The sequence below is a fragment of the Struthio camelus genome, chromosome 1, assembly GCF_040807025.1.
Source record: "Struthio camelus isolate bStrCam1 chromosome 1, bStrCam1.hap1, whole genome shotgun sequence".
In the NCBI taxonomy this organism is placed as follows: domain Eukaryota; kingdom Metazoa; phylum Chordata; class Aves; order Struthioniformes; family Struthionidae; genus Struthio; species Struthio camelus.
In genome coordinates this window covers 59,978,968-60,123,146 of record NC_090942.1, presented here as the reverse complement: position 1 = coordinate 60,123,146, position 144,179 = coordinate 59,978,968, and the positions used below count along the sequence as shown (strand labels likewise).

The window sequence follows — 144,179 nt, the reverse complement described above, 5'->3', positions numbered from 1 at the left end:
TTCTTGGCTTGGCTCCTTAGACAGGAAAGTTTCCAAAATCATTCTACTATGCTTATGTTCTTGGCTTCTTGTCCAAGAGTATTGTAGCAGAGTCAAGTCATCAGTAAAACGTAGATATGACGATTTTATTCTCTCCAAATTGGCACTCCTCACCCTCAAATTCAAGGTTGGAATTTATGAATGTAACAGCAGATTGAAGGCTTGGGAAAGGATCTCTCCCCTCTTCATGTCAAAGATGGACTTGAGCAAGGTGATAACGTATTTTTATATCTTTTCAGTTTTGACTATACACTGACTAAGGCCATTTTCTTGAAGAAGCTGGGAGATGAGCACATGGGACTCTGACTTGTTCTCTGTCTGTGTTCATGAATTATCTTTCTTGGCTTCTTCAGTCAAGTGCAGATCCTTCAGCTTTCCTGAACAATTTGCTACCATGATTAAATCGAGAAAACTTGTCTGTGGGTATCCATGAGAACAACTACATCACAACAGACCCAAACACAATTGTCCTTGATCTGCTGATATCCTGCAATTTGCCTGGGTCTTTTTTTTTTCTTTTTCTTTTTTTTAACATAGAGATTGATCACCAGTTTTTGGTGCTATCTGGAAACATGCCTGTGACTGGCCAGAGGATGGACAGCTTCTCCAGGCATTCTCCCTTGGGGTTAGTTGGATGCCCTTCAGGCTGACTTTCATCTCGTACATTTTTTTAATCACCTCCTTAGCTGACGTTAAGACTTCAAATGTAAAATCATCTGAACTCACAATAACACTGAAACTATGTGGACCATAAAATAGTGTGTTTGTTTCCCGCAGTGGTGCCTTCTTCTGTGAGCCTTTGCACTGGAATCTCTATATTGTTAAGGAAGAAAAAGATGTAGAATTATAATGCTCGACTGTCTAAATCGTTTATTCACTTAAGATATCTTAAGGGTTTTTTTCTGCCACATTGTTGCTGCTTGTGTCTCTGTTCTGCTTTACTTTAAAAGGCCTGATTTCCTACAGGAATGGGAATTGTTGCCAGTGGAAGTAGATTCAGCCACTGGCTGTATATCTGACTGTTTTCAAACCTTGGCTGTGTAGCCATCAGAGGCCAAGAGAAGGTCTTGTCATTCTAGATGCATTTCAAACTCTTAAGCACAAAGAGGTGCACGAGGCCGTGCAAGGCTATAAGATTCAAAACACAATTCGCAATTCAGAAAGACTGTGAACAATTCCAGAGCTGTCATCTTGATGCTGATAGTCCTAGAAGCTTTCTTTGCTTTCTTTTTTTCCATTGTCTACTTTATATTTGTTTGGAAATAGGAGTAAAAGAGCTCATTTTTCTTTTATTCACCTCAGAACAACTTGTCGGTATTGAGAGTAGCTCCTCTTCTGATATCTAGCACAGCAACCATGAATACCTCCATGAGTCTGCTTCTGGCTGCTCTGTTTGATGTGTTTAGTGTTGCAAATTGCTGGGTGGGAAAAACTAGCTGTTGTTTCAAACTGCCTGGCACCAAGTTCTTAGGGCCAGGCTCCAGCTGGCTCCTGCATTTACCTCCTCTCCGTGTTTTGGAACATAAGAGGATCTCCCCCACACAAGCTGCATCTGAGACGAGCAGCCAGAGGCAGTGCTTTTCTTATACGGTCCCTGCAGACCAGACATATTTGATTGTCAACTGACAATCTCTCTAGGAATGGTCCTAGATGACTTTATTTACTCCTCCTCTGGTACTCACCCAAGGGTGCATCTTGAACATGGGACTCTTCATCTGCTTCAAATCTCCTTGGAATGTGTTCCGTGCTATATGATGATGGGTGGCTGAATCTAGGAAAGGCTAGAAGAGAAGTCTTTCCCCTGCAACTCTCTTCCTGAACTCGGTCAATCTAAATAAGTACCACAGAAACATCAGTCCTTTGGGTCTTGCTCCGGTACTGCAGGTTCTCTGAATAAGTTTGCCTTTAGCAATTCATGGCTATATCATTCCTGATTTTGTTTGTTTTCCAAGCCACAGATAGGAACTTTTGCCAATATAATCCATTCAGTATTATGAGATGTCTTGTAGGAGAATCAGGGAGCCATTTGGGAAGTTTCTGTAACACTCCTAATCAGCCAGGTGTGCTTGTGCCCAGATCTTCCCTTTTTAGGAAGTCATCCCAATGAGGACCAAAAGGCTTGTAAACTCAGAGAAGCTGAGTTTTATTAGGCTATTGACTAAAACAGTTAACTTGTCAAGTCAGTGCACAGGAAAAAGAGCCTAGGAATAAGGCTTATACACAGCTGGGCCCTGCTCACTGTGTTTTTACAGGCAGGCACTTGCTTCCATGCTTGGTTTCAGTCTGCACAGTAACTTTCTGATTTGTAGCAGATTCTACAGTCTTTTCTGGTCCCTTAAAAGTCTCTCTTTCCATCACATCCAAGGCCCAGCTGTGTGTCTGTCCCTGCTCCTCTCATCTGTCTCACAGTCTCTCCATGAGCTCTTTCCTGTTATTCTCTCATTTTCTTTTTCTGCTACACACTCCAGTCTAGAGAAACTCTTCCCTGAGAGGTGTTATCGCTTCTCCTCCCAGAAGGTGCCACATGATTTTTCTTTCCATCTTTGAATGGATGCAAACATCATATAAACCGTATAGAATACTGTCACCATTTTTGGCTTTTTTTTCCTTAATTACTCCCTAGCCTATCCATGTTAATTTGTCAATTAGCTAACAGTAATTAGGGAAATCACAAATGTTGATAAAGATCATATTCCAAAGTCATATTCTAGCACCCATTCACCACTTGAAGTTGAAGGTATTTACCAGCACAAGCCCATGTGGAAAGAAGTGTTTCCTAACTGCAGTAACTGTACACAAATCTGAGTGGCAGAGTTTCTACTGCCAAGAAACGGAAAACTGGTTTCCCTGGATCTTTTCTAGAGAAAGAGGGAGGTTGCTCTTGAGGTAGATTCATAACACCTAAGCTACTCTTTGTGAATTTTTGTCCATCTCTCATTTTTTTGCTATTCAAGAATGTTTCCAGTTTCTTTCTGGAGAGAAATCCAAAAAGTTTGGATCATTACATAAAATATCTTCTTAGGACAAGAGAAAAAGAGTGTGGTAAGGCTCTTTTATACACACTCATTTCAGTCTTTAAACTTGTCCTTCAGCAAAGGCATTTTTTTAGATTGCTATAATTTTAATTCCAACTTTTGCTGTAGGATCCTTGCCAAAATAAATCACTGTAGTCCAAGGCTTGTGTTCCCACTCTGCTCTCTAGAGACTGTGTTTCCTAGTAACCAGCATCCCTGTACTGGGAGCTCCTGTGCATTTTTCACTGTATCTTGAGAAGGAAAAAAAATCAGTTTTATTCAATAAATAGATTCTGACAGCAAAAGTGACCTAGGCATCAAACAAGCAAGCTAGGAAAAAGTGTGCATACTGTTTCTATACAGCAACAAGGAGGATGCAAGAGGGCTGGTTTGTTGCAAAAGAGCTAAAATAAATTTCAATTATTTAGAGGTAAATATTTAATGCAGTAGTTTTCAAAAAGGACAGGATAACAAGACCCTGGATTACAACTGGAACCCTGTTAGGGTATTAGTAGAAACACATTGTAAAAAGCAGTCTTAAAGAACACAATGAAGTATGCACTTCAGAGTTAGGAGAAAACTTTTTCCCAAGATTTGAGAGTTCCTCTCTACCTGCTACATACTTCTGGAAGATCAAAAACGCAAATTTCAAAAGCAATCTTCTAACTGAGGTAAAGTATTGGTGAATGGCTTTTCTATTTGATTTCTCAGGTATTGTTGCTGTTTTGATAAGAAGATAGATCTTCTGCCAACAAGTATAGATCACATCCTCGTTCCTCCTAGTGGAAACAGAAGGAGTCAGGGTCTAGGACTTCATTTTGTGAAAAGAACTAGGGCAGCTACGCGAGAACATTAAACCACTAAATTTACTCTAGCTTAAGAGAGCAACCAGGTCGTTCTGAGGTGTCTCAAACCATTAGCTAGACATTTCATCAGAGAAAGCCACTAAAGTGTAGGTTTTGGAAAGAGAGAATCTCTGTTTTGTATTTCTACCATATCTAATGGAACAAGATTGTAGACACAATTTGAGCTCTCACATACTATCTGTGCAGATACAGCAATGCTATAGCTGTTTATAGTGCTTTTGATAGTGTACTTTTAAATGTGGCCCAATAAGCTTTGTTATAAAAGTTATTTTAAAGACTTGCTTTTCCCTTTAAAATGGAAGCATCTTTTTCTGCAATAAATGTACGTTCCAGTTCTCCCATTGAATCATTATCTGTTACTGCTTGCAGAGAAATTAGAGCTATGGTCTAAATGTGAGCAGTAAATCTTATCTTCAATTTCCTTAACATTGGGATTGTTTTCTAGTTATAACAAATGGCCACCTGGGAAGAAAGGAAGTTTAACTTAATCTACCTTTGGATAACACACTACTGCTACATATAATGCAGATGGATCACAAAGAAAACCTGAGTGCTTTATGCAGGCAAAATAATAGTTTGCATCCAATTCAGTTAATTCTACAGCAGGAAGTCTCAGACTGTTTTGTATTATATGTACATTTTGCAGAGGGATGATTACTTCTACTGCAGAGGGTCCTAATAATTTCCTCCATAGATGCCGTCTCCATTGTACGAGGTGCTATATGAGACATACGTATTTTTAAAGAAGCTCATTGAAGACAGAGACTGAAATCTAACTAGAAGGCACGCCTCTCTTGTTTACTTACCGTCTTATAAAGTTACAGCAAGATAAGATCAGACCTGCCTCACAAGCTACCTCACAGTCATCTTCAAACAAACTGGCATACCTTGGGCCTTCCATTCCACTCAGCAATGTGCAGGATTATTGCCAAGTTTCTGCCATATCTCCACAGTTCCTCGTGCTCCCTCCAGGGTTCCCAAGTGCTAAGCTGTACACACCTAACCTAACTGGCACCTGCCAGTTTCTTTGTCATAATGAATTTAGGCCCTAGAAGAAATGAACCATGCCAAGTACTCTTCCTTGCTTTTCACAAAGTTTGTTACACTGCTTTTGGAAAGCTCACACACAAAACTGATCCCAATAGACTTGGAAAAGAGCAATACTGGAACTGAAAACAAAAGTTAATAGTAAATGACAACATATTAATTTAAATAGTGTGAGTATGTAGTGCACTTGTGACAGGAACTCATATCTCATTTACTAATGTCAGAAAAGACCAGTGCAAGCACTGGGTAGCACACATGCAGATGATGTGTCACAGCACAGAATAAGCAGACTCCTGCAAGGTGCTGCTGAGCGTATACTAGGAATACTGGCTACTGTTCTGAACATCTTCATATGTGGTGGATACAGACAATTAGACTCAGATCCATGGGATGCTCTGGGTCTTCCTTCATATGAAAGTTAATAACGATTATCCAAGGGTATGAATTATAAAATGGATTAATTTCATCTGCCTTCAAATTCTCCTGTCCCTAACGAATAAGTTGCCTGAGGGATATGATAACTATCTACAAGCTTATTGTGAATGCTGCTTTTACAACTCCATGCATACTGGAGTTCTAGCCCATAACTGGAGCTACCATCCAATATATTTAAAAAAAAAAAGTTTTCTATATATTTGCAGCTATTTAGCACTAACAGAAGAGGAATCTATCATGTTCAAGAAGAGTATGATTAGAAGAAATGGAGATGAATTAATCTCAAAATGTCCTAATGTAATGATAGAGAACAGTTCCCTTAACTATGAGCTAGATTATCCCTCTTCAGAGGAACTTGGAGGCAAATGCTGAAACTGGCTTTTGGGAATTTCCAGGAGTTTTTGGAAATCGGATATTTAGACAAATAGGAGGAATATATAAACAGCCTTTGGCAACTGTTAAGTCTCTAGGATGCTTCAAAGGACAGTGCTTCTTCTAGAATCACAGATACGGCTACTTCTCCTGCCATGGTATCTCTGGGCTGAGCAGGGGACAGAGCTACAAAGACCAGGCTTCTTGCTTTTCCCACTCACATATACTGGACACTATAGATTCTCCCAGCTGAAGCACCATCCATGAAGTACCAGAAGGTAGAGGACAGAAGAGCGCTTGTACTTCTCAGGCACCTTTTGAGCATACAGCAAGGAGTGCTCCAAACCTTCAGCAGGCTAGTCAGACATCTTAGCAGACAGCAAAATTCTTTCTACATGAAGCTCAGAACAGAGGAACAATTGTACCTAGATGGACTGAACAGTCTGTTTCCCTCTGCAGCCAGTTCTGTTTGCAAAAAGCTTTTATGCTTGATTACAGTCACTGCCATCTGCTGCTGGGTGCATTTGTCCCATTTGCTAGTCTGGTGATCATTGATCACTGATTAGAAAAATTGGCCAGAGTAGCCACTCAGGGGAGAGGGCCAAGATGTTATGCAGGCAGCCCATGTCTATCCATGTTTGGAGACAACACTATGAGACAGGTTAAGAGGCCAAAGCGGAGGACTGGAGAGAGCTGCACATTACTGTGTTATTAATATTTCTTTTTCTGTATTTCTAGAGGTTGATGATTAATGGCTGTTAAACCGCGAAGTGTTGTGGATATGTGGATTGCTGTTGGGGAAAAAGGTGGGGTGGGGAGAAGGGAGAGAACGTTTCAGCTTTTGACAGCAGTAGCAACGTTTTTTGGTGCTTCACAATTCACTATTATTTTTTATGACTCTCTCAAGCTCCTTCCTCAATCTACTGGGTAGACTTTTGTTCCACCATTGAACACAGTCTCTTCAATGGGGCAGTGAAGTATGCTGGCAGGTCCACTCAGTCACCTGGATTCATGACTGTCAACACATGGAGCACCATGTAAAGCTGTGTGTAGTACTGCAGGAGAAGAATCAAAGGGAAAAGGATAACGTGGGGAGCTCAGGCTCTCCTATTGTCATGTATTATTCCACCACGCAGGTGGACACAGGGGTACCGAGAGCTTACCATGACTAGTCTAAGTTTTCTTTGTGCACCAAAGGCTGAACACCCCAGAGCGATGACACCCAGAATCCCAACCCAATTTTAGAATTGCCAGCCCTGTAACTTCCCTATACCTCAGTTTCCCCAGCTAAGAAATGGATAAGGGTCCCCACCTGACAAGTAGGGACACTTGTCATGTGTCCATGATGAGTTTAATACATTCATTTTTAAAGTGCTTGAAGAGCTGCAGAAGTCTTTGATTCTGTGAAAGCTCTAAATGATAGAATTACAGAGAACTTTATTTGATCTCCTAATCTCCCACTTAGCTATGAAATTTCCCCTTGCAATTCTTACACCAAGTCCGTAACTACTTGGCTATCTAGAGAGTAATTTTTAGAAAGGCTTTTGAGTGTGATCTGAAGATTGCAGATCATCAGAGGCTCTGCCATATTTGTTTTATAAATACTTTGGGGGTAAGTGGTTAATTGGTAAAGCAGAAAGTGGTAAAAGGTTAATTACTCTGGTTTAAAAATGCCTTAAAAATGTCTTATTTCCTGACTGATTTTTATTTCATCTCAGAATTACAACCATCGTATATTCATTCTTAAATTTTCCTCTAAAAGGTATGTGGACCTCAAAAGAGGCTATTGCTAGGTGATTAGAAATACATCCCTTAAACAGGAATTAGGGAATATAATATGCTGAAGTTCAAACATACATTACACTTCATGCTAAAAATATCTCTCTTGCTTATGCTAGCTATTATATAATATAGTGATATACAACCTAGAATGCTGCCCATACACCTACATAAGCCTAAAACACCCTATAATCAACCCATTTAAAGCTACCGAACAGATCAATCATTCTAGTCCTCACTGTAAGCAAATTCTTCTGCTTCACCAGCTTAGCATACTATGAGAAAACCTATCACAGTCTGACATAGCTTGATGTGCCCTGGGACATGTTTCTTTCAAAATATGTTCTGCACATTTAATAAACAACATATAAAGTCAACAGTAGAAACCCAACAGTGCATTTCCATTACAGCACAAAGCAAGAGCCAAAGGAAAGGCTGTGTGGGAGGTGTAAATACAGTGATAGTGAGTGATGAAGAATTATATAGCACTGGAGAACTGATCTGAACCTATTAACCCTTTGTTTCAGACTTCTTCATATTTTGTTATTCTATGTCCTTTTTTTTCTTTTTAGAGAAGCAGAATTTTTGCAAAGAATATGTAACAATAGTCTTGATTCTTTTTTATGTGATTGCTACTTTTTACTTCTGTACTTTTTTTTTGGCTTTTACATTCCAGCATCTTTTCAGTTTTTTCAGTGTTTAGCTTACGTATCTTACTGAACAGCTGGAAGCTATTTGCAATTGGAATATCATTTTCCACAGTGTCAGACCCGGTATCACTGGCTCCCGCAGAAGTAGTTACTGGCCTGAGTTGCATCAATGGTGTAAATCTGGCTGTTTGACAGCTTATAAATGACAGCAAGGGATTCCAGGAGAACCTACTACAAAGACCAATGAAGGAAGGGCCCACTCATTGGGGAATTTAGCTTGAGTCCTGTTAGACCAAGAAGAAATCATTTAAAAAGGAATAACAAAAAGCAGAGAGCTTTTTTGTTCTTATTGTTTGAATCAAACAATAAGAGCCTAGAGGCTTGAAACAGAGGAGCACTGCATTTGGTTTTGAGAGAAAAAAAAAAAAAACCTATATAGAGATTTCTCCCCAGGTTTCATGCAGGAATTGCAAATTCCAGTGACTGGAAAGCAGGGAGTGGATACACTCAGATTCAAAATAAGGTGGTCGTTTGTAAGACTGATGATCGTTATCAACGGAAAACTGTGACCAAGGGTGATTTCTCACTTCTGAAAATTTTTATCAAGCTCAAATACTTTTCCTCAATTCAAGCAGAAAGTGCTCATAAAAGCAATGTCTTTTATAGGATGTCAGACTAGATGACCCCAATGGTCTCCTATGGATTTGTGATCTATGAATCTGTTCCCTATTGCGATTGGCTTGATATTGCTTCTTCATTATGCAAAAGAACACATTCATATAATCTTTCAGGCTAAAAACAACTTATGGGCACCAAGATTAAAATAGTAATCAGAGTAGACAGTGAAATGTGTATCATTATTATGTATTACTTTAATAACATTTTAAAACCCCTTCAGACAAATCGCCTTTAGTTTCACAATGCAACGTGCTCTTTGCAAAGAAGAATTCCTATTTAAGGTGTCCTTGGGTGAGATTTCTGAAATAAGAAGATGAAAAGAGCCTATAGCTGGGATCCCCACTGCAAGCCATGGCCAGCAGGACTGGATGAAGGACTAATAGCAGAAGAGCAAGTAACCAAACTTACCTAGATTGAGGTTCAGTGATAGTCTTCCATCTGATCCATATGGTGCACACTGTCGTATTAGAACCGTGTGGGAAAGGCTCCTCTGCTTTGTGCCTGGAGGTAGTCCTTGCTATTTGTTTTTCATTTTTATAAGCATCACATTGTCCATACCTCCAGTATATGTGCTGGGGAAAAAAAAATGGATGAAACCATTTGGAGATCCCACTCAGGAGAAAATGGGTGTGCTGTATAGAGCTAGAGTGATAAGGAAGCAGAAAAAATGGAGCAACATTAGAAGAAAAAGATTTAATGACTAGGAGTCTAAGTTAATAAAAGCACCAAGTTATCTCAGTGCTGGTGTCATTTGATGTCTATATTAAAATTTGCAATTAAATGCTAATATTTCCTTTCCAACTTGCCTATGCCCCCCCCACACATCAGATTTTTTTAAATAGCAGATATCATTTGAACAGAAACTCTCAAAGATAGAATTTATATAGAGTAAAGATGACTCTCGTTTCTGAGTAATGGAGATGAAATAACACTCCAATTTCTTAAAAATATGCTAATGATGTTTCCTTTTCTTTCCTGCTGCATCTGAGCATTTAAAGCTATAAATCCTGAGGGTGCTTAAGGGAAACAGTGAAACAAACAAAGTTCCTGGAGAGGTCACCCCATGGCACACAGAAAACTCTATAGGAATTCCTCTCCTTTGGAGGCCTAGGCTCAAATCCACATATCATACTCAAAAGAAGTGTTATCACCTCTTTAACCTTTCCATATCCACTTCACAGAAACCAGTACCCTAAATGGTAGAAGTTTCTGCTTTCTTTGTGAAATCTAGTTCTGCTGTACTGAGGGAGCTGTGGGCATCTTGGAGGGCAACAAATCAGAAGTGTGCCCTTGTGAGGAAAAAGGCCAACCTCACATGGGACTGTTTTAGCAAAAGTCTAGCCAGCAGGTGAAGAGAAGTGATTCTTCCTCTCTATCCAGCACCTGTGAGGCAATGTCAGGAATACTTGTGACCCAGTACAAGAGAAACACGGACAAACTGGAACCAAACTAGGAGGCTGAGGGAAATGGGTTTGCTCAGCCTTAAGAGATGGCTGAGATGGGATTTTATTGCAGTCCTCAACTACCTTATGGAATGTTATAGACAAGATGGAACCTGACTCTTCTCAGAAGTACACACCACAGGGACAATAAGCAACGAAAAAGTTGCAACAGAGGGAATCCTGCTTAGATATTAAGAAAAAAAAATCCAAGAGAGTGGTCGAATGTTGGAACTGTGGCCTAGAAAGGACGGCAGGGTGGCTGAGGAGATGTGGAATAGCAGAGATTGCATACTTAAAGGTGCTGTGTTGAATGTTCCCTACCTGCTGCCTTGCACCATGGACCCTTTCCTAGTCTGTGGCTGGAGGTGCTGTCATCTCTCAGACTGAAGGAAAAGCTTAAAAGGCCTGATAAAATAGTGATGTTTTCACAGGGAATTGTCTACTCAATTTAAAACTGTGGGCAAAGCGGAAGCTTGCCTGACACTTGCCTTCTAGAGAGCTTTCCTTTCCTTTTGGAATGACTGTCTGCTTTGATCTATTGCTTTTCCTTCTTATTTTCCTTCTAAAAATCAATATTATGTTTGATGATTTTTTTGAAAAAAACAGTATAAGTGCCACAGATTGATGGCACAAAAGAAGCATGCTGGAATAGTCATAAGAAGTCTTTATGTAACTTAAATCATCTTTATCCGTTCACCCTCACCTCCTAGGAGGTTCTATTTTTTTCCCTGTGTTCCCCCTGTCCCTTCATCTCAAACTTGCACTTCTCAGTGTAAATGTGGTGGTGAGGTCTGACAGAGGCTGTAGCACACACATCTACAGAAGTTGTGGCTGTGGAAGGGGTCTGCTCTGAAACAGTAATGCTCCTTCAGCTGGTACAGAAGGGTTTAGGGCAGAGATGGGGTGGGGTAGAGTCTGGTAACCCAGTTTAACTGCACAGTGCCATAGGCACACCTCCACAAGACATCTTGGAGGATACACACCACTCAAGAGTGAGCTACAGACTCGCAGTTCCCTGCTGTCTTCCCCAGAAACTTGTCATCCTCTAAAAGATGCAGACTTTACCGTGCTCCAGCCATGGGGAGGAAGGGAGGTCATAGGCAAAATCACAACTGTGTCTGCTCCCTTACAGGATGTTCAGCAGGACTGTACTTCCGATTCCCATCCTGGTCCGCTCCAAAATTTACTTCCCAGCACTAGAAACAAAATTCGACCTTTCCTCATGATGAGGCAGAACCTGGAGAGATCAGCTTCTGCGTCCTCTTTTTCTCTCCACATCTCTCTGGGGGAAAAATCGGAATTGGCTCTTACACGCCATTTACTTAGGAATCAGCTTCCTTGCTCAGTTTGCTAATTTGCATACCACTTCTTCATTCTGGCACCAAGGTGATAGGGGTCTTGGCTTCCTGAGTGCATGAATTGCTCTATATTCTGAGGATCTGCTTAAAATTGACCCAGAGATAAAGTAACCATTAGGATGCCATCAACCCCATTTTATGAATTCACTAAACGCTATGAATAAAGATGTAGATTTTATTGTCAGGCCGCACAAACAGGGGCCTTCCTGAGATAATGGAACTGGTGCCGGCTGAATCTGAAGTGGCTGGTGAAATAAGCAAGAGTTGAAAGCATCTGGCATTTGTTTCGGAGATGTGAAGGGAAACCCTGGTGATAAATCATGTGTTGAAACAAATGAGAGTTAGCAAAAGTCAACAAATTGCTTCTGATTTGTCTTCCACGGGAGGATATAGATCTTCAGTGATCCTTAGGGGGCCCAGAGAGTCTCTCTGTTGCTTTTCTTATCTCTACCCTAAAAGCCCTCCACTGCTGTTTCTGGTGAAGGACACCTTTTGTATAGGTCAGACAGATATAAAAGGAAAGGTACAGAAGCACTGCATGTAATAAATTTAAAGAATAAAAAGGAGAATATGAATAAAGGAGAATCTGTTAGAGCTGAAATCACTGAGAAGAATAATGCAAGATATAAAGTCACATGCTAACATCAACAGCTAGAAATGAGGGAAGACTCAGGGGTGCTTGACAAATGCAGGCTGTCTATGACTCACCAGTGTGAGAAGGATAAAGAAGTCTGATCTCAAGAATTACTGAGGCAAATTTAATACTAAAGACTGAAGCTTGGCAGAGTGTCCAGTTCTGGTTAGCCATACTGAGGATGGATTAATTTAAATCAGAATAGGTGCAGAAAGGGATTGCTAAAACACTGAGAGGAACACAGGAGAAGAGATGGATCAAGTTTGGTTTATTTAGCTTTTATTTAGGACTGAAGGAGAATGTGATGGCTGTCCAGCAATACACCATGCGGTTAGATATCATGGGAAGGGAAACTGCTGTCTGCCTAATCTAAAGGACATCGATATAAGATGAGATAGATTTAGAAGCAGGTTCTTAGCCATCAGAGTGGTGGGGGAAAACAGTAAAACCAACCCTTAACTAAATTGGTACTTGATCAGCCCATCTAATAAAAGGGATTTAAGGCCTGGTTGCCAATGATATATGGAGCCTAGACTAAATAATCCAAGTGGCTCTTCTGTGTCAAATTTTCTCTCCGCTAGGAAAATCCAAGAGAAACAGATGAGACTCCCTCGGCTTCCTGAAAACACTGCTCCTCTTCCAATAGTAGCTAGTTCCTTCAGCTCCCTCTACGACAGTGCAAACCATGTCTGCCTACAGGCTTGCTGCAGAGCTCCCAAACTTTGGCTTCTTACAAAGCAGAAAAAAGGTGCTGGCTTACAGATATAAAGAGCCTCAGGTGTGCTGAAGAGCAGCAGAAAAGTCAAAGATCAAATGAGGTCTACTTGGTCTAATAAAATGCACTGAGATAAGCATTCTCTCTTCCAACCAGCATATACCAGAGCTGGTCAGGCACTGAACGCAGAAAACAAACAAGGAGAATAATTTTATGAACAAGAGTGCTGTGTAAATTTAGTGCACCATAGTGCATCTCACACATTTGTTTCTGAGTATTCAGTTATTTTCCAAAGCTGAAAAATTTGGTGGAGCTCAGGAATTTCAGTAAGTTCAGGATGGATATTTCTCAGATAATAAGAAAAGCCCTTCGAGAAATGTGATTATCCTCATGTAATATGCTGCTTTCTAAAACCATGTAATCATCTGCTCATGCACAAAAAAATACACCATGAGACTCGAACCATATAAATAGCCTGTGGGCTTGCAATTTTTTGCCTAGTAGCTCTAAGTCAAATCACTTAGGAGGACATTTCTTATACTTTGTCTTTCCAAATACAATGAGGAATAGATACTGGAGCAATTCTGTTGCCAAAAGGGGGCTATCTTTGTGTGTGCTGTTGTTTGTAAAATAACTCCTGACTTGGACAAGAGAACCAGATATAATATTTCTAGCAGAGTAGTCCATCTAGCTGCAATATTTATAACTTTTCCTGCCTCTACACAGGAAGACCTGACATTTTGATGAATGGATTAAAAGGTAGCCTAGTTTCACTAGTTTGTCTATAATTGCCTCCGGTGAAATTCTACTAATACTGTATCACAGCACGTGGAAAACCACAGTCAAATCTCTGTCTTCAGTGAGAACAAACCTAGAGAAACTACTTTCTCTAGCTAGGATAGATATTGTTTTCCGATGGGTTGACTTCCATTACAGTTTGACTTCCATTGCTGTCCTTGCTATTTGCATAACCAGTGGCACTTGGCATGGAACAGCAATGGGATCATCACGTTGTATAAACATACAGCAAAAGCGTAGTCTTCTGCCTCAAAGAATGTGTATTCAAAGTATGATAAGAAGCAATAGGGTTTGCACTTGCCAAACAAGTCAAACCTCTCTTCTTCCTATTCATTTGTAATAAAGTAAGTACAGACCACCTGAAGTCCAGAAGGAGAGCTTTGCAGCCATATTAGTTATGAAAAGGTAAAGGTCAGTTTTCTAAACTGCCTTGTGGGATTTAGGAGCACTATTCAACCAGCATCCCCAAAACAGCTGCACAATCTTGAGAGTCCCTGTAAAGGGTCCTGTAAAGGGTCTTATCCTCATTTAATTGATATGGGTACTCTGATGAAGTACAGAAGTGTAACTGTAAATCATTATCCTCAAAAGAACTGAGTGAATCTCTTTTTCTTTAGCGAATACCTCTGCCTCTGGATATTTTTTCCCACTACCACCTCTGGATAAACATGATAATCTTTTGACTTTAACGTGAGAAATAACAGGACTCAAGAAGACTGAAAGGAGGCATTGTAACTGGATACTGCAGGCAGCTAAAATAAAGATTGTTTTAAATGCACATGGCATTGTAAGAACACTGAGAAGGAAATCACCTTTTCCAGGGATTATCTGATAGCAAGAGGGTAAAGTTCTGTGATGTGAAAAGCAAGTTTCTGCCATCTCAGATTTGGACAGAAGCTCACAATCCGTCCGCTGTAGTAAAGGAGAAGCAGCAATGTGCTTTGCACACAGGACAGTTAAAGCAACCTAAAGCAACCTAAAGCAACCTGTTTTCAGCAGAGTAGGTAAAACTAAATTGTACAATGGCTGGCAGTTTGTGGTCTACGTCCCTGAGCATGGAGAAGGAAAGCACAAGGAGCAGAACTCAGGCAGGGAAAGCCCTGGATAGGTGAGATTCCTGCTTCCACCAGCACCAGAGACTGCTCAATTTGCTGGAGCAGAAGACCTAGATCTGCCCATCATTGCTAACTCTCCCCAAAAGGGCAGTCACTGTCCTCAAGGGAACTCTGGGAAAGATTAGTAGATTACCAGAAAGCTATTGTTCAATTTCAGTAAAGAGTGAAAGTAAGAGCAGTCTCCAGACATGTTACCTTCCTTTGAGTTTTGTTAGAATAGGGAACTCGGCAGAGGAAAGGGAAATGGCTACCAGAAACAAAATAATAACAATATCAGCCATTGCTGGAATGCAAGCTACCTGCACAAGGAAGAAACATGAGGAATTTCCCAACCCTACTGACATCTACCACTGAGATTGACGTATGAGACAGCAGAGAATCCAAGTACAGTCCCACAGACTTGTAAGAAACCAGGCATCGTTCATTCTGATGCTGATAGAACTGCTCAGTGTTGTCTTTGCCAAAGCAGAGGTTTTCTCAGCTCCAGGAACTGAGCTTGCCAGAAGCATCGCTAGCTATTATGATACTTGCATTAGATAGAAAGTATAATTTTCAGTGATTCCCTGTGATCTTTACCTATACAGTGCTACGCAGGCGAAACTGATGAGGCGCACAGTCCTTTCCTTGGCACAATATAGTAGATGGAAAAAGGAAAAGAATCACAGCTGTGACTGCCCTGCATATCCATGCACTTGTGTGAGTCCATCTTTTTCTCCTCTTCTCACTAGGACTTTCCTTTTCAACAAGTACAGCCCCAGCATTACTCAGAGAGCTCCAGTTTATTCTTTTGTCTGTATTTTTACTTTAAAAAAACCCCAACTCTCTCTCTGACCAAGCATGAAACAAAAGCAAAGACAAAACCCAAGAAGCAAATTTGTAAAAGGTAGCAATTAAATAGCTTGTAAAGCTCCAGAAATGCCCGAGCCTTATGTCATCCTCCAGTGAATGATATGATTGCTAACTTTCTTTTGTGTCATGTTTAAGCTGCATGCCTTCATGCCAGCTCAGGCTTTTCTCGCTTCCACTATAGTATGCAAAGGCAGATGTACACATGAGCAAGCTGTGCAGACCTTATCAGCTTACGCTTCAGGGCTCATAACCCTCACAGGCACAAGGTCTCCTTTGTATCTTATGTAACCTGCTTTCCAAAACCTCATCAGTTATCCTGTAAATCTGTCAATGGTGCTTGCTCCAGAACATGCCCCCATCTGTGTCTCCTTCTCTGTTAAATACATTCAGTTTTGAATGTGTTCTCCTTATTCTAGAATGACAATTGTCTTGTAAAGAAAATTAAAAATTGACTTGCCAATATTTTTCAGAATTTAAAATAATACACAGGCACCAACCCATGTTGAACTGTGAGGTTTCATGGCCTGACATTATTGACCTGGAGTCACTGGTGTAGCACTGAATACTCACAAAATTTTTGGCAGCAATGAAATGCTTACCAACTTTATCCTGGGGGATTTTTAAAGAAAAGTTCATACCTAAGTGTGTTTCTTGTTATTTTCTGTCTTTATTTTCTTTTAAAAGGCACATATTGTGCATACTGTGTTTGCTACTGGAATCCAGCACAATGGCTGTCCGTCAGATAGTCATTACTCTTGCCTGTTCACTATATTTTCCCATTGGATTCATTTTCTTGTGCTGTATTTGACTGGATTTTTCACTATATTTATGTGTTAATATAATTGTCATTTTTTCAGGCCATTGGGTTTCAGCATTTGAATGATATTATCAATTTATTAAGTCTTAATTTAAAATGATTGTTTTGTGTTCTGTCCTAGATGCTTACTTACAATCCTAGATTTTTGTTAATATGAAATACATAACATTGATGGAAAGTCTATGGGCTGAGGGTCTTTAAATTTCAAAGTGTACAGACTGGCAGGCTAGGCATGTTGATGTTGGGTTAGGGACCATAGATCAGTCCAGACTGATCTCCTTTTAATAAGAAAATGGGAAGATTTTAATGGGAGTTAGATCCAACCTTAAAATTTTTAGGGCCTTTGAAGAATGGCGTGTTGACTAGGGGTGTCATGGGAAGACTAGGAATCTAGATGTCAATGCAGCACAGTGGGGGCTAGAAAACTGCTGTGTAATGGATATTTCCGTCAGAAATGCCTGTAAGGAGAGGGAAATGGGAGCTACCCCAAGAATGACAGACACTTCTTCTGTTATCCTTTGGGTAGCAGGAGTTGGGACTGGCAATTGACACTGCTAAACACAGCTGTTCTGTGAGAAACACTTAGGGAGGAATAGAACTATTTATAATGTTAAATTAAAATGTTCTCCAAAACCTTGCTTTGTCAGAAGTCTGTGTGGTGCTCAAAGATTTCCTCTTCTGCTGTAAGACATGGCCTTTTTTAAATCATCTGAGAGCTTTCTGAAACAGATGGTAAATCCCAGCGTGCCATGTAGAATTAGAGAGGAAAACTGTCTCTAGGAAGGAGTGTGCAGAGAAAGGAGAAATCCCTTTGTTAATGCTGTTTTCCTTCTGCTTTTCACTGTAAATTTGTACAGGGTTCTGGGGGAGAAGGAGATGGAGTTACACTGCTCTGTGTTCCTAAGGGGGAGCTGGTGGTTTGGCTTTGGGATCCAATAATGCTAAAAAAGATGTACCTTTCCTGACAGGTACGTGGCTAAGAATTAAGAGTAGCTCTACTCACAGATAAAGCGCAGGGTTTGCTGAAGGCTGCTACTAGCTTTGGATATCTCTGAGGTTTTACTAACAGACAGCGTGGCTTGCATGCAGAGTTACTGGGTGTGAATGGACTGGCAATGTTGCCTGGGGAGCATGGCCAGCGCTCTAGGACAGGACTGCATAGGCACAGCCTATGCAGCACATCTTCAGCTAGGGACAAAATCAGTGATCTTCTGCTACTTTCCTTTTAACTTCTGCATGTAACTGGGCTTTGCTCCCTCAAAATCAAGACCTTTATACTCCATATCACTGTGTTTGGCTCTGTGCTGTCCTCCACAGCCTGCTTACGAGTCTTAGACTGCATAAAGTCATCTTTACTAACCATACAGCTAATTTTCTGCCTGGGTTGGTGTTCTGCGTAGGCTTTTTGAAACGTTCTGCCCAGGCTGTAATGACTCTCTGTAGGGGCATGTTTTTTTCTCCTATAAGGGCTGTCTTTTCAGAGCAGGCAGGAGAGAAAGGCACATACGGCATAGTATCTGCAGAGTTTTAAAGAAGTTGCAAGAGAGGGAAATGAGCATCAGGCCTGAATTCAGGATTATAAACAACATATGACATATAAACAACAGAATAAATCTCCCTTAAGCAAGGCTGAGGAGGCAGGGGAAGCTCAGGGGGAAGAAATTCCGTCTTTAAACCCAAAGTGGCAGCTAAGCCCAATAGCAGGAAAGGTATAGCTCTAAATGCTCTCCAGGACAGGCTTGTATAGGCTAATTAGCTACCTCATGAGCTGGCTAAAAGGTAAGAGGTGGAAAGCAGGCACTTTCCAGTTCAGCATAATCATACAGATATGTTCCCCTGCCTCATCTCATGACTTAACCCTGCAAGTCTAGTTTTACCTCAGAATAATCTCCATGCACCAGGCACTGCTCTCCACTGGACAAGGGATGGTAAATTCAGTGACTGCTAGCCAACAGTATGAGATCCCCAGAATATGGGTGGGAAAGGCAGTATTGTTATATCCTGAGCCTTTTTGACAAGAGTGTGAGAGCAGGAATTTAGGTCTCGACAGTCATCATAAACTTCTCATTATAGAGGGTGAAATAGAGCTGCTAGCACCAAAGGCTGCTGTCTCTCCAGCACAGCACAGGGAATTTGTCTTAATGCAGTTACGCATTTGTGCCTAATTTTGCCCAGGGAGGAGCTGCCTGGGGATTTCCAACGCATCTGTTCTAGCAGAGAGGGCAGAGGGAAATGACTTTAATTAAAGTAACAGGAGTATGCTTTGAACCTTTACAATCTGATCAAACTGGAACAGAAGGAGGGAAGCAGGAGGAGCCGCAATGGAAAGGATTTATAAAATATAAATCATAAAGCAGAGAGGAGAGAACATAACAAATGGCAGGCCAGGTGTGTCTTTCCTAAGTGGTGCTGAATTTAGCCCAAATCCCTCATGCTTTTTTTCCCTTGGCCATCTGAACAGATGTCTGTAGCGTTCAGATAAATTATAAAATATGAAGGGAGGAGTTCTGCTTGATGTTGCTTCCATGACAAAAGTCTCAGCTGCTGATTTTTATTATGTTTGCCTTTACTGTTCAGAAACCAGGGGGAAAGAAGACCAGGATTAGCTGGGATTTGCAAGGGAAAGTGGACTCTTCTGTCAGTAAGTTTGCTCCTCTCTCGTTTTCCCCCTCACCTCCCAGTGAGCTATCAGTTTTGCTTCCCCTCATCTTGGTTCGCTATTGATAAAAAGGGAAAAAATAAGTGTTCTTTTCCTTATGAGTGTTTCCGTTCTTGTCCTCCCAAGACAGGGCACATAGGGCCTATTACTTGCAGGATGAACGCATTCACAACTAGGGCGTTGCAGAGCACAGAAGCACCTGTGACTGTTCAGGCATGCTAAACTTAAAGGCATTTTGGGCCTACAATGATAACACATGTGATAATGAAATACCCAGTCTCCTTGAGTGCTGTGATCTTGGGATAATCATGTTCTTTGTGTATGAAATCTATGGCTGATCAGTCTTTACTTCCTATTTTTGGAAGAAGGATTCATACCATCAGAAGAGGTAAACTGCTGCACCTTCATTTATTTAGGCTATCTCCCAGCCCAGTTCACAGGTCTGCCTGGAAGCAAAATGTTTCTGTAACCGATTCTTCCTCAAAAGCTCAGGGAAGCCATTGTAACTGCCTTGCAAGTTATGACAATGTTTTGTTGGTCTCTTGCAGCCTCTGAATAGGAGAGACAATATCTTCACCTTTCATTTGCTACAGACTTAGCAGGAGTTTTCTTTTTGCAATTTGACAGCCACATGCCATGGCAAAGTGTGCTGCAGCCATTCCTGTTTATGTATTTCTGGAAGCCCTTGTTTCATTTCCTGTTAACCAAAATGGCATTTCTTACATACATACTCCACAGACCCCAGATTTTCAAGTTCTAATGTACCCGAAGATATAACAATTCTTTCCCTCAACCTGGCATCAGTGTCTGGCAGGCCATCTCATAAGCAGGTTGCAAGAATAAGTAATCTTTTTTATATTACTTCTTTTGCTAATTTTTCAAATTAGGCTTTTTTTTTTTCTTTTTTTTCTCTCCTTACCAACAGTGGCAAATAGGTGTACAACTAAGCTTGACCTCTTCACAATGTTCCTTTCAAATGAGCTCTGCTCTGTCCATTTCTGAAGTGAAGGAATTATTAAATAGCAAATGTAAAGGGGAGCACATACTAATGAAACTTTAACTGCCAAACTCTTCACCCTATTGCTCTCCTGCACCACCAGTGGAAACCAACAGTGGCAGCTTCTATTAGAAATGTCAGTTACTTTTGTAGATTATTAGACTCAAGGAGTTCTAAAAACACCTGACCTCACTTAATAATGGTGGGTGGGGGCAGTAGGAGGGGGAGGGGAGAAGAAAGAAGCTTTTTTAAAATGTTCAGAGAGGTAAAAAAACAACAATAAGAAAGTAAATCCACAAATTAGTAGAAATGATAATGGTAATAGTATAGAGGACAATAAAGCTGTAGAAGAGATCGCATTCCAGAAGCATGATGCATGTATTAAATAGCAACAGTTCACTCAGTGGGATAAAACAAGAGTGCATTTTGGTCTGGTTTCCTATTAAAATAGATATACTTAGCCATGCTTTGTGTGAGTGTTCTCACCTCTCCTACTCCACAATAGATTTTGAAATCTGAACTGATGAATTCAGATTTTGAATCTGAACCCACTTTGATGGAGGTGCCAACAAGTTTCACTGAGGTAAGCAGCTCTGTACCTAAGGGAATCTCCTTAAAGTCTGTAGCAGAAAAACTTCTATGTCCTGTGAGGCTAGGCCCTAGGGAATCTACATGAAGAGAGAAGACTCTCTTATAAGATATAAGTCATAAGACATAGGAGACACCTGGCAAGAAGCTTCAGGCAGACTTTGTACATCCTTAAGCACCAAAGTCAGTGAGCCAGGAAAGACATCTTTAAAGACATGATGATTAGCACCAGCGCTCCCAGAAAAACTCGTTCTCATTGCTTGCTGTAGCTACCAAGGAGGAAAGAAGCACTAGTCCTGAGTTAAAAGTTGTAGGATGTCCCTACCCTACATCCATTCTTGTTCAAACCTAATAACAGAGTTGCATGAACAAATGAGCACTTCCTGAGACCCTTTTCTGTCCTAGGAAGGATGGCAACATGTCACATACATTTCTGGTCATGGACACAAGACCAGATCTTGGTAGGACACTATGGTGACAGCCTGATCTATCGGACACTCACAGGCCTACCGTTTTCAAAATGCTGGCCCAGCGAATTCAGTGAGGTTTTGTTGTTCCTGGTGCTTCTTCTATGAAACAACAATGAATACCTTGTCTAATCTGTAAATGACAGTCAAGTGACTGTAGTGTGAACAGGAGGTATCAGTGGGGTGTCAAAGACCTTATTCCACCTACATGGGTGCTGTATTGCTGCAGGGCTCCTGACAGGGGAAACCGGGCATGGGAAAAGGCTTACTTGGGAGAAGGTGGGAAGCACACCCTCTGCACTACTGCCCTGGCATGCCCCAGCATCGCAACTTGTAGTTTATTGCAATAACAGCCCTGACACATACCTCCCTTCCAAAATGGTATATTTCTTTGTAAGGATAGCATTATGACTTCCCTCTTGAGCTTCCTACACTTTCCCTTTAAAGGGAAATGGAGGAAAAAGATGTCAAAAGAAAGTAGATATTTTTACAATATCTGGTAACAGACCATCGCCCAGATGGATTGAATTATCAGTGCTGTCTCTTACAGTGCTATCAACAAGCCACTTGTTCAACTTTAGACGATGTTTTTATGGCCTTTTAAATCAACATGATCTTAGATCTCTCTCAGCATCACCTACGGCACAAATTCTTTTTCCACCATTTTCTGTAAACTGCCATAATTAGATGGATTAGGGGAGTAAACAATCTATCATTTACCTTCTTGAATGTAGTGGATGAAATTCTGCTATACAGCATCACATCCCATTAAATGCCTGCCTCAGTGAACACAAGCTATTTCACAGTGACGGAGGTCTTAATAACCATGCCTAAAGGGAAGTTATTATTGGAAAGAAATATCAGGCATATAAGCCATGGCAAATGCACGGATGATGTTAGGGCTGGAAACTCACATCATTGGATTGTGATCCATACCAGCAGGCAGCAGAGCAAATGTGTTACCGGACTGCTGTGCATAATCTTAGAGTTCAGCATGCATACTCTATGTGCACTCCCAACCTCAGTGTCCTGCAGACATGCAGAAAAGAACCGTGAATTTCATTTCTGCATGCAGTGCCTTTTGGCTTGTGCCATTTCTTATTTATTAATTTTAACCACCTGTATTCCATGCTGCTGGTGTCTCCCTGCAGTCCTCGGTGTTGCTTAGCAGTCCCTTTGGTTTCACATGTGCAGCTTTTTTTTTGCCAGCCCTACCTTCTACTTTCTTTTTTTTTTCTTTTTGACTTACTAACATCAGTGTGAAGCTCAGCTCAATAGCACAGTTATGTACAATTATCTGACTGCTTTTCTGATGTAGTTGACAGAGGAGGCATTCTGTAGAGAGGTGATTTGAGCAGACTGAGTTATATCAAGAGCAGTGGTAAAGAAAGCCCTAAACAACTATACAAATTCTCTCTCTGTTGTCATTCATAGGATCTTCCTGCTCAAATGTCTGGCCTTTTACTACCTTATTCACAGAAATGCCTGTAAATACCAAATGTTTTCTGAATGCTAGTGTGGAAGAGTCCCTGTTGACTTCAACAGTCATCCAGTAAAATGTTTTCTTGTTTCTTGCTTGCAAATACTGATTTGTGGAAAATAAAACTTTAAGGAAAGGTATTGATTTTGACAGAGTTTCCTCCTGGAAAGACTTCAATCCAGGATTAAAGCTATATTGATAGGGAGTGGAAAGAGTATCCAAACACAGAGCAGCCCAATAATCCCATTAGTTGGGCATTCATCTGAAATGTAACACAGCTTCAAAGTTCTGGTTAACCAAGCTAGTTTGAATTCTTCCTCCACAAGAACTGGAGGTAATCTAGGATGTGAATCCCTCTTTCTTCACTTAAACCCTGTCATTCTCTCACAAAGAAAAAGAAGATTTTTCAAACAGAGAAAAAATTATCTCCCATAGTCTAATCTACCTTAAAATCTGGAGGATCAAATACTTTCTCTTCCCTTTCACCCATTATAAAAGCCTGTTTCCCACTAGCTGAGTGGGTGTGGAGGGTATGAGAAGAGCATTCAGCTTTAAGTAATTTATTGTTCTGTTGCAAATGGTAGGTGCAGAGCTTTGGATTCCCCATCATGGATGTGTGCTATACAAGCACAGTGAGACAGTCCGTGTCCCAAAGAGTTCAATATATTTGGCAAATGCTTTGAATCAGCCATCACAGCCACCAAGCTGCAAACATCACAAAGCCTGAGACCCAGCTGTAAAGGCTAAAACAGAGTTATGTTTGACAGAGACAGTGAAGCCTACTTTCCCCTCAATATGCTTCTTGCTCAGTACTGTTAAACATGCTTAGCAAATGTTGTACATGCTCCTTTGTAATGAACCATGAGGCTGAAATATGTTGGTCCTGTTCATCTAATACTGATGAATAATAAGTACAACTCTAGAAGAAGAACTATCTTTGGATAAAAGGCTAAAATTTATCCCTTTTTTTCTAGATGAATCATTTATCCAAGTGAGCTACAATGTTTAAAAACATATATCTGTACAGTGTATCTGGATCTCCTAAAAGTGCACTATGATCCAGCAACACCTACAGATATCTCAGTATTAGCACAAAGCAACAGAGTTGCTAAAATATATATTCTCTCCTCATAGTTATACAATACTGCAATTTGTCATGAATTTCTGGAAAATAAGACTTTCCAGAAGCCACCCAAATTCTGGGCAGTGCCAGGTTATGCTGTTACAACCTTTCTAGAAATGGCAGCTCTGGCTGTTTTTCCAGAAGCTGAGGCCATCTGGTTCAGGACGATGCCTAGAGTTTTCTGGGTCAGGTTAGAAAGGGAAGTCAAACCTAGCAAAATTCACTAATGCTGTAGCTCAGGTGAAGTAATAAAAGTTAGCATTTACACATGCATGTCTGTTGTCTGAAAAGTGGAATGTGACTTCTTGTTGTGGTGTGTTAATCAGATCTTGCACAGTGTATCAGAGTAAGCTCGCAAAGTTCCTGACCTGAGAGGGAAAAAATGGAGGGAAAGGTGGAAATAAAAAGAAAAATTAGGATTACATTTCTCCATGATACTGCTTTCAGCACTGGTGCTGCTAATTTGTGTTTTAATATGAGCAGCTGCCCTCTATGTGCCTTTTGCATCTTAGTAGAAGTCAGTCATAGGACAAGTTGGCTTACTCTCCTGCTTTTTCCAGGTCTGTCTTCTGCATGAAAGCCTTATTTCAACCTAAATATTGCATTTCCTGTTGTTCATGACTTTAAGGTGAACACTCAGCAGTAATTTTATATCCTTTCTCTTAGACTGTTTTCCTTTGGCTCATTTTGTTTTGAGTGTTTTTGTTTTTTGTAGAGGGTTTTTTTTTTTTGGAAAGGAGCAGTATTTCAAAGGTAAAGTAACTCTTTTAAACCCAGGCTTCAAACCCAGGCTGTCTTAGGCTTCAAACCAGTCTGCTAAAATGAAAAAGGGACCACAGGCTGGTATCCCATGAAGAACACATCCCAGAGCACTTCCTCCAGCCTGCTGATACAAAATTAGTACAGGGTATAAATGCAATTTATTGACTCAAATGCAATTTTGTGACTCAAATGACAGAGACAATTTGATGCCATTAAAAATTAACCCTAAAAATTATAAGGGGTTTGCAACATTGTCCCATGGCTTTGGCTTTGCTTTCATTTTAAACCTAAGGTCCAAAAGGAACCCTGCAGGGAAATCTTCATCCCACGCAATATTGATACTTCTGAAGAGTTTGTATAGTCCAGGTAAAGTTCCTTCTCCATCCCTATTGCTAAATTAGCAAAAGAACAAATGGATAGGAAGGATTAAAGAGCACTTCTGATGTTTCCTTCTTAGCTGCACACTTGTTTTACGCCACTCAATGAATCTTTCTCTCAGGTTTTCAGTGTTCCTTTTTTTTTCCCCCTTTTTCTTTTTTTTTTTTTTTTTTAATATGCTGGCTATAAATGATATTGAAATCCAAACCTTAAAGATGCACTCAGCATGGAACAGAGCCATGAACCACTGTTCCCCCTGCAAGCTGGCTTTTCATCTGCAGTCCTGCTAATTTCTGTCTTTTCATACAGGGACCAAGTCAACTTCCAAGTCCACCACCCAGTAGCAGGCATCAGTGTCCCAGAGCACAGCCTTTTTGCCCTGCCTCCATCATCTGCACACAGAACACCTTGCTTGCAAAAAGCAATGGTACTTTTTTTTTTGGGGGGGGGGGGGTAAATGCAGCTTGAAAATATGTTACTTGGGTGTCCAGAGAAGCCTTTCAGGGAAGATTAGGTATCTGGAATAAAAAAGGACAGACTGACTGGCAGAAGCAGAGTTGCTGGCTCAGGGAGCACGAAAGACCACTCTTACTGGTCCCTGGCACAACTGAGAGGGTCTGGAGTTTTCCCTCAAGTGCTGAACACCTCAGGGGAAGGTTATCAGAGAGCAGGAGTCTTGGCCCTCCCTGTTTAGAGCCACCTTACACAGTAGAGCTTCTTCAGGATGTGTATCCACCTCTTTTAGGGCAAGATGACATCTTTTATGAAACATAAAGCAACTAGAATCAAGGTTAATGTGTTTATCTAAATCCTGGAGTCTCATGTGGGAGTTAGTTAAGCCCTAGGTCCGGGCTCCAGCCTGACCATCGCACACAAGAACAGAGAAGAGTGTTTATAAGTGTCCTAGTTCTAGTTCATGCTAGGAAACCTCTGCCCCCAGCATGAAGTTGAGAATAGTGGAACTGCAGCTTCAGGGAGCTGCAAAGGAAAAAGGAGAAAAGTGTATCCCTTGAGCACCCACAGAGACACTTCGGGTTGGATTGTGTGGCAGTTTTGTGCACTTTTGGTTGAAAACATCTCTGGGTTCTAGCAGCACACAAGGGTCCCCTGGAAGCCTGGCACTGTTTTGTGTGCAACCTCTGTGTAGTAGAGCTGTAGTTTTGGAACACCTCAAATGCCCTTCCACTCTTTCAAATATAACGAATAAACAAAAAACGGAAAATACCCCTCCAGGTGCCAAGAAGTCTCTAGGGCTCCATCCTCACATATCCTGTTTCCTACCTAGAGGAACAGATTGACATACAAGCTATTCTAACAATTATCCTGAAAAGTACGGGATCTCGTGCTAATGGAAATGTTCGCAAGGCCCTGTACTATCCCAGAGCTGCAAGCCAGATGGGCATTTGCTGTATTGCAAGCTTATTTGCAAACATGGGTGTGTGTGTGTGTGTGTGTGTGTGTGTGTCTGTCTGTGTGTGTGTCTGTCTGTCTGTCTGTCTGTGGGAGTATCTGCTTTTTGTGAACTTGGAGCTTACAGCTTTGCAGACAGTCCTGGAGAGGCTTTGATGTTTGCCCTCCCTCCCTCTCGGAGAGTAAAGTGATGGCAGGAAGCTATTTTCTAAAATAAGGGGCAGGATGACAGTGTACAAGGAAGGGAAACAAAGGATTGTCATTCTCGTGTGCCCCCTCCCTCCTCATCTTCCATCCTATTTCTTAAGAAAAAAAGGCAGGAATCTTAGAGAGGTGGGAGAATATGGGCTGACTTTTTACCCCTCACCTTTATTTACTGTAAATTCTTAAATATGCCCAAGAGAGTAAATTGCTTTTTCAGGTTTTATCAACAAGAAGGCAGCCCAGCAGAGTTACAGTTCAGTGCTCAAAGATTGCCTTTATGTTTAGAAAGAAGCTTTCAGGCCACAGAAAAAAAAAGGGGGAGGAGGGGTGACTCTCCCCCACCCCAGTGGTAACCAATTTGCATTTTCTGGATGTGATTTGTCTCCTTTATGCATTTCTGAGGTTCCAGTCTAGCCTCAAACAAATTGTCTTCTGTATTCCAGGTTATAATAAGACCTATACCAACCAGGAAACAGGAGAGATGTACTGGACCATGGAGCCAGCTCCATTTAGTGCAGACTACTCCACAAGGCCTTATCCAAAAATGACCACTGGGGCTTTTCAGATATGCACCATACCATTCAAAAAGATTTTTTTAAGCCTGTTTTGTGCCATAAAGTTTCTCACTTCAGTAAAATCAGAGGCTGTTTCACAAGTCCTGATTTTCAATTAATAGCAAAAGTAAAAGACAGGGAGGACTGAAAAGAGGACAATATGCCCACATGCGTGTGTGTGTGCTAGTTTTTGACAGAGAATGTTCATCAGGTAGATTACACAAGTTAAAGATCCCAATTTCAATTACTCCAGCAGAAAAAACCCAGACAAAGGCAACTTTTAAAGAAAATCGAGGAACAGTACTACTTCCTTGAAAAATAAAATTAGGCATTTGCAATGTTAATTCTCATCTGTTTCACACAGATTCACCAGGTTTTGAATTAAAGTGTCTTTCCAGAAGAACTATCCCTTGCTTCAGAAGGCTGAAGAGAGAGAGAGGATGGATCACATCTAGCACCGGTTACAAAGAAGAGCCCTGAAAAGAATTTTAACCTCCTTGTGATAGAGCCTCATTTAGAGGATTTAGTATTGCTGTTTCTGGTTATTCCTTCTCTAATAAATGATTTGTCCCTCCTGTAAGTTAAAATTTCCACTCCTTGAAGAGTAAAGAAGAACTAAATAGACAGAAGTCCACAACAAAGCCTAGCTCATTGGTTCTTCAAAAAAAGAATTTTCTTTAAAAAAAATTTTTGATTTTTTTTTTGACCCACCCTTCCTCTTCCAGAGCCTTCTTTGGAGCTGGATACTCAATGCACTGGTGAGACGACAGTGTTAGGAGAAGACACTAGAGGGGTCAGCTTAACACTTTGTGACCTCTTTGACTCTACAGTGCATAGCAAGATACTTTTATTTCCATCAGCCCATTCCTTGGAAGCTGTTCTCCCTGTCTACCCCTGAAACCATAGGTTTGGAATTCATGCCCCACTAGCAAGCTCAGAGTCCTCCATGTTGCTGTTTCTGGCTGTCAGCAGATTCAGACTAACATTACGACGCCAGTTTTTGTTTTCTAGACATTCCTCCCAGTCCTATAGATAGCAAGCTTCTGCAACTCTCTGATTCCTGGAACTAGGACCATAAGCACAAGCCTATCATCTCTAAACCAAAATTTACCAAATTAACAAGAATCTTCCCATTAACTATGGGTGAAGGCCACTTATCCTGCAGCTTAGCCCAGCCCTAGATATATCATAGATCCGTCATTTATGTCACTGACTACTTATACTAGTGCACTAATATTGCTATATAAATCTTAAAATAATAATTAAAACTAAATGAATAATGAATAAGCTCAGTAATTTATTCATATATATTGCAAAACTTGTTGAGCAACTTACTTGATAAGTGTATTTAATAACTCACTCTGAAATATATTTTTGTGAATAACATTTTAAACTAGATAAGTAATTTGTTTTTTAAAAAAAATCATAACATTTGCCAAATAAATTATCCATTGAATATTATTCAACCAACTCTAATAATAGTGAGTTAACAGCAAGTGCATTCTTAAATGGTCATTGGAGGCTCAAAAAGGCATGTCTGAACTTCTGGGAAGACTTTTTTCTTATCTCTCATAAAATACCTATTGGGATAAAATATGATCTTTCTAACTCAGGAATGCATTATTACTTCTCAGTGGAGAAAAAGGAGACTAGTGCAGAAGCAGAAAGGAGTAAGGATGCCCATCCCTTATTCCTTAAAGCGTAGGAACATGTCCATTTTCAAATGAGGTGGGAACTACCATACATGAACTAGTACAGGAAGACAAGCTCACTTAGACAGTTTAAGCGTGCACAGGTTCCTGTTCTCTCATCTCCAAACAAATCCCTCATCTGTAAAACAGATATGGAGAAAGCACTGAACTCTCAGCTAAGTTTTGTGACCCTCACTGTCGAATTGAGCCTGCAAGAGGGTTTTGTACAAGGGGTTAGCAGTATTTAAGTGCAGGGTTAGTATTCACTTGAATCAGGGAGCTTTCTTCAGTTGGGATCTGAAAAGGGAGAACTCCAAGACAGAAGTTGCATATAAACAACCCTCCCACTACATCTACAGGAAGTGTAAATTAAAGCCCACATCTGTTGCTGCTATCTAATAATCACCAAAGATCACAGGTGTGAGATTTTCTTCTCTATTGATCTAGCACACTTTACCCCTGCCCCAGATGCCTTTGTTCAGCTCTGATAGATGCTCAGACCCAGGACTGAGCTTCCCCAAGGAGCCATGCAGTGTACTTGGTAGCAATCCAGCTTTTGATACTGAAGATAATATTTATTGCTGAGGGAAAAAGAGCTCATATTTTTTCAACTCCTACCTGGACTGACCTAGTTGGGTTTAGCCTTGAAGAAGAATGTAGCAAAGTGCCCTTAAAGATTAAAATTGATTTTACTTTTTACAGCTTTGCTGTAAAGCCTTGGGCTGAGGTACAATTTGCAGTTATAATTATAGTATATTAAACACATAGTTCTTACTTGTAGTCTTCACTATTCTAGTTTAGGTATCTTTAGAGGTGTGACCTTAGTGTTTTATTCAAGTATTCTCTCCATAACAATCCCATTAAAAATTATATCATGTAAAGATGAAGCTAAGATTCCTTCTTTTCTCAATTATCTGCAAAGTACATATAAGCTTTTGTACATATAAACTCAACGGGCCAAGTACACATCCTCTCCTGGAGTTATCAGGCATTGCCATTTGATATTCACAGGCTATTTCTATTCATCTGAACCTGCTCTTCACTTCAGCATTCTCCAAGACAGGTTTACTTTGGTCACTCACTTTTGATCACCAGTGTAACGCTTTGACCTTAAGAGTCAAATCTGAAGGGAATGGCAGAGTGATATTTTTAAGTTTTGGGAGCCGGGTTGGAATGTGTGAAGCTAAGAGGCTCCAGGCACCTGGGTCTGTATCACATGTGAAGATGTGAGGCTGGCAGACTGGAGCTTTGCCTGTGTTTTCCCCTGTACAGAACAGGTTGCCATGTTCCAGGCTGCATGTAAATATTGTCAGCTGAGGAGTTCAGGCTCTGATGTGAGCCCAAGCCTTGAGTTAGATGGAGCCTTAAAGGTCAATTGCATGAACTGAAGCTCCATGTTTTATTTACCATACCTCTTGATACGCATCATTGGAGAAGGAATGGGTTCTGCATCAGGCTCTGTTGGATATTTCACACAGAACAAAGCACAAAGATGGAAGAGGCATATGATGTGTGTTAATAGCAACCGCTGTCTTGCATTTACAGGTTATTTCCAGAGGGCTGAACAAGCAATTACAGATGGGAGAATGTGGAGTAGCAGCAACTCATGTTTTGGGAAGGGCCAACAAGCTTGTAGCCAAGTTCTTCTCTCACAGACGGAAAGCACGTGCAACACCTGAACCACAGATCATGGAGCCCTGCTCTCTGGCAGCAGGATACCAAGTCACTCGCATTGGTTTTGGTAGCTGTTGTTGCAACCAGCAGTAGGAGAATGGGTTTTCCTGGCATCCATTCCTGTATTTATAAAACGATGGTTTCAAAATACATTTCCTGGTAAAAGCTGTCTTGTGAGAGCACTGCTTTAGGACAGGCAGACTCTGGCCTTCTCACGTCTAGTTTTTGTCAGCTCACCACTCCAGCACCCTTGCCTTAAGCCCCTGCAGATGCTTTTTTGGAGATTACTCATATTTCCAAGTACTTTTAAAGGTTTTGTTTAGCTGAAGCTGAGCTTCTTGTTTGGCTGCGTGCCTTGTATATCCCACCCATTATTTGAGCACAAGGGGCATATAGCAAACCCATCACCGGAATCAGAAAATCTCCCAGTCATCATGTGTGTGTATGTGTGTCTGTGCACACGTGTACAGGGACCTATTTCTCTCTGCAAACATTAATTAGGCTCTCAATTCCCTGTAAATAGGTGCAGCCAGTGGATTGAAGTTTGCTAGGTGCAGCCACTGAATTTTTTGTAACAGAAGACTCCATTTCAAGCTGTGCACTCACAAAACCTTGCGATGAACTGTACAGGCCCCTGCTATCTTGCCTTAACTTATAGTGCAATTGGCAGGTCTGTAATAGAAAATCACATCAACCTAGCTAGAGTAATGTGGGCCTTATCCTTTAACTGGTAACCTGGGTTTCAGCTTAGGCTGGCCAGACTTGCAGGGATTCAGCCTATGAACTAAATCACTGTAACACATTAGCTCCTCCTACAATGTTATTTGAATATTATTTCATCAGGTAATTCCTTGCAAGCTAACTCTGGGGTAGGCAGTCCAAATTGATGGCATATACAGACATGGTTGGAAAACTGCATTCGTTAGTCAGTTTTTATGACATAAAAATCATGGGACTCCGATATACAAAATATGTTTTGGTCTCAAGCAGCTCTGCAGTAATTGATGTTACTTCTATTATCACAGTGGTATGATTGTCGGAGGCTTTAAGCTTTTCCATAATTTCAGTGAACACCTGTAAGCAGCTAGGTTAGAAAGATCACATAATAGAGTGTAGCACGTATTCGCTTTTCTATAGTACGCAAGCACATTTTCCCTAAATGGCCAAGACCTTCTCCATACCTCTCGTGACTGAACAGATCTACATTACATTTTCTCACCATTGTCTCTTTTCTAGGTTGAAGTGTCCTAGTATATTTAGTTGTTGCTTATGGAGCAAGCTGTTCCATGCCTTTGATTATTTTGCAGTACTTGTTAACACCTTTTCTGATCCTACTATGTTCTTTCTGAGACCAAGATACCAGATCTGCATTCATGAGACCAAGATACCAGATCTGCATTCATTATTTAAAGTGCAGGTGCATGATGCATTTTCTAGAGGCAAAGATGTTTCCTGTTTTGATTGCTATCCCTTCCTCAAAATGTCTAACGTTTTTGATTGCTTTTGGCTACTGCTGCACCCTGAACTGACGTTTTTATAGTGCTATCTATTATTACCTGAAGATCTCATTTCTGATGGTAATAACCAGCTCAGAACCCATCATTACATTTGTAAAATTAGGAATTTTTCCCAGGATGCATTGCTTCACATTTGTCCAATTGCTTCGTATAGTGAGAAGCTTTTACAGTTCTTTGCAGTCATGTTTTCTGTTACTCAGAATAATTTAGCATTAGTAAACATCTCACAATTAATCCTAATTTCCAGAAAATTTATGAACTCATGAGCCACATCACTGGTCTGAACACAGGTCTGTGTGAAACTCCACTGGCAACCAGCTTGTCTACAAAAACTATTTACTGCTATCTTCTCTTTCATATTTTTTTACTACCTGTATGTCCATATGAGGACATTCATTCTTATGCTATGATAGGTTAGCTTTTTAAGAAGTGTCATTGAGGACATTTAAGGAGTATCATTGTCATTAAGTGTCATTGTAGAATGCCTTTTGGAAGCAGGCTATAATGACTGGATATCAGCTACCTACACATATCAACATAGACAGATAAATCCCTCAGAAAGACTTGGTGTGGGAAATTCCCCAAGTTCTCCATGTTTAACACAGCCAGATGGACTTAAGTTTTCCTGCTATGATATTCCTGACTTTGATCCTTACTGTTCCTTGATCTCTTCTTGGCCTCACAGACACTGTAGAAGTCTTCTGACCCCTGGGATGTACCAACATGACTTATAATTTGAGTTTATGCTTTTTGGGAGATGAAGCTAAAATTCTTCTTTTGGCCTCCCTTATTGTGTTTCAACAGTCAGCATACTCTTTTTTTTTTTTTTTTTGTTTCAGTTGAATGCAGCTTTGCATTTTTTGAAAAATGCCTTCTTCCTAGCAAAGCTCTCTTACCCTCCTGCTAAGCTAGGCCTGCAAGCTGCTGGTTTTTCTCAAATATTTATTGATATGCATTTTCTCTGAGCATCCAGCATGCTATATTTGAACAATCTCAGTGCTATCCAAAAGACTGTAGCATTTAAACCACTCATTTTAGCTTCTTTTTAACAAAAATCCTCTATTTTCATTACTAAAATGATGAAAATTCTTCACTACAGTAGTGGATTTTATAGCTCTTAAAGAAGAAATAAAGATGTTGAACTTAAATATTGTACTGTAACTGTTCCAGAACAGCTCTGTGACAGGAACTAAGTCCTATGCATGGGTCAGGACTTCTCTTCCCGTTATTTCCCTGTCTACTACTCCCACAAAACAGTAACTGGCAGTGTCTGAAAGTTCAGTATACTCATCACACCCTACAATAAAGTTTACCCCAGCATATGAGGGCAATTGTACTCTTCTATTATTGTTCTTTCCTTCCCTTCCTGATCTCCCAGTGTGTCAAACACCACCACTATCCTCATCAGGCAGTCAGTGATGCAATCTTACTGCTATATTTTTTCTGCATGGGACTGGAGTTTGATTCATAGGTATTCTATTACTTGTTGACAAGGTTTGCTCGGTTGTTAATCTGATTTGAGTCTAAGCTTACTTTAAGCCATATTACCATCCCTCCACCTATACAGCCTACTTTGTCTTTCCAGTATACTTTGTAAACTGGTATTACATTGCCTGTCTGCTTCTCCTTCCACCAATTTTCTAGTATGTCTTTTATGCCTATATGTTAATTTAAATCTTAAATATTCCTATCTCCCATCATGCTTCTTAGGCTTCTAGCATAAAGATAGATGTATGTGTAACATTGCTTTCAGTTTTCATCTCTGCACCATGTTTAAAGGGCATTCATTGTTTCAACTGTTTGTTATGTAGCGATTTCTATTTTCTGCCCTGTGTTTACCTGAGGATGCAGAGTTCTTATAGTGTCATGATGTGTCCTGCCAGCACCTGAGGTCTTTCACACCTCTCATGTGAGTACTATCCTGAGCACTGCCAGCAGCTGGAGCAGTGCCCTGTGCAGAAGTCTCTGTACTTCTTGATGGATTTGAACTTCCTTCCTTATACCATTTTCTCAGCAATGTTTTGAAACTTCACCTCTTCATGTCTGTCTGGCCTAGCATGCATTACCAGGAATGTTCTGGAAAAAGCTGCCATGGAGATCCTGCTGTTTGTCTCCAGAACCTCTTCTCCTGCATCACTGCCACTCACAGGGGCAATGGCCACCAGCTCCTCCCCAGTGTTTCCTAAGAGGCTAACAAAAACCTTGTTAGATCTGCTGCTTTTGCAGCTGGCAGGCAAAACAGCAAACATGCATATTGATAACCAAACCACCCTGAACTGTAACTTGCCTCTTCCTTTCAATGCCCCTCCTTCCCCCAACCCATGAAGGGCTGTCCTCACTGCAAGAAGGTACAGCAGGAAAACCTGCCTTGCAGAAAGTCGGCATCAAAGCGGCTAGCAGGACACTGGAGGCAGACGTTGCTGGGGAAAGTGGAAGAAGCTGCTGCCCAAAGTTCCACAGCCCAGCTGCCCACTCCAGTCTTTCATGAGCAGCCGGTTTCTTGTAATCCTACCCTCCTCACAAAGCTCCTCAAAAGTACTCCTGCTTACACTTAAGGATAGGGTTTTGAGACCCCCAACAGGCACACAGAACACACTAGCAATCAAAGACAAGTAATTAATAGCGCGTGAAAATGGAGAAGCAACAGTGAAAGTCAGCAGGGTCACAGTTAGCAACAAGTCTGTTAGGTGGTAGGTTCCCTCATGGACTGCAAAAGCTATTGTTACACCCAACAGACATAATATCAATGCAAGACGTTTAAAGAACTGGAAAGATAAGAATGCATCCTGGTTTGTATTAAATCTTTTTCCTTTTTCTATTGTCTTCTGAGAACTGACTAAAATAGGCAGGCAAAGATTCAAAACTGGTGCTCTTCCGCTGCTCCTCACACACCTGGAGGAAGGTATATAGTGGTGCTGTGAGGACACCCTGGGCCCTTGGTGGAGGACATTGTGGCCGGTGTCATGGGACCCACTGAGCTGTGCAAAGTGGCACAACCTCATGGCTTCTGTAAATCATGATAGATGCCAATTTTCCACCCCTTCCCTTCTTGCTTCATTTTCTCACCAGAGGCAATGAGCACAAGGGCCCTGGCATACCCTTTTCAAGTTATTTTCTCTGGCTGAGAAGGGGGAAAATTGTCCCGAGTGGGAATACAAAATCTGGAAAGAATGAGAAAACAGAGACAGGAAGCAGGGAATGATCCTGTTTCAACCAAAAGCTTTCTTTAGGGGGTAAAATGATTGTTGAAATAGATTTTGCTCTGAATTTAGGATTTGTTCTTTTGTTTTGCAGTTAGATCCTTGTTGGCAGAAGGACCTCTGCTGTGGCAGTAAAAATCATGCATCTGTGAGCTTTCAAAAGCTAGCTAAAGTCTCTCTTTTATCTCAACAGAAGTGTCTCTGCTTTGATTTTAATGTCTGCATTGATGTTTATAGTTTCCCTTCTTTATCATCTGCTTCTATCTGTAACACTGAGAGAGGGATATAGCACATCATTACAAACTAGTAAAACACTGTTAAAACAATTCCACCTTATTGTCACTGCATTGTTTTGGATGGAATTACTGACTCTTAAAAAAGACCAGGGTTAGAGAAACACAGTCAGAAAGTTAGCTTTGAACTTTTCTGGATAAACAACCCGCTTACATCATCAAAAGAAGCTACTTTTCATACTCTAGCTAGATGGGAAAAAGTTAAGAGCTTCCTTCAACTACAGCTCACACTCAGATACTCCTAGTTGGGTTTCCCTCTTCAGAAAACAAACCTTAACTAAAGTGCAAGGATGATTTAAGCTTTCTTTAAAGAAATGTAGGCTTGTTCTCCTAGAGTACTCTACAATTCATGATTCCCCGCTCTACTAAGATGAGTCACTCTATCTTGGAGAGAGTAGATCCTAAGGAAATGCAGTGTTTTGGAGTAAGTCACAGAAGGCTGTGCACAATGCAGGGTGGCTGCTTCTATGTAATGACAAAGTAAGTAAGTAAATAAGTCAATGGTATTATAGGATATACCTGACTGCAGAGCTGTGTACTATGCTGCTTATGTATTTGCAGTTGTTTCCTCTTCAATGACTCTTTTCAGAGCTCCCTCGATAGAGGTGAAAACCATCAAGTTGGAAAGGTACAATATACATTAAGGGTACTGTGGACTTCTGATTTTCGCTAAAATCATGAAGGTGTTGACCAGGATGGAAGGAAGAGTAATCTATTCAGAGCTGCGAAATGAGGGGGGACTTTACTGAGACAAAGTTGTGCAGATTTAAATTCAGGCACACAAGCCCAAATCTAGGTATAGAATTTAGAAAAAGGCCTAACTTCATTTGGCCAGTAGCTTGCACATAATTGTCAGCAGAGGGGGGCAGCTGCTGGTCATAATGAAGATTGTCTGAAAGAGAGATGCTAAATATTTCCCTTCATATTGAAGAAGTAATGAGAGGCAGCTATAGGCAGTTTCAAGAGTCACAGCAGACGACCGATAGAGATCTGGTTCCAAACCCAGCAGGGACATAGGAAAAATATTGACATAGGAAAGATACTGTTGAGCAGCCAAATTTCCTTAAGCACCGTGAAGGAGAATGCCATCATGGCACTAAGTACATTGTGCTTCATAGCATCTGTAGGAAAACAGTGGGATTGGAAGCCTTTTTTGTCCTGTGGCAGATAAAGGTTCTCAAAGAAATTCAGAGTGCAGCTAATGTGTGACTTTTTCAGGTCATGAAATGGCTTCAATACAAACGAACAGTGAAATGGGACACCCTCAGCAGTGCTGGGAAGACTGTTGCTGCCTGAGTGGGAGGGAAGATCTAGGTTAGTCTGAGAGATCCTGAGGTTTTAGGGGCTAGGGAAAAATATTTCCTTGGCTCTGCTTTTTGGCCAAGTGTAAGATTCTGCCATGTGTTTCCTTGAAATATTCTCTGCTCTGGGGGAGGGCTTTTTCCTGGATGAGAGGAAGAAGGATTTCCTACCTGTCATTGCTACCTTGTAGTCCCAGGAAGGGGAACACAGGGAACACGGTAGATAAGGTATTCTTTATTTAAAAGGAAGGAGAACAAAACAAAGCCAAACAACCCAAAACTAAAAACAAGGGATTTGTAGATCTGCAGATGAAGTGTCCTCTTGTGAGCCTTCCAAAAGATCAAAGCTGGCAGATGAGGACTGTTCACACAGCTCATCTGTTCCTGTGCTCAGGATGGAACAGGACTTGTTCAAATATCCATCCTTCTTCCTCTCTTTTTGAATCAGTGTATTTTCAGTTTGGCATGTAGAAGCTTGCTTTCTTGGGTTAAGAAGCACCACTGCACTTTCTTAAAATACATCTCTGGCATTCTCCTGCACAGACATGATGGGGTCTGTTTCTTGAAAGATGATGTGCTCCTGCTGCTTATTTCCTAGTTAATCCTCTGAGTGTGACATCAGTCATCTCTGTGCAACTGAGACTTCACAGGCACAGGATTATCAGCGATATGGACTCCAGTGGGAAATGCACAGCAGGAGAGATGCATGCCGGAGAAGGAGAGAGAGGAGCCTATTTTCATGCAGACATGTCTCATAACAAAGTGTTTTTAGAAGGAGACAAAGTGGAAGCAGCAGCTATGCAAAATGTAGAAAATGTACCTGATTTCCAAAAAAAGGAGTTGTGAGTGATCCTTGCAATTACAGTTCCATTAATTGAAATTCTATCCTTGGAGTGAAAGTGAAGCAAATATGAGAGACAGGAGGAGTAAAAAGAATCACTAAACCACTGGAGATAAAATTTTAGTAATAAACATAACAATGGGTCCTCAGCCCAGTTAGGTCCTTCAGGCACTACTTAAGTACAAAAAATAAAAGAATAAATCTTCACAAACAGATATAACAGATTTCAACAGAACTGAAGTAGCACTGCCTAGTGGAAACGCAGTTGGTATACTGCATTTTGTTTTCCCATAAAGCATTTGATATTGCATCTCCCATGAATGTACTTGAATAATTAATTCAGACTGGCTTCAGTAGGAGTACTGCCACAGGGTCTACAAATTGGCGGAAAGAACATTAGCAAATGGTAATGATAAATGGCAGTGTTTTAATTCGGGGGAGGTAGCTACTGGGGTGCCACAGGGATTGATATTATGTCCTATCTCATTTATCACCTTCATTAATTGGTCTAGAAGAAAAATAAACAGTACATTAATGAAATTCACATTCAATGCTGAATCAGGGGGACTTTCAAGTGCTAGTAGGGCTGAAGAAAAGAGAAAAAGATTCAGAGAAAAGTGAGGAACAAGGGTAGAAAATTATTCTTTTTTTTTAAAAAAAAGAAGTAATGCAACTACTAAATCTTAGTTGGAGTATTTGGGGGAAAAATAATGAGAAAGAAGAACAATTCTGGATCTTAAGGCCAGAGGAGACCTTACTATTCGTTTAGCTTCATTCCCTTCACAATACTAGTGAAAATTGATTCCTCCAAGAAGCCAGGTATTCTAAATTGTGCTAGAATATATCTCTTAGAAATGCATCCAGTCTTAATTACAGATCTGAAGTGATGAATGCTAAGTTTGAAAGAAAGCCTGAAAAAACAGACTGACTCAGGGGAATTGGTTTATTGATTATAACTGTAACACCATGTAATCCATCATTAGACAAAGTATTATATTACCCATGTTGCAGCTATCTGCTTATGGTGATTTCAGCACTGTGAAGATGGAGAACTCTTAACCCAACTTTAAATATTGACCATGCTGCTCCTAAGATAGCAAAATACTATTTTACCTCAGCTTTTATACTTTTTTTTATCATCTGTTGTATACATGCTCAAGTAGTAACAAACCTGAAGACTTTTTTCATATTTTTTTCTTTATCATTCTCTCATTTTTCTCTTCTGTTTGCCTTTCGTCTGTAACTTTTGTTTGCAATTTTTCTTTTCTGATATGACCTACAATTAGTGACAGAGATTTCAATTCTTGGACAGACCAATTACTTGATAGCTTCTTATCAAAACATTCCAATGCTTGCTTGCAGAAGCCAAAGACATCTTTTGTTATCTCAATCCTAATAAAGAATTGTTTGCCAAATCATGATAGAAGTACACATAACATGTTTTTTTTTCTTATGTTCTCTTTGACAGCCCTTCCTCTAATACCAAAAGCATTTTGATGCAAACTGGACAGATGCTCAGATTTTCTGGAACTGCAACCTTATTTCTTATTAGAAAGAGGAATATAATAAGTAGATCGGAAAATATTTTTCTAAAATAGTATCCAGCTTTTGAAAAAATTAAAATATTTTTTGTTTTCTATGCAAAGGCTTTGCATCATTGACTGTTTGGGCATCTGATGGTGCTTCCGCAGAAAGTCTGGCCAAAGGACAGAAGCAACCCCTAATCCATATTCAGAATGGATTTGTTGTAGGTTACACATGCCTTCCCAGAAAAAGGCAGCAGAGGCTGACTGAAGGATATAGTGCCAGTTCATAGGGGGAATCATAGCTTTAAGCATCCAGCGGGACTTTCCACTGGTTCTATGGCTCTCCAGCAGTGAAACATGCTTTCCCTTGGCTCTTCACCGCAAGGCAGTGAAAGACAGTAGGGCGGGTGGGCAATCTAGTTTTAGATGCTCTGTGAGAAAGCAGATGAACGAAGAGCCTTCTCTACACAGCTGCAAATGCAGCTGGCATCTCGTGCTGTTCTGAGCACCACGTCGCTAGGAAGATATTGACAAGCTGGAGGGAGTTCAAAGATGAGGCACAATTATTATTAGGTAGCAGGAAGGCTTGATTGATATGGAAAGATTAAAAGAGCAAGCTATGTACATCTTGGCAAAGCAACAACTAAAAGGAGATATGATAATCACCTCCAAATAAATTCAAGGAAAATCCCAAGAGGGAAAGACTTTGTGCAGGCTTAGTACAATGGGGCGTTGCATAATAGGATGAACTTTAGAGAAGGCAAATTTCTGAAGTTTGAACGTTAAGAAAAACTTCTTCCTTTCTACTAAGCTGTGGAAGAATATCCCTGGGGAAGCATTGCTTCAGGACTGCTTAAGCTAATACCAGTCCCATTACAAGGAAAGACTTCTGGAATAAGTCTGCATTGATCAGAAGGTGGAATAGACCCTCAGGTCAAAAGGCATCTCTCTAAAGCTGGGTTGCTCTGTATTTGCTGAATGCTTGCTAAACAGCTTGCTGATGTTGTTTTGCAAGAGGGGCATCTTCTGGTCTTCAAAGCCATTGTGATGTGTCATTCAGTGAGAGTGTCTCTGGTGCCTTGTGCACCAGCCTGGTAACTCTCTCATGGAAAAGCAGTATTCTAAGAGAAAAACAGTCTGCAGGATGTATTCAGCAGGTTTTCTTTATTAAAGAGTGGAGGGACATGGCCATGTAAAAAGGAACAAAGGAAACAGGTGGCACTGCACAGTGTATTACAGTGAAACTGTTGAATTACTTGCCAGAAGAGTGCTCTGAGTGAAATACTGCAGTAAGGTGTTTTGAAAAGAATCTGCTGGTGCCAAAGCCACTAGCAATGTAGAATTAGTAGCCAGGCAGAGTGTACTGCTGTTTACCAAAGGTGCTGATTTGCCAGCAAAGGCCAAAAAGGATTTTTTTTTTCCATTTATGCAGAACACTGCAGACCTGTCTGCATACAGTATTTTAAGGTTTCACCCATCATGTCAGGTATTGACCTCTGTAGAAGAAGAATAACTTGCAGAGCAGGATATGACTTTTCAATAAAATAAGATACATGAAATAAGACAACACTCACCTGATCATTTGTCTGTTTCCTTAGATGCAATAGGAATAACAGGAAAGTATCTAATCTGCTCTGCAGCAACTTTGCTAATTTTAATATATATATATATTTTTTTAATTTAATTTTTTTAATGACTTTTATGCCATGATATATGTGAGGTAATTTACTTAGAGATGGCCTTACAGGGGAACAGAGGAGTCTGTAGCCAGCTCAGCTAGGTCCTGGCACAGCTACACTCAGCAGCCTGAGCAGCCTATTTTCCCTCTGTGACTGAGCTCGCTCAGACTATTTCAGGTTTATTCAGGGATGAGTGTGGAGGTAACTTTACCTTATTTTCACTTTTCCAAGTGTCCCTAACTTGAGAGCAGCTAAACGCCATATGTAACTGAAGGATCAGGACATTTCCATTCTTTTTCAGTCCTTTTATTCATCTGAATATTGACTCCTTGTTTGTATTCTTTCATCTTTCCTTGGCCTGTAGTGTAGCTGTAGTGTTAGCAATTATTTATGGGAGAGCTGCTGATGCATGTGACAAGAAATAGTACTAATGGTTATGTCTGTTAGCCTGTAAAATAGCTCCCTCAAGTAAACTGGTGGAAGTCTCATCACTTGGATGTTTTAAAACTGGCCTGGACAAAGCACTATAAATATGCTGCAGGGAACAATCTTGGAGTCACAATGAGGTAAGTAATGGATTGCTCTCTCTTTCTCATTGTTCAGCCTAGTAAAAAGCAGTGTGCAAGTATTCAGGCTACTGTAGGGTTGTGCTCGTTTTGCCTGTCCTTTGGGGGGTCTCTAGTGGCAGTGCTCCTATGAAAACACAAGGCTAAATTTGTCTTTCTCTGGGGAGATGGAGAGAGGAAGAGGGAGGGGGAGAGAGAGAGCATGAGAGCATGTGATGTTACTTATATGGCGCTACCATTGTGTCCTTAGGAAAATCACCTTCACAGGGCCTTCATGCCAGGTATCTTCATTTTACCAACAGGAACTAGAGCTGTCAGGCGGGGTCAGTACCTTGCCCAGGGTCACACAGGATGTGTGTGGCAGAGTACAGAAAGGACTCATGTTCTAACCAAACCATGGGCAGACCTTTTACCTTTCAGTTTACTCTTCAGCACAGCGGTGCTTGCTTCTTTCAGTAAATTCTGTCCAAAATCCTTGGCACGGAATGAAATTTTGTCTTTGTACAGCTTTGGAGCTGCTCACACTGGGAATCTTTTCTTCCCCCTAAAAGCTGAGGGGTTAGCAGAGGTAGAGCTGGTACTTTCCCCTTCCCCTGCTAGTTTTCACCCTTTATATTGAAAATCTTTCAATTTATTAAACATTTTCTTGGCTCTAATCTGCCTCATAACCATCAAACAGTTCTGACAATCCTGTGATTTTCTTTTTTGGGGGCTTGACTTTGTTGTTGTTGGAGATACTGGTAAATCAATGGTTGGCCGCTGAGGAAAAGGCTAATGCGCTCAACCCTAGTAAACCATCATGGCATGTTTGTATAGCTTTGGCCATAAATAAATACTATGAGGAGATTAACAGTTCATAGATTCAAGCCACGCTGCAAAGAGTTTACTTTGAACTAAGGAGCAGAGAACATTAGGAGTTGTGGTGACTAGTCTCTGTTAACCTGCCAGGAAATGATAGGCCTAATAAATTATGCTACCTTTTCACTCCCTATGACACACCTCTAAATCAGGTTAAGGTTAGCTGAACTGGAGCAGTCATGAACTACATTTGGTTACACAATGTCCTGCACTAAGAGAGTTCTGAGCCAAAAAGCAGTTAGTTTTTCAGTTCATTTCTACAGTTACTGCTGAATAGCTGGTAGTTGAGCTTGGAATATTTCTCCCCTCTAATTTTGTCTGAATGTTTTCTTTTGAAAACATTGATAGCAATGCAACTTCTGCTGCTGCCTTTGCAACTCCATTCTGTATGTAATAATGATATGCTGCATAAGGATGTATTTTGTGAATGCTCTCTTAGAATCAGACTGTCCTCCTTTTTTCTGGCATCCTGCTCACCCACCCAAGTCCCTGGTAGGGAATACGTGCTATTCCAGCCCCTATCTGTACATTCAAGAGGCCTGTCTCAACAGGTTGAGGGAAATGAGGCTGCATCTGGAGTACTATGTCTAGTTTTGGGTTCTGGTACCAGAGAGATACAGACAAACTGGACAGCCTACTGGAGGGCCACCTAGATGGACAGGGGACTGGAGAATATGCTGCTTGAGGAAGCGCTGAAGGAGCTGGGTTTCTTCAGCCTAGAGAAGAGGAGGCTGATGGGATCTAATTGCTATCTTCAACTACTGAAGGGGGGTATAGCAAAAAGACAAGAGGCAGGGGTCACAAATTGCAACAAGGGAAATTTTGATTGGATGTAAGGAAAAAAAAAAATTCACCATGATGGTGGTTAAGCATTGGAACAGCAGCCCTGAGAGGTTATATAGCCTCCACCCTGGGAGATTTCAAAACTCAGGTAGACAAGGCCCTGAGCAACCTATATTGAAGTTGGCCTTGCTTGAGCAGGGAGCTGGACCTTCTGATCTAAATTACTCTATTCTTTTATGATTTTGCTTTTAAAAATAAGGCTAACTATTTTGGGATTCAGGTAGAAAACTCAAAACATCTCAAAATTTAGATCAGGCTCAGCAGCTGTGGTCATTTTGGAAATTTTGACTTGCAGTCTGTTTTATGCCTCAGAACTTCACCTACTGTACCATGCACAAAACAATGCTGTTGTGGTCTCCAGATATTTGGAAGGGAGCAGTCAAATATAAGTACTTTCCACAGAAGTGAAATTCTAGGAAGGAATCCTCCTCTTACTTCAAAAATGTTGAAACAGAATTGATTACTTTATTTTTTGGCTTGCTGACTTTCTGCCTGTCAAAAAGGCTCTTTCCATTGCATCCCTGAAGACAGAAAACAAAGTTGACAAATGCCTGCTAGGCAGGCAGCTCAGGAGCTGTCGTTTGCATTTTCTCAGTGGAAAATTAGAATTTATTGTCAAACTTGAAATTTCTCATGGCAAAATTTCAGTTACACAAAAAATACTTTTAAGCAGGACAATTCCTCACTAGCTTTTAATAAGAACACATCATTTGTCCATTTGTCCATCTCATCTACTTAGCCCCAACATGATTATGTCTCTTGTCGTAAACTTACCAGGCAACATAATATAATAGATCTCCTGTCACAACCAGGGCATCTAGGTTTTTCCTTAATAGCATTATTTAATAATAATGGTTCAAGTGCGCAATTAAAGGCAAGTGAAAGCCAATACTTGTTTCAGATCTGGCTAGAGTTTACTCTGTGATTTAAGGAAATCCATTTAAAAATCTCATTTTCAAAATGAGGATAAAAATACCCGATTCTATGTGGAAGGAGCTGTGACATCTTAGGCTGAAAGGTCTGAGTCAGGTGCAGTGTGCAGCCTTGGCCGTTTCTGTCCTCCTCCTTCTCCTGCCTCATTTGATGGAAAGACATCATGCCAGCTAGACCAGCTAGGAAAGACACTGTTGTGAGGAAGGCACAGTCAGCTGGCGAGAATTTGTTTTACTGATTTTGCTGCTGCTGCTGCCTACCAGCTCGTTGCCTGGGAGTCTTGCCCTTGCCTCTGCGGGGCAGCTAAAATCCTACTGAAAGAAATCCTGTTCCTCTGTTAGACTTCATGAAACCCAGCTCCTCTTTCCTTGGACCCTGGACTCTGTTGCTTCATGCCTGATGTTGGTATAGCTGACATTCACTCTCGTGCCAGTCAAAAAATTATAGAGGCAATGATTTTTCTGTGGATGCTGGACCCTGGTAGAGGCAGTATTAATAACAATCTTCCCCCTGCTCTGACATATCTGGAGCCAACTGAATCTGACTCAGCTTCCAGGAACACACCTTAATGATGACCTGGTTTAAACCCAAGGAAGCTGCTGATGGTCAGTCACGGTCTTTGGAGTGTGCCCTGAAAATGCAAGCTTATTTCTTGCCTTACTAGAGTAAAGTAAGGAAATGTTCATACATAAATGCTCTCAGTGTTAGAGTGAGGTCACTGGGGAGATGTATTTGGGCCTGCTCCTTTTCCAAAGCCATTCTGCAGAAGTCCTATGGTAGCTGTACTTCCCTCCTAGAATCTGCTTCCTATGGGACCAATGCTATAGCCAAAGGAAAGGACTGGGTTCTGGCATGGTCTGCTTAGATCCACAATCAGTGCAAAAGGCTTTACCTGGAAGACATGCATAGTTGGCTGAATAACAGAGTTGTCTGGTATTTCAGGGACAAACCTGAGGCTTTAATTGAAATTCATTTGATGGCCAATGCTCAGCCCCTATTAGGCAAGAATCCACATTGTAAAGTGAACTAGCTTTGCACCTGTTTCATCCCAGCTGGCATCTTCTGCCTGAGAAAGGCACACTGCTGCAGTAAAAGGTATTAGAAGAATAATAATAAATCTATCCATAGAAGGCTTTGATCAAAGAGCTCTCTTTTTTCCCTTTCTTCGCCTTGCTCTCTTTTTCTTTTCTTTTTTCTTTTTCTTTTCTCTTTTTCTTTTTCTTTTTCTTTTTCTTTTTCCTTTTCCTTTTCCTTTTCCTTTTCCCTTTCCTTTTCCTTTTTCTTTTTCTTTCCATCTCTTTTGTCTGATTACTCTAGACAACTGTGTCTGATGGCTAGGGGAGTTAATTGTGGTCATAAAAGCACTTGTGAGGCTGGTGGGTAGTACTATGTGAATTTCACATACCCTGGTGTTGGCTTGCAGCAAAAGGAGCATCTAAGCAGATTAAGCACAGCATAGCTTTGTTCATCATGTCCTCAGTGCTCCAGCTTCACTCTCTTCCCACTGCTGACTTTGTTTTGCCTCCTGGAGTTGGTTCTAGATGTTCACCCTTCCTTTGACAATACCTTCTTCTCCCTCTCTGCTTCCAGCACAACTGCTTCAGCCCCTCCAGCAGCCTTTGCATCAGACTCAGAAGATCCAGGTTCAAGGCCCGACTCAGTCATAAATTTCATGCATGCTTTTTTTTTTGGTCACTGCTATCTGTGTGTCAGCTTGCCATCTGTACAGCAGGGGTGTAATTCTACTTTCTCCATCTTTCTGTGGGTGCCTCATAGGAGAAGGTATTGCCTCCAGCTCTGTGCAGTGCTTACCTGGCTCAGCGCAGAGCTGGCTCAGGTTGAGCACCCTGAAGGCTCCTACCTCTCTGTGCCCCTCCATGGGGACATGCTCTAAATAGTTGGCCACAAACACCCAGCTCTTGATGGGCTTTATGGTATATATGGAGTGGTTAATATACAACACTGGATGGCTCTTCTTTCTTAGCACAGAAGTTTCTCACCTGCCCTGTCTCAAAACTGTTCGTCTCACCCTTCTTTACAAGCCTGCACTGTGATCAAGGGAGCTTTGTGTCACGTTTCACTGATGACCAGTATGATGTACCCAGCCTGGGATCACTGAAGAGAAAAACCTCCATTTGTTCTAAAGGCAACCCTCCAAATCTCGTCACAAGCAAACAGACAAGCTTGGCAGAAAGAGCCCTTTCTTTTGTGTTGCAAACAGAAAGAAATAATGTATGATCTAAGCTCCCAACCATGCTTAAATATTTTTATTCTGATGTTTCCCTCAGTGCATGTAATCAACAAAAGATCCATTAGTCAGAATATTCTTTTTCTCTCTAAATAACTTCCTGTCTGTCTGGTTTTAATTATATCAGTGACTAGGCAATTGTTGCTGTAGCGTAGGTTTACCTGAAGAACATCCACTGTGCTGCCTGTATTTTCATACCTTAGTATAAGCCTTTTGGCTTAGTGTAACATTAAAGGCTTGAAATCTAGTGCTCCAAAGACAAAGGATCCTGGAAAGTAATGCTGTAAAAGCAATAGCAACTCAGCTGCACCTAGACACCTTCTACATTCGATGCTAACATATTAACAAAAGCAATAACATGATACCGTCTGTATAACAAATGAATCTGGAATAGAAAACGGTCATTGTGTTCAAATTACTCTGGTTAATATTGTGGAATAAACTCTATGTTTTGTCTAATGCTTGAGCAATTTCATCTCAGAACCTGAACACTAAAATATTGATGGCTAACAAAATAGTAATCTGGGTTTGTGGACTATTTTAAATAAAAATCCCTCCCCTCCAAAAAAGCTAACCCTGGTTTGTCTGTGACATTTACAAAATCTCTGTGTCAGCAGTAGAATGAACCCCCCAAAATACTGAGATTCTTAACAGACAAAGAGCCAAACATGAGCTGCTGGAGGCAAGCAGAGCAAATGCAGTATTTGGATATATCTGTAAAGGATAGTGAGTCACATATGGAAAAGACTTTACCTCCTATATGTTGCATGGATAGTTTAAATCTAGAGGTATGTAGAAGTATGGTTCTGAATGTGGAAGCCCCTGCCTTTCCCTTGAGAGAAACCTAGAGCCCACGTTTGCTCCAGGCAAGGCAGTCATTCCCAGGCTCCTTGCTGAGTCCTTACAGCACCAGAGAGCAGTACCCTACACTGCAGTAATCCTTGCCCTTTGGCAGAGCAGCAGCTTTTCAGCCAGCCATGCCCTACATGGACAGGAACTCAAAAGAAACAAGAGCACAACCTGGAGCAGCTATGAGGTGAAATCCTGCCCTTGCGATAGTCAGTGGCTCCCTCTGAGCATCTGCAGGTGCTCAGGAAAAAAAAAAAAAAAGCGGTGATAGCATAGTGTTTACTATAAAAACTGTAAAATAAAAAGTTCAAGCATAGCTGATGTTCCATGATAAGCGCTGCTGACAGATGAACAGTGAGTCATGTTCTGGCACTCATTTTTTACAAAGGTGTAGCAAAACTGGACAGGATGGAGAGAAGAGTCACAAAATGTAATTCAAGGAGTGGGAGTGGGAAAAGAACAAAAGAGCCTGCTGCCTTTCAGCGAAAGACTTAAGGAGTTCAATCTGTTTTAGTTAATCAAAAATAAGATTGAAAAGCGGCGTGGCTACCAGTATAATTACCCACATGGGGAGAAAATACTGGCTACAAAAGAGATCTTTAATCTTGCAGAGAGAGACATAACAAGAACTAATTACCAAAGGGTGAAGCCCAGAAAATCCATTGTAGTAATGGGGCACAATTTCTTAGGAGCACAGATGATTAATCAGTGGAACAATATACCCAGGGAAATGGTGAATTCTCCATCTCTGTAGCCAGGCTGCATGCCTCTCTGTAAGAGAGGCTTTCAACACAAGATGCCAGATGCCGTACAGGGGCTCCAAGTGAAAATCTATGGCCTGTGTTGTACAAGAGATCAGACCAGTGCTGGGCTCTTCTTTCCTCTCACACCCATTTCTCCTCCACATCTGCACAAAGACCCATGGCCCCACAGCAATAACTCCGCTTTCTTGCCTTAATTTTGCCACTGTTCCTGCTGACACTTCTGTGGCCAGGGCTAGGAAGAGGGTTTGAATGCCCAGCTTTTGGCTGCTCCTGATCTCTGTTCTTTCCTTGGGGCAGGACAATATCTGTCACTCTCTGCTTCCTGCTCATAGGCCACCCACGATGCGTCACCCAGATTACTATCTCTCCTGGAGCTGCAGCTACGCTCTGAGTGACATGCAGGTCCAGAGAGGGAGTCCCAGGTAGAGTCCCTCATGAACTACCACCTGTGATGGTTATAATAATAAAAATATTTTCTCCGTTGAGCCTTTGCAACCTTACAGGGGTTGACCTGACAGAAGTGCCGGGTCTGCCTTTCCTTTCCCACCCCAGCTCTCCTCAGGACTGCATTCAAACACCCCTGAGTGCATGGACTGAGGGCTGTCTCTTAACTGAGATCACCTGTTGGGCTTGAAGCACTGCCATTTACTGTGCTTTCTCCACGCCCAGCAACACTTAACTTATGATGAGATCTGACAGTATAGCACCCTGAGGCGTAGGAGTCAGTCTCGTCACCCCTCCCACTCTCCATTTACAAAAGTAGTTCTTTCCCTTTTTATATCTAACCCACACATACTGTCTCACAGGTGATATATCCGCTACTACAGATGGAGCATTTGTAACCTGCAGAATCCAAGCCAGTCTGGAGACAGAAGGTTTCACTAATTTGATACAGCCTTGTAATAAAATGCCCCGCCTGCTGGCATTTCAAGGCCAAATGTACTTTAGTGGGGAGGAGGTCCACTGATGAAACCCATCTATCAAGAGTGGTGCAAAGCTCTAGAGGCCTTTCAGATTCCTCACGAAGCCTGGGCAATCAGCTTGCATTAATTTCTAAAAATGCCTTTTTCACCTTCAGCTAGCAAGGAAACTTTCTCTTTTCTTCCTAGGGGTGGGACACTGCTACTACAATCTATGCATTTATCCACATCAGCCTGTATTATTGGAAGCAACCATATCTGAACCTCATTTAAAGGATGCCATTCAATTCCAGCCGATGCGAAACGTTGCTGTCTATATGGCTGAAGCCATAGCAAGCTTGAGAAGCCTCCGCTCTGTTCCCTTCCCTAGCTTGCAGATAGCCTCTGACATCAATTCAAAGTCTCATTTTTCAAAGTAGCTGAAGGATTGAATTCCTGCTCCATGAAAGACCAAATTTCAATCTCTGACCCCCGGGTGACAGCTGGGCTCCTCTGAGCCAATGCCTGTGAAAACTGAGGACAAAACAGCTCTGATCAAAGGGGAAGACTCTATGGAAATTATTCAAGTGGGGAGCAAGTGCACTTCTTGTCAAGGAGTCTCTAAGGAATGTAGTCAGGCCTGTCTTTGAGAGAACTTTACTGCCATCCGTGATGTTAACCATACAAAAAAAAAACATTATTCTCCTCACTTCATCCAGTCGTTCTCTCTCCCTCCCAACAGAACTGCCATCCATGCAGAGTGATGACCCAAGAACAGGAAACTGCCAGAGGCCCCATGAACTCTATATGGGACTTACTGATCTTTTTTGTTGTTTTTGGCATTAAAAAAATGCTACAGTAATGTATGTGATATAATTCTCTACCAAGAAGCAGGAGAACTTGACCCTGAGTTTCTAGGTGAGCTGTCAAAGAAATAACGCTAATTTCTTACGGTCTGGAAATGAGGGCTGAATAAGGGAATTGCACAGACAAGGAATGCAGCTTATAGATGCAGATGAAGTCTAACCCATTCAGGGCAAATTTAATTCCAACATTGAATGCAGTTCTAGAGCTCACTCTAAAGCCTGTCACTAACCCTGGATCAGTTCCATCAGCCCAGGTAGAACTGTGTAAGACACTGCAACCAAAGAGCTTAGGTGCCAGCCTGGGAGTCTTCCATGGTTTTCCAAACTATCAGGATGTCCCGAGCTCACAACATTTTGCCCTTCTAGTGTCAGAAGTGGGGGTGGAGGGGAGCCATGAAGGAGCTTCTCTACGGGAGATATACACACATATATACATATATATATGTTTATAAAGAGAGATTGAAAAAGAGAGAGTGAAGAAACTACAAAATCCATAAGCCAGTTACAACTGGCTCTGTTGCCCTTCCATCTTTTTCCATATATAATGTAGAATAGGCCTTTCTCACTGATTCCAAAATACTCATTGCAATAATTCCCTGTAGCAGAGAATGATTATTTACTACTTGCACTCTCACTTCAGTATTTTTCATACAGGAAATATCAAGCTGCAAACATAAAAGAACTGAGGTTAAAGAAAGTTACTTTCATTTCACTCAGAATGACATTCTGAGAAGTGTTTATTGCCATGTAAAAGCTGTGAAGTGTATTTGAAAATAGATTTTTTTCACTGAAAAATTCTATTATTTCCAGAGTTTTTGTGGGTGATGTTTATCTCTTGATGCCAGTTATATGGCATGGAACAAAGCCACAAAACCAAACAGATCACTGAGTGTTGATGAGAGGCAAGGGGAGGCTGGAGTAATGAAAAAGAGAGAGGCACCAATAAAGTAAATATCTTGGTGTGACCTAACTTGTGATGTCAGCCTCTGACTACTGGTGATAACCTACTGAAAGTTACTAGAAATCTTGATTTCATCAGAAGGTCTAAAACCGTTAGGGTCATGCCTGCAGCTGTATTCAGTATAGCATACTGATGTTTCCTCCATGCTAACAACAGTAGTCAATTAACAAACCTTCCAAGCCAGACTAGCAACTGCAAAAAAGAGATGCTAAACCAGTCTCTGAAGTGCTGCAGTGCACAAAGCGTGGGCTCGCTCCATATGTTCACTCCTTCCTTGCAGGGTAAACGTCAGTGTTGCTTTTGCATGTTTAATGACAGTTTTCTACAACCCACTGAGCCTAGGAAATATTAGAGGAGCTCCGAGTAATTAAATTCAATTGGAGTGAGGCCAGCGCATCTCACCATTCTTCAAAGTTGGTGGAAAACATACTCCAGTAAAAGCTGTGGGTAGCAAGTTACCCAGCACCAGACAAACCTGCCAACCTGTTTAAGGTTTGCCTCAAAGAGGTAGTCCTGCATGTATCCTTGACTGAGCATCTGCCAGTTCACCATCCCAGGCCTTAATGCTTATTTGCAGCCCCTGCACTTACGCTCAGCCTCACCCTGAGCTCTGGGATTAAGTAATTTATAGAGCAAATAAATAACAAGAGGCTATGAATCATGAGGCTATTATTCCTTCAAGGGTTCCTGTTCTAATTCAGAGCAGAAACCTTCTAATGATGCCATCAGCTGCAAGATAGGAAGCCTGAGTCATCACAGCCCCCTGATAAAATGATACGTATGCAATACACAATTGCCTCTTTGTTTAGATAAACTGGCTTTGTTATCCGCAAGCCCTTTGACTGCCTGTAACAAGGAGAAAATGGTTTGATACTTCCCTCCTGCAAGTTGAGAGCCAACATGCTGTAATACACCCACCCTCTTGCTTCCACTTAAGTGTTCAGAGATCATAAATGGCCACTTTCAAATTATGAAAAGTGTGCCTCTGCTCAGCAGAGTCCTATCATGTGCCTACTCCACCTGCACAGACCCCCACCCATCTCCCTCCCCCTTCCTATGAGTTTTTCTGTCAGTCATGGACATGGACTACACACATGACTCTGCCATAGGGCTGCAGTGTCCCTACAGGCTAGAAGAGGGAGATAACACAACAATTGCAGCACTGAACTTTTGGGCAGGTATCCTCAAACTGGCATCCAGACCCTGTGCTAAGGGCCCATGAACTTTATGGATTACAGGGAGATGTTCCCATTCCTTCTTTCCAAGAATAGAGAAGATGAGAAGTTTGCTCGTATTCAGTGGCGGGTTTAGAACATGCCCTTCCTAGTGGAAAACCTGGGTTTGTTTCCCTGCTCAGAAGAAATTCATACCTATCTTTCCCACCACTCCAGTGAGTCCCTTAACAACCTGCCCATATTCTAGGCTTTCCCAGTCCATCTCCAGCCTGGCCCATGATGCAGACAGGAACAGCTGATCATCAGGTCAGACAGCGAGACTATTAAGAGGGACTGTTACTCTCTACTCCAGTGATTAGAGCATTTGTGTGGGATGGGAGGATATCTGGGACTGGCATCTTACCCTAAACAGTTGTGGAAACATTAGACAGCAGTTCCCCAAGGCAGAGCTTATTAGCTTGGTTGCATTAATATGACTGTAATGCCTTCACACTGGAGCTTGCATGTCAATGCCCTGCTGCACTGTGGACATACCCAGATGGCTAATGGCTAGCTCAGATGACTCTGCTACGTTTAGGCAAGACCACCGTTGGTACAGGAAGTCTCATACAGCAGCAGAGGACAGAGCACGTACAAGAACCATACCCACTTTCCTTTGCTCAAATCACTTTGCCTGAGTGAGTGGCAGTGCTCTGCTGGCCCCTTTGACATGTGCTTCTAGAGCTGCTTGTAAGAAATATGTACTAAATTCATTTACAGGATCTCTAGCTCTGCTCTGTCAAGCAAATCCTTGCTCACTACCTGCCTCTCAGTATCTGTTGCTAGCGTATTGTCTCTTGTATCAACCTCCTTTGGCAGATACGTATGAGAGTTGCTCAGAGACTGGAAGACAACGCACAGTAGACAGAGTTTTTCCAGCCTTTTTCCTGCAGTAGGTGGCTTCCATATTGCCTTTCATAGCTGTAGGGTTGAACCCCTTTGTTAGTGTTTTAACCAGGCTTGCCAAAATCTCACTGTTTCAGCTTCAGAGTAGGAGTTGCAAATGTTTATCTTTGATTGACTGCCAGATGTTTCCTCAGGAACAAGAAGAGGGATGTGTGCTTAGTGATGCCAGCCTGCATCCTAAACTACAGCTTTCCAGCTCCCACCTTTTAGATTGCACCTCTGTTCAAAGCATAGCAGAGGCCATGAATTGCGGAAGACTATAAAGTCCAATTACAAAAAAAAAAAAAGAATAAAATTCAGGAGTATTTTTCTTCCTTACCCTGGATATTTTTTTTTGTAGGTCAGAGTAGTAGGGGACAGTGCAGTAAACACCCTAGGAAGAGGGCTTCTTTTGCCTGGAATTTGGGTATTTCAAGCTTATTTCAGCTCATTAGAGCCATTTGGAATGCAGCCAGTTCATTATGTATTGAAATTTGATACAGGGTATGTGTGATATTAAAAACTATGCCTGTAACCCTATTTTATAAAGACTTGCTGCCCACACAGACTGTACACATTGTGGTCATCCTGTTGAACTCCCTGGAACTGCTCAGAGCATGTGAAGTTAAGCATTTGTGTAAGTTTTTACAAGATCAGGGTTGTAAGAGGCTTAGTAAGGGGAAAAAAAAAACCTTTACAGTGCATGGCTTATATGAGATTTTCAAATATTCATAACTCACTCAAATAAAAATCAATTTTCTTCACAATAAGGCTAGGCATTGCGACTTAGGCAGAGCTATTTCCATGCCAAATCACAGTTTTCAAATGTCAGCCATTTTGGCAGTAAGGGTTGCTGAAAAGGGTCACAGAGATAATGGGAGAAATGTATTCTGCTTCTTATTCTCACTTGAAAATATTCTGAATACTTTACATGTAAACTTTTCAAAACTATTCACCAAGCATGGGAAATTTCAGCCTAGAAGGTGGATATTTCATGAGCCAGGACTATTGGAAAATACAGTTTTATAATGAAAAAATAATGTTGCCATCTGAAAAATAGTGTTATTTGTCACTCACTTTAATACCTGATAATATAGTTTTATAAATATACAAATAACATATCATTTTGCATCTAGGACTTTGATTCTAGGCTTCAAAGTGTTCTAGGAAGAATGAAGTAACCAAATATGAAGAAATATGATAACGATTTGGTTTGTTTTTTTCCTTTCACTTTTGAAAACTGAAGCACAAGAAGCATTAAGATGTTAGTGTTTGCCCATTTGGGGAGAACTGATTAGGCATTGGCTTACTTGGCTTTACAGCACAATCATTTTTCTGTAATCCTGCAAGAATTCTAAACACAGTGATAAAAGAGTTGTTCATGCCTTTTTCTAGTGCTAAACAAGAGACCCCATTATCACTAACCATCCTCTTGAACTTGGACCTAGGTCTCTACTGTGCTGCACAACCTTCTGCAGCAGAGCAACTCTATCAGCATCAAAGGGAAAAGCCAGTGCCTTCAGTTCCAAAAGTAAAGCTACTACTTCACTTCTCAAAAGGAACCCCCCCAAAAAAAAACCCAAATACTCATTTTCACACCAAACCTCTTGTCTTTAGCGTTCAAGCTAAACAAAAAATATTTTCTTCAGGCTGCAGTGTTCCAGCTAAGTTACCTTCTTTAGTCACAAGACTTAATTTAACACCTGTTGAAGTAAGCGGAAAAATTCCTAGCATTTGAATGGGAAGTGGTCAACCTTATGGAGAAGATTTGGGCAGATATGATATTCAGCAAAAAATGGTAGCAATGTGTGCACAAATATGTTGGTTACACATGTCTCAACCACAGTGCAAGACAGTAAGATTTGACTTGTTTTGGTATCCCAAGGAAGAATCCTAGATGAACATGTGATTTAGCCCCTCATTCCATGTTGATGTTGCCTCCGCTACTTGCTTATAAACACATATAGCATTTGGTAGGAATTCTTGTTTTTATTTTTAATGACAGGTAAACTGTGATTCCTTGTGACAGCAGAACTGCTCCATAGGAAAGCTCCATCCTCCAGAAACACGGGATGGCCGCTTTCCAGAACCTCCCACAGACTCTGGCCAATCTGTCGAATGCACTTTCTCAGTCTGAATCAAAGCAGCCATGGAAAAACAGCAGAAAAGGCAACAAGATTAACAGTCCTTTCTAATGACTGTTCAGTACACAGTATCATAGGATGCAACTCTGAATCTGGTCCTGGGAAACATAGCTTATCTTCCACATTTGCTTTGTACATCAGGAGGTGCTACACCTTTTTTTGAGCTATGTAACTCCCCCTGAAGCGCCAAAGGTTTTCTCTGTTGATTTTTAATTCCCTGATCTCTTAGCATAAGCACCTTCTGTAATGTCAAAGGAGGACATAATTCTTGGCCGTTTGCACAGCCTATGCACTGGCATGAACTGCAATTTTATGCAGATGAGTGTGAAATACAGGAGCTGACACAGTAGAGTAGCACTCTGCCTAGTCCACTGTCCTACCTCCATATAATAAATGGTACTAAGTGATATCCAAAAGAAACAGCCTCCAGTCCCACCGTCATCTCAGAACCAATTCACCTTTCTTCCAGCAGTCCTACAGCTTTCACAGCTGAGATCCTATCTGCATGAAATCTGCAGCCTTGGCTTATGTTATACAAACTGCAGCCTCCTAGGATCACGGCTACGTGAAAGGGTGGCAGGGAAAACACCTTTTTAGAACAGAAGTCCACAACCAAAAGAAAATAAGTCACACACTACCACCCTAGGCAGATACTGTGGCAGCAGTCATAACAGTACTGCTGCCTACAGCATTTCCTTGCTCCCCTCCAGTCCTTGTACCACTTTGGAGTGACTGAGGTGATACTGATGGCACCTGTGTTGCCATTTGGGTATATAGGGGCTTTAGGATGTGACAGACTTTGCAAAAGGTACAAAGTGACATTTAAGTCAGATCTAGACCTAGGGTAGAGAAGCAGAAAGTCAATTCAGGCAAATATTCCTGCTTAATTTTAATACATTTGTTATTCACATTTTTTTTCTTTCTTTTGGCATAACTGATCTTTTGGAAATTAAAAAGAAAGATTCAGCAAATTCGCTTTGGGTTATAATGAATAACAGCTTTTGGGACTATTGCAAAGTGCCTGCATTAGGACAAAAATATAAATTTGTAGATGCACACAGAGAAAAAGGATAAGGAGAAATGGAAATTCTAAAGTAACATTTATGATTTATGGAAAATTCTTCATGTTACTGCTAATCATAATGGACTCCTGCTGCTTATAACCTTATTGTAATCAAAAGGGTATATTCATTTCTTGCATAGTTATGTGCATATAACTTCTTTTGAAGCTAATAAATTTTATGCACTTGCTGTGAGGGGCAAAGAGGTGCCATACAATTAAATAATTTACTGTGGCTGCATTGTAAACGATAAAAGTGTCCTATAGTGGTAAAATTATAGATAACTGCCCATTTTTAATTTTAAAAGGTATGTACAGCATTGACTCTTCGATCTTGTGCTGGAGGGGAGAGAAATGGTAGCAGGCATTAGAAATGGTTGGAGGATGGATTTCTCTTCATGACCAAGGCCTCTATAGGCCTCCACTATTCTTGCTACATGGTCTATAGGAGGCCGCTAAACTGCTTTCCAGCAAAGCTTCACATGGGTACAGGCATGCAGGGATAAGTGAAGAGACTGGGTGAACACCACGTGCTTTGCCATGGCTGAAGCCCTGGAAGGAATGAATGTTGGCGGGACCAGACCCTGCGCTAAAAATATCCTGGAGAGCAACTTCGAACAGATAGCAGAGATGTCAAATGGGGCTATTTCACAGAATCACAGAACGGTTGAGGTTGGAAGGGACCTCTGGAGATCGTCTAGTCCACACCTTGCTGCATAGGCAGGGTCATCTAGAGCACATTGCCCAGGATATTGAATATCTCCAAGGAAGGAGACTCTACAACCTCTTTGGGCAACCTGTTCCAGTGCTCAGGCACCCTCACAGTAAAAAGGTTTTCCTCATGTTCAGATGGAACTTCCTGTGCTCCAGTTTGTGCCTGTTGCCTCTTGTCCTGTTGCTGGGCACCACTGAAGAGTCTGGCCTCATCCTCTTGACACCCTCCCTTCAGATACTTATACACGTTGATCAGATCTCCCTTGTCTTCTCTTCTCCAGGCTGAACAAGCCCAGCTCCCTCAGCCTTTCCTCATAGGAGATGCTCCAGTCCCTTCATTATCTTAGTAGCCCTTTCCTGGATTTGCTCCAGGAGCTCCCTGTCTTGCTTGTATTGGGGAGTCCTGGACTGGACACAGTACTCCAGGTGAGGCCTCCCCAGGGCTGAGGAGAGGGGCAGGATCACCTCCCTCCACCTGCTGGCAACACTCTGCCTAATGCACCCCAGGAGACCATTGGCCTTCTTGGCCACAAGGGCACACGGCTGGCTCATGCTTAACTTGTTGTCCCCCAGGACACCCTGGTCTTTCTCTGCAGAGCTGCTTTCCAGCAGGTCAACCCCCAGGCTGTCCTGCTGCATGGGGTTATTTCCCCCTAGGTGCAGGACCTTGCACTTTCCTTTGCTGAACTTCATGAGATTCCTGAATATATTTGACCGGGAGGAAAACAATTTCCCTTTTTCAAGAGTATTAGGGAATCTGCAAGGACTTGTCTTACATATCTTGGTTTGGTGCAGTGTAGATGTGATCCAATGGTCAGGGTTTGACACCAGTGTCCATACTGGTGTCAGGATGTCTAGCTGGCATAGGCATTCTGTGTCATCCCATCTGAGACAGCGTGTCCCGCTCCACCTTGGACAGTGTGACCACAGCTGCAGAGAAACTGGAGGAGGATCAGATACAAAGAATGTCATTTTGACTGTATCATTCAATTTTGTATGGCAAGCTGAGGTAAACTTTCAATATTAGAAGTCAAAATGGTACATCTTTACTAGTAGATTAGAGCAGAAAGTTGGCTAAAAATGTTTAAACCAAAACATTTCCATTGCAGTAACTGAGGTAATTTCCCCCAAGATGATGTATAAGAAATTTGATAAAGAACTGAAGATCCTAAAGAACTGTTTTGATTTTAGTGAAGCAGCATTTTCTAATAGAAAGTTGCAGTCATGTTCTCCAGTCCTAACCGATATTTTCCAATCCTCTGAATTTCTCTAAATGTAACAATAAAAAAGGACATAATGTTAAGAGCTTGACAAAACTGGAAAAGGGACTATGCACTTAGGTAGCAAAGAAACAAATCACAATAGTACTGTTCAATATGTGTACAAGTGCTGTATTAGGCTTTTGAACTTCACACAGTCCCAGGATGCCCTGACATGAGTGTTCTTGAATACAGCAGTGACATGATACCTTAGGAAAGCAAGGATTAGTGCAGAAATCAGGAAAAAAAAAAAAAAACCCAAAAGACAAAAACAAAAATACAGGTTCCAAAACTGAATTCATGAGAAACTTCCTGTCACTTTCAATTTAGAAACTTCAGTTTGGAACAAAAGGTACCTTGTAAGCTGGTAGAACTTGCAGCAGAACTACTCTTCCCACACCTTGTCTTAGAAATCACTTAGAAATTGGCATCATGGTCTTCTCATGTGATATGCAGAGTTTAATGGAGGACCTGTTACCAGTAACAAACCATCCTTGTCGTCAGTCCTTACACAGCGCACAGAAACCCATGAACGTTGTGATCTGGAAAAAAGGACAAATATCTAAGTCCCTATTTATAAGCACCACAAAATAAGTGGTGCTTATTCTCAGATGTGCCAGACCACCCAAGGCTCCGGTTTAATTGCTTTCAGAGGCTGTGGACAAACATCCTCTTCCAGGTCCAGCTGTGCAGCTGGGTGTTACCACTGCAGATGCTCATCTGCTTTATCCCCTGTCCTCTTCTTCCTGCCTCTTCCCTCCCCTAGCGTTAAGCACCCTTTCAAACCTGCACTTAGTATCAGCACTACTTCATTTGTGCCAAGTAAAATCATCTGGGTTAGTTTAAACAGTTTAAATAGGAGGTGGCAGTAGTGACTGCAACCCAGAGAGATGGGAAGCAGCAGTCTTAGGTTAGAAAGGCAAAGATGAATGGCCAGCAGGTAGCAGCTTGGGAGGTGAAGAGGAGAACTAGAAAACTCAAGTGAAAAACAAAGGCAAAGAGCTAGTTCAGTTTTAACTAGTCCTTTCACAGTGCTGGAAAAAAATGAAGCAGGACATACTTTGGCCACCCCTGTAGGTCTGACACACTGATCTCGTGTCATCCTGTATCTCTGATTATCCAGGCTTTCTCATAATCTGAGGTACCTCATCTCTCATGATTGCAAATAGGTTGTTCATGTACAGCTGCCATTCATCCACATTTTTTGGAATGCATCCTGTATTTTTCTACCTGGAAATGCTGTGCAGGTACCTTTTGAGGTCCTTGTTTGTTTGACATTTTCCTGGGATTTTCCAAAAAATGCTGCTAGTCAAGTCTTGTTGCTCAGATCAATCAGTCCAGAAAGAAGCAGATTTGCTGCCTGTGAGAGACACACTAAAGAGCTGCGATGCAACCAGTAAGTGTCCAGCTCCTTACATGTGCAGAGATGTTCCCATCCAGGAAATCTTAGTCAGAAATGTGGCAGTGTTACCTGAGTGGCACACATAGTACATCCAGTGCTTCTGGACCAGTCAGGCCTTCTTGCCTGTCTGCTGACAGCACAAGGTCATTGATTTAGGGATGCAGCATTTGCACCTGCATCACATGTTCTCTTTCAGTTAGGGAACCTGAGTGACAAATCTTGTAGTCCTTTTTATTTAGGAAGCAATTCAGGCAGAGCCTCCTCTCTCACTCCTTTTCCTGCCCTCAGCTGTTTGAAAATGCCACTATACAGTGTTTACTAATAATATATGTCAAAATGGCAGCATGCAAAATAGTAGCCTCCTTGTCCTTGTGTTTTGGGAGCTGGGCTTAGTGATGTGTGGGGAATACTGGCAACTTTCTCGAATGAAGCTCAGTTGCAGAGAGATTGGGAATCATCATCCAAATCAAGAGATCAGACTGAAAACTGGGGTATGGGATGGAGTGCAGTCAGTGAAAAACTGAATCAAGTACTTAACTAAGAAGTCACCTTGCTCTCAGTGAAGACAGGTCATAAACCTCAAGTCCCAGAAGGTACAGTTTAAGTAATGAATGTCCAAGTCTCCTTTGTGATGTACAGAAATGTGACACTTCTTTCTCCTCCTCAGCTTGTCCTCTGCCATTGTTTGATTCCCAAGGAATCTCCATGAGGTTGTGGATTCTTGACTAGTGTACGAAGAGGAGCAGGGAGCATCCATCAAGGAGTTATTCTTACATTTTTAGTCACTTACTGTCCTGCCCCAGCCAATTAAGCAGTTGTGTTAGAACCTATTAATAAGTGACTGGATTCTGCGCTGGAGGATGTCGCATTTAGAGAGGTGAATGAAATCTGGGCTTGTCTCAGTTACAGCACTACAGAGTCCTCTGGATTAAAAATTAAAGGGAGATATTTGTGCTAACTTTTCTCATAACCTGCAGAAGGATTTAAACAATTTTGAAACCTCAGACAGCTTGAGAGAGAGATTCTGCAGCTGTGTTACCAAGCAGTTATTCCTTGTAACCCTGGGAAAGACAGGGTAAAGGTAAGACCTTGATTCTTATTTCCACTACCCTGGCAATGGAAAGGGACCTTAAGGTGAAAGCAAATATTCTTTTTGTACATTTCTCCTTGCTGTTACCACCAGGGATAGATCTATAGGGAAGGGGGTCGATGGGGTTGTAGCTCTGCTTATAGCATGTTCCGATGCCATGTACACTGTTAGCCACAGGTGGGGAAGGGGTTGCTCCTCTTTCCTTACTTCTTTCAATTGTGGACACAACCAGCTCAATTCTATACTATTAAAATATATAAAAATACCTTTCCATAAATGAGAACCAAAGCCCATACACATTTTTGAGATTAGTCCCTTGTTTTGTTTAATTTTGTAACAGGTAGTGAAATGATTATTTGTATAGCTACAGTTGTGTTACAGAGGTTATCTTTCTTGAAACTTTCTGGAATGGCATTAGACAGCAGAAATTATCTTTTTGTGACTGATAGCACCTGCATGTTCGCAGGTGCCTCAAAGGCATCTGTCCCCATTATAAGAAATCATGGGTGGTTCTTTAAGAAACTCCAATAAATTATGTTCTCAAAAGAAGATGTGCTAATATCTCTATATAATATTATTGATTTTTTTTTGTACAGGTAGAGAAAATTTAAGCAGAGGTGTGAAGGACAATTACTGTATCCCTTCTGCTTTATGACTCAGGTCTGTCCATCTTCAGACCCTTTCCTTCTGGACTCACCATTTGAAGTCTCTTTTGCTTTTCCTTTCCAAAAATCATTCGACTCTGAATGGTCGGATTTGCTAGGACAAATTCTTCTAATTCAATGTAATTAGGAACACGGTAAATTTCAACTCATGCACAAGAGATGAAAGGTAACAGCTAGCAAGTGATTATTTCTATCAGTAGGTTTCTGTATAGCATTTCAGACAAAACATTCTTGCTCTTAATAGCTTGAATATCTCAAAAGAAATCCATGGTAACTTGACCAAGAGTGTTTGAATCTTTTCATAGTCTGGATCCTTTTCAAGAAATAATGACATTCAAATGATCTTAATGAAGAAGATAGTATCAATACAATGTGCCAGTTCTGTTGCTTAGCCACTCAAAGTTGGCACTGGCTTCACATCAGGTTTGTTCACTTGGTAACTGCAGGGTGCTAAGGCCCTGAACCGAGAAAACAAGGAAGCATGTGGCCTAACTGCAAGCCTGAAGGTAATGCTTCAGACTATCTCATGTTTAATGCTACATGCCTGCACTAAGTACCTTGCAGAAACAGGGCGGAAAAGCAAAGAGGGAGGGGAATTTGGAGTTATTTGCAAACAATACTTTTTGACAAACAGATTCCAGTGTAGAAAAATTGATGGTACGCAGCACTGGGTGCAGCAGGCTCCTTCTGGCAGATCCAGGATATATGAGTTGTTCACATCAGATGCCTTAATTGTCTGGAGGATGAGGATGCACAAAACTATTGTCCTACACTGCACTGCTTCAGACTGCTATTACTGGCACCTTGAAGCGTGGTAAGCCCACTGGAGCAGGGATTCTTTACTATGTCTGCTTTTCTCCCTTATGGCAATGAACCTACAGCTGCTTGGTTACAACGATCCCTACATCCACTGTGGGTGAGAACTACAGAGACATGGGTCCTGGGAATTATCCAAGTCCACATCCACCCTTTGTCAGGGTCTGGCAGGTAGGTCAGCCTACCTGCATGGCGTGCCCCAGACTTGATAGCGTACACAGTTCATCTCTGGGCAGAGAGGGGATTCTTCCCTCTCCACCTTCTCAGGGTGGAAAGCAGAATCTGATTTGCCCTGTTTACAGGTCTGCTGGTGTGAGAAGATTAGAAACTTTGGCCTGAAACAATGCAGTCTAACTGCAGAAACCACAGACCTCCAGACTCCAAGCTTGGGGAAAATTCATGATAATTATTGGGAGCTTACGGCTCTGCAGATACACAGTAAAGCAAGAATCTGCCTGCCTAACACCAGTCTGCACAAGAGGAAGGATGTACATGGTTTGGATGCTGCAAGTTGAGCTCACTTCGATTACTGAGGACAGTCTTTGCGTGCTGAAGGAAGAAATGCCATTTGTTGCATTTAATTGCAAGTTAATTGTGTACACATTTCTCATCAGCATCCCATGGTCAGAGTGGAATATCAGAAACCTCTCTCTCTCTTTTTTTTTTCTTTCTCAGCTGTGTTCCTATTCTTTGCAGAGGCAAAATCACTCATGAATCTTAAACAGCTTTTGCACAGAATGAGCTCAACTAATGAAAAAACACAGAAGATTGCCATAATCTCTTGAATCTAAAGGAGTAATATAGAACACTGATTCCATCAGGATGAAGAAAAAGGAAAGATTGAGAAAGGTGGCCAGATGCCTTATGAAGGTTTGTAATGTATTTCTTAAGAAAATGTTGGGGAGGGAGAGGTGACACTATTTGAACAATACGGTCCTTTTACAACATCCTTCTCCTCATTACTTATGGACAGGCTGATGCTGAGATCTAGCATAGGAAATAGTTTTAACAATCCATATATTTTTGGCTACAGTTCATGCCCTCAGACTGTGCCAGTACTCCCACTGAATGTTAAATATCTAATCTACCTACTCATTTTTAATGCAGGTGTTGCCATCATATTAAAATAACACTGAGTGCTAATGGCAACTTTCAGATTTCTTTTTTATTTTAAACACATAGAAGGTGGTATCCAGAAACCACGCTGAAACAGTACGCATAGCCCAAACTGAGATACACTGAAAACATGTATGATTTCTTCCCAAAGATGATGTACTTATGCACAGTGCAGTAACTGGCATAGAATTAGATATGACTACACTTGTAGTTAAGGTGTGCTGGACTAGGAGGTCTTCGTTTGGAAGACTTAGGAAGGTTTGTATTTGATTTAAGCGCTCCCACTGCGTGTGTCCTTCGCGGAGCCACTGTCTACACGTGTCTGTCATTCAAGGCAGGACGTATGGTGACTCTTCTGCCAGCGCTCCACCAATGTGCTGCGGAAGGGGAAACCACATCAGCATGTCCCATACTGGCCTCGGTCAGAGAAGGGACTCTGCTACAGGCACAGTACCCCATCTACAACCCTGTTCTGGATCTTGTGCAGTACTGCTGTTGCTTTGTAGCTGTATCTACAATTAAAGAATCAAGCCTTCAATGCATTTTCTATTATGGAGATGTCTCGTACAAGATAGAATCCTCTAAGTAGTGCCATGGTATGTCATGCTGAACATATATCATCTCTGGTTCATCCTCCTTTACCCTCTCCTTAGTGACTGAATTCTACTTCCTAGGATTATGTGGTCATTTTCCCTGGACCTGTTTGTTGCTACTGCAGTTGTCTACAGCATTGGCAAAATCCCTTATATCTCTCTTGTCATGCAATAATTTCTGAAGGCTGGAGTATTGAGCACTACCAGGCTTTGAGTTTGTTATAGGATACTGGCAGACCTTTGTACCTTGTGGTGGGTATGCAGGGTAGAAAGAACGAAAAAGGTCCCTTCTGGATGTGGAATGGGAACTTATATCATCTCATTTCAGCCATCAAAAAGTTAGGCATCCATTCTATGTTCTCCCATTCTCTAATTCTACCAGTTCAGAGACTGGCACTTCTAAAAGAACGATTCAGCCCATCCTCAAATAAATGCTGGAGAGATGTTCTGAACCTCCCTGTGGGCATCATTGTCTCTCTCCACTGACAAGAGGGAAAGCCTCAACAAGTAGCTTAGGTTAATAATCTAAAATTTAGATGCGCAGAGTACAGCAACATCCTCCCCTTCAAATTCACTGTGCAACCCACTGATTGCAGCTGTGAGGAACCGGAGTGTGCGATTGCATCTTTTTTGCCCTATGTTCTTAACCATATGTGCACCAGAGTTCTGTTTTTTTTAATGTGATTATATGAGAAAAGGCAAACTAAAAACTGAGCCTTGCAGTAGATAGAAGTTAGTGAGGTTAGGCTGGGCTTTGGTGTCTTCTTTGTATAGGAAACATTTATGCTATCACAGAAGGGTGGAGCTGCCAAATACTGTCATCATCCAGGAGAAGGCTGGTCCAGAGCCATTTACATTCTGAGTACAGTTGTATGGGAAGTAGGTTTCTTGTCCTGGGAGTATTTCAAAATCTCAAGAGAGGTTCCTGCACCAAATCAGAATAACTAGTCAAACTCTCAAGGACTCACAAAAAGTTTTATTTTCCATTCATTAATGTTAGGTTAGTAACAACCTTTCATTTTGATCATTATGAAACGTTCTGTCTTGCTGTTGATCTTTTTTTTTTTTTCACCATAATTCATTTATTTTTAAATAAATAAGTAATTTCAAACATGAAAAAACAACCTGTTAAAAACTATTGGAACAACATATTTCAACAATATGAAAGGTTTTCATGTTTTTTTAAAATGAAGAATGAATCCAAACAACACTAGCCTTGTGGCACAGTATTCTGCGTGTGCAGATCGAATGCATGTGCCTGTTGACCGAGATTCCTGGTCACCTAAATGCAACTGAAAAATCAGCTGTTTAGCAAAAAACATTTAGGAAAAGCTGCATTATGTATGCTTTTCCTAAGGCTGCCAGCTGTCCAAACTAGACTAATAGGAGGCATGGTTAACTGTATAGTCATATTACAGAGTTTAAACCATGTCCTTTGTGAAAGGTATATGGAACATGGCTTTTCCTCTATTTCTGTAGCTTTTTTTTTTTTGAAATCTAGCAGTCCAGTCTGTGAGGCATCCTGGAAAGCAGTTATTGCATATATGCAGATAATTTATGTGGGAATAAAGAAATTCTTTATTGCATGCATAATAGGATTTTTTTATCAGTTTCAGAGTGTATACCTCTGACAGCCTTACCTTTCCCACAGATTGCTTTGATTTTTACAGGAAAAAATATTTTTGTGTCATAAAGTTCCCAGTCAGCTCTGACACCCTGTAAGGATTTTATTCATCAAACATCTTTCACATGATAGGCTTTGCAAGCAGTTTCTGAAACAGTGCTTTAGTTACTCGTAATTAACTCAAGGTTACGGCAGTCAGAGCCAGTATTATGTGACCACTGCTTGAACCATTTCTTCCTCTTAGAGCCAGACAGGAGAGGGCAGTGTGTCCCATGGAGAGCACATCTGGGTTGCTATTGCCCAGATGGAGAAAATGAAAATTGTCTTACATGCCTGTCCTCCCTTTTAAGTCAGCCATCCCCATGGTAAACAGATATCAACGAGTGAGAAGTGGTACTCTTATCTATCTGATTTTCATGCAAAGATTCTCCTGCCATTACTTGACATAGTAAAATCCAAGATTTACCTGCCAAGAACAACCTTGATTTTTGCATATATGGGCCTCTGCAGCTTTGCAGGATGAGAAAGAATCACAGGAATATCTACTAAAAAGCTAGTAAATCTAAATCAGTTAAAGGCTGGTCACTAAAGACCTTTTTCAGGTAACAAGGGAAGCTGAGACTTGTTTCAGTCTCTTTAAACTTCAGATTTCCCATTGCCTAGAGATGCACTCTTAAAGAAATTCATAACGTGAAAAGTGACAATCATTCATGCTTTTTTCTGTAGAATAACCTGAACTCTATTTACATCAAAAAGTGTAGGGAGCAGAGTGGTCCTGATCCAGGGTCTGCGGGATCAGACAGCCTCTGGCCTGACAAAACCCTTAATCAGAATTTCAGGGCAAGCTGGAAGCTAGGATGGTTTGCTCTGTCAAATTTTTCTGTAGTTTCTGAACAGGAATGGCAGGAAAGTGTCAAGATCTGTCCTCAGAGCCATATAAAGGGAAACCCAAGAGCAGAATAAACTGTGTTGACAGAGGATGAGAAGTGGATGACAAAGACTTGATAGCAGGAGAAGATACTGGGCAGGAACGAGATGCATTGGCAGATCTGTCTGAGAGATATTATCCTTGCAACCTGTCCTGTCAACACATCATCTTTATCAGTGCTAAAATTCAGGTCAAACTGCATGAAGAGAGAGTAAAAGAGATTGCACTGTAGTGATTCATTAGTTCTGCTTACAGAACCTGGAGAAAATGTCACTTCCAAGTTTAGACCATGCATCAAAATTTCAACCTCTGCCAGGGACGATTGTGATAGACTGGCCAGATGGCAGAACGGCAAAGTAAGCAAACAGTCCACGGAGGCCTTGCAAAATCTTGGGAGAGCACGAGATGTCTATGTAAGGACTAGAGAAGGAAAAACGTCACCATGCCGTAGGAGATGTTCATCCATTACTGAGGAGAATACAACCCCTTCTTTGCCCAGCAGTGCTTTCCCCTCCTAAGCCAGCCCTCCATTTTGGTAGTGTTGTAGCCCTAGCCTCCCCCGGGGATCCTTAGAAGATGATGAAGTGCACTATATTCCTAGGCCTTCAGCATTTTGTTTTGTTTAATGGGCTCCAGTGGGAGCTGCTATTAATCCACTCTAGAGAGAAGAGCTTTTTTGTTGTTGTTGCTTGCCCTCTTCTGCCTGAGGCAGGTCATGAATTATGTGCCTGTTGTTCTTCCTCACTCCTGGACTTCCCTGTGATGTCCCACAGGGGCCCATTAAGAGCTTCCTTGCTGCATCCCTCCAGAGAGATCCCAAGTGCTGACGTGGCAGAGGCAGGGGAAGAGGGCGGCTCTTGTGCCTCAGAGAATTACAAAATCTTTGGAGGGGAGCAGCAAATCTCTGTCAGGATTTGGATACCAGCAGGTTGTCTCCATAGCTCAGGGGCATATTTGGGTCTGCTGGGGGGTTGAGTTGCATGCCAAAATTACTGATGGATAAGTTGCCTGATTAAAGGGCAAAAGTACCATTTGGGTGTTTTTCCTTCTCTGAGTTGCTCTCTGAAGCATGAAACTTCCATTCATTTAGCAGCACAAGAACTCAAACTTTAGGGAAACAGACACTTTCAACCTGCAGCTGACTGCAGATCCTTCTATTGGTCTGGCCCATAAAGAGCGCATGCCTCAACCAACTTTTATTACCAGTTGCCTAAACAGCCTGTGCCTTTAGGGTAGAAGAACCCCGGTCTGGTTCCCCTGGATATTGTCTAAGATGGCTGCTCTCATGCATTTCAAATAAATTTCCTGCCAGAAGTCGTCCCATATTTTTATAACTGCAGAAGTTTTAAATGTGTTTCTGTATTTTCTATATGTGACCCTGCCATAGGCTATTAAAATTTTTTGGACTACATAGTATTTGTTTTTTCAGTCTACAGTAGGAAAGCAACCTTGCTGTAGTTGTGTGCCGGCTCAGCTTTCTTCAAGTGCACTGTCTGCTTTTTATCCATAAAATCACATACCAGAAAGTGCCTCTAAAGAACATAATTGACTGAGGCTACAGAGTCAAGCACTGGAAAGTTAAGGTAATGCCAGACTTAGGACTGCTTCTGCACATGCATTAAGAGAAAGAGGCATGAGGACATACTAAAAGCTTTTGAAGATAGTTGGAGTCCCGCAAAAGGTGGAAGGATCTATCTCACAAGTAGGACTGATGAATTATCCAAAGAGTGACTTGTTTGCATGAACTCTTTCTCACCCCTGACCCCCAAACCCTCTGCAGATTTTGGCCATTTGTCTATGTGCTCCACAACTTTCAGTAGATACTAAAACCACAGTGGCTGTGGCAGACATAGGAAGAGGAAGAGAGAGGTGAGGGTTTAATTCCATGGTTCAGATAATCTCTGAGAGGAAAGAGCATTTTACAGCCCAGAAGCCAGGATGGCTTTTGAGGCTAGCAGTATTTGGGAGCTGCTGGGTAGTTCACATCTCTCTGGAGTTCACTCCCAGCTCTTTCAGCCTCCTTTGGCGATCAGCTGGCCATCACTGCTGATGAGGCACTGAAAAAAGACTCAGAAAGCTGTGATGTTTTCTATCCCATTAAAGATTTCTAGAGCCCACTGTAAGGAGAAAAGGAAAATTTAAGTCCCTATGTCAATAGAGTGAAGGACAAATGAACTGTGCATCGTCAAAGTAAGGCACTGCAAAGTCCCTGGCCAAATGTGACATCTAACTGAGAATTAGTGAGGGCTGTTAGGGGTGCCAGGTGCAGGGTCTCCCCCTTTTCCCCTGCCCCTATTTACACTAATGGTAATGTGACAGTGTGGCAAGGTTCCTCTCTGACGGAATATGGAAGTCTATTCTCAGTTTAGGTTGCCAAAAATAAAACTAATTGGCTGAAATGTTCAATTTAATGGTATTACTATGGGAGTAAGTCTTGCAAAATGAGAGTGTTTTCAGATGGTCAGGGTTCTTTTTATGAAATTCATGAAAATAACATTTTTAAAAAAGAAAAATCTTTTCTGTCCTATTTATTTATTTAAGGGAAAAAAAATCCCTGTAATTTCCCTATAATTATCTTTAGCCACAGCCCTTCCCTCTGCTGGACACTGACAGCAGAATCAAACAGATGTTGCTCTATCCGTAACACTCAGGTTGCCATTTCCAGCTTTTCCTCACTGCCAGGAGGGCTAAAAGCATTTCTCAATAATGAAAACAGAGATGTTGCTGTCATCAAAGCAGAGCTGGAGCCCCAGGCACATGCCTATGCATTAATCTGTGCTGGGCATCATGTAGCTTTGTCCCTCTTGGCTCTGTGAAAGCAGGTACAGCCTTGCATTTGCCTTATCCACAAAAACTTTCCTGCAGACACCAAATACTAATTGCCATCCCTATTTTCTGACGCAACTAGGTGAATATACAGCACAGTCATTGTCAGGTTTTTTTTTTTTTGTAAATACTACTCTAAATTTTGCATGCTAGTGGAGATGTCATCACGTAGATGTAAATGTTGTTTTATAGTTACCCATCACTTCCTATTTTAATGAATAAGCTTCTTTTACTTCCTTGATGAAACATGAAGAAGTAGAGAGCAAACTCACATTATTTTACATCCCCAGATCTAAGATCTTTACATCACTGCTCAGTAACCAATAGACGTAAGCTCTCACTTGACTGTCAATAGTGACACATGAAGTATATTTAGCTCCCTTCTCATATCCCAACATTGTTTATTTAGAAATGGTACTAAATACACAAATGTCTACTGCCATGGATGTGAAAAGAAACTTGAATGCTGCATTCAAGCATCCTCCTGCTGTAGCAGAAGATCTATAATTTCACTTAAATATTTGAATAAAGTTGAAACATTCTGTGTTCAAGGCCTGAGTCAGCTCCCATAAAACTCAAATAAAAACTTCCTTTTATTGAAATTGTAGCTGGATCACACTTCTAGCATATGTATGCTTTTTCATTAATACTCAAATGTTAGAACTACAGAATGCATCTGAAATATTCATTTTGTGAGACTGTGTTTTTAATATAGCACTTCTAAGATGCACTTTTTTGGACTTGGGGCTTATAGTTTGTAATAGAGATATCCCATTTCAGTAAAATTCCACCTCAGGCAAAACGAGCTAAATGGGGTAAATATTCAGTTGGCTCCACCTTGATACACAACGGCTACACAGCAGCTAAAAAAAAAAAAAAGCTCAAACACACACACACACTCATCTGTAACCAAGGACTGTTTTATCTTGGCCATCCAGACTAATAACGATAAAGCTGGCATAATACACCTCACAAAAAGCAGTAAGATAGATGGCACTAAATGCAGTTGAAATGGGTAGAGAGCGCTTTTTTTTTTTTAATAACAAAGAAGAATCCAGCCGGGATATCTCTTGTATTTGCAGCGGCAGCAGGGAGAAAGAGGCAAACTGGTTCAGTGTCTTGAATCTCAGGTTCAAGCTGGTCATAAGGGTTTGGAAAGCTAAGCTTACATGCTTGCATATGGATGCTGTTCAGCTTCTGAGCTGCTAGAGCCCTTGCTCTGGTAGCTGAGGCATCACAATGAAAACTTCAATGCCAAATTCAGTCTCATCTTGTAGATTTAAGTGTAGCACAGAACAGCATCGTTTGGAGGGAGGAAAGGTGATTTTTTTTTTTTTCTGCAGAATAGCTAAATGGTTCACTTTAACTCTTGTCTGATTTACTCCAACACAGCAGTGACTATGCTTAGAAGCCAGCTCAGAAGCCAGACGCTACAAACATGTCTTCAAGCCTCATCGCTGTGGTGTGCCTGCCCAGTTGGCAGTTGCTAAGTAGTGCTAAAGGCCTGCTTCTCCTCCCTCTTTTGTCTCCACAGTGAATTGCTGACATATCTTCCTGGTGACCTTTTAAAAGACCAAATATATATAAAGTTTTTTTAAAGGAGGGGAAGAAGAGAGAGAGAATCTGCATAGGCTTGGGTCTGTGAGGAGGAAGGAAATAACGCAGCCTGAGAGTATGTTCATTTGTTTCCTGAGAGGGAGAGAGAAAGAAAATGGCAACAAGCATTTGCTTAGCCACCTTGTGCCTGACAAAACCCAGTCAACAAATGACCTGCCTACTTTTTATGTCCATGCAGACTCCGATTCCTGCCTGGGGTGCTGGGTCAGTATCCCTGGAGGACCACAGCTCAAGTACTGGACATGAAATGTGCTATAGACCTTTGCACATGGTGAAAGGGCAGGTTAATGCACTTTCTGGAAGTGGTGAGGGAGCCAAGTTGCTAGTGTAGACTTCATTCACAGCTGCAAAAAGCAGTAAGGCCTGCCTGGCTCACACCTAATACAGTGCAGTGGGAACATTTAGGTGAACACAGACAAAAGGAGTTAACCCATTAGTAATTTGTGCAGTGTGCCTGATTCTCATATTGGCTGGCCTGGAGCATTGATTAGGTGAGTTCTTGCTTTTTGGCTTAAAATTACTACTGTTACAAAGCCTTCTGATTGCGGTTGTCTTATGTGGCACCTGAAGTTTCATGCAGGCCAAACTGCACATGCTACAGGTCACAGGGAAGGGGAATGGCTCTGTGTCTGCACAGGCCCTCCTTCATATCGTGGCTAAATTCAACTTTACAATGGGTCCTCTCTATGCAGAATCCAAGCATGCAGCCTTCAGAACAATAACCTGCAGTTACAAATACAGGCTGGAATTTAGGAAAGACACTCCAAAAGGATGTGATTTTCTGCTAATGTGGGCGCTATAGTCATATTCACTGTGCTTGCAGTCTATGTTTAATGCTCCTAAATGTAGCTTCCACCTGAACTTCTCAAGGCATTAGACTGAGATAACAGAACATCTCTCCTTCAGCACCCAAGAACCTGTGCTAGGAATGCTAGATACTGTACAAATATAGACCAAGTAGACACTTCTGAGTGTATGATGAGTGTTGCCCAATGAATGCAGTGATGTTACAAAAAATAAAGATGATAACTAAAATCTTGTTATGTCTTCATGCAGCCCCTAGTGGCACGGGCTGCCGTGAGGTGAGATAACTCGTGGCAACAATTTAAGCATTTGTATCCGAACTTCCTCTAAGGTGAATCAGGGCATGGTAGCACCATGCAATGCAGAGATGTATGGGCTAGCTTCAAATGTGCTGGTTCCTCCCCTGTAGGACTGTGCTGAGCTTTGCTGTGCTGAGATATGCTGCTTCCAAGACCCATGAAACTATCTGGGCACAGAGTCCCAAACAGGCTACTTAGCCCTGCTCCAAGGAGTGTGCCTGGTGAAGGCGTTAGCTTTTACAGTGCTGGCTTTTATAGTAATACACCGTGCAACCTAGTGCGAGGCCAGTGAACCCTCAGTTCTGAGCACCCTCTCTTTCAGCAGAATAAACTTGAAATCTACTTCTTCCTGGGCATCTCTCATTCTGCACCGCGCAGTGCAGACAGCCAGTTTGCCAGCACTTAGCAGTGTGCTAACAAAATTACTGAGCTCTGAGTTACGGCAGCGAAGTTCTTGAACCAAAGGCACTACCCTGCCAGAGTCCTGGGCTCCAAGAGCTCCAGCTCCATTTTCTCCTCTTATCTCCCTTTGGGAAGATATGAAGAGCAACTAGGAAATATATATATACATACGTGTGTGTGTGTGTGTGTGTGTGTGTGTGTGTATTTATTTATTTATTTATTTAGTTAGTTAGTTAGTTAGTTAGTTAGTTAGTTAGTTATTTTTCTGTGAGTTCTGCTGCTGCTGGGCCCCAGATAAGCTGGTGGTGGCCCCCGCCGGGCGGCCGCCAGAGGGAGCCGTGGTCACGGCCGGGCCGGGCCGCGCCGGGGCACCGGGGCTGAGCCCGGGGCCGGGACACCGGGGCTTCTCCGGGGGCCACACAGGCGCTGAGCAGGGAGCGGCGACCTGGCCCTGGGGATGGGGAAGGGAGAGTTTAGGCGGGAGGAGGGGTGGGAAAGGGCGCAGGTCTGCAGCTGGAGCAGGGGGGCGGCGGGGCCAGGGTGCCCCCGAGACGCCGGGCGGGCCGAGGTCTGCTAGGGCGCCCTGGTGCTGGAGCGCGTTAGGAGAGGGGGCGGCTTTGCAAGAGGGAGGTTGCTGGTGCGGCCCCCGCAGGCGCTGCTCAGAGCGCCCCTAAATGTTCTCTTTGGAGAGGTGAGTAGTGAACTGGCATCGCCAGCTGCTGACACAACATTATTTACCACAGTCGAAACTAAAACTGGTTGTGAAGGGCTGGAGAAGGAGCTTGAGATACTGAGTGATTGGGTAGTAAAATGGCAGATGAAATTCAGTGTCAATAAATGCAAAGTAATGTGCATGGAGGAAAAAACCTTAACTATACATGCAACAATGATGGACTCTAAATGAGCTATTACCAACCAGAAGACAGATCTTGGAATCACTACATATAATTCTTCAGAAACATCAGCTCAAAGCTAGCAGCAGTCAAAAAGACAAATGGAATATTAGAAATAATTAGGAAAGAAATAGAGAACAAGATAAAAGACATTCTTTCTGCTACTGTGTAAATGCATTCTGTGCCTGTATCTTTAATGCTATATGCAGCTCTGGTCTCCTGGCAAAGGAGAAGGAAAGGAAAGGAAAGGAAAGGAAAGGAAAGGAAAGGAAAAAGAAAAGAGTAGATACGGAAAATATAGAACTAGAAAATCCATAAAAAGGTTAACAAGGCTGACTGGAGGGAACAATTCTACTTGAAAATATGAATAGGAAATGTTTATTCACTGCTTCTCATAATACAGAAACTGAGATGTAGTTTATTAGACAGCAGATTTATAAGAAACACTGTAACTATTCAATGGACACTTGCACTGTGGAACTCATTGCTACAGGAAATTTTAAATGCTCCAAATGTAACAAAGTGAAAAAAAAAAGTTTAATTTATTATTAAATTGTGGGCAGTAGGCTGAACAAAGGCTTGTTTTTGGAGTGATCCAGATGCAACTAAAGCTTAGGAAATATTATAGTTTCTACCTGCTATGAAGGCAAATGGGGGCAAAGGGAATCACTCTATCCCAGCCCTGCTGCTAAAATTCTTTCCTTTTTTACCTATTAGGCTGCACAGAACTTTGCTTTGAACCAGTAAGGCCATACTTATGTCATTATGCTAAGGATACAGAAATATTTTGGTCCCGAGGAAAATCAATGGTAGAATTCATTGCTTTAAAGAAATAGGGAAATCAGTTCTGCCTCCAGCTGGGTCATGTCTTACTGTGCAAGGTGTTGCACTGATTGAAGCAAGACTACTGGCACAGCATGAGCAGCTTATAACAGGTAGCTTTGAGCTACCCAAAATGTAACAATGACTAAGAGTGGGATTCATTTCACCTGACTTTAGCTGGAGCTAAAGAACTAGGTGCTTATTCTTTAGGTAACTAAGGTACTTCTTGTCACAGTCTTCCACGGTACCAGGTCTACCAGAGGAAAGAAGGACAATATATATAGAGAGAGAGTGTTCCCACAAAGAAAAGCAACCAACCCAAAACCAGAGAGCATAAGTGACCTTGCCTGCTTTTCAGTGTCTGTGGTAGGAAAAGGAGATGATGTTGAAAGGACAGCTTGGGGTAAAAACATGAGTAGAGAATTTAGTTTCCCTGAGGAAATTAAAATGTGACACTGTTTGCCTTTGGGATGTAAAAAAGTATCCATGCTTTTCAGGTGTCTCAGAGACAGAAGTGAGCAAAAACCAGAAGTATTTCTGTTAGAGGCATAAATATTTCAATTCAGTGCAGGATTATTGAATAAGGAGCACCCTTTAGGGCATTAGTGAACTGCTGCAGAGACATAACTGCTTTACTTAACTAGGGCTTCATCCCTTTCTATGGGAGAAAGTGCTTCTACCAGTGGGGAAGCTTTACTCCTCAGAAATTGGTACTGACTGCTGGAGCAAGCACAATTTAGATAAATAGTAGGCAAAACTAAAGCTGAGTAATGCAGAAGATAATACAAAAGAAAGGAGTTTTCTAGCTGTACGTTTTTGGAAGAGAGGAAGTAGGAGAGGAGGTTTGGGGGATGTTCCAGGGATGTAGAACACATCTCTTGTTTCCTTTTTTTTTTTTTTTTTTAATACTTATCTAGCAGCTGATCTCCAGTTCTTCCCCTTGCACTGAGGTTTTTTCTGTCTTCCACGGGAAAACTTAATGGATCAGAGATTTGAGCAGTAATGAACACCTAGCATATTAGTTACAGAAATAATTTAAAAAATGGAAGGAAGCATTTTAAAAACCTGAATAACTTCAAGATTTAGGAATATTTCTTCCCTTCTCTCCAGATCGTAAGCTTTGCTTAGCTTATTTTTTAAAAGACAAATCATTTAAGGTTTTTTCTGGGGAAAAGAATTATATATATACATTTATATACATATCTGTAGGCAGAGAGAAAAATAAAGAGCTGATCATCTTGTCGGAAGTGGCTACGTAGGGCCTGTCAGTCAGCTGGTCTCTTCGGTATACACAATTAGTTCACATTAATTATCATATATTGCAGTGGTGCTTAGCAGCTGCCACTGAAATTGAAGCTCCCTTGTGCTGGATCTGTACGAATATTAAGGAATAGTCCTAGCCTTGAAGCCATCAGTGTCTAACTAGACAAGAGAAGCCATGGCAGGAAAGAGATGTGTCTTCCCCATTTAATTTCTCTGACCACCCTCCTAATTTGGAAAGGAACATCCACCCAAAGCAGAGCTTGTCTAGAAATCCCTGACCAAGCAAGCCCTCTGAAATGGCCCAAGGCAGTACCGTGAGAGATCCTAGAACACAGTGCTAGTGATTAATGGAAGGATTCAATGCCTTCTCCACATCTGGATGATGAAAAACTGTCCTGGGACACAGGAGTTCCTTTTCATGCATCACTAAGGACATTTATTCACTACCAAAATACTATCAATTTGAAATAATGAGTTAGAGGTCATGGACTTTCTGTTTTAATCTGTAATTCACTCCCGACTTTTTTTTTTCCTGGAGAATTCTTTTTATTTCTAAACATATTGCCTCTGTATTAAGAAAGAAGGTGAGGAGAGAGATGTTGTTCTTCCCAAGATTGCAAGGATGGGCTAAATTAAACAATTCCTTATTTATTTTTAACTTTCCATCACCAAACAGCAAATGAATCAAAGTTTGTTTATGGCCATGCAGGACAGTTCTCCTTGGCAATTGCCACTCAGAGGCCTGAATTCCTGTGAAAAAGACAACCTTTGATCTCTTCAGCCCTTCCCACATATAACAGCTCCTGCTCTGTTCAAAGTGAAGAGCAGGACTCTTTATCATGGATAAACTAAACTTTCTATTTTTAACAGAAAAAAATCTGTAATAGAAAGAACTCTTTTAGGGTCTTGAGGGGACTGGCAGGGGAGAAGCAGCATTATGAAGTATAAGAACAGATTAAATTGAGGGTGAAGTTGCTAAAACCCACCCCAGATTATGCAATCAGTGACCTGAGCTAAAAATATTTGTGTGCTCTCTCTTTTCCAGTCCTTCTGCTGCTTCTGTTATTATTTTTGGCCCCGGAGAAATAGCTTTCTGAATTCATTTCACCTTGATGGATTATGATGCCATTTTAAATGTCAATTGATAATAATTGTGCCATAAAAAAATAATAAATGTTATCAGTTTAAACCGACAGTGTCCCTTTTATTAATATTTCTAATTTATGGGCTTGTTGAGAAATCTACAGAGACAACAGGGCTAATAAATCTAAGGTTAAAAGGACTCCAGAAGGCAGGCTGCGTGGGCTTTCTGCTAGATTGTTGCCAGCTGTTGAACTTTGAGAAGATCAGAGCAGCTGTCACTGGGGAGACTGTCAGAGTCCAGCAAGGCGTAAAGGATGGAAGACAATCTACAAGGGCACGATGCTCCAGAGGTGACACGGGCACTTTACAGCTGTACCATACCCAGCAACTGCTGATGCACCTATACACCAGTGCCCTGGCTGACTGAGCTCCCAGACTTGCTCTGTATAGCGGACTGAGCACAAGCTCTATGAGATGAGGTTTTGTGAGCTCTGGTCTCTGTGCTGTGCATAAACACCAGGCAGCTCTGGCTGTCTGTCACATATTGAAAGGGGCGCGAAAGGAGAGGCATTGGGGTCATCAGGTGGAATCTCATCCCGTTATCCTCTTTATGCAGAGGAAGAGACTGGTGGGACAGGAAAGGAAACACTTCCCGATTGACAGCATAAATACAGTTCATTTTCTCTTTGAGACAGGCAATATAGAACAAAAAACTTCCAAGCAGGAACCCCAAGTTGATTCTGAGCCCTGATATCCTGGATTCATCACTTTTTGAAAGCACACCAGATTTTATAAGCCTGACAGACTTTTGTGGACCTGTTGACACAGGCAGAATGAGTGGGGAAAATGAACATGGTATTGTTTTCTTCTAAACAGCTGCCTACTGGTGTGAGGAGTTGCCTGCAGAGATCAGTAGCCCCAGAGGAAGATGTGTTTCCTACCTCAAGGAGTTTATAGAGTAAATTAGACAGGTTGCACAATAATTGTAACAAATGAGAGTCATTTGCATTTCCAGGTCAAGCAGAAATGTGAAAATATCCCCAAACTACCCTTCAAAAGCTAGCATATTAGAGCTTGAGGGGAAAAAAAAAACCCTACTTTATTCCTTGGTAATTTAAAAGTAAAACATTTCTGTTTTGAACTTAAATAATTTGTTACATTTCAGCAACTCAATCATTTGAAAAAAGAGGTCAACTGAACTATTTTAATTTGCAAAATGTTCATTTGTATTTCAGGCTTCCATTTTTTGTCAGTCATCTTTATTTTAATATAATACAAAAAAAGGAAATCCAAAGTACCAGTCATTCCAAATAAAGAAAGAAATTCATTTTTTTAGTTAATAGAAATGGTATTTATCACTTTTACTATTTTGGTATTAGAAAAAACCTAAAAATGTAAAAGTCTTTAAGTATTTGTTAAACATTTTGATATCAAATCTGCATTTTTTCTGAAGAAACTTTTGTATTCAAAACATGGGATTTATGCATCATTACACGCTGCTGCTTTCTAATCCCTTTTCAAGGGTTGTCACTTATTCATTCTATTTCCTACTTTAGTACTTGTTGTGTTTTTCTATATAAAAGAACAAAAATATATCTTTCAGTCAGCATTGCCTTCAGTTTTAATAAAAAGAACAATGCAATAAGACAGAACAAAAATAAAGCCTTCGCAAGGAAGCTTTCAAGTTATAAATTTGTGTGTGCGCATCTCGTTTAAACTCAAAGACACACAGAACAACTTGCTCTTGCAAACAGAAGGGAGGTTTAAAGTCACAAACTAAGACAGTGTAGGTATATATACATGCACAGTTTGATTTTGTGACAAGGGGCTACAGCACTGTCTCAGCAGGTGTCTACCCAGAGAGAGTTTAGAGTCAGCAGTAGAGACAGGCACTGCATATTCTGTGAATGAGGAGACACTTTGATTTCACTTGTTATGTGCTGTCAGTGTGACCACTGAATAAAGGCATTCCACTGAAATGAAAACTTTGAGTGTGCCTCAGTCTCAGCTCTCTTTTCTTTAGAATATATTTAATGCAGAGACACTTGTATTTCTCTGGGAGATGATGTGAGCATTCGTAGAGGCATAACTGCCAAAGACTACATTTCTTCCTTTTGAAATGGGCTGTATTTAACTGAGCAAAAACGGAGCAGGAACGTAAATAAAGAACAGGGGATGTAGTTTTTCCCTGAGAGTCCCTGCCTCTCTTCCTAGGCTAATTTACCCAGCCAGTGGCCTCCAAAGATACCAGTCCTTTCATAAGGAGTGTTGGAACCTATCAGCCTTTTTCTCTGAAATGCTTCTCCTCTTCCTCCCGCAGCAAGAAATGGTCCCCCTGAAAACAAAGAGGCTTTAATAACAAAACAAAGACAAAGCTTTCCACAGCCGAGGAAAATGTATGTGTGTGGGGGTCCTTTCCTGGGCTTCACTCTGCAAGTGAAGCAGACAAATCCATAAGCTGTGCTTCACTGCTTGTGCCTATGTTGAACCCTTGAAAAAATGAACAGAAGAGGAGGCTTAGAAAAAGGAGGCTTTCAGACCACAGAGCTGCCCTGTGTCTCAAAGGATCCAGATAAAAGGTAGCACAGTAAACAGCAGAGAGTCCAGAGACGGTCATATATGCTGAACTAATACACTAGAGGCTAGGTCAAGGACATTCAACTCATGACATCTGGGACGTAAGATCTGAAACCATTACTCTATAGGAAGCAAGTAAAAGCACATAGAGTGACCCCTTTTTTAGTATTATAGGCAAGCTGAGTGGTGGAAATAAGTGGAAATAAGTCATTTATAAGCATACATACTAGGCTTCTCCTTCTGCTTTTTCATAGAACAGACTGAAACTGGTTTTCAAATCAAGAACTGGAAGCAAAAAAGTGACTCCTTTTAAATAGGCTGTTTTCACCTGGGTCATAGATTCAGAGTATCTTTCCTTCCCCTCCCTCAGCATACAAATGACACTCTCACCTCTTCTCAGCCCGTAAATCACCCACTCCTTCATTCTGATTAAGCACAAAGTGGGAAGAGATATCCCTTCGTGTGCCCACCTAGAATTACCCGGACCACTGAGCCGGGCAGGTGTCCCAGGTCGTCCACTGGCAGCACTCAAAAGCGAGACAGGATGGCAACACTGCACTTGGCCAGAGCAGCATCCAGCTGAGAACATCTCCTGGACCAGTAGGGTATCCTTTCCTCAACGAGAGGGCCACCAGGTCTCTTATGCCCACTCGATGCCTGCTAACTCATCGCTTAACCAGAAAGGTACAAGATCCTCCTTTACACAAAGGGCTCTGTTGAGCCACTGGGCAGGGAGATGGAAAAGGAAGAAAGAAAAGCTTTCCCCATTCTCTATCCCATGCTTTTCATCAGTGTAAAAGAGTCTACCCTGTCGCCTGGGGAGCAGCTTGGTTAATAAAAATCAGATAATTAAATATTCTTCAGTAAGACTGACTGCACCATTTTTTACCTCTTTCATTGTTCTTTTTCCACCCTCCTACCCGCTCTGCTTTTCCAGTATCTGGAAACTCTGGAAAAAGCCGAAAGCCTTTCATCTTATCAGGTGTGGTTTATTGCCCCCTGGTTACACAGTAATTTTGGTCTCCGCTCCATGAAGGGATCATATGATGGGATATCAGCTCAAGAATTGTCAGTTCATTGGACAAATAAGGCAGGGCATGCCAATACAATTATAAGAGCTCGATAAACAAGGCACAGCAGAGAACCACAGGAGAAGGGAGACAGAACAATAACAGCTTAAAAGGTGAGGGGCAATCCCAGAAGAATGCAAAAATACAAGTGAGGGCAGGGAAAGGGAAGGAATGGGAATGTATCTAACAGCACATTCTTCCTAAAATAAAAATTAACGAGAAGATAGAAATGGCTCAGGAGAGGAATCCTTGGCATTCTTCAGTGCTGTCCAGCAAAACTTCTCCCCTTGCGATGGATGCCTGACTGGGAGATGCAGACAACTGGTGGGATGATTATTATGCTGGCTTGCTACATAGCTCAGGAGAGAAAGGAGATAATGTTTTATCTTAAGAAGCATGGGGGGGGTGGTACAGAGCACTAACTCCTGTTCCTAAGTGTGTTGCAAGGGGGAGGTTCTCTTTTTCTCTTGTGACTGAGAAGATGGGATGATGTTGAAAAGCACCTGTTTGGAAAGTTCAAAGGGTTTCCGGAGTGGAAGAAAAGAGAATCGAACCAAAGCTGACCACTGTGGGGGATGGCTGAAGGATAACCTAGGAGTTACTGGCGAAGGAGGTTTCTTCTTCCTTCCTGATACGTCCTAGTTTGTGAAAGAAGCTTACAAGGTGTCTCTCTTGCTAGTAAATGGCACAGGGGGCACATATTTGTCCTATGAATTATTTTCTTAAGTCCATAATAGTACAAAAGCAAATGGTCTTGTCAGAGGTTTCAGTATGAAATCAAAAAAAGGAGGCTAATTGCCCCAAAGAATGGGATTTGCCAATATGTAGCCGCTCTTTCTGGGACGTTTTTCGTCTATGCCTATGAGGAATGCACCTCCTCCTGGAAGGACAATGCGATTGCTCAGAGCTCTGTAAATCTGCACAGGTTGGGGGTTGTATGGAACTGGGTGGGGTTGGTGAGACATTTCAACCCCCACTCCTGAAGCTATTTTCCCAAACACGGGAGTGCAGCCCTTGGTCCCGAGCTGGCCAACAGAGGCGTGTGTGTCCTCACTTGTGGATTGCCTCTGTTTCTCCTTCTGGCGCCTGTTTAGGTTGGCAGGGCACAAGTGGGAAGAGAAGCACACCCTCCCAGCCGTATGTTTCCTGGAGTGCACAGAGAGCAGGGAGAGCAAGAGAGGATTCTCTGTCCCACGACCACTTTGGCATGAAGACGATGGACCCTCAGGAGTGTGCCAGCCAAGGAAAGCCGAGTCTGTCCTTTTCTATTGAGGAGATCTTAAAGAAGCCTTCTGCCAGGACCAGCCTAAACAGTGAAACCAGGAACAGAAGCAACTGTGCTAAGAGACCTCCAGCCCTAAAAGCAGGATCAGCACTGGATGTTGGTAAGCACCAGTTATAACCCTAATAAAAATGCGCCTGTTTTTTCCCCCAAAACTATCCCATTTGATTACATAGAATTTTTATTCTTTAGCTTTTGCAGGAATCTGGGATTTCCCTGGGCAGGCCCAACACATTAATTATATACACAGAAATAATCTTAAACAATTAATTTGCTTTCAACCTTGCAGCAGACTGTTGCAAGCCTTTGGTGGGATTTAATACATTATGAAGCCCCAATGGCATTGGAGAAGTGGTTATACCACCTTAACAGTCATTGCAGGTAGCTCTCTTCAGTAAGAGTGAGAAGTGCTCATTGTAAACAAATACAACATCCTGAGGGCCTTTCATGTAAAAAATAAGTATACTCTTGCTATTAAAAAAAAAAAAAGCCTGTCATAAGAAAGGACAAACATTCATATTCAGGAACCTAACTTAAAACTGCTGCAACTTAATGGAGTTGTTGAAGTTTCACTTATGCCAAGAGCAGACTGTGGTCTGGAATTACAGCCAAGACTTGTATCAGTATCATTTTCTGATAAATCTGACCACTCATCCTCAAGCAGGAGAAATGGTCTGTAAAGGTAATGGCAGCTAAGGAGTGTTAGAACTCAATTGCTGGAACAAGAAAAGCGAAAGCATCTGTGTTTAATCATTTCTCCGTTTTGTCAGGGACACTAGTTTCTTTCATGAACTAAATAAAAGAACAGCTAGCAGAGAACTGGCGTAGCTTCAGTCTTTGCAAACCAGCAAGTGCATTAGCCTTTTTGACTTCAGTTTCCTCAGTTTAGTTACTTTGGCCTTGAGCGTGCTTTTACCCCTACAGAAATTGTTTGTTTAATTTCTTAAACAAAGATCAACAGCCAACATTTTCTGGATTCAGTATTTCTTCTTTTTTTAATCTGCATCTTCTGTGAAAAGAAGGTGGCTTATATACACAGACACATCCAGCTAACTGAAAAACTACCAAGAGTTTTGGCCGAAATTTTCTTTCACCTCTTGCTCAGTTGCTTTCAACAAAGCTTAATGCTATGATTTATTATTTGCAGCACAGAGATATCCTTCATGGATCATGGCCCCATTTCACTGAATACTAGATAAACCAGTAGTAAGGGAGAGAGTCCCTTTCCCAAAGAATGACAGTTTAAGAAAACATTGTGTATGAGCATGATTTCAGCTCTTTTTATGTCCGAAAATGGATCCTGACCTAGACTGGACAGCAAACAATGACTAAACCAGGAAGGAAATTACAGGAAGGTGAACACCATGCTCAGTAGTGTAATATTAGCCAGCCAGCTGGGTTAGCGCCCAGTCCCACTACCGCTGAGTCTCTACTATGCTTTGCACAAGATTTGTGTTCTTTTGTTCACTACAAATACAGGGGAATTTCACTCACTCTGTACAGAAGTTGTGTCCTGACCATAGGGCAGAGTCAGCTTACAACACATATCACAGCCATGGGAGCCCCTAGTATTGAGCCTGAGTACGCAATGGCTGCCTCCAGTCCTTTACCTGCAGCTTCCCATAGAAATCTGTATATGGGGGAGAGGGATAGCATGCCACTCAATTTTCACAGAACCATAGAATAATTCAGGTTGTATGGGATCTCTCAAGGTCATACGGAAGTCCAACCCACTCTCGGAGAAGGGACAACCTCAAAGGTAGACTAAGTTACTCAAGGCTATGGCCAGTTTGTTGGCTGCTTCATCACTGGTATTGCTGGAGGAGCACAGCACCAAAACATTTTCTAAAGCTGCCAGTGCAGATCAGACCTTAACAACAGCAGCCGCAGGCCATATTTTAAATATGGTCCTGAAACAAGTGAGAGCTTGACAGTTTGTACAGCTGAACAGGAACGAACTAACCCCAGTGCAAGCACAACAAGGCCCACATGTTGAAGGAGTCCAAGAACCAGGCTGTCAAGTGGAGGGAAATGCTGGAGTGAGCAATGTGGGAGTAAGCTCATGGTTGCATAGACGGTCCTTTCCAGAGGAGCCATGGCAGTCGCTTTGTGCCATTAGATCCAAAGATAGATATATAACACTACTGAAAACAAAGTCAGTGTTTTTCATAGCATAGACCACGCTGCATTTTAACAACAGAAGACTCTTCTTTGTTTGGGAACAGAGGAGTATGTCAGAGACAGGACCTTTTTATATTAACCGTGTTTTGTGATGAGCACGTACAAGATACCCAATCCTGTTTCACAGAGCATCTTAGCTAAAATGTCAGTCCAAGCACAAGGTCTAACTAACCTATGTGCAGGATGTGCTGGGTTCCTGGGATTGCATTACTGTACTGCCAGTGCAGTTTCACCCCAAACTGTTCCACCTGAGAGTACATTCAGTATTTCACCTTGAAAACAATGCAGACAGAACAACCAGGCCTTGCCTTTGACTTGATAAGTTGTAATTGCTCCCCACCTTCTCTAGTAAAAGGGAAGAGCTAATCAACAAATAAATCAAGCACTGAAAGATGAAACTTCATCACCTAGAGAGAGAGACTGTAACTATAGCAAGAGAATATAGTGATTCTTCCATCCCCTGCTTGAAAGCAAGATTAGTTTAATATGCTTAAGAAAATGTAAAATGTTAACTAATAAAAATAGTATATACACACAAACATTCACTAATCAGTCACTGAAGCAGGGAAAATATAAGAAAGTTGTAGAGATATTCCAAAACATTGTCGTACATTGCTTTGGTAATTGATCAGTGATTTTACAACAGAGGACAAAAATGGAGCTTTTTCACTGTTGGACAGTGACACTATAGATTTTTTACTAACACCAAAGAGATGCCTAAGCTAATTACCCTTTTGCTTTCCCAGTAGAACTGCCAATTTTTGCAGATAAGGTTTATTTCAAAACTGCAATACACTATGCTATACATCTTGGGATAATTGCTGTATTTCATCAAAGTCATTCAACTTATGCCGTATAACACTAGCATTAAACAAGTTATGTAAATAGTCAGCCATACCTAATTTGACTTGGTGCTGGCCAAGGACAGGGAACTGAAATGAATGAGGGAACTTGTTGGAAATGCCAGGATAGGATACAAATTCAGCTGCTTTCCCAGAACTGTTTAGCAGCAGCAAAGAAGGAAGTACGATAGGTCAGGGCTGAGCCTCATCAGTTATATTTTATTATGGATTTTAAGAGTTTTTCCCAGCTCCCACATGGTGTGTATCTGAGCTGAGCCATGATCAATATGCAAGGACTGGAACAACATACTTTACTGTGACTTTCATGAGGTGGATAATCAGGACAGGAAGGATGACCTGTTCAGTCTGGTGATCTAGACAGCCAAAGGACCGAGACCACGCTTGTCCTAAAATCTAAACTTAGCCATTGAGTGCCGAGGGGATGGATGGGACCAGAAAAGCAGAAGATGCAGAATGTCAGAAATGAGGGATATAGACAAAACTTACACTGGAGTTTTTCTCCAAGGTAACCTAGGGGTATTGGACCAGATGAGATCTGGAAGTCTCTTCTAACCTTAATTATTCTATGATTCTTCAACAAAGAAGAATGTTGTGATGTACAGTAACAGACTCGTATGGAAAGTTGGGGCAAGACATGATCACATATGTGAAGATCTCTGGGCCTGATCCCTCAGTCCACAGCTTTTAACAATTATATTTCCATTGGGATTTGGAATAAGGAATCTGCACTCTTTCTGCAGTGCTAGTTGCAATGTTAGCCATCCATGAGTTTGCTGTACAAACCTGACTGCAAGATGGCCTGAAACTGCAGCCTGTGACCTGAAGTCTACTAAAATTTTCAAGTTTTGGAAGGACTACTATCAAGTTAAAAAAGAGACAGCAACCAAGAAGTCATTTTAGTGTTCAGTATGGATTTTCCCCCTCTTTTCCCCATCTTCCCCCCTTCTTTTTTTCCCAGAGCCTGGAAAGAGTAACCATAGCCTTTACAAGGGACATAAATAAACACCTAGGAAGTGCCAGGCTACTCCTAGTGACAACTCTCTCATTTTCAACAGAGAAGACTAACAGGTTTTATAAGATGGGTGATCTGTTCTTCTTAAATTCATGAGAACTTGACTGCAATAGGCTTGAAAGTATGTCTGAAATATTTGTTCTTTACTCCCTCATTTTCTCTCTGTGAGGTTCCACCATCAAGAATTCTTTTGTCAAGTCAAGGAGAGCTTGGGATGGGGACCTTATACCTGGGAAATTAACTGTAAGAGTAGTAATGAATACAACAACTTTTTTTATTGTGCTGCATTATGCCCCATTGTGTTAGGGGTATGCAAATAAATAGGAACAGAACTGCCACTGTGCACACAAATGTCAATATAGTGTTTGTTTACTTCACCCTTAGACTCACTCCACCCAGATTCATTGCAAAAGAGGAAACAGATGAAGGAATATAACTGAATAGATACCACCTGGCCAGTATCACCACTTCACTCCACCTATTACAAGGGAAACCAATCTACACAAAAAAAACCCCAACAACAACAACAACGTAGGTATAGAAGCAAGATAAAATCAGAGCACTAAAGAGCTGCTAGCACTCCTCAGTACTCCCCAAAATCTGTGGGCTGTGTTCAGGAGGCCTAAATTCTGAGGGGAACTTGATTAGTGCCAGACACTTCCTTGTTTGTGACCTTAGTAAAACCCTAAAATCATATACCTGGGGCCTGCAACAGGCGTAGCTCTCTCCAGTCATTACACAGAGAGGCTTAAATGGAATTTCGGCCACCTGAAATAACTTCCTTTTTCCGAAAAGAAATTTTACTATCTTGCCTGTATTTTCCCACCCTTTCTAATGAAATTGAAAGACCATTTTGAGCCAGGAGTCAAAGCCATTTCTGTGCATGACAGTAACAAATATCTCCTGTTGCACCAGGCTGACATGTCATCACCATTCCTGCAGCAAAAAGAAAGGAATAAAACTGCATTCCCTGGAAGAGATTTTACCCATGGAAATTCATAGATATCTTTCAGAGCTCTCCGTTGGAGTCACATGACTATACACTGAAAAATATTGGCTGCCCTAAAGAGCTGCCACTTCAGACAGTCTCCTTACTTGTTCAGGAGGACAAGCACCACAGGAGGTTGCAATAGAAACAGGAGTAGAACTTGGGGCTCCTTACTCTGAGATGTGTGCTTTAAACACAGTATCACACTATCTTTAGTCCCATCCTCCAGAAAACTACTTCCTTGATTTTTCCAGCCCCTGCCTAAGGTTCATGCCATTCTTATTTGCCTATGTGATCTCAAACAACAGATCTTCCCAGTCCTTTCCACTGCTTCACACAGACATTGGTATTTTCCCATCTGCCTAGGATGGTCTCCTGTTCTCTCCCTCTTTTCTCTTCTTCAGTCTATAATTATTCTGTTCATGCTCATGTGTAAGCCATGTTCATCACTGGGGTGCATCTCAGCATCTCAGAGAAATACTTTGGGGAAGGAAGGCTATGCACAACGGAAGAAGACACATGCAAGTCTTCTGTTTTATAGAAAATGCTAGTTTTGTTCATAGAAAGCTTTGATCACTGTCCATAAGAGCACTTTGCTCAGGTACCCTTTTGTCCTTCATTGCTATAGGATATAAGCATCATCAGTTCTGTAACACATTCATCTTTACAGCCTCCCATCTAACACAAAAGGACAACTGGTCCTCAATTTAGAGATAGGGGACTGAGAAGTACCCTGATACAAATGTCACCTCAGTTCTTGGGCAAGTCATTTAACCTCAGGTCTATTCAGTGTCCACTCCCAGGCCTATCCTTCTTTATCCCACAAACATCTTTTCAAAGTCCAGGTATTTTCTCACCACAGACCTCAAAATGAGCTGTCCTCAAATGAATTGAATGAGTCCCAGTTTGCACAATACGCCTCTTACTAGCCCGCAAACACAGAAGTGGACCTTGAACTAGGTTTTTAAAGTCAGCATGGCTGGGCGTCATGCAATTGTATGTAGAAGTTTTTCCAAAGATTTGTGATAATTTGAAAAGATAACATTTGAACAATCATATCTTACTGACATAAGGCTTTGGCTAATTTCCAAAGCTCTTATAACTGTATTTCCTTCATGTCAGCTTCAGTGCTCTATGCAATTCCTATTGTGTGGGGTTTTTCCTTGGGGCAGACCTGAGCATTTTGTCTCCAGATGTTACAGTTATCATTGTTCCAAGGCTAGTTAGAAATAGAACTTGTTATTTAGTCAAAACAAACAAACAAATAAACAAAGTAACAAACAAACTCTGAAAAGTCTAAAAAGTTAGATGTTTTTCCAGCCCTAAATCCTGCACCAGAAATAAAATGTATATTAAAAAACCAAGTTTCTTCCTGTACAAACCCAGGGGAAGAAAAGAAGCAAAGACATGGCTGAAGGGGTTGTCCTGCTTGCACCAGGTTCAAAATTGACATAGTCATACCTGCTGCTATTTAGATATGAGAGAGGAGAGGGGAACAGCCCCATGTGCTGGATGCCCCAGAGCCTAGGTATAGGTCATCTCTCAGGAGTGCAGTCCCTTATTGCATCAGGATTGTAATGTCCTTCAGTGGTAATAACAGACAAATCTATGTTGTCCCATTAGCTTCAGGTTCACACTAACCATGCAGCCTAAACTTGCCAGCAGGTCTATGCTGCACCTATGTCACCTTTTACTGTACTTTTCCAAGCAAAAATTCCAGGCTTGGGGGAAAACTAGACCAAATTCTAGATTTGTCCATTAAGGCAGCACAGACCCAGTTATCTCATCTCTAAAGAGTCAAGCTTGAGCCTTGAGTCCTCTCCCAGTGGAAGTACATAAAGTAAAGAACTGGAGCTTATGGTGAACCTTTAATATAACAAAGAGAAGTTCACAAAAAGGAGCTGGTAAGAGATTGGAAGTGTTTAGTGTGTCTCTCTTAGGATGCTAACAGCCTCAGATAGCCCACAGCTTTGACTCAGAATGTTTCTCAGGGTGCTATATTTCAGTGCATGGCTCTGCAAGGCCCTCTTACCTGCATAAAGAAAGGTTTAAAGTGAGGAATCAGACTACATTCATGAGGGTAGAAAATTATTCAGAAAGGTCTTTGCAGTGCCCCTGCTACCCATGAGATGGTGTTGTTTGTAACAAGGCACTGCCATAGCAGAAGGAAGATCATAGAATCTGCAGCCAATTTCATTACTACTCAGGTGCAGGTCTCCTATCATATGTCACCGCTGGTTATGGCTGAGGTTACCCCCAGCTCCCAGTGAGGTTGTCTATACTGCACTAGATAAGGCCCATGTGCAAATCCAGGCTACCCTTACAGCTGCATTTCATGAAAATGAGCCAATACACACCTCCCTTGGCAACAAGATCATGCAGGTGATTTAATGGAGATGAGTTGACTGTAAGCACCTACCTAGATGTCATCAGTATCACCTGTCACAAATGCAGAAGGGATATGTTGACAGCCTAAGCATAAGCTGCCCTTAGAATTACGTGATGCATAAATCTGAGCAGCAGGCAGCTCAGAGGTAGAAAAATGGACATATGGACCTGAATCAGAAAACACACTGAACTTTAGCCTATTCTCTGACCCATCTTCGTATATGGTGTGTGTACTTACAGGGACATTTACAAAAGGAGCAGACTTTAAAAACATTTGACATCCAGCAAATTCCACGGTGATCTTGCTGAAAGATTTTCAGAACAACTCCACATCTAGTGTACTTCTGAATTCTTTAGAAAAGCCAGATAGCGATTTGGATGCTAACATGGAAGCTCATCTTTCTTCATGATTTGATCCTGTTTCCTTGCTTGTATAGTCCTCTTCTGAAAATCTCCCACAAGGACCTTTGAAAATACTAAGGTGGGAGGAATGGAAAACAGAGGTTAGATTTTTGGAGCACAAATATTCACCAAGATCCTGCCCCGCACCACATCAAGCTAATGTTAACCTGACATTGATGTACAGTACAGAAAGATTAAGGCCATTTTCACTGCAATCAGGCTTGAATTGTTTAGGCAGCTAGACCACACCGATTTTGTTTTTTTCTTTTTTTCCTACAAACTGGAAGGTGCGCTGAATGATATAGTTGCTTTATCCAAAGCTTTCCTGTGCTGTGCCCTTCACAGATTCCAACAGCAGGAGTCAATTAGGCAATGAGTTACCTTCAGCCAAAATGCTTCACCCAGCCATGTGCACTACACCCATAGCCAAGGCAAAGACGGTGCAGTCAGCTTATTGCAGGAGCCCTACCAATTGCCCAGTTTCCCTTCTGGGTGAGGACAGTGGACATGAACACCTAGAAGGCAAAAGAAAACATGAGGAAGAGGAAGATCAGCTATGTGATTTCCCAGCAGACTATCCACTTCATGGTGAGTGCCTCTAGATCCAGCTTTATCCTAGAGTGCCCAAAACCACAGCTATTGTCTTACATGCTGTTACATGGCAACACCTAGCAACAGACGTCACAAATATTTCTACTCCTAAACTCCTGGCTGAGTCACAGGGATGATCCTTCAATCTCATCATCCAAAGCATGGAGTCTCACCCTTTGAGCTAAAGTGCTAGCTCAGACCTGTCAGCTCTACCAGTTTTAGTGGTAGGGACTGCCTTGTATGTTAATCTATCGCCCTCCTACTTTGGGTGGTGATCTACAGAGTTACCAGTAAATGGGCATTGCACAACCTAGGGAGCAAGTCAATTGAACATGCCAAATCAGCTCAATGTGTTCTGTACACCTTGGACCCACTGCACAGGCGACAAAGAGGTCATCAGGTTGAGCACAGGCAAATTGTTGATGTGCAATAGGTCTGGCATGCAGGTTGCGTCAAAAGCATTTTCAGCCCTGACCATGTTGGCAGGTCTGCTAATTTCATTAGTTGTAAGTAGTCGTAAACAGCAGTCTATGACTAAGTCTATGGCTCAGGCACAGCAAAGGCCAATACCAATATACTTTGCCAATATGTTACACAGAGACTTTAAGCTAAGCAGTACCTGCGGCAGTTGAATGAGACAAGTTCCTAATAGACAAACCGCAGTTCATTAGTAACGCGTGACAAAAATTGTTTTAAGTTCTTTGAGTTTCAGAAAGGGTTAATAGAGACCAACAAGTGTGTAGACCTACACTTGATAAAACAGGTCCTTGATAGCAGCAATAGGATGTTTCCTGCAGAGTTTGTTATCCGGTCACTTCTTTCTGAAACAAAAAACAGTGCAATTTTGATGAAGACCACTGACTGTTCTTTATGGGCTCGTGTGACTGCAGATAGCTTTCTCAGCCTATATTTTTTAAGTCAGAAGGAGAAACATTTCTGCCTGTGAAATGCATTTGAAAGAGAAGCCTCTTTCCCATTGCTGCTAAGGTATATGTGAGCCTTGTGACAAACTGCCATTACCTCCTCCTTCCCCACTTGATGAAGTCTGTCTTGATGCAGGGGAGGCATAGTAGGATAACTGGATATTTTAGCCCACCTCTGCCCATCAGACAGCTGATGGCAGCAAGGCAAAAGTGCACATTGCCTCCTGGAGGAAGAGCCAGGGCCAAGGTGCTGCTACCACTGAGAGGAGAGGACAAAAGAGAGCTGAGAGGGAAAGCCAGGCAGGAATGGTGTAAAACTGGGCTTGCAGCTTCTGCAGCTGTTATTTCTGGGAGGGTCTGTTCTCCTTCCTTCTCACACTGGCTTTAGCTACATCCCCCTATGCCCCAGTCCTCCCTCAGCAGCTGCCTTTTTGCCTTGCCTACTTTGCCTATGTCTTCAGCCAGCCCTGTCATAATATGCATTTATCTGGCACATAGAACTTCCGCTAAATGTTAAAAAATGAGTATATTTTATGCTGAAGGGAATCCCAAGCCACAAGATACGCATATGAGTTGGGAGGTAGCTTTACCATGGTGACTGCGGAGGGAGGCTGGGCTCCAGTGTCCCAGCTCAGCACGCAGACTCATTGACTCGCGCAGTGTTGGGTATCAGCAAAGCAAATGGGAAGTAGGTAATCACCCGCATAAAAGTAAGTTGAGCTAACCAGACCCTTTCAATGATAACTTATATTTTAAATACATTTTAAACAAAATCTCTCTGTTCCCTTTTGGCAGTTGGGTTTTGAAACCAAGCAAAGGTTTAATAACCTGCCATTTTCTAGGATACTGGTTCCTGCGTTTGCTGAGCTTTTGACAGAAACCGGCTGAAGGAAGGGGAGGATCCTAAAGGACTGGATTGGCATTTTCCTTGCAGCACACAAGCAATGATGTTTCAGATCCAGTTCACACACTGTGTCATTCCTAGCAGAGAGCTGGAGGCCTGGGTTTAAAATCCTTTTCTGCTTCATAAGCTCCAGCATCCTTCCTCCACTTTACCTTAGGGGAGAAGGGCTGGTGGCTTTTTACTCCTGCCACTGGGTGGGGCTGGAGTCACCTTTCCTAGATGTGGTCAGTAGCAGTATCTCCAGAAAAGGTAGACTGACAGCCACCTCTGGGAGCAGTCTATAATCCTTACAGCTTGAGCCAATAGCTAATGAACTTCTGTTTCCATCCACTCTGCAGTGCTTCAGATAAGGTTTTGACATGGTAAATATGGGCCTGTAAGGGGTCCTCTAACAAGGTACCAGGGTGGTGCCAAATCCCTAATGCATACGCCCAGGAGGGATCTCCAAGGGCTCCCTTGCACCCACGCCGAGATTGCCTATAGCAAGCACCCCCTGAAGCAGGACCAGCCTCAGGGCTGGGAGAACCTCTCTGCTCTTTCTGCCTTGAGGGTGTTTATAGATGCTACCAGTCCCCTGGAAAACTTCTGATACAATGGATATTAGTCCTTCACTGGGGAGTTCTTCAACCCTTTCTCACAGACTGTCTGTATCTACATAAAACACCTGTATAAACTGTGAGGAAGGCTGCAAGGCCCCAGCTAAGTATACTTGTCTGTGGAGTTGCCAGGGAGTTGAAGAAATCAAGCATGTTATAAAATCCTCTTGGAGGGAGGAGAGCTGGGGTTTGCTTGATGGTTTTTTTTGAATAGGAGGAGAAGGATAAAGAGGACACTGAGACTGTTTTGACAACATGCCCTCCACAGATAGGTGGTCTGCGATAGCAAGAACACACTGACTGTGACTCTGTGACTCCTAAGTGTGGATTAGGAATGTACCTCTAAGCAGGCCCATAACACTAAAGTATTTCTAGAAACTTACTTTTCCCGCAAGATGGCCTCTGCCACTAAGCGGTTTAGAAATGCAGTGTCATTTAAACTAAGCAGAACTATGTCCTTATCACACACTATTTATAGGCAGCAATGCCTCCTGCACTTTGACCTTTGAGGCTGCATTGTCAGAAAGAAACAAAAAAACCCCTTCATATGCTAGAGATATGCTTACAATGACATTTAATTTTTCTAAACCCCTGTTTGAATTTGGAAACCATCATTCTGAATGTGAACGCTTTCACCTGTTGCCTTCTGCATGAAAGGCTCAGCAGAACTTTTTCAGAAGGCCTGGCTCTCAGAAGCAGTGATAGCGAAACTTGTTTCAGGAGACCAGAACAAGAGAGGCCTTACTTTGGAGCCGTGAGTACAGACACTGCTTGGGCCAACTCTCAGTGAAATGGTTCACATCTGCCATTTCACTATGTGTAACTATCATAGCTGCCAGGATCTTCAAGTTAAGTACAAGTAGGGCAAACTCTTGCGACAGTCAGGCCCCATCACAGTAATGTGTAAACGCCTAAGTTAAATACTGATCTTCCACTTCTGTTTTATTTCCTTTTCTCTGCTCTGTCTGTGTAAGATCATTGGGACTTGACCAATTCAGTACAGCCAAACACCAGAGCTTGAGAGGATTACATGCCATCATGCCTGCCTGACCTACAGCAGCTTCTGCTGGATACTGCCACATACTGGATCCCAGCCTAGTTCAGATCTTTATGAGCAATTCCAATGTTTTCTATGCATATTGTGTCTGATTTACATTTTTTTTTGTGTCCCATGTAGCATTTTATACAAGGCAGTGCATAAGTGTGCCCAGCGTTGCAATTATTTCATAGGCTGTTAAGCCTGGGTGATGGTTCCAGTCCTGTGCTTCAGCTAGAAAGCAGCTAGTGCCTTGGAGAAGCAAGACAGCAGCATCACTTTAAGACTTTGATGCATGTCTGATCTCGTGGGATTTCTTCTCTGGGCAAAAATTCAAGCACAAGGTACATCAAGCTTCCATAAAGAGTGCTAGCTCCTAATTCCCTCAGAAACTGGGTGTTTTAGGGCATGGGAAAAACTGTAGAATGTTTTTTTCCTGCAGCCCATGCCTCCTCTATTCACTGTAGTCCTCTGCTATAGTGAATCAACATCACCCAAATATTTCCATAGCAGAGATCCTCTGACTGTGAGCTCAAGGATCTTTTTATTTCTCTGACAGTTTTATTAATATAATAGCATCTTTGATCTCAAAGCATATTGCCAAATTCTGGTGAGAATCACAAAGACGGTAGAAAATAGAGAGATGATCCCTGTTCCAGAGAACCTCCAATATAAGTCACGTCCCCTCTGTACTGATGCTAGTCACAGGCATTTTTAGCTTAGCATTTATGTTTTCTTTGAAGCCATAAATTCATTTGTAGTGTTCATTTGTGGACAATATGGTCAAATCCCTGTATCCCTGTGAAATGCCATGGTTTATCACTCACAGAACAGCCTTTTCCCCAATATGCTGACTTATCTTAATGCATTAATAAAATACTCAAGAGACAATGAGGCACTGTATAATTACAATCCCAGATAAACATCAGCTGCCCAGAATATGCCAATGGGACTAAGAAAAAGAGCAAAAACATCCCATTGTCCTGCAGAACAAAAGGAAGCAATTCTAAATGAACAGGGAAGGAGAGGGGGAATAAATGCCTATATATATTTTTAATTGCCATTCGCTGTCTACCAGTCTTCTGCTTGTCAGTGTAAATGGTCCCTGCAGCCAGGTGTCTCTGAAGTACAATATTCCTACATAAATTTAGAAATGCAGCAGACCATTGTCCTTATTTTGATGGGTTTACCTGAGGCATTGTTGAAGGCTAATTCTTTGTTTTTCTCTGTTTCAAGACTGACTGTATAATCACACCCTGTATATTATTAAATGGAAGGCATGAAACCTGAATCTTTTACTCCCACCCTCTAGACTATGTTCACACACAAGTCTCACTAGTATGAATAAGCACTGCAGTTCAGCAAAAACATTGACAATTGAAGACTATCAGTCATAAATGTGGGTTGTGTTGTTTCTTCTTTCTTTCTTTCTTTCTTTAAGTAAAGCAAATACAGCATTCAGTGCTTCCCTCCAGCAATCCCTTCTTTCCTGGGAATTTTGGATCTAGAGGGCACATTTCACAGGAGTCAAAGGTTAATTTGTTCCTGTTAGTCAAATCTGTGTAATGTGACCACTTGTAAAGTTGATGGCACATCTTGATAAGTTTATTTCAAAGGTCTTAGGAGTGCTTATCAGCTTCTCCCAAATGTATGAGAACTTTGTATTACATCCCCAGGATCTGGTGTTTTTAATTACTCCTCTTTAAAATTGAAGCCTTTCATCTACTGTACTAGCAAGTGCTTTATGCAGAAATGAGAAACAGTAGAGACTACATACTAAAATAATGACGGAATTATGCTTTCCTGGAGGGAGCAGAGACTCTGAGAAAGGGATGTAAACAAGGGTGCCTGATTGATGTCTAGAGGTTTGCAGGTAATCACAAAGAGCAGGAACAGAGTAGAAAAGAGGCTGTCTGTTCAACTGCAATAAGCTCAGCTTTCCCCATGAACAAGTAGCTGTTTCTTACAGAGCTGGTTGACCAGAAAGTGTGGGAAGAGCAGTGCAGAACCTGTTTTCCACAGTGGGAACCATTATTGGATTAGATTGGTTACTTCTCTCTCATTATTCACTGTTTGTGAGCACCTTTAAGGTGCGTGTTTGGCAACTGCAAAACCAGAGGGTAAGTTTCAAGCCTGAGATATAACTGAGCAGGGAAATTACACTTACAACTACCCCAAATTCACTTTGACCTGAGGGAGTTCACAAATGTATAGGTCATTTAGCCAGGGAATAGAATCAGTAGCAGGCGATGGAAACCAGCACACAGCCTCGTCAGTTGAGGTCCCTCAATTCATGGCCTGCATAATCCCTCCAAACATTTTACAGACAGCTAGGTTTGCCAGAGTTACACACACCATCATTTCAGGGCAGCAGCATTTGAAACACCATCATCTCTTTGCCGGCAGATGGAAAGGGTTAAATTCACCAGGGGCTCAGGCTGATGGTGAGCACCATCCTAAGCAACGGACTGTCCACATGGACCATTTCATGTGTGCCATCTCCTATCAGATGACTCCTCTGAAAAGTAGACTAAGAAGCTCCTCTGGCCTCCTCCTTGTCTTCTGGTGGTCGATAAGTCCTGGCGGCCTGCACAAGAGAAAATTACCTCAGGTGAAAAGGTAAAGAAATGCGCCAAACTCATCTTCTCTGGCAGCTGCCTTGGGAAGGCCACATAAAGGCGGGTGGTCTTGTTTCCCCCTGCATATATGTATTCAATGGGCAGGCTGCATACAGGGAGTTTGTACACTCCTGCACAGACCGCATAGCAGCCAAGTCTCAGATCATGCACAATGAATGTGTTGGCAGGCACGTCTTTTATGGCATAGTTGCTTAGCTGAACAGCCTTGAGAGAACCCTTTTATTCCTGTGGCCCTTGAGTTTCCTTGTCTTTAAAAGAAGATAATCGTTCCTATCACTGCTTAGTTTTGTGGAGGAATGGTGCTTTGCAGGAGGTAGGCATTATTATTTGATACCAATGATGTGGGCAGATTTTGAAGGAAGCTAGAGCTTGAAAAAGGTAGGATTTTTCCCGTGGCTCTTTCCCTCATATACCATGTGCACATCTACTTGTTTGTGCTCCATCTCCTCAGCTTGACAGTTTACTATGTGAACAAAAGAGTATTTAAGGTGCTTACTCTTTTGCTAAAAGCAAACTGGCTATCAGTTACCATTAGCCATCTTGAAAGTAATTGACTTAATCCCTCAGTTTTCATGCCTGATTTCTCTTCCCTTGTCTCTTACATTTTTATCAGTTGAGGCTCAATAGATCCCATACCGAAATGGTGGTCCCTGAGTAATGGTCTCTCACTGAAGAAGAAAACAGCCACTGTACAGCTTCTCTAAACAGGTTCTGGCCTGGTATTTTTTAGCATTCCTATCTCAGTGCCTGAAGTCTGTACTTTTCTGTTTTTCAGCCTTGCTGTCAGGTGAATAGGCACTATTATTCTGTGCCTGGGTGCAAGGCAACCTTCTGTCAAAGAGTTTTGGATTGAAGGGAGGGAAGTCAAGCCTTTAAAAGTCTGAGTCCTGCTGCTCTGCCTCAACTTCTGCAACACCTCAACAGCCAGCAGCTTGATGCTAAATGCTATACTTTGCTAGCAGAAGGCTCAATCCAGAGCACTTTGTATGTTTCCAATTAGGATCAGTCTCCCCAGCTATGCCAGTCCCTCTTAAGAAGAGGTGAGGAGCCATTTATTAAAGATTAGCCACACTGCCATACTCCTACCTAAATATTGCAGCACAAACTCTTTTGAAATCTGAGAGCCATCTTTTTAACTAGGAGATGGACTGCCACAGACACATCTCTGTACATAGACAAACACAGTTTGTCCTAATGCTATCAGCTCTCTATAATAACTCTATTATAGAATCACAATTTTTTTGCTGTGGGGCTTAGTCACCATAAACAGAGTGTCACCAAGTGTCACCACAAGAGTACAGTGTTAGGAAAAGCCACTGGAAGGAACCATCTTGGAGACTCAAATATCTATAATTGGTTGAATTAAAAGGAAGAGAGAGAACTTCTTTCAAAGAGGCTAAAAGGGAAAAACAGAACCCAAAACAACAAATGATACAGCCAAATTTGTTACACAGAGAAGAAAATATTTCTGAGGCTATGTGGCTAAAGCTACTATTTAATTGTGTAACTGCTTTCCCTCTTCTTGTCAAAGAAGAGGCAAAATCTTTGGATCTGGTTATCACATACAGTGAGAGGGTGTTTGTCCAGAAACGACAGAGGATTGCAGCAAGATGAACTGATCCCACCAGTCTTCATCTACCTGGATTACATATTTCAGAGCAAAGAAGATGTGTCAGCACTGACCTCCAGCCCTTTTCCTGCGGTTCTCTTTCCAGTGTATGAGCCCTCATAATGAGACCAAGTAGCCTTGATACATTCTTACCCTGCTAATGGACTGAGTGCAAATAGGAGATGTAATTGCAGCACTGCAGACACAGATCTCCCTGACACAGCATTTATCTAGCTGGTCCAGATACACAAGGTAGCGGAGACACAGCAGCACAGGGTGTAGCATAGGCTATTTGCCTACTACAGAGCACAGTCTAGAATGAATTTGCCAAAGCATGGTGTTGCTGCAGCTACGCAGCTTTTAGCCAACAAATTCAGGTATCAGTAGCAGTCTTAGGTATTGCTTTGCTCATACCTCTGATATCTTGTGGCTGTGTTATTGCTGGATGGTAGAAACAAGCCATTATATACTAAGCCAAAATGGTGTAAATAAGCAATTACATTGCAAATCAGACCCTTTGAACTGTGATTAGTATTACACCCTGAAATGCTATAGCTTTTTAGAAAAGGAATGTTTGGGTGACAGCAATTCGGGGAGATATTTAAAGACTAGAGAGCACGTAAAAAAGGAGGTTGAGAGGGACCTGGGGAGGTCATCTGGTCCAACCCCCACTCAGAGCAGGACCGGCTTAGATAAGGTTGCTCAGGGCTTTGTGCAGTCAAGTTTTGAATATCTCCAAGGATGGATATTTCACAACTTCCCCAGGCTCCTGTTCCAGCGTCTGACTACCCTCATGGTGAAAATATTTTTTCCTAATATCTAATCAGAATTTCCTTTGATTCAGCTTGTGCCTATTATATCTCATTTTTTCACTGCACTTCTTCAGCAAGAGTCTCTATTTCTATGAAGTTCAAATGTTTCAACTTGCTCCAAGTGCGACCTTGTAATAAAGCCAGATTCACAGAGGGCAAATGTGCTTGTTACTGAATTTAAAAGCGCTATACTGCATTATCATTTTCAAGAATCTGGCCCTTCCAATATCAACAGTAAGGCAACGTATAGACAGCCCTATCTCTAAGCACCTGCAAATGCTGACATATTTAGCTGCATGGTATTTTTGGGCTTGGTTTCAGCAGTCAGCTAACCTGCAAATGACTTTCACAGAGGATAAAAGCACACTTGAATATCCCCAGCTTTTACATAGAAAATAGCTCAGGAAACTCAGACAGAGTCTTATTTCCCCAGAGATTCTACAGCCACGTTTGTAAAGCCAATGTTACACTTCCGACACTTTCTAGTCTTATATCTTCCACCCACATTCTTTATTAGACTGTAATTCTGAATGCTGTTGTTTGCTATGGGATCTCTAAGCTAAGGTCCCAAGGCAAAGGAGAGTATCAAAGCTACAGTCAGAGGAAGTTTCTTCTTGCAGGGAAAAATGCTAACATACAGTTTCAGATTTTTTCCATTTTTTCATAGATTTTTTGCAAACAAAAATAGAATGACTGATTACTTACAGTAAAAAATGTGTCTTCCGGCTTTCCTACTGGCAAAAACCTTGATTAGTTCACAGGAGTCTATTTTGCCAGCACTTTAATTTTATTTCTAGTTGAAATCAAAAGCTGTCCCTCAGTCTCTACTGGCCCACTGCTGACCTCAGGTTATTTTGTTTTGTTCAATCATCTGATGGGTTCCAGCTTTGAAAATCTGGTTTCAGTAGATGTGATGCTTCTGAGCACTGCATAGATGCTTCCCTTTGTAAGCATCCGGTCTGTAAAACAGCTCACCACACCTTTCAAGAAGGACAAATGTGGAGAATGTAAGACTGCACTGATGTGGGGGGTTCTTTCGCTCATCACCAAATTATCTGGGTCATTTTTGTACTAATGAAGCCGATATGAGACACCAGCAATGTAAAGGCCTATTCTCTCTGAAGCTATGCTATCTCGTCCTGGACAGTTCTCAGCTGCCAGTGTGACAGAGAACATTAAGAGATGATCTGGCAGTTCTGTTCCCCAACCCATCTCTATTATGATTTAAAATACCATGTTTCTCAGGGGAATGGGCCAGGCTTCCAGGTGCCCTAAGACATCCCATCTCCACTAAAAGTTTATGACCCAACTAATACCAGCTATGCACAGTCTTGGTCTTCTCAGTCTCATATATTTCTTTTAGGGGAGATTTTGCAGTTTGTTTCACACCATGTCTCTCTAGAGATGGTACTGCATTGCTTGCTACAGCTGATTTCTTGAGTCTATCTAGGTTGATTAATCCAAAGAAACTCTGCACCGAGTGTCATGTCAGCACTCAGAACTTCTTAAGCTGGTAGCCAAGAGTAGATATGCACAGTGTTGTCTCTGTCTCAGGTGTGTATGACAATTTTTTACAGAAGATAAGCCCTGCAGCTAGTATGGTCTGATAACAGAAGTGATTCCTTTCTAGCTTGGGTAGTATCCTCTGATTTGGACACTAAAAATCATAAAATTGTATTTCAGTTCACTAATCAAATACATTAAAAAAAAAAACACACACACAAATAGATTATTTTGCTAATTTAGAAATTTTTCAGGACAGAAGGTTGCTCTTTTTCTCCTGAAGGCTTTCTGACTGTTGGTACTGTTGGGAACTTAGGAATAAAGGTGGTTACAATTTGAGCTCCAGAGCTCTTGGATCACTTCCTCCACTCTGGAAATGTTGGAGATAGATTGCAGCTTCTTCCAGGTTTAGGGAGCCAGTTTCCCATTCTGGCAAGATTCAGAAGCTCAGATCAGTGTTCAGAGAGACATATAAGACATCTCAGGGAGACCTCAGATGTCTAAGATGATGTCAAGGTCAGAGCAAAATTCATTTCTTGTCTAGATACTCTGTTTAAATTGCCCTGTATTAAAGAAATATAAATATAATATTTGTAGTGATATAAATAGAGCAGAGGGATTCTGAATGATGGAACATGATGTACTTGACAAAATATCACCTTCATACTCAGTCTTGCCTGTCTGCAGTATCTCCCAGGAGGATATGAAGGCCAGCCACCACAGAGAGGCATAAGGTGAAGATCTTCCAGATAAGAGACACCATAACAAAGTTAATGTTGCCATATTCACAGCAGATTTAGTGTCCTGACATTCATATTCTCTGTACTGATAGTCTCTATTTCTCTCTTATTCCACATGGAATAAATCCTCCATTCCTTACAGCAGTCTTCTGGGAAGCTGCAAGCTGATGCAACTTTGCAATCAGGGCTTTTAGGAGATGGAAGCCCATTGCTATCTTCAGCATATATGCGTAAAAATATTTATCATTTCAGATCACTGCCCCAGTAGTGTCAGCCAGATTCAATTTAAATGGTATTTTTTCCTGGGAGCTTAAGCCGGGGACGCAGTCTAATGAGTGGTACTTTGATAGGCTGGTGAAAAGTCCAATAATATGGATTTAACTGTGTTGGACATGAGCTTTATTAAGTTGTTCCTGAGAATTGGGAGGATTGACAGTGTTCATGATAAATGATGCTCCTCACTTATTCTGGCATAACTGGTTTTCATTTGAAAATGCCTGAAGTGTTTTAAAAAGATGAAATATTCACAATGGAATATATTCGCTAACTGGTCCCCAAATATTGTGTCCTAGGCATCCTCCTACAAGTGGACAGACAGAATTATTTATTCCTTGTTTTCTGTGTCAGTATGATCACAACGAGGTTTCTGTTACAGAGTGGAAGATGTCATTTCTGGTTGGCTCAGAGTCCAATTTATACTGGCCAGGAAATTTAGTTAACTTTGTCACTACTTCAGCCCCCAAAAGGATTAGTTTATGCTAATGGTGGAACAAAAGAAAAAAAAAAGAGCAACATACTCTTTGAGGGACCAAGCTAAACTTTTCTGGGTAACTGTTCCCATACACTGGAAGTGTATGCATCCAGTTACAAGGTATGAATTGGTAGTTCTCATTAGACCATGGAAGACCAAAAGCAATTACTGAAAAAGGTCTTTTTCTCCAGCAACATGGAGTCATTGCCAGTTACCTCAGGTCACTGATAGCAAGCTCATCATAGTCAACAGTGAGATTAGAATTTTTATGCTCCTATCAGGCTGCAGTTTTGCAAGCTGAGCAGTAAAAAACACCTGTGACTCACGACACTTAGGGCATGGCTTTTTTACACTGATCATTCAACATCACCTGGAAAATTCTCCATTTGTGCACCAGAAATCCAGGCTTTGGAATGGGCCTTAAACTCCACGTTCCGCAGAACAGCTGCCTTGCAGCTCACGTCTGCTAATCCCTCCTCCTCCTCCCTGCAAAATATTAGCCCTTCAGCACCATAGCAGACCAACCCAGGCCTGATTCTAACTTATTCCAAGTAGCACACACAGTTCATGATCTAAATAAAATGCCCTGGTGTAGGAAAGCATTTCAAAATGATGTAGGAGTACTGAGGGAAAAGCTTATTAAGGTGGTCACACTGCAGCAAATGAGGGAGTGGAGCAGTCTAAGAGTCCCCTGAGGTATTCACACCACCTGAAGGTCTCCAGTAGTCTGTGAGTTTTAAGGTCACTGCTTTGTAGCTTTTAAAGTCAAGTTCATTTAGAAGGTCCCCACACCACAAAAGTGCAATCAGGAGACCACTATGATTTTTTTTCTTTGTGATGTAACATTTTTAAAGCAATTATCACACTGCTTACCAGTTGCAATGAAACTGCTGACTATCACTAAATACTGCTGCAAGAATGACAGGGGAAGAGAGCAGAAGTCAGTTGGTCAGTTTGGAATGGATTACTTGCCTGTACGTGTTCATACTCTTTGGGCATTTTTTGATCTTGCCGGCATACAGGAGGAATATATTCATCAAACTCAGCAGAGTGCCAAAGAAATAAAAACTAGCCATAAAGTCAGAATCAGCCCAAGCAAATACCCGCTTACACTGTAATTTCTCAACAACTCTGAGCCTGTGTAGCATGGAGCTTGGGAGCTGGCTGGTATAGTGTAGGGCTGGACTATCTGGCCTGGGCATGGCAGCAGGGTGAAAAGGTGGCAGCAATGTTGCTGAAGTATGTTAGAGGGCAATGAATGGCTGAAGGTTTCTCATCATAAGGATACAAGGAAAAGTAATAACGGGGGTCCTCAGCTGATGGGTTAATGGTGATGGTGGTGGTACTGTGGGTGACTGTTAAGGGCAAAAGTGACTACATTTACTCATAGCTCTACCCTCATAGTTCATACCCTTCTGCCTAGGAAGGTTCATGCTCTCCTGACTAGGGAGAAATTCATAAGGATTCTAAGGAAAACATGGATTTCTATTTTATTTAATAGAAGGCTGCAGGTAAACTTGGATATTCAAACTACTCTTCTGAGTGCATTATACTTCAGAGCTTGAGGAAAGCTTATATGACAGGAAAGGGGAGATGGATGGAAAACTTATGAGCTGAAAGAAAGATGGTGATTAATTACGGGCCTGAGAACAGCACCAAGGCAAAACGGAGTGAGCTAGTTATGAATTCCCTTTTCATTAAGGGTTTGTTCATAAATGATTTGTAAAGGATTATGAAGGAGAAAGAGGTGTTGTCTGCATGTGATAGACATGAGCAAAAAGAGCTCAAAGGTCTGTCTAACACTAAGTGACTTTGATGGCAAACCCATCACAGGCTTAGAGTGGTTAAAACACATTGGGTTGTGCAGCAGTTGACACACAATGGATCAATGAAATTAGTACTGCAAATGGACACCTTTCACCCCTTGAATGATGGGGTCCACATTCACTGCTAGGTCAAGAGATGGTCACCTATAGTAAACACATCTCTAGAAGGTGTTGGAGATGCCATCCCCACTGCATAGCAATTTACAGAAACTGGATCCCTGAATCTTCTTGTGGCCCTGTCTGAATAAACCCTTCCTTATAAGCTGCAATATACTTCGTCTTGTTTGCACAGATGAGAGGAAAGGGAAACGGAGAATCCGGACAACGTTCACAGCTGAGCAGCTCCAGGAACTGGAGAAGATTTTCCAAGTGACTCATTACCCTGATATCCATATCCGCAATCAGCTGGCAGCAAAGATCAATCTACCAGAAGCCAGAGTGCAGGTATATTCTGTGTCCAAGAGGCTAAGTTCACCACACCAATTCTTTATTCAGGATACATCCTTAATAGTTTATGTCTGGGTGACACCTTTAATGAAATATGTGATCTCTGTGTAATCTGACAGAGGAGGCCAGTATCAGTGTTCTCTATTTGCAAATAGGGAAAAAGTACTTGCCACCCAAAAGGGATTAAACAAAGGGTTAGCAGAAGCTCTAACCATATTAAATGCATAACAAATAGGAGTTACAGGTGGCTATAGTCATCCCGTTGGACTCTGTAGCAACAGAGCAGCCCCTTATGAAAATATTTATTAACCATTTATCAATCTTATATAGACTAATGTACATCCAGTATAAAACGTCATCCACATTCCTCTTCTGCAGAGTCTTGAAAAAGTGAAAATAATTGCCCAAATGCAAATGCCATCCTCCTGCTCTGTACCTTGATATTAAGGACTACAGATACTCTGTAATTTCAGTGCATGGAAACTAACCCAGTCCCCCCCAATCTGCAACGCAGTCTTGTTGACTGAGCTCAAAATCTGACCCCATACACTAACTGCATACAAAATCTGCTACATTAAAATACATATCACTGTGTTTTGGAAATTAATGTTGTTTACCAGTCACTGTCACGATGATTTTTGCAAGATAGTTTCTAGTTTCTCTACTTGCCAAAATGCTAGTTTACCAGTGTATTTCTATATACAACTCCTACTCTAACATTTGAAGTTCAACACAGAGCAGTTTATTGACTGTGACATGCATTGGATATCAACTAACCATGACGATATTGCTTCATTGTTAGGTAATAGGGAGAACTGGATCAGCAGAGCTGTAGTGTGCCTATTAGTGATATCAGTTCACCCACAATGAATTTCCAATGATATATATTTCCAATGATATAAAGTGCAAGCTGGGCTACTAGTCAGCATCCTCTACAGAACACCAAATCACATGAAAGACCAAGATAATCATCTCTAAGAAATCAGTTATAATCTGTAGAGAGGGAAAAAAACCCACACATTTTCATGGGAAACATCAGCCTGAGAGATATATACAAGAAAAGGCCTTTTGCGTCAGAATTCCAGACAGCCATTTCTCAATTTGGAAACTGTTACACATGAGACAGGAAGTTCTGCATTTGACCCCATCTTGGCTGACAAAGGGAAACTGGCCACAGAATTAAAAATTAGCGTTAACTTCGGTATCAGTTATCACAGGCTAAGTGTATAGATGGAATTATATCCCTGTATGTATGAATGCACACATACAACAGAAAATTGAGAATGCTGAATGTGTAAACATTAGAAGCAAGAAATTGGAATAGATAAACAAAGCAGGATACAGTTCAAATCTGTGGCTAGAAGAATTAAGCATAATCAGAAACTCTATAAAAGTACATTAAGAATAAAAAAATTTGAACAATTTTATTGATCTGTTACTCTGCAGAAACAATGGGATTGTCAAGGATAATGCAGAAATGGCAGAGATGGTCAATCATTATTTTTTCTATATACTTGGAAATATGTCAGATGAAGTTAGTAGCAGCTTGTGAGGATGATGAAACACTTTTCCTCAGGACAATGTTAAACAGCAGTTGCTACAGATAGATATCTTTAAATTGAGACATTTAGGTGAGTTGCCTTTAGAAGCTCTTAAAAAGCTGCTTAAGAAGCATTTTGGGTCATCAGTGTTGCTATTTAATCAGTCCTGGAACACAAGAGAAGTTCCAGGGACCTGGAAGAAAGCTAGTATGGTGTCAGTATTTAAGAGAGTAAATGGGACAAACAGATAACGATTGACTTGCCAGCCAAACGTTGATTTTTGGCAAAAACAGTGATAAAGCTGATTGGCGTTTCTGTTAATGAAGAATTAAAGAAATAATATGTTTAATACTTATCAATACTGGCTTATAGAAAATAGATTTTGTCAAACTCATCGTTTTTGGATGAGATTATACATTTGGTTGATAGAGGCAATAGCATTGATGGCATGTCTCTGTGAGGACCTTGACTTAGTCCTGAACCCCACTTGAACTGAGGTTGCAGACCAAATCAAGAGGGCATATCCTAGTACACAAAAATCTGGGTACCTAATAGGTATCCAATAGCAGATGAAGATATTTCCAAGGTGATATTCCATAGGAATTGTTTATTGACACAAAGGTGAATGTGAACTACACAATCAATGATATCTTTAATGATGGACTGAGCAAATGTTAAGAAGATTAAGGGGGTGGTAAATAATGAAAAGATTGTGTCATTGATACAGCGCTCTGGATCACTGGTCATATGTCTGCAAAAAAACAACAGAGAGATAATCTTACCAGTTAACAATGGGAGGCCATTCCTCTGAAATGGGGCACTCCACCCTCCCTTTGCACACTTTTGTTAGTTTCTATTTCCAAAGACAGTCTACTGAGCTCCCTCCCTTGCCGTGTTCCTGGTCAGTGCTGGGGCAGAGAAGGCAAACACAGTATCTTGTGGAATCCCAGGCAGGAGGGATTCAGACCTGGTTTTAGCACTGGTGTGACTTACGCAAACATACACTGGCATATTGTATTCTGTCTCAGTGCCATCACTCAGAAACACTGGAAAACTGAAGGTTAGTGCAGAGGGTAAAGGATATTGGTAGTTTGATATTTGTGGCGGATAGAGCATGAAGGAATAAATTAAAATCCCAGTAAAGGAGATTCAGAGTGGGCAATGAAAAAACATTCTAGGGGTAAGGGTGGTCGAGGGCTGGTTGGGCAAAAAAGACAACGTTGGTTGAGAATAGAGCTGTCCCTTTATTAAAAAAATACCTGAAGTGAGGACTTTAGCCCATGTGCAGACTTTGGAAGGAACACTTCAAAGGTGAATTTTGGCTTCAGTCCCCCCTCTGCCCTCAATTACTTTATCAGTGTTAGAGAGAAGTCATTTCATGGTGCTGTTTCACCATATAACTCCTGCCTAGTAGAAAGGGAATGGAGCAGTTCATACAGACTAAGCAGTTCTCAAACACATGCAAACCCAGATAAACAAGGCTGGCCTTTCAGTAACCTTAGACACTCCTAACTATCAGCAATATAGCAGAGGGCTCCTGACATTCCCATTACTTCCTGACATTCCCATTACTTCCCATTACTGGGCAAAAGATGGAGAAATAACTGAGCTGTTCATTATTGGATTTAAAATACATAAATATTTTTACACACACACACATATACATATATTTATATTTAAATACACATACACATTCAACAGCATCTGTTTTTGGTCACTAACACCTTGTGTTCACTTGAACTACTTGCCTAGAAAGGAAATGATTACATTCAAATAGCAGTGGTCTGTCTACAAAGGAAGGGGAATTCAACTTTTCACAGCAATGCAATAAGACGCACTGCTGTGACTGCACAATAAATACTTGTGTGGCTCATCCAGAAGCCAGAAATGTCAAACCAGCAGACAGATGAAAGAAACTCCTCTGAGAAAATTAATTGTCTGTTGTCTAGTGCAGAAGAGATGGTAGGTAACATATTCATAGTCCTGAGTGATTTAGAAGGTTGCACCCCCTTGGGTCCTTTGCTTAGGTCACTTATGTGATTTTCAAAATGTTACCAGCTAAATATAGAAAGAATGCTGTTACTACAGCTCTACTGGTGACACTTTTATTGCAGCTCCACAGAACCTCTAGGTGGGCCTTTTCCCAAACTGTTCACCTACCAGTTGGAAGGGTCCTGCCATGTAACAAGGTGCACTCCTTAGGAAAGGCAGAATGCTAAATGTCTCGACTGCTGTGAAGGGATAACTGTGAAGGATTTACTTTCTCAGGAAAGCACTGGAAGACCTGCTGCACCCTATAGAGCTATCTTTCCTTGAACAGGGAGACCCTAGGTTTTCTGTGAGCTATGAGAAAAGTGACTGTCATGATAGTCCAGAGATCCTATGCACTATACAAAGTGAGAGTGAGACAGGTGCTGTGTCAAACCCCAGGTTCAGCCCCTGGCTCTGCTGAATGGGAGGTCAATATTTTCCGCACATCACTTTAAGAGTAGGGAAAGTAATTGGCTGTAAGACATTCTTCCTATATTACTTGTTCATTTCAATGCCTGTTCTTTCTTACCTCTCTTTCCTTGGAGCTAGATCTGGTTCCAGAACCAGCGAGCAAAGTGGAGGAAAAATGAAAAATTTGGCAACTTTGGTGGCCTTCAGCATCTGACAGATGTTGATTTCATTCCTGCTCCCAAGGCAGATACCACAGTGAGTATTGGAGGCTATGTATAAAGCCACTGAGGGGGAGAAAGCTATTCTTCTCCAGGTCACCTTTTCACATGGTACTATACCAGAGACAGAGGACAGGACAGGAAGAAAACGGCAATATGAACAAGATAAATCCCAGCAAATTTGGTAGAATAACACTTTTTTTTTAGGAATAAATATTATGCCGTTCTTCATGAAATGAAATCTATTTTGTAAATATGCTGTAAGGTGCCTCTTGCAGGAAGATTCTTCCCCATTTTATTTCTAAATCATTTTCTTCTAAATTATACTTTGGGTCAAAACATCTTTAAAACCTAAAATTTTCTAAATAGGAAGAAATATGACATTTGCAACCACAATACCATGTTTCTTTTGACAGTCAGTATCTCTTTGCTATGTCTAGCCTTGTTAGGCTGATCAGAGCTTTTTTGCCCTTGACCAAGTCCTTGCTAAGTCCAGTTGGTTAATACTATCTAGGCTGGCACACAGTCTCTTTCCTTGCCGGGAGTTTTTTGCACAGTTAGAACAAAGGGTATTTTGCCTCTTCTGCCTGGGTGACAGCACATCATTAGGTTTTAGGGAATCCATTCTTTCAAACTTTTCTCCTTAACTAGTGAGCACTGGGAAAGTGGATCAGGTTGCTCATAAACTGTATCTAACTAAAAGTCTGTACTGATTGACCTGAGACTTCATTTTTATATTTGAAAGGTTCCTAGCCTGGTGCCCAGAAAGGTCACTACTACCATCCCTGCTGTGGGATACTACTCACCACTACAAGGGCATCTGACAACAGCCTGGCTGCCCAGCACGCTCTCCTTCAGCCCCCATCACTTGGAGCTGCTACCTTTCCCTAAACCTTATTTGGTCTTCAACTACCTCCCTCCTTATAGCACCCCCCTGCCCCACAGGTTGGAACAGAGCAGTATCTGTGCCAGCTCCACATAGAGGAGGATATGGCGGAGTGGTGGATTTCAAGGGCATGCTTTTATCATCCATGATTGTATTTGGGGTCAGGTGTCTCCTCGAGCAAGGCTGATAGGATGATAAGTGGCCTGTGGTGTGAAATCAGCTTGGCACAGGAATGCCACCGCAAGAAGTCAAAGCCTAGAGAACATGAACATGAACCACCGCAGACCTGGAAAGAGCTCTCCTTTGACCTGAGGAGCAGCATGCTCTGTAGAAACCAAACAGCTTGACTGAGAGTATCTACCTGGTGAAAAAGTGCATCGAGCAATCCTACGAAAGGACTGAGGTTTTACTCAGTCCTGAGACAACACTGGATGATCCTATTGCACAGATGGGTTGGGGCAGAGAAAACACCTGTGATGAGGTGTGCATAGCCCTGAGGTCCAACTCAAAGGGCTTACCTCAGTAGATTTAGGTTGTTTTCCATGTACATTCTGGTCCTCATTTGTCGGGTGGACAAAGAACATGTTTAGGTCAAAAATCAAACTTTTAAGGTACTTTTTTTTTTCTTAGGAGCTGGTGAGGGAGGGGAATGGGTTTGATTTGCTGGCTGTGTTTTTGACTTGAATAAAGGGGCATAAATACAATTTGAGCTTAAATGTGACAATCTGAGAGGGGAAGCAGTGCTAAGCTCTAGTTTTGATACTGTCAGTCTCTAGGGGCAAGAGAATTCTTCAGCTGTTAATTAAAATGCTTATGAGGAAGCCTCTCATTTTTTGACCTGAATTAAGAAAGCTCTAAAACTCCATCAGAAACAATAACAAAAAGAGACAGCCTAACTGAGTTTAATCTACTAGACCTAATAGGGTGGTATGACCCCACTGTTTCGTTTAATTGTAGATCAATAATGAGATTGGCCTGCTCACTTACAAAATGTCTGTAAGCTTTATTATTTACATAATATTCATCTCCTTCCAACATATGGCTGCTTTTCCTGCTTATTTAGGGTCCAATACTGCTTCCACTAGCATTTCCACTGACTTTCATAGGGAGCACTGTTGGAAAGCACTATTTAAAGGTTTGCACCTTCTTCTGTCTTGTGGCCGCAGTACATACTGCACGATGACAGAGAAAGCTGCTGAGCAAAGCCATTAAAATGTGGGCTCCCTCCCAGACATATCACTTGTAAGGGCAGTCATTAGTGACACAGTCCAAAAGCAAAGTGAATCATGATCCAAAGGCTTGCTGGGGATGCTCTGCTGTGCACATGGGAGTGCAGGTAAGTTAATGATTCTGAATAGGTTGCTTATTTAAGAAATCCTTCTGGTCAGGCTGCAACTGCCAGGACTTCAGCCTTCTGCTAGCTACTAATTGTTAGTTACATAGCAGATCACGGTGAATCAATAGCATTCCTGTTGACTGGCCGGTACTAGCGCTCTGTGCTGATTTTTCAGGCTTGGGGGACCTAAAAGCTAGTGAGCAGCTGGTTGCTGGGGAGGGTAGAGGGGAAGAGAGGCAAAACACTACCCTATAGGGGTTTCATTTCTCCAAACTGAAGCAATGCAGCAGAAATCTGATATACTATGATGTCCTGCCTCCTACGGGTCTAATACAAGACCTTTTGCCTCTCTCTGCTTGAGTCTTTAGTCTATATCCTCTTCATCCCCAACATCTTGCTTAGCACCTGAAAGATAGTCCTGCCAAATATAGGGCTAAAGCTCAGCTCAGTGAAGGGGTTTAAGCACCTAACTGATTAAAATCAACCAGGATTAATTATGGTATTCACCTCATGCAACTTTAGGTGTCTACAATGCAGCCATATGCACCTGAACTAAGCACCCTGGGCTCGCTTTATGGAAGGAAAAGTGCTCACACTTAGGTCTATAGCTTAGGTGAAGTCCATGCATTAGTGCAGTTTCTAGGTTGTGAATGGCCGCGGTGCAACTGTTAGCTTGGATACAGCTATTGGCACTGCAGTCAGCTAAAGCTAACGGGACATAATCCCGCACAAGTGGACCAGGACTGCAATCCAGCATGCTCACAGGGATACCTTTTCCTGTGAAGGGATCTTTGTAGCATATAGCAGGATTCTGGGCTGATCAAAAAGTGCTGATTTATTTCTGTCAGGATATGGGGTTTTTCAATTTCACCAGTCTTTTAATAGAAACCAAGCAGCTTTCCTGAGTTATTGTTTACTTTCTTACCTCTCCACATGTATATCCAATAACCCCACTGCTAAGTTTCCTACACAGAAAGATGCCTGGGAGTGCCAGAATCTGGAAGCTCTGTCTCATACCTCTGAGGTCACCTAGAAGCCCTTTGTGGAGGCAGAGCAATGGCAAGCAGAGCTGCTGAACAAAATCTCATCAACTTCATTTTGAAAAATCAACATCAAATAATGTTTATTTGTTTTTTCCCTGTTATATACCTTAGAATTCCTTTTTCATAAGCAGTGTCAATGCTTGGAGGGTTTGTTTTGATTTAGAACTTTTTTTTTTTTTAATGAAGTTTCAGAATTTACCACCAAACAGCAGTTCTGGGTTTCAGGATATGTGTAGCATCTCCACCCATACAGAGCTGGTCAAGCCCACTTGATATTTTCAATTTATTTTTCATAATATTGTAAATTTATTTTGAGGAACAGACAGAACAAACTATTGGGGCAGTTTCTGGCATTGGCATCTTGTAGAAGCCCAACACCTCCTGGCCTTCCAGTTTGCATCCTGTCTTGTCTCATGCTGGCATCTTTCCCTTCCCCTGCATCCCCTATCTAGGACCAAAGCAAGGAGAAAAAAGGCCCACTTGTTTCATGGCTCTGCTAGTCTCTAGGATCCTATTTCTGCACTGTTCTATACTCTGATGTTTTCAAAAAATGCCAGGTTGGGCACCCTAAAATTTTGGGGCACCCTAAACTCCACAGAGTCATTCAGACTTATAATACTGCTCTGAGCATAAATATATCTGAAAACTGCCCAGTAAAGGGTCGTCAGAGAAATGAGTCATTTGACCGCTCACTAACAAGGCTTGCCCATAAAAATGCAGCTGTAGTTTCATTCTAACTTCAGAGTAATGGTCTGAAGTATTCTCAGGAATAATCATCAAACTATAATCATCAAACTATAATTAACATTTACATGGCTATTTCCCTCTGAAGTTCTGGAAACCCTTTACAAGGCAGACTTTTTTGTCCATGCTTTGAACAGGGAGACACTGGGAGGAAGAGAACGTAAGTGATTCACCTCTCTGAGCAGGTGGCTGGAAAAAGGAGTCAGATTTTTCATCTCTGGTGCTTTGCTTTGGCTGTGCTGCTTCCGAATGAACTGGTCCATCTAATCACCCTACAGTTGTGCTACATTTATCCCAGCTAGAAATATCTTGGATTCATCTCAGCAGCCTCATCCCACTTCTCAAAAAAAGCATGCCTATAATCTCTATTCGAAGGGCCTGGCAGAGAGCTTAGGCTCAAATCTGGTAACAATAACATTTTGTTCCCTTAGCAGATCTGAATAACTTCTCCAAGGCAACGACAATGAGAGATGACAGCATGGAGCTGCACACTCCCTATCACTGGACATCCTGAAAGGCTTTAGCCGTAGTCCTATGGATCAGGTTACATTAGTCTAATAGCACCTCAGAAATGAGTGACGTCCTAGTTCCTGACAAAAACGAAGAACCGTTATTTATTGTAGGTGCTGAAAGGTTTTGCCTCACCTGGTTTTAAATGACTCAAATGACAGGGCTTACAGCCCCCACTCTGGGGAGACCTCTCCACACTCTCACAGCTCTCCATGACATTCAGCTTACATTTTCTGTATGAGAGTTTCATCCTTTAATCCTCTACAAAACCTCTTGTAACCTGAACAATTCCTCCTCTCTCTTTATGACCCTGATTTCTATTTTCATACTGACTATTCTGTGTGACCCAGGCCACCAATTTCAGGGGAATGAGTCTTCTTCAAACACAAGGAAGACGCCATCCTGCTGATGATGTTTGCACACCGTAGACACCTCAGAGCCCTCAGACTGCCCTGATTTGTTTTGTAGTTCACCTAGCTATCTAGTGTCCTTAATCTTTCCTTGTAAATCCCTCTGGGACATAGATATTGAGGGCAAAATTCTCAGTTGGATTAAAAAATGGATGACCAAGGTTCGAGAACCATGGTAAATTAGCACCAATCAAGAGGGTGGAGACTGGGACAAAGTCTAAAGAGGACAGTAAATATGCATAGGGGAGAAGGGGATGGAGAGCATAGCAAGTCAGTGGGGTTAGGACCAGCTCTGCTAACATATCAGGTACCTAGAAGAGGGAGCACAGCGTGTGCTCTTGAAGGAGAAGAGGGCACTGCTGTATAAGATGAAAGCTGGACTTAAAAAGGACCTCACATAAACACTGGACTGTGAGGTTACCCGACTCTTATTTAGACAATTTAATGTGGAAAACTTGCTGCATATCAGACTGACATTCAAACAGGGGGGAGCAAGAGGGCACATGTGCAATGACTGCTTTTTTGATCAATGGCTAATACTGGGAGGGGGGCAGTTACTCTTAGGTGGAGTTCCCAGATTTCAAAGCTTTTAGCAGTACCACAGTAAGAGATTCCAGAGGTTTCTAGAGGGTTTTTCTACTGTTACTGCTGCTGTTTTGTAGTGGTAGCAAGAAAAGAGAGTTGGAGTTTGGAGGGGGCTGTTTGCCTCTGAGGGTGGTTTTTTTTTTTTTTATAACTAGGGTTATACATGCTCTGACCACAGAGAGATAGTGTGCAGAGGGGATGCTGTCCACTCTGTAATTCCAAATAGGTACACACTAAAGACCTTAGGTCAAAAAAACCCTGTGATTTAAAGCAGCTAAACATCTGGTTCTTCACACCTGTTGACCAAGCTCTCTGTCCTTTTCCCACTCTGTGCTCTGACCTGACCTTTGCTTGGCAACTACAAGGTATTCTTCCTCCATTACCTCATTTCTCCCCTTATCCTGGACTGTAGTACTTACTGCCTAAGTACCTCTTCTTGTTTGTTCTGTTCACTTCCCCCCCCCCCCCACTAGTTTGGTGTATTTTTTTTGTTTCAGAATCAGAAAATGCTACCTCTCCTAGCTCAGGGACCAAATGATCTCAGGTCTGCCTGTCTCAGAGGGATCACCCCAAAAGACTGTATGTAAATAAGGGCCTAGATCCAAAACACACCTGTCAGTGGAATAATTCAGATGGGCTTTGATCCAGCCTGGAGAGCTTGGCTCTTCCAAGAAGGCCTCTTGCCGCATTTCCTCCTTGCTTGCCTTAATGAAAACCCGCCCTATCCCTGGGCCAGTTTTTAACTAACCCACTTCCATGATGTTTTCCACTTTCTTGCTTTTGCCAAAATTCATCATTTATAGTGTCTGTCCAACAATTCCTGCACAATCTAACATTGTTTTCAGGTGGCTAGCAATAACTACTTACCCCTGGCCTCCTGAAACCCAGCAGTGTGAAAAGGGCGGGAAGGGAAAAATGCCTTTCATACCAGCTCCTCAGAGTTGGGAGCTTCTGAAAAGACTCCTGCTTGTTTCATTTATATGATCAAAAATGAACCCAGTGTCAAAGCCATAAGGCAATTTCAGATAAGTGCTTTAAAAGGAAACCCAAACAGATTTTTTTTATCATCTCTAAAAAAAAAAGAGAAACCCTCATCTCAGAGTAGCAAGGAATTCATTACTCAGACAGCTGTTTTCATAAGCATTTCACAGAGTGAATGTCCCCTCATGGGATAGCTTGCATTTGGCACTGGGCCTGTGACCCTTACTGGGACCAGCATATCAAGTAGTACATGTTGATCACCTGAATGATCCACAGCCTGTTAAGAATTAAAGAGTATTGGCCAGTAACTACATGCCAGGAATTCAAAGTAGCTGCTCCTTCTTCTGCATTTCAGAACTCTCCAATAATCACATTCTTTGCCACCTCATTCTTCCCCTTTGTCACACAGCTGATGTCAAGTTTACAGGGAAGCAATTCACTGAATCCTTCATTATCTTCGATTAAATATACATGCTGCTATTTACAGCCTTCCAGGCCCCAGGCCTTGTCAGCTTTTAATGATTTTGAATACTTCTAATAGCAGAAAGAGCCATTTTGTCTGCTTCTCAAAAACAGGAAAAGCCAATTTAACACTTCTCTTTCTTTTTCTCCAGGAAACACATTCCTGACTCTGGGATGGTACCTCTTGCTTTGTTTGTGTCTGCCAAGACTAAGAAATTGTTTAGGCCTCTCAGCAATATCAAGCTTGCTTGTCACTAATTTTCCACCTTAGGTTCTCTGAAGCCTTGCTATTTCCCCTTTCCTTTCTTTTGTCTCCCAAATAATTAACAGAGAAAACGCTGCTGCTATTTTTGCTTTATTCCCTTGCTAATCTCTTGTTGCTGGTCTGAATTTAGGGCCATCCTATATGAAGTTGTCAGCATTTCCCAGACAGGAATATGTGCACTGACTGTTAGGGACCCCAGGCAGTGGAAAGCACCTCCTTACTGCCACAAAACAGTTGCTCGTGTAGTGAGCTGCTCACAGGAGCAATGTGGAGGTGGCCTTCCCCTCTGTTTGCCTGGAGGGGAGAAGGAGGAGTACATAGGAGCATGGCGCTGGGGATCTAGCAAGCATATGATTCCTAAGCTCCTCCCTCTTGTAATTAGGGAAAAGCAAGTCCCCACTAATGAGTCTGAAATAGCAGCCTGTAGCACAGGTGCTTGGGTGATCCTTTATTGATGACATCTAACAGGGTGGCGTATCCAGCACTCCTCAGTTCAATTCCCCTGCTCTCAGGCACTTTTAATTTTACCGACTTTTAACTTTCAAGTTTACATTTTTTTGTGTTATTTGTATGCCTCAGGCTGACTTCATAACCTAAAAAGTTCAGTCATTTCTTAGGAGGAGGCTGGGAAAAGTGTGTTGTTTTGCTCATGGTGACAAATTCTGGTACCTTTTCAAAAGGGAACAGTGTTTGTAACAGGAACTTGAAATCTGACATGGAGGTGGCCTTTTCTTTTAGTCATGCTCTTTGCTGTCATTGTTGTCAACTACTGTTGTCTGGCCAAGGAATCAAACTTTGAAGGCCTTCAGTTTGCACAGATTTATTCTCTGTTCTTCAGATAACAGCAATCACATTCCTGAGGTAACTGATGCTCCCTGGCGATGCTTAGTCTGACAGCTAAGCATGACTTCCCCTACAAGCTCAGTTCTCGATTTGCTGTGAACAACACATGGCCTAGACTCTCGAGGTAGCCACAGGAGCCTATTTCTCCTCATTTCTGAATGCCTTGCTGCCTTGATCATGGGATTGGGCGAGCAGAGGAACCTTCCCGAGACTAACAAGGGGAGAGAATTCCCCAGGGGAGATGGGTTTGGAGAGAGGGGTTGTATCTGAAGACTGTCCAGGAAGAAGAGAGGAAAAATAGGATGAGTAACTGCATGAGCAGGAGATTGAGGCCAGCTGGGTGAGGAGACTGTGCTGGAGGGCTAGGGAGATAAGTCTGGAGAGTCCACCATGGTTTGATGGAGCCAGGACAGGTGGGTACACTGGGACTGTCTGGCAAAGAGTTGGGGACGAAGCTCTGGTCTGAAGCAGGATGAGGGGCAAGTTCAGCCCCTACTGGTGCCGCCAAGCTCCTATAGGATACTCAGCTAGTGGCTTAAACTGTGGGTTTCACTAATGCAAGCCTCCTTTTCTGCATGCCTGGCCTGATTGGGTCACACTACTGCACTGTTTGGCACTGCGTGCTTACAAAAATAAGATCCTCAGAATCTCTGATGGTGGCATGCAAAGCTCAGGAATGCTTCTAGACTTTGTCAGCCTGTGCCCCACTTTCTATCTGTAATACAGGGATTACACTCCCTCACCTGAGGTACGAGTCCGCAGGGCTCAGATATCCCAGGGCAGAGTGCTACAGAGAGCCCAGTGGGCTAGGAATACTTTAGAGCAGGCAGTAAGTAAACCCATGAAAGTTTACAACAAATAATGAAGACAAAAACCCCCAAGCCCTACCTAAGGCCTGTCTTTCAGCAAGTCCTTCCATCCTGTTCATTCAATGGAATTTAATCCTGCAGGGAAAAAAGCATTAAATGATCGTATAATCAAGGACCCTGTCACAATGCAAGCACAGAATGGGGCTGAGCTGAGGATTCACTCCACCCTCTTAGGTTTCCTACTTTTGTAAGTGTTTCATTTAGCTGCCTTGGTAATTTTTTCTTTACTCAGTTTTTGCCTGCAGTGCTGTGCAGAGAATCACTGGAGAGGGGTGAATGGTGACAAGAATAGGAATCCTTGGTCCTATGAAGAGCAGAGAGGTACAAACTGTCATTGACTCTGATAAAAAGAACTTGACTAGGCTAGGAAGTAATTTATTATCCAATTATCTCATATTTTACTAAAAGGTAGAAGTAGAATTATATGTGTGTGTGTGTGTATTTCTTGAATAAAATGCTTCAGAGTCTACTGGTACAAAAAATAAATTCCAGAACACAGAAACAGCCACACTAGATCAGACCTCAAAGGTGCATCTAGTCTGGTTCAGCACCCAGAGAGAGTTCAGATGGGCAGCACTGGATGCTTATGGTACGCTCTTCAGTCACGCTGCTGTTCCTTGTCGTGAGTGTGGGTGTGTGAGGCTATTCTTGTGCGTTCATCTAGCTCAAGACAAAAGCTGGACATGCTGTCATTTCTCAATGGCAGCCTCTGTCTCTCTCCTTGGCATCATTTTCTAGTTGTGATGTCTTCCTGGTCACTAGGAGCCCTCCATGACTTGGACTGTTCTTTCCCTCCTCTTTGCAAAGCCTTCACGTGTGGCCTCCACCATGTGCCTCATATAGAATAAACATTCAGAGTCTCTCCCCATCCTACACAAGCATCTGCCCCCCTGGGTAGTTAAAGTCCACCCACTTTTCACCCAGACTCTTTGAGGACTGACTGGTCTGATGTGTATGCAAGATGTCATATGTAACAAGCAGATCCATCTTCAGCCCCAAATATCTAACACCGGTCCATCACAGACGTCACAAGCAAATCCACAAACTACGTATAGAACAACTAATTTCATATGACCACTCACAAAATAGGTAACGTGCTGCTTGGCAACCACTGAGTTCTGATCTATGCCTTACGAAAATCTGCTCTTTGTGACTGGGTGCCAGGAATGGCTCCAGTAGAGATGGTGAGTCTGGTTCAGCCCCTATTGATATCAACAGGAAAACATCCATCATCTTGGGCAGAACCAGAGAGTAGTATATGTTAGAAAAAACCTCTAACACCTACTCACTGAACAAAACTACAGGCAGGGGCCCTTTGATATTGCACTGGGAATTATGCAAGTGCCGACCTACATTAGCACAATGTTCCAAGACTTAATATCATTCCAGTCAATTTATCGCTCTCCAATATTAAAGCTGTTGTCCTTATGTAAACAACAACGGAACACTGTGCATGGTGATATCTCCTATTTTTGTGTGCTTAGCTAAGCTGCCTTAGAAATGCTGCTTTAATAAAGTTAAATCTGTACTCATGTTACAGTGAACAAAGTGCTGAAAGAGCTATGAAAACGAGTTGCTCCTCATCTGGGAAGCCAAATGTTCTCAATTCTTGTAGGATCTGTTGCAGCACACAGCACACAGTACACAGCCCGCAGCCCAGGAAATTCTGTAATTATGTAATTACTCTTTCTTACTCAGTGTAAATATTCCCTAGAAACAAAATAATCTTGTGCCTTGACTGTGCATGGGGTGATGCTGACCAGGGAGATAAATCCCAGTGTCTCTTTGTCCAGCAGACTACCCTGACCACTAGGCCCTGGTCAGGCTTTATCATGTTTGCTGTCCTGGCCCCACAGCCTTTGCTTTCATGGCTGCATCATGACCCAGCCTGTAAAGGGATTAGCCTCTTCCTCCGTACGAGAGCTGTGGATCCAATCTTCCTAAGGACAGAGAAAGCTTAGGGCTCATGTCCTGGTGAATAAATGCTGTAACTCATAGGTCTAAGGTCCATCAACAGTTTTTTTGCCAGGTGCTACCATGGGAGCTGCAGTGGGGGCAAGTATCACTGCCTGCAATGCTTGTAGTGGCAGGTATCCTCAACAATAGTGGCTGCTCCTGGCTCTGAGAGTGGTCATGTGCAGTGTTGAAACGGCTGATGCACATGGGTTTGTCACACTTCAGGAAGGGCTGCACCAGAGTACACAAGGTTGGATGGGTTACATCAGGTTTTCCCACTTAATACAGAGGCCTTCATTCTTCAGTGGCACCTAACTCTCTCCATTGAGTGTACAGGGAGACTAAAATCAGGCAGGTCAGATTTTCCTCTGTGTCCAGGAAGCTATGCCTCTGGCTCTGTAATGCCTAAGTCAGGCATGGTCTGGATATTGCCCTTATAGTAACATATACTAACCTTAGTATTTAACAATACTAACCTTGTTAGAAGGCTGTCTTCACCATCCAGCATGGTAAATAAGAGATGCAGCGTTATACATTTTCATTCAGGCCCACAGAACAGCTTCCCTTGAATTACATGTAATGAAAGCAGACAATTTTTTTTAAATTAAAAACCAGATGAAGATGGCTTAATTAAAAGATAAACACAAATGAAATCAAAACAATCAATAGTAGTTCAAGTCTAATTGAATTTCATCGTCAGCAGAGCTGCTCTTGTTTTTCTCTTCCTCCCAAACTGAGAAGCTCTAGAGAGGAAATTTCCCTCATCAAATTTCACATTCAGTTGAATTAGTTTGGGAATCTTAAAAAAAAGAAAAAAACTTAAATAGGAAACTCTTTAATTCCAGCCTAGGCCCTTAAACCAACCCACCCTCTGCCAAACTATTCGGAGAGGGAACTGGAGGGTATCAGCACTAATCATCTGCCCCTGTTTTCTAATGGCAAATTTGGCATGTGTCTCAGAGCTGGGGAGAAGAGGCTCTGGAGTCCTCCAAGGAATTAGATTGTAATTGTAATGCAATGGAATCAGCTAATTAGCAGCTCTAACAAATCTCACCTCCAGCCCCTCTCTGGATTTTTCTCCAATTATGGCTAAAAGAGAAGCCTGCAAGAAGGGGAGGTGAGGTGGGGGGAGCTGTCCATAGTTATTGAAGGTTATACACCTGCAAAGAATAAAAATGACTGCAGTATTTAATGACACTCCTGTTTAGTTCTGACAAACAGGAACATTAGCATCTTGCAAATAGGGACAAATTAACGTGAAAGATACTAAGAAGAGACAAGCCCCATAGTCCCTTCTCTAGCCCTTTGCACAGAGGAAAATTTTACCGTTATTGAAATGAGGGACTTGGCAGCCTTTAAACATCATTACGGCTTTTTATATGCATGTGAATATAAATATATAATTTCCTTGAGGTTCTGCTTTATTAAAATTCTTAACTACAGAGGTTTTCTTGCCGCAGTTTCCTCATACATATCATGCAAAGCAGCAAACATTCTGTTTACCACAAAAAGAATAATCACTTCCATGCCAAAGGCAGAAAACACTCTAATTGCTGCCATCCTCAAAAGAGTTTTCTGCTATACTCAGAAAGTTTAGGTGGGTTTTTTTTTTCCCTCTGTGGCACTGGAAAATTCTCCCACTGAAACAAGTGTAGTCCATTTTTCACTGAAATCACAGCACTTCCCAACTGCCATAAAACCATGGTATTTTACAAATGCCATAAAATCGTACAGAATTTTACAAATGCCATAAATGTGACCATGCAGAGAGTGAAAAATGTTCCAAGTGTGGCTCTGTCTCTCCCAAACAACTGTGACATCCCTGTCACAGTATAAAGCTTTGGAACAGTCATATCGCTGCACATAGCAATGTAAAGTGCAGATGATGACACCAACAAATGCTCAGTGCTGACACTTAAAAGAGCAGCTATAAAAAATAGCAGTCCCTGATAAAAAGCACAGCATCAGCCATTGACTTTATGCAGAATATGTATTTACAAACATAGTGGGCTGCAAATTATAACTGATAAAATAAGTGATTTGCTTGACTGCTGCTTCCAGAATCATTCACACTCTCCAGTGAGGGGCAGTTCCGTAGGGGTGGTAGTATTTCCCGAGAGGGAAAGTACTTTCTAGCAGTGGAGAAGAAATTCTTGAAGATTTTCCTCTCTTTTGCTGGTAGTGAAGAGCCACCTTTGGAAATCTAATTTTAACTTACTGAGCTCATTACAAGTTCCTGACGTAAAAATATTAAAAGTGGGAGTGGAGGTGCTAAACAAATCAAAACAGGTTGCTTCTTCCGTGAGTAGGACCTCTTCCTCCAGCTCAAAAACATCCAAATGGTACGTCTAGATTTTCCACAGCTCGAGAGGACCATGGAGCATAGAGCACTGGTTGTGTTAAATGTCAATTTATGGTAAACTGCTGTAACAGCCAATGTACCTACTTTTGGCCAAGGCAGAGCAGCAACCTGGCAAAAAAAAAAACCTAGCCTGGAGGCCATTTAGACACACTTGCTCAGGAGCTGCACCTGAGCTATTAAGTCCTCTCCTTCTCTCAGATGGCCCACGGATGGCTCCTGCCCTGCTAGTGTGGAGCAAGAGCAGAATTAGCTGGACACTTCCTGTGTGAAGTGAACACTTCCTGTTCCTCCAGAAATGCCAGCAACCACCATACCCAAGAGATAAGTAGCTGGCACATAGTTATTAGAGGGTGCAAATTACTCTGCCTGTACTCCAAGGAGAAGTAACTGGCTGTACTTAACAGGTTCATAGTCACATTTGTGGCATGTTATCCACCTATTCAAGGAAGCCTTTCACCAAAAAGCCGAGCTTCAGGCTGGGAAGGGGACTGATGGTAAAGTTGGGAAGGGCTCCGACATCAGCAGCTCTTTTCTACAGAAAGGCAGTCCAGGTTTTGCCAGGAAAATCAACCATCTACACAAATGCAGATGCATTTTATGCTATTTGGATGCTGAATTCCCTTTCCAGCAGTCTCACTCTGACACAAGGTAGACAAGAATCCCTGAAAATGGAGGACAGAGTTTGCCAAGCGCTGATAGATTCACTACTCCTCATCAGTGGACTAAAACGCACACCCTCTGTGCTGTCTTAAATACATCATTGTTTCAGCTCAACTTTTCTCCACAATGAAGAAAACAATCAGTGAATAAAATAAGCAAAGTATCTGGAACCCACTTGGACATTTTCAGGGTTTTCTACAAATCCTTCTGTAAGTCTGCAATTTCCCTGCCATAAATAGACCTCTGACATTTCAGTCTCCTGGGAGCACTAAGGAGTTAACACACAGCAAGGGGACAGCAAAGTGAGTTTATTGCTTGGAAAATCTAAGCAGGAGCAAGGCAAAGTCCTTTCTGGCTGGTCTTGCTCGGGGCTCATTTGTCCACTTTGGGGTTAAAAATCTGACACATTGACAGATGCTTCCCATATATTTCCATCCTATGGTGTATTAAATTGTGCTGCAGAAGCAGCTACAAGTCCTTTCAAGGGATTACTTCTTTCATTCTTACACCTGGGTCATCTGAAAATCTGAAGGGAGAAAGCAACGTTCTCCTCTGGCTCTGTGATTAAAATGATTTATCTTGCCACATCCTGCAGCATCACAATGAACCGAATGGCACCACACAGTGTGAATGCTAGCTGCTGTGCAAGACTCTGCTAATAGTTTCTTTCTTCCAAGTAGGAATGGTTTTAAACCTCCAGAGTTTTGTTGTGATGCTAGAAAAATACCTGAAGCTCAAAGCCAGGCTCAGACAGAAACAACACATCATGAAGGAACTGCATTAAAAACTCATTGCAACCTCATGTCCTCCTATTAGTTGGGAAACATAAAGCCAGTGCCCATGATGATTAGAGTGGGGTGTGTTCATTAACCAAAGGTATCACTGTTGCCTTCCCATTGCCGAGCTTTGCAATTGCATGCTGTTCTCCCACCCAGAAACACCTCTCCCAATCAATGCTGTTTTGGTAATACTGTTTAATCTAAGCATTGCCCCATTTATCCTATTATAGCCTAATTTTTATCTTACTTTTTATACTACTTCTTTTTTCCTTTATGACAAAATTCAACTAAAAAAATAATTCTAACTCTTGCTCTAAGCAGCGGTGGCATTGGCCACTGCAGTGGCAATGCCCACGTGCCAGGCACAAATGCCATTGAGTAATAAAACAAAACTATAACTTTCTGAAATGTCAGAATTTTCTTTTGCAAAATATATATTTTACCATCTGCTGCCCTTCATCTGGATTTTTTTGCCTTCTGAAAGGTCATTCAGTCTGGTATTTGGCCCTGAGTGGAAGCAGAAATTGTATACAATGTGTCTGTGTGTCACACATGCCAAGAAACACATGCCAAAAACACCTTGGCCCAGGCTGATCCTACCTCTCCACAGAGGCTGTTCCTAAATATCTCAGCTGATGAGGCAGAGCACTTACTGGGGACTGATAGTCAGAGGGAAGTTTGCTGGAAAGTCACACCTGGAGCACTGACTGGGACACCATCAGGCATGGTATATCTCCTACAAGTCCTTGCTTTTTTACTCTGTGCCACAGGTTTGGCAGCACTTCTCAACTTCTGACTGTACCTTACAGCCCCGCTTCACTCCTGCAATTTTTTACTGTTTCCTGATAGCAGAAAGGAGAGATATATAGGTCAGGGCATGGAGCTAAACAACTAGCTGTCCCACTGCTCTCGCAGGAACTGTCTGCTCCTGTAGCTGTGTCTACTAGAAGGACATCCTGCCACTGAGGCAGCAAGACCAGTAGCTCAGAGCACCATAGGGTTAGTAAGAGGCACTTTGTGCAAGCGTGGGAAGGAGCGGTGCGTGGCCCCAGGGCTACCATGAGAGCTGCCATGAGAGCTGCCGCAGGGCTAGGTGAATTCAGCCTGCACACAGGGCTGACCCCAAAGAACGAGTGCCACGGCTTCTCCAGCGCGATCTCCTACCCCAGGGGAAAACTCTGACCACAGCAACTCTGGCCCAGGTTATGTGGAGAAGGGGAAGCAAAGTTCACAGCAACGCTCTGCCACACAAGTCAGTCCTTCTTCTGAGCCAGGGACCACTCTACCCGGCTCTGCTCGTTATTCAGGCTAGAAAATGGGAGCAGGTAGCATTTTGTTGTAAGATGCTCACCCAGGCTTTAATACCTGCAACCAGCTCCTAAGGACTCCCGCCTCCCTCTCAGCCCAGCAGGCAGAGCAGGTGCTAATTAAAAGGTGTCACTTAGCACTGACTTGTGCTGCACACTCTATGTGGAGCTGTGCTTAAAGCTCGTTGCCAGTGCCTGGGTATCAGGAAATAAGGGTTGCAAAATGCAAATGATGTGGATTTCTGCAGAGGCTGGAGAGAGCGGCAGAGTGGGATGGAGGGCCTGGCATCCATGCTCTGCTCCTGAAGGGAAGGGCCTCCCAAACTCCTCAAGCAGCCCAAATTTATTGCAATGGATAAGCAGGCTGAGTAGCTCCACAGAATAGACATAGGTATCCAACCAATCAGGCAAGCCAACTGCCTTTGCATTTTCTTTATCAGTTGCCTGCTACATGACGCCAGTCCTGCACTGTACAGATAGGATGAGAGCGAAGAGACCTCCCTGCTATCTGTGTGATACAATCGAGTCATTTAGCAGTAATTAGAATCCTAACCAATTTAACTCATTTACAATTATATGATGGCTCTTAACAACTCCAGAGTACCAAGCCATTATTTGAGAGAGGTCATAAACCAGTCAAGGGTGTTGGCAAGGCTGAAAGAGAGCATGGAGCTAAATAGGGAAAAATAAGGTGGCCCGTAAGAAGGTTTAACCCTGAAATGTCTCGGTAGGAACAACTGATCTACATTTCAGAGACAAGTGAGAAACATTACTACACTAATCCTCCCCTTTCCAGAACAAAGAATATACTGTGAGCAGCCAACCAACTTCTCCATTGTTTGTTTCTATATCTGTGCAATAAGCAAAGTAGTCTTGTCCTTAATGAAGGAAGGGAAAAATGCTCTCAATTTCCTATGAAACATCACTATATTGTCCATTCTTAGCATTTGCTATAAGTGTGCTGCTATTTGCATTCATTTACATAATATTTTTAAACTACCAGGAGACCAGGACCCCTAGAGATGCCTGTGACTGGCACTTACCCCACATATTAGATGTAACTTCAGGCTCTCTCAGCAGGTCTTGCAAAGAGATGGACTCTGTTTTAGGTGCTCTAAACCACCCTAAGTGGAGAGTCTCTACTGAATGCAGAACTAATTTTCCTAAGCTAAACTGACCCATTGCAAATTGCTTACTTTGGAATCTACCACAAAGAACCTTGCAAACAAGGGGATTAGATATCTGCTCTCACATAATGCATTCTTGTTTTTTTCTTTGCCAGTGTTCTGGCTCCCTGTGTATGACATATACCATGCTAGAAATTAAAGCCACCATAAGGCTTTACAGTAACATCGGTAGCCTTGGCCCGTGCAGCCAATCTCCATGTGCAAGTTCTAATGTCCACAGTGATAAGGGAGCTATTGCTGAGCTGGTAAGGTCTGATCACTTGTGCTATCAACAGCTCACTCACTGGTTCATGATGTCTTGGAGGACAGCAAGGATGTAGATAACCAATTGTTAAACTTTTTGAGTTAGTGCTAAATTTGTTCTACAAACATTTGCCCTGATATCATGAGCGATCATGTACACAGTGCTTCCTCTTGGCTGCTTATGAAGCTGCAGGAACACTTTTGTCCCAGTTACCTCATCTAAGTAGCACTTAGTGATAGGACCCATTCCCCCAGGGAAATGAGGCTACCTGGACATCTCAGGTGGATGCAAATCTTGGATGGCTTTGTTCATCATCTTCTTCCAGGGTACAATCTCATGACTTCCAGATGCACTGAGAAATCTTGTAGCCACTGTGAAGATTTTACTCAAGGAAGGTAAAGGCATCCATGAGAGAAAGAAGGCAAAAATACTGGTAGATAATGATTGTGAGGAAGCACATAGTGATGGGGAGAATCAGATTCCTGATGAATATAGGGCCAGATTCTCAGCTGCTCTGCGTGAGCACAGTTGTGTTGGCACCAGAATGGTTCAGTTTGCTTAACTGCCTGAAAATTGGGCTCAGGACCTTTGCCCAGGAAACCATCTGCTCTAGATTTAGCCCTGCTGCACCAGAAGCTCACCCAATTGAACTGCCATTCTGCCATCCCAGATAGGGAGTGATTCCTGTTCTGCGTGTTTTGCAGCCAGCGTGCCTCTCCAAACACAGCTGTGAGGGTAAACATGCTGCAGTCAGTTGCCTCATGGAGGATGGCACACCAAGGGAGAGACTGAAAGACATTTCCAGGCAGCTGAAATGTTGCCTTTTCCTAACTTCCAAGGAGTTGGCCTGGCAAGCTTAATCTTCTCACATCATATCTCTGAATGCAAGACTGTATATAAACTCTCAGACGAGGACTCTGCTGACTGCAGGATGGGAGCAATCTGCAGAAAACACCTTTTTTTTCCAGTCAGTGATCCTGCCCTTGCTCTCTCTGGTGTGCACCTAAGGTAAGAGCTATGCAGAGGAAAAACAGCTCACACCAGGAAATAAAACTAAAGGAAGTAGGAAACAGCACAGGGTATAAGGAGGAAAGAGAAGAAACAATTTTAGGGAGAGGCACAGGGAGCGAAGCAGGCAAAGGAGAGTAAAATTGTTAATATATTTAACTACCTCCAAAACTAAAGCTTTCTCCAATATTTAAAAATCATTCTTTAGAGCAAAACCAAAAAAGACAGCTTGGTCAAGTGAGAGTGGTAGGACAGGAAATTCCTTATCTGGTCCCAGACTCTCACTGAGCAGAATGGGGCTGCTGTTCTCACTTTCGTCTGTCCAAATGTCCCTGTTAGGCACCCTTCTGAGCTGCTGCCTGACGGTGGCACCCTCTAAAGCCCCCTGGCAGAAAATTAGAAAGCACCTATGGGCAGCTTGTTTCCCCCTCACCCCATTAGTGCAGAGTACTACACGGGCAACAACAATGCATTTGTATGCATGGAAGGACTAATTGGAAGTTTGTTGCAGGATTAGCTCTTTGGCTGCCTGCCTCAGCAGCAGGGGTCCGCGGTGTGTGGAAATATCATAGCAAAATGTTGGCCTATTTCAATAATGGCATATGCTCTTTAGATAAGTTTTATGAATGCTATTATGACAGGGAGCCTCTTGCGTTCTCAGGAAAAGCATACCAGTGCTCAATTGATATTGAGGAAGAGGCAGTGTTTCTTCAAATTCACCAATAACTGGAGTCTGTTTGGGACCACAGCTCTGATTCTCTCTAAGTAGTTTAGATTGCGAAGGTTAATGAAGTTAAACAGTGCCAAGGACTAAGAAATGATAAAGTTGTTCTGTTCCATTTATCATAACTTCTCCTTTATGCTAGCCAGCTGAGAAATGCTCCCCAAGGAGATGGAGTCTGTTTTTTATTGCAAGAAAGTGCACTTTGTATATTAGTAGCTCTCACACCTTCTAAGCATTTATTTCTAAAAAATAATTATGAAATGAAGTATAGGGCAAAGTTATCTTCTTATCCAGTGAGCAACCTTATAACTTATTATCTGCCTCCATCATTAAGGCAAAGTTCAGGTGGGGTATTAAGTAACGCAGCAGAAGAACCAAAGCTAACAATGACTGGGGGTTTCCTACGTGGTTCTTTTCACAGTGCTCACAGCCTATGGGCTGGTACAACAGGGGAAGAGGGACTTGGAGCATATAGAGTTAGCCCCGTGACATGTGCTTCATGTGATTTCTGAGACCTAGATTTTATTTGCTTTCACTCTTCTGTTCCTTAAACTAACAAGCGTCAGAAGCACGAGGAAAGAGTCTCAGTCTCTAAGGAAAGAGGAGATATTTTTTGTTTCTGCATGGTGAAGGCATCTAACAAAGTCATTGCCTAACTAATAATGGCTACAAGTAGTAAGCAGCAGTTACTAGAAGTTGTTATGTGCTAGAAATAGCAAAAACTGCAATATAGGCAATATACTTTTGAGCATTTAATGATGATATATTTACTTCTATTTGGAGGGGGATTAGAACTCAGTCCTGCTTCCATCAGCCATTTCCCTACTCGTAATACCAATGTGTCGATCTGTCCTGTAGTATGTATTTAATGTTCCAGGTAGAAAGTAATGACACTATCTTCACTGGGCTGGAGAAGCAACATACAGACATTTGAATTCTTGCTTTCCACACAGTGTCCTTTTCAGGCAGTCTTCACAATCACCCCTCTGAATAACCTGACATATAGAAACTGCACATTAAAAATAATAAAACTGAACAAACCATGAGCTCAAAAATACAAGCAGAGCAGCTGAAAAAAAAGTTCTTGGATTTCATTACTAGTACCATGTCAATAGGGGATTTGCTGTTTGTCATAGGAAACTGCCAGGAAATGTATTTAGATGCTGAACTTCTGAACTTCTCCTTTCACCTGTATTTGAACCCTGCTAAATGATTTTACAACTATTATTGCTTTATAGCCCATGACTGTAAATTCTTCCATTAGATTTTATTACTTCAGGATAAAAATGTGTGCCTGGGGTTTGTATTTATATTTAATAATATGTGTATGCCCTCACACACAAAGTGATTGATAGATAAGATAGAAGGGACGAATGGCTGTTCACATCTAACAACTACGGTATTCTTTGCAAATCCATGTCAGGACTGCAGTGGAGAGCTCTAACACACTGAGCCTGCAGTCACCTCCTCAAAAGGCACTCAGAGACCAGGAACTCTTCATGCTAGTAAAGAAAGGGAATACAAGGCCTTACACTGAAAGCTGTGAGATCATCCTCTCTCTTTCAAGTACTGCCAGCCTCAAGCAATAAGAAATTTATGAATCTGACCCTATAAAACCTTTGGATTTTTTAAAAACATCACTTAAAAAACGAGTCTCTCTTGTTTGTATTTTCTTTTCTGAGACTGTAGGGCTTACAATTTCAAGCTTTTCTCCATTATCTGAAGTGCCAGGCTCTCTTTTCATTTTTAATAAACTCTGAGATTCTAGTATAGTAGCAGGACTCTTAGAACTAGGATTTTATGAGAAAAAACAAGCCGTTGTTAAACCATTGTGATAAAAATGATGTGAACTGGTATAATTGGGTCCTCAATGCCTGTTTCTTCTATACATGCTCACTCTGTCCCTCATTTGATGAACTTCAGAGGGGAAAAGCTGTATTTCATTCCTTTGGTTTCTTCATTCCAGCTCATTTTTCCTTGTTTGTTTTATATTAGGAATATCAAGAAAAGGTGAAGTTTTCTGGGAGACTTTGGCTAGGGAGTTCTCAGGGTTATGAAAGATAACCAGAAATTTCCTTTCCTTCCTCCGGCATGTCAGGGAATCAAAGTCTTGCAGTGTATAAATTGGAGCAATGAAGAAGTAAAGGTGTCAGCCTGGAGCAAACTGCACTGTTGCAGCTGCACACAAGCAAGCATCTTGTGTGCTGAAAGCGCAAGAGACCAACAGCCAGAGTGGCAGACAGCTAAACACAAGACCAGCTTAGCTGTCATTCATCTGACAGTGAATTTGCCACTGCTGGGACAGAGCTACCTTTGCCTCTGGACAATCTAATATCTTTCAAAGGCCTCTGCCTTGCCTCCTCAAAGGGAAGCCTGCAGAGGCTCTGTCCAAAAATACCTACTTGCACTGACAGCACCAGTTGTCCTCCACAAGTCTCAGAGCTCAGTCGGGAGGGAAGTCTAAAACTCAGTAAGTTCAACTTCAGTCTGAGAAATAGGTAGTTGTGAAAGGTGGGAGAGGAACTACTCTTCCCAGAGTAGTTCTCTCATATCTGCCAATACTTCTTTAAGATAAAATTAGGTTGGGGAACAGGCTAAAAGGGTTTCCATATGAGCCTTAAGAGAGATGAATAACTCAGAGTTTCAGAGAAACTATGGAAACTCCACTCCCCACTAGACGGAAACTGCTTAAGAAAGGACAAGAGTCTAGTGGACACTGAAAGTATGGAAAGTGCTTCAGGGTATTCAAATTCACGAGTGTGGCTTCTTTTTCAGATAAAACAGAACCTATATTTCACAGTTTTCTCCCTGTTTCTTTACCTCATCTGTCTCCATTACTCAGTTGTTCCAAGTAAAACTCTGAAGGTTTTTCTCTGAAAATGAAGAATTGGTTTGCAAGATCCCAAAAGACAAGAAATGTGCTTTGATGGCATTTTTAAAATGGAATTATCATTTTGCTTTAACAAAGTTTAAGGCAATTAACTCCCTAAGAGCCTCAGGTGGCTGATTTCCTGATTACTCAGCCAGAGGGAATGTCATTGCAACTGCAGCAATTAATTAATTAACTCACACCAATTGATTGGAAGAGTCACTCCATTATAAAGCCCGTGCTTCAGTCTGTTGTCATTTTTCTGACACAGCTGAGAGGGGTTTTTTTTTAAGGATTTGCTGAGGTTTTGTTTCAACCCAAAGGCATATTCTTTTAACAGTTAGAACCAAAGCAATATGTCTACTTTTATCTTGGACTAAGATGAAGAAGGCCTGGGAATACATGTCAAGTGAGCACCAAGTGTGCTCAGATGACGTGACTAAGAGCTTAGAAACCAGAAGAGACTGACTGTAGGGTTGCATGTTGAACTAGGACTGATTGTATCGTGTAGTGATTCCTCACCATCAGACAGCAGTGCAGGGAGCAAAGCAATGGCATTACTGTCAGATTCAGTTCTGCTCCTGGAGGCACTGCTTCATGCAGCGACTGATTTCGTCAGAGACAGCAGAGTGGAAAGACAAAGTTCTCAATGCTGTACGAGTAAGATTTTGAAAGCATGAGGAGGCAAGCTGGTCAGATATGCAAGTGTGGCCAGTGAATACATCCGTTTCCCCTGAACGGTCAACAGGACTGTGATCTTTGTCTTTAAGCTCTTCTCTCTTCTCCACTGAGCTCTGATAGCACTTACTTTCTCTGGGAAGTTATCTGAAAGGCACAGACATTCGTCTCCTGCCAAGAAATGGCTGCGTCAGGACTGTGTGCCATAATTTTTCTCTCTGTTCCTTTCCCACACTAATGGTGGATTTCAACTTTTTAGGCTCTTCTCCAGATGCTGTCAGATTTCTTTGTCTTTTTGACAGATTTCTTTTTTTATTTCCTCTGTGCGGAGTGTAGGAGGCAGAGGTCTCTGGTCTTGATTCAAGCACGGTCCCAGGGATGTCACCATGTATCTCCTGGCTTCCTTGGGGCTTTTGTGTTTATCTTGCTCTGTCAGTTGCTGATAGTCAGCAGCAAAAGGTGTGCAGCAGACCCCACTACCACCTCAGACACAGCCTGGCTTGGGATTCTCCTGGCATTTCTGTGCTGTGAACACTCTGCTGATTGTTTGGTCCCAAACCAAAAAGTGTAGCCTGCCAAGCTAAGCTATCTCAGCTGGGCAAGGACTAATGGTAACAAAAATACAGTGCAGTTACACTCAGCTTTGTTTTGGCTTTTGGGAGTTGGTTGGTTTGTTTGTTTGTTTGTTTTTTGTTGTAAGCATCCAGCTACTAACAATTCCCTCTAAATTCTCAATTAACAGGTGTTCTTTGTAAAAGGGAGGCATGACTGGGAGACACATGTGGGCCCACAGGGCTCCCCCTGCTTCTGGCACACCTCTGGCAGCTTGAGCCTGCCTGGGGGTTAGGCAGCACTGCAGGAAATCTCTACAATCACTGCCCACTCTCTCTGTTTCTCCCTGTAGCAGCCTCACATTTCATTTCCACTCCCACACCCTCATGATTCAATATGGTGAAAGACATGGACAGGGTTCATCACCCTCTCTCATTCACATCAAGGCCGCATCCTGCCACAGTAGCTGGCTACCTGGCAGGGAGCACAGTCCTGAGCAACGAGCCTGGTGATGAGAAGATCCCACAGGCTGCCCCGGCTTTGTGCTTTGGCCTGAGGCAGAGCAAAACGGCTCTGCTGTTCTCCCCTTCACGTGACCACGTATCCTGCGCTGGGCAGCACTAATTGTGTGGTTGTTGCCCTCTTGGACTGCCTGCTTTTAATCTGTCTGCTTTTGTTTCCACAGCTGTGAAATGGCTGACCAACTGGGCTTTGACTGGCTAGGTGCAAACGGTGAAGATCATTCTGCCTGTCTTACTACAGCACACAGTCCTAAGGTGATCATATTGAGACAAGATAAGGTTTGTCCAGCACTCTGTGAGGTCCCTCCTACCTAAGGCAAGGGAGGGTGACTAAGTGGTCTAGATATGACAGCACCAATTTGATTTGAGTTCTTTTGGCACAGCCAGGTTCTCACGATATTCGTTGGGGAAGTCATTGAGGTTACGTTTGGACTTGGCAGATGCCCTTCCTTACAGTCCTGGCCCTGCAAATGTCCAGTCAGGAACCATACCAGAGCGCACCGTGACTCCTTTCCAGTTCAGAGCTCCCCTCCATAAAAAACCAAGGTGCAGTGAGGAGGAAGAGGAGGGACGTGTATATGTTTAGGGTCTCACCCCAAAGTGAAACCAGGATATGGTAAGGGCACATATGCAGCCTGCGGGCTGGAAATCACTCCTGAGCCAGCCATAAGAAAGATGCCTTAGGCAGGTGTCTAATGAAGTGGCCCTCAGACTTTCGCATAGTGTATTTGTGATCAGTCCTATATGATGCTACAGTTGTGGCAATAATGATTCATGACAGGGTACAATCCAGGCTACTTCACTGACATCCTGTAAAACAGTGTTAAGCCACTTGCAACATAAGTCTTTCCTTGCAGACTGCATCAGGGACTAATTAGTCTTTCTAAATGTAATACGTCAATGAGTGCTGAACTCTTTATGCATGACTGAATCAATGGGAGATATGCTGAAGTCTGTCCCCTAAAAGCAGCATCAAGTGCTACCTGAGACTACACTGGCTGTTGCTGGGTGATGGACGGCAGTCCCACAAGCCAGTTCTAGCTTTCCCCATTTCCTCCTTCCTTACTTGCCTGCATAGTCACAAAGCCTCTAAATTGGCCAGTTTGTGCATTTTCATGCTCGTTCTTAGGAAAAAACACTTAGTCCATGAGAATTAACGTGACTTTTAGGACAAGGACTGCACATGAGCATACCCATACAGAGTCCGTGACGTGAGTGTGGCAAGTTAGTGACTTGGAAGAACGTTAGCCCGGGAATCACTGTCTCTGGCACTGACTTACCATGTGTCCTTGGTCTCTGCTTCCCTTGACATGCTTTGTCTCTTTTAACCTCAGGCTCTTTAGGGTGAGGGCTATCTCCAGTTTCAGGCTTGTACAGCTCTTAATGAAACTTGATCTTGTCTAAAGCCTCCAAGCACACTAACCTAAGTAATAATAACAATCTATTCATGGAGCTGTATAAACATTAATCATTTTTCTCTGTCCTTTACAGAAGCCTGGTTGCCAGAGGAGGCTTACATCTCCTGCTTTGAGATAGGGTTATATTTCAGGATGCTACCACTATACCTAATCAATAATTTCTTTAGCACTTAAAGAAAGGAGTTCTTGCTCTTTTAATCTAACCTACTGTACTTGCTACAATTGCAAACCCTGTTTGCTACATTTTCAAGGGCTATATTTAATTTTTATCTCTCTATATCATCATAGTACATAAGAACTTCCATTACAGAGCAGGATTTCATTGCTATTGCATGAGCAGAGAAGAAAAAAAAAAAAAAAGAAGAAAAAAAAGGAAAAACAGTCTTTGCCCTAGAGAGAGATATAAATGGTTATAAAAACAGAGATAATTCATCCTTCTAACACTTTTGTGAAGTAAGCAAATATGATTATTGTCCTCATTTTACAGATGGGGAAGTATGTCACAGAAAGGTTAAGTGATTTATCTAATACCATGCAGCACTTTAGTGACAAGTTAATGCTAAAACTCCTGATGCCAGAACCAGGCACGCTTCTCTAGTCTATAATGCAGATCTTCAGCAGCAGAAACATACCTGGTGAAGAGCGTTTCTGGTACAATTGGTTCACAAATGCCCATTTTTTGTGGAGAGAAAACTATAAAATAAGAATATCCCACGATTTTCGTCTTTTGTCAAGAAATCAAAACCCCACACTGAGAAATCTTGAATTTCCAACAACTGTTTTCAAATTAACACCCATGTCCCTGCAGCATGCTGTTTTTCTTCCATTCCACAGTCTCCCTCATTTCAAAAGTAAAGTTTTTCATGGTATAACCCAAGGAGCCGAGCCCGCTCTGAGCAGTGTTTCTGAGATGTGCTCCCAGACTCGGCTTACCAGAGCCTGACCTAAGGGCAAGCCAGCGCTGTGCACGTGCCTGGCCCCTTGCATCCCTGTGCCTGTTGTGGCAGCCCTGTATGCAGGGGAGAGATTGTGTGGCAACCACACGTGGCTTGCCAGCCCCTGGGGCAGGCACGAAGCCTGGCCTCAGACACAGCCAAGTCCCCAAAAGGGGCCAGAGCAGGTGCAGAGTGCCACTGCCTGTGGGTCAGGCACCGCAACCCTGGCCTCATCACTGTCCGGGTGCTCCTGACCGCACACATAAGAAGTCAGACTTGCCCCGAAGGGAAGGATGCACTCAGTCGTTCCTCTGCAGCGGCTGCCGGGGCTCAGGAGATCTCCCTGAGCTGTGTTCGAGATTTACCACCTGTGTGCGGTCTGTTCTGGACCGTTATATCCACACCCTGTCAGGCACCTGCATCCTCTGCAGTGAGGAGCTGAGCTGTGCTGTGGTCTACCTCCCAGCAGAAAGGCTGTGCATTCTCAGCCCCAGATGTGGCGCCACTATTTTGGAGATTTGTGACTTTTTTTTTTTATTTTTTTGCAACTAGCTTTCATCCTCCATTCAGCTAGCATCATGGCAGCAGGCACTTTCCTCCAGCTTCAGGCCACAAAGAAATGTTTGTCTGTTTTCTGAAACGTGATTAATAGTTAACTTGCCCCAAGTAACATCCCATTCCAGCTGGCAGCTGTGAAATCTCAGGTGTGGCCACAGCAAGGCACCCCTTACAGCCTGTCGAGAGAACTAGGGCATGCACGAGTGCTGGAGGATGCCTTTCCCTGTGTGCTCCCAGCTCCCATTTCAGCTGGAGAAGTTTCTTTGGAAAATGGAGTCCAGAAAAGTCTTCTTTGTCACGTCCCCCAAAGGGCATCATAGTTTATTCCCTTTTTACCTTTTCACCTCTGCTTGCCCTGTTTGTAATGTGGAGTTTATGATGTAATTATATCTCACACAGCTGAAATTGTCCCCTTATCACCAGACTGATTACACTTAACAAGGCATAAACTCCCTCTCTCATTCTCTGCCAGGAGTCCAATTTTAAGCTCTAATTGTTTTATAGGCCTTTTGCACTCAGGAGGAAAAAAAGAAAAGAAAAAAAGGAAAAGAAAAATTGGTTGCCATTTGCATATGTTGTATAAAGCACATTTCTCACCCTCCCATCCACACAAATGCCTCTTGGGGACTGCCCAAATGACCAACAACCCAACAGCTTATATGCCTCAGTGCTTTCCTAATGATGGCTAGAAGCCTCAGCTTTTCTCCATCTCAAGTACAAAGCATTTCTCAAAGGTGAACAGTGAATGCCCCTTTCCAGGGGGAGAGACCTAGAGTTTCTGCTCAGGAGCAGCTTAGTAGGTTACCAAGCATCAGCTGCACCACAGTAGTGACCAGAGAAGCACACTGGGCTTGTAAAATGTGGAACATAGCAGAGCTCTGGTTAGACCTCACTGAGCAAGGGCTCAGCAAGGGCACTTTGTCTTGAGCTAAGAGAAGGCACATGGGGAGTTACCATGGATCAGCTCACTAACTTAAGCTAGGATAACTTGAGTAATTTTTTGAGCTCTAGTTGAGTAGTTACAGGATTTCGCAAACAGTAGCTAAGTTATTCACCAGACAGCCCTAATATATATTTTTGGAGCATTTTCCCTTTAGTGTCTTTTCCTGCTTTCCACTTTCCTCCCTGAAAAAGGTAGTACACTAAGTGATATTCACAGACACAAGAGATGCTTGTTACCATCTTCCTTTGGGGTAACTAAATATATAAGCATAAACGAAGTCTGGCCAGTCCTTTGGAAACACCTTGATTAAAGGTGATTACCAGTCATGGAGGATTACTATTGTCATGAAGCCTTGCCTTGCAGAGGTGTTAAAATACCCTGACTCTTTGTCACTTCCATATGTTGTTTGGGGCTTGTTTAAATATGACTTATTTGTATTACAGCAGCACCCATGAGCCAGTTAAGAAGTGAGTTGTTCTCTTGCTAGGTGCTGTACAAATCCAAATTGGTAGACAGTTCATGCTGGAAAAAAGTTCACTTAGAGTTTCAGTAGATACAGCTTCTCCCTACAAATCCCAGTAGGCCAGGTAGGTAAAGCGCAGGGCTAGCAAGAAGGAATATACGCATACGCTGGGACCAAGCTAGTTGCAGCAAGTATCAGATCAGCATCACAGTCTTATTTTCACTGTATCATTTTGAGTAATAAATCCCTGCAGGTTTGTTGTTTTCAGGAGGAGATTCACTAGAAAAAAAAAAAAAATAGAAAGAAAAGATGGGACCTGAGGAAAGAAGGGAGTCAGATAGATGAAGGAAGATCCCGCAGAGGCAAGCTTCACAGCATTTAAGGGTGAGAATCACAGCCTAGCACGCTGACCGTGCTCTTTTTTTTTCTTCTCTCAGCCTGCATCCACCTGTCGCAGGCAGTGTGCAGATATCTAGGGTAAACTTTTGGGTCAGGGACTATCTCTTTGTGCATGAACAGCACCTTGTACAGTAAGAGTCTTGCTACCTGGCTATAGCTCCAAGATACTACTGTAATACAAGCAAATAGGAGGTGACCTAATGATTAGAGAAGGAGCTTATGTAAGAGAGGACAACATGGGGCATCAGAGTAAGGAGCAGAGAGACCACTGCAGGGAGCACACCAGTGGCATGATCAGAATATGCAGGTCCCTGCTGAGGGTTTTCTCTATCCTGCCTGGCCTTCCCCCAGTTTTGTTGGCTGCTAGAGCTGGCTTATCCTGCAAGATCTTCTTCTTTCTTGTCCTTCCTTCCCCAAGCTCTCTTGGCTCTAGGGACATTTAGTGCCCTGTTTGCAGCCTGGGCAAATGGTCTTTCATAAAATCCGAGCCAGATGCCCAGCTGGTAAACAAATCACATAGCTCAATTGATTTCTATGGCGCTATGACAATTTACAGCAGCTGAGGCTCTGGTTCTATAAACTGCAGTAAGCTTAGAGGGGAACCCTCAAGGGCTGCGTACACAGTAGGTTAAGGATGAAATGCATGTATGTCGGTACATGGGGAAGGGGGAATGGTTTTGGAGAGAGATGCTGCAAAGCAAAGCTGAGGAGCACAAGCAAAGCAGGTGGGCTGCCAAGAGGGGAACGCAGAGCAGCGACGTAGGTTAGGAGTGATGTGAAATGACTAAGCATATCATGGCATGCTGGCTTGCTTTTCTGACACAATTGTTTACATGGTGGTGGTGGAGAAAGGAAACGCAACAGACGCTCTACAAAATGCCTTCCTTATAGGGTGGACAGAAATGTATTTTGTGGGTTCTTACAGTGGCAGAACAAATTCAAGAGGGCGTAGATGTGGAGATGATTGAGTGTGAACACTGGCTGTAGGCCATGCATGGTGATATGTGCCCAGTAAGGGAAGCATGAAGAGGGGTGTTGCAGTAAGCCTGTCATTGTCCTGTTGTTTATTCCAGTTTCATTATTATCTTCATTACAGATATGAAGCAGTATGGAGGAGTGAACAGATAGGATGGGAGAGCATGCTTTCAAAGGCAGCATAGGAAGAGAAATAACAAAGTGAGAGCTGGAGAAATTGAAACAATGGGAAGAAATTACCCAAATGAAACATTCAGCTTGGCAGAAAAAATGGAACAGCGGAGATCAGGGAGAAAGAGAGAAGAGGAAAATAGCCCAAACCACAGGTGCTTAATGGAAAAGAGAAAACTATAACACTGAAAGATGACTAGGAGTTATAATGGAGGGTAAGTGGCATCTGACTTTGGCAAGACAATGAAATATCCTTCTCCACACACAAAAGCGCTGTATACATTATGCAGTGGCAAGCCCTACCTACTCTTCTTTTCTCTACAGGTGCCCCCCCCCGCTCCCCAAACTATTATTTTCAACTCTGGGCACTGCAATACCTAAAATCTATTGACAGAGCAATATATATTGATTACCAGAATGGAGACATCTAATTACAAGGAAATGTAAAAAGAGCTAAGTATGCAATGACTAAAAATAAATAGGATAATTGCTGACAGGCAGACAGGTACAAAGGAGGGACAGCAATATTACTGGGAGGAAGAGAAGCATAACAAGGGATAAAGGAAGAAATCAATTTAAGAAGTCTCAGAAAACTTTACCAGGCAGTAACAATGTGTTAGACTGTGTAATAGGTTCCCCTAGGGAAGGCATTATGACCTGGATCTTTGTGACCTGGGAGACTGAAAGGTGCCGTAGTGTAGATAAATCTGAAAAATGTACTGCAGGGAGCAGAGGTGTACCTGCTAGAAAGGAATAGTTTGTAAGACCTCATGGCATCATTGAAACCAGAGATCAACATCAGCAAAAATTAGAATAGCCAGTCTTGCTGCAGGTCGGGATCAAGGCATTATTAGCAGAGTGGCAGCAAAAAGCCAGCTCTGGAGTCAGGGCTGAGGTGTGTTTGCAGGGGCTGTGCAAAGTCACAGCTTGCATAATAGCTGCCTTCATTTGCCTGGTTGTGGCTTATGCTTATCAGTTACAGTGCAATATGCATTGTGCATATCCATATGGGGGAGCGCTATCAAACCATCCTTCTTATTTAGCCACTGCTGCAATGCCACCCTGAAGAGGCTCAGTCCCTCCCCATGCTCCCCCTGTACGGATGAAGCTAGCAGTCTAATTCACACCTTGCATCACGTTTATATGGGTTATTGCATTGAAAAAAGCATTTACAGCACCACAGCCACTTTGTGACACTCAAACTGACAGAGAAGAAAACTGTACCCTACTTCCTCTCTACACAGTGAAATCCCTGTTACATAGCTTCCCCTTTCTCAGTTCAGCATCGGCTCTACACAAGCCAGTGAGAGAGTGGAGGTGGGACAGATCATGGAAAGGAGGCACAGGTAAGGATGTGGTTGAAGCAGGCCCACACCTTGGCTGAAACTTTGCTGCCACAGGCCTCACAGGGGCTGCAGACCCAACAGAAACTATCCACAACTATCAGAGATGAGTGATGGGGAAATTGCCAGTTGCTTTTGCTGTTTTCCTGATGTTATGCAGACATTTCTCCTGGTTTGTGTGTTGGGTTTTTGGTTTTGGGTTTTTTTTTCCCCCCTTAATCAAAAAGGATTTTATTTTTCCCAGGCCACCAATAACAGGCCATGCTGCAAGTGGTCTGTTCCAGACCCCAAATCCAGATCCATCAGCCCTGCCTCTTCTCTACTGTCAGCCCTGCAACTGCTGAGCTGCACTTATTTCAGGGGCATTACAGTTTCCTGGCCCATAAATTAGAGGAAAAGAAGAAGGACAATGTCATTTAATTCTCAGTTACACAAGACAGTAGAGGGTTAATCTGAAAGTGGAGTGAATGAGAAGATCTAGCTTTATTCTACCCTTAGTATTTCCTTCTCTCCCCTTCATTTTACTATTATAAGAGGCCTGAAGGACAGGAAAACCTATATTTTTCTTCTACTTCAGTTGACATGATTTTCCCCCCAGGGATTCCTCCCCTTTGCATTGCCACAATTCCCAGGACTTCTTTCTCTGTGTTCTCCTTTTCCATTATTTCCCAATTATTGTGTCTGATAAAAAATCAATTATTCCATTCAGCCTTCCACAGACAGCTCCAATTCTTAAAGCAAGGGACATGCCTAATATGTTACCAACCTATGCTAAGCACTGCAAATGCAGAAAAATCTCTTAAATCAATCCAGGAATCTGGAGGCAGATGCAGGCCCATACGCAGCAAATAAAAACTCCCTCATTTCACAGGGGGTTGCATATTTTTGTAGCAGGTAAATTAATTTAATAAAGTGCAGTGATCTGAACTGTCGTGCAGAAAATAGGAGCTAAATTCCTTTTCTCATCGTCTCTTCTTTTTCCTCTCCACTTTTTTTGTTTTCTTTGTCTGGAAATGCAGTTGCTACAGGGTGTTCTATCAAAGGCAGAAGGGGGAAACAGGCATTAACTTAATTTGAATTCTGACACTGTTAAAGCAGCTTTGATTTACTGCAAAGAGAAACAAATGCAGCCCCACTTTTTTAATAGGATTGTGGGTTGCACACATGGGTTAACATGCAATCCCATTAGCAGAGAAATCAGAGAATCTTCAGGGCCTTGTTAAGGACGTGCTGGTACATTGATAGCTAGGGTCCCTCTTCAGTGCTGTCTTTGAAGAGCACCTGGTACAATAGCCAACATGCAGGCAGTCAACAGTGCAAATAATTTGTCTAATCCCACAAAACACACAATGCACCTCCATCTTGATTCTTTATAAAACACTAATAATTTGCCTTGATTAAATCTTAAAGTTCCATTTCATCTTTTTACAAATGCACAGAAAAATAAGAGCACCAGGAGCCATAATGTAAGTTGTTGTGCACAGGCGCTACTGTCCCAACACTGTAGTCCCATAATCTACCCTGCACTTTGTTACTCACTGATATGAGTGATATATGTGACTCAAATCCTTGAGATTACTGAAAAGTCTCAAGGCACCCAAGTATTCCAGACACTTCTCTATTTTCATCGTACAACAAAGGAACAGAGACCTCTACTTTCTACGAACAAGCTGATTAATCAGCCTGCCTTACATGTGAGTATATATGGTTCATAATTTTGCATGTGCATGTGTTTATGCATGTGTGTGCATTTATATAGAGAGTAACGGCCAGTTAATGGACTGAAAGTCCTGCAAGAGCTGCGGATGCCATTTAGAAGGCAAACCTTACCAACTTATGTCAATAGTATTCTGGTCCACGTAGTTCAGTCTTGTCCACGAAATGTGACAGCTGATGTGACAGTAATAAGCAGCTCTTCCTGTTTTCCCAATTATATCAGTGTTTTTCAGGCACTTTACATCTTCTGCTTCATCACCCTGCTGACCATGGCTCTGGCTCGGAGAGATTCTGGCTACAAAAATAGCTGTATTGTCCGATCTCCTGTGTGGTACATTGCGTACATGCACACATGCCACCTGCAGTTTCTACGATGCAGTGTCACCTGCCAGTCAGCACAGCCAAAACAGGCTCGAGCAGCAGGCACATTATTTGTCCAGTTGGCTGGGAGACCTTGGGTCCAAGAATTGCTGGGGGTGCTGTTTGTGTTAGTATTAGCAGGAATGCAGCTGGAATGTGAGATCTGAAGCTTAGCAGTAGGCTCAGGGACAAACATTTCGACTACAAAATGAATCGTTTCAAATTGCCTTGGAGACAGACTTGAAAGAGCCCCACCTACCCACTGTTTTTTATCAGGGGCATGAGGTTTACAAATCAGTAATCATTTGCAACCATAACTTGCAGGGAATATTTCCTGGAGATACAGCCACCCATAAAGCTTTTACACTAGGAGATATGCATATTTGCAAATACCATTTTTTTTGAAAGCTGTCAAAACATCATCAGCAAATATATTTAGTCAGAAAACTAAGCTTTCAAACAACTGCTCAGCATTTCCAACCTCTGCAGCTGGATTTTTCAAAAGATATGGCTCAAACTGTAGGGCCACATGTCTGACCTGGTAGGCTTTGCATGTCTGTTCAGAAAGGCCATTAACTAGAAGCACTTACTTTTTGAAGAAAAATACTTCACAGTGCTTAAGAAGACAAGCTACAGTTGAACAGCTCCACAGAAAGAGATATCATTACAATGACATCATCAACAGCCCATAATTGTACCTCAGGATCCAGGTCTGCACACTGTGCTAATGCTACTCAATGTACAACAAAGCCAACCTTTTAGCTTCATTACTTTGGCTATGTCCTACTGCTGTCCTGGGAATTCTCCCTTACTTATTTATGTTTCTGCCCTTTAGGTCCTGAAGTCACAAGTGCTGTAAGTAGTAGAATGGAGAGAGAGAGAAAGAAGACTAGCAGACCTGAAGAGATTGCAATCTGGAATGAAAAAGAAATGAGTTCCATCTCAAATGAAAAATGCAAGGGAACTGCTGAAGGAAGAAAGTGATCTGAAACAGATATTCTAAGGGAGGGAGGAAAAAATAGAAAACAGTAAAACTGAAGGAGACTTGGCAGTGCCAGATAGTAAATTCATATAAAAGCATGCCATGAAATATGACATAACAAAACTCCAATGGAACTTTGGCCTGTACAACCAAGCCGTGGCTGTTACAAAGGAAATGAATCGTTGCTAACGAATGCAGGCCCATCCTCCTCCTCCTCCTCCTCCTCCTCCAGCCTCCCTTGCTAGTGCTGGCAGCGTGATGGGGCTGAGTGCTAGCACTGGGCCAAAGTGCAGTGAAAGCCTTGTGTGGTAGCAGTAGGGAAGGTAATTTTCTTCTATCCATGCCTCCATTTATCAGCCGGTGAAAAGGAGACCTGATAGGAGGAGAGCACTGGCTAGCCAAGAGAAAGTTGTGGAGAAGAGAGAGGGGGCTGATCCAGCCTTCTACTCAGAAGGGACTCCCTTTGCCTCAGCTACATCCCTGGTTGCTCCAGTGAAGTAGCTCTGATATGTAGGTGCCCAAAGCACCCTGCTCCTGCAGCGCTTGGCCATCTCAGTAACAGCCCCTCAGAGCTCTTACTGGTATGGCAAAGCAAGTGGCCTTTTGGTAAGCAAGGCGCATGAGGGAAGTGTCTCAGTCAAATAAAAAAGAGAGGGAGTGGAAAAAAAAAGAGACGGTAGTATCTTTATGGGGTTGTTGCATGCATATTTGATCTCCATTTTTTGGCATCTTCTTCAGGGAAAGTTAGCTGACTAGTTTGCAACAGCAGAAGCTGAAGAGAAAACAGGAAGAGCAGCAGTTTACAACTATTGTAGCAATAGGTCATTTTCTGCAGGAGGTAATAGCTCTTTCCAGCTAAGGCACACCCAGAGCGGAGAGATTATATTCTGCTCTTAGCATCAAACAGCCAGAAATGTGCCTGAAGAGAGTTCAGAGAAGAGCAGTAAAAATGATGAAAGGGGCAGAGGATTTGATTTACAAGGGAAAATTAAAAGAGCATATGTTTAGCTTGGCTCAACAGTGACTGCAAGGAGATTAGCAGATAACCTAAAAAGGTCTGAAGGATGTAGTCAACAAAGAGAGACCTGGGGGTGGAGGGGAAGGGGGATCACCATTTGTCCAAGATGCTCTCAGTAGTAGTAACAGAATGAGAACGACCAAAACTGAGAATCTCCACTACAGATGTCTACAAAGCTAAAGAAATCCTTGGGCAACTGCTTGGTCCTGGCTGATACACAAATGTTGCACTGCTGTCCTCTCCCTTGGACGTGAACAGGCTGCCATGCTTTCCTGCCCACATTGTCTCTAAAGAAGGGGTCTCTGATGTGAAAATGGCAAGGTCCCATCTGAACTGACTCTATGGGGAATTCTGGTAATGCTACTGACTTCAGCAGAGCTGGGATTCAGCTCTGCATGGTGAAGGGAGTCACATATATTATCAGCAGTCAAATGCATCCTTCTTCTAACTGTGTTAGTACTAGCACAGTTATCCAGTTATCACCCTACTGCAGGAATGATCAGTTTGGGCTCCTGGACTCCAGGGAAAATTGTCTAGGTTCAGGGAGAAATGTAAGGCACCCCGGGATTGCTACCTCTTTTCAAGGTACTACAGCTGCCACAGTGTGTCTGTGAACCTGCCCTTAGCATATGATAAAGTGGTTTGCCCAGGTGTAAGAGTAATCATGCAAAAGCTATTCCATGGATTTGGTTACCCTGCTGAATATTCAACTGTTATATATGCCGGATGACATGGAGATATATTGCATTTCTTACCAGTTCTCTCCATTCTCTATTGCTTGGTCTGTTCAACAGCAACAAACAGAGAGTCAGCATGCAAATTCTGCTCATTTCAGCTTGCTCCTAGTTAGCAAGAACAAGCAGGCAAATGCCTGCTGAAAATTACTTCCTGCAGGTACATATCTCCTCTCTAGATATATGTACGGCTGATTTATTCCTACAGAGCACAACACAGAGAATATATACTTCCATGAAAGGTGAGAACATTTCTTCCATAAAACCTATAGCAACCACCCAACCCAAGCATAGTCCAAAAGTATTTATCAAACATACCCCTTAATATCCCCGTGCATGACTGGCCGTAGTATATACTCAGAAGAGTAACATACAGGATTGGTCATAACTCCATCGGCACCCTTAGACCGAGTGCTCTTCAGGGTCTGGAAACAACTTCATGTTCTGTATCTATGTCATTCCTGCAGCCAGTTCTTAACGTCTGGTCCATCTCTGGAAATGTAATTTATCTTAGTGCTCCCTGTGCTGGCAGCAGGCAAAGTTACAAATTTTGCTGAACTTCTAACTCCTTCTCCCACCTCTGGGAGTGCTGTATGAAACCTCCTGTCTGTACTTTCCTGTGGAGGGAGGGAATGGTACAGGGGGGACAAGGGCATTCCAGCAGCTCCTTCACCAGGCTGAGCTCCAGCCAGAATCCTCAGAGAGAAGGGGCCCCTCTCCCCCAAAAAACCCTGTGGAAAACACAGCTTTGTTTAAGATCCAGACAATAAACAAAGCTTAGCAT

At 42.1% G+C, this 144,179-nt stretch overlaps 1 protein-coding gene across 4 annotated transcripts; it reads left to right on the top strand.

The window, feature by feature from the left end:
• The first annotated feature begins 41,144 nt into the window (after positions 1–41,144).
• Positions 41,145–110,952, top strand: ISX (intestine specific homeobox). 4 transcript variants are annotated; one of them, XM_068943637.1, is made up of 9 exons: positions 41,145–41,518; positions 60,085–60,498; positions 61,104–61,167; positions 62,664–62,858; positions 81,000–81,290; positions 89,367–89,609; positions 103,244–103,395; positions 107,520–107,636; positions 108,345–110,952. In XM_068943637.1, the coding sequence occupies exons 4-9, from the start codon at positions 62,846–62,848 to the stop codon at positions 108,579–108,581; spliced, it is 1,053 nt and encodes a 350-aa protein (XP_068799738.1). In that variant the 5' UTR covers positions 41,145–41,518; positions 60,085–60,498; positions 61,104–61,167; positions 62,664–62,845; the 3' UTR covers positions 108,582–110,952. The 4 variants fall into 4 exon arrangements, with proteins under 4 accessions (XP_068799738.1, XP_068799749.1, XP_068799727.1 ...); XM_068943648.1 differs by lacking the exons at positions 41,145–41,518; positions 60,085–60,498; positions 61,104–61,167; positions 62,664–62,858 and adding an exon at positions 79,957–80,018; XM_068943626.1 differs by lacking the exons at positions 41,145–41,518; positions 60,085–60,498; positions 61,104–61,167; positions 62,664–62,858 and adding an exon at positions 79,974–80,229.
• Positions 110,953–144,179: the final 33,227 nt, after the last annotated feature.

Bases quoted from the DNA above. Each gene is read 5' to 3' on its own strand.
- ISX (XM_068943615.1), top strand. From the start codon at position 80,843: ATGGAACTGGGTGGGGTTGGTGAGACATTTCAACCCCCACTCCTGAAG. The intron at 81,291-89,366 runs GTAAGCACCAGT...TGCCCTTCACAG, and splicing joins AGGATCAGCACTGGATGTTG to ATTCCAACAGCAGGAGTCAA. The intron at 103,396-107,519 runs GTATATTCTGTG...CCTTGGAGCTAG, and splicing joins TACCAGAAGCCAGAGTGCAG to ATCTGGTTCCAGAACCAGCG.